The 144179-nt window shown below is 43.7% G+C and overlaps 1 protein-coding gene and 1 pseudogene across 3 annotated transcripts; one reads left to right on the top strand and one right to left on the bottom strand.

Annotated features, from left to right (window-relative positions):
• Positions 1–66719: 66719 nt before the first annotated feature.
• LOC101047784 (glutaredoxin-1 pseudogene) lies at positions 66720–67013 on the bottom strand (annotated as a pseudogene).
• Positions 67014–79631: 12618 nt separating this feature from the next.
• Positions 79632–141433, top strand: LANCL2 (LanC like glutathione S-transferase 2). 3 transcript variants are annotated; one of them, XM_010331753.3, is made up of 10 exons: positions 80051–80366; positions 80880–80979; positions 102589–102706; positions 108289–108496; positions 109796–109943; positions 111326–111472; positions 119654–119836; positions 133136–133312; positions 136159–136231; positions 138901–141433. In XM_010331753.3, the coding sequence occupies exons 3-10, from the start codon at positions 102646–102648 to the stop codon at positions 139014–139016; spliced, it is 1113 nt and encodes a 370-aa protein (XP_010330055.1). In that variant the 5' UTR covers positions 80051–80366; positions 80880–80979; positions 102589–102645; the 3' UTR covers positions 139017–141433. The 3 variants fall into 3 exon arrangements, with proteins under 3 accessions (XP_003943908.1, XP_010330055.1, XP_010330054.1); XM_003943859.4 differs by lacking the exons at positions 80051–80366; positions 80880–80979 and adding an exon at positions 79632–79936; XM_010331752.3 differs by having other exon boundaries at positions 80051–80979.
• The last annotated feature ends 2746 nt before the right edge of the window (positions 141434–144179 follow it).

The following is a 144179-nucleotide window of genomic DNA, read 5'->3' as shown; positions in this document are numbered from 1 at the left end:
TGGGTTGGGCAGCTAGCTGCCATTTTTCTTCCCCCACCTCACCACCTTGGTGTGTGAATCTAGCCCCTTTGGAAGCCTCATTCCCATAATTTGGAAATTTCCTTCAGATTTGATCAAGTCAAATAGAGTTGGTCAAACCCAACGGGAGACAGACAAACAACAACAACAACAGAAACAACCAACCAACCAAAAAAAAAAAGTTAAGGCCGGGTACGGTGGCTCACGCCTGTAATCCCAGCACTTTCAGAGGCCGAGGCGGGTGGATCATGAGGTCAAGAGGTCAAAGCCATCCTGGCCAACATGGTGAAACCCCGTCTCTAATAAAAATACAAAAGCTAGTTGGGTGTGGTGGCATGCGCCTGTGTCCCAGCTACTGGGGAAGCTGAGGCAGGAGAATTGCTTGAACCTGGGAGGTGGAGGTTGCAGTGAGCCGAGATCATGCCACTGCACTCCAGTCTAGCGCCTGGTGACAGAGGAAGACTCTGTCTCAAAAAAAAAAAAAAAAAAAAAAAAGTTAAACAAACAGTCATAAAACTTACACTATTACTGAACCTTCTAATAGTAAGGAGAAATTAAACTTTAGCCAAGACAAATCCCAATTCAGCTATTTATCTAGGGATGGATCTCAGGCAAAAGACTGCTCTCTATCTTCTAGATGCAGAAAAAAATCTTAAACTTGTCTTCTCATTGAAAAAGAGCTCCAATTCCATAAAGAAGTCCAGAAGGAGCTTTCCTTCATCATGGAAGTAGGAAAACTTCCCTTCCTTGTGTTAGAAGCAAGTAAAACTCCAAAAAAGGAGTTCCACAGCAAAATAAACTTTAGATCTTGACCAAATTTTGGAAGATCAGGAATTCTCTGGAGGGGGTACTTTCAGGCCTCAGCAAATTGCCCTATTAGTTTTGAGGAAGGAGACCCAGGCATCTGGGATCAATGCCTCCTAGACTTCCACAATGCATTTCAACAAGAAGAAAAGGCTGGCTGACGGGCGCCTCCTAAATCACCTTCCTATAAGATAGCAGGCAACGTATGGCGGAATCTCTTCAGAAGACATTGTTTCTACTTAAACAAGATCAAACCCCCACCCCATTCCTCAGTCTGGAGACCAGAAGCCTTTCACATGTAATTCCTAAAACTGTAAACCCAAGACCCTTTCATATGTGATTTCTAAAACTGTAAACCCAAGACCCTTTCACTTGTAATTTCTAAGGCTGTAAATCTAAGATCCTTTCACGTGTAATATCTAGGTTAAGCCTCTATAAAGGCAGAGCTTCTCTTTGTTAGGGGAGTTTGGCTGTTTAGACAAAACATAAAGCCTCGCTCCTGGGCCATAATAAAACCTCTTCCTTCCTAGTTTGGTGTCCAAGAAGCCTGTTTCTCACGGCCGATCCTGCTTCAGTTTGAGCCATAGAGATAGCTCAAGTTAGTACCAAGCACCAATAGGAGATTTGCCAAAGGTCAGGGGCGTCTCCACTCAGAATACCTCTGTAGTTACCAAAGGTGAACCCCAAATATCTGAGAAAGGTCTCAGTTAATTTAGAGAGTTTATTATAACTGAGACAGGTCTCAGTTAATTTAGACAGCCTCAGGCGGTCTTGACAACATGGGCCCAAGGTGGTCAGGGCAGAGCTTGGTTTTATATATTTTAGGAAGACATGAGACATCAATCAATATATGTAAGAAACAGATTGGTTCCATCTAGAAAGGCAGTACAACTTGAAGCAGGGAAGGAGCTTCCAAGTTACTGGTAGATGACAGACAAGCAGCTGCATTTTTTTTTTTTTTTTTTTTTTTTGAGTTTCTGATTAGCCTTTCCCAAAGAAGCAATCAGATATGCATTTACTCAATGAGCAGGAGGGTGACTTTCAACAGAATGGGAGGCAGATTTGCTCTAAGCTGTTCCAGTTTGACTTTTTCCTTTAGCTTAATGATTTTGGGGCTCCGAAGATGTATTTTCCTTTCACACTGTAAATGAACCAAGTGTACCAATTAAAAGGCAAAGGTTTTCAGATTGGATTTTTTAAAAGGCAGATACAACTGTGTGCAGCCTATTAAAAAGCCTATGCTAAGTATAAAGACGTGGAGTAAAAGGATGGAAATAGATATAGTAACTTTAATCAAATGAAAGCTTAAGAGTCTCTCTCATTTTAAAAATATTATCTGAGAACTTTCAGCGAAAGTAATAATGCTAAGAACGAAGAGAGTGACCTCATGATGCTAAAACTGAATTCAACAAGAGGAGGGCCAGGCTTGGTGGCTCATGCCTGTAATCCCAGCACTTTGGGAGGCTGAGGCAAGTGGATCACTTGAGGCCAGGAGTTCAAGACTAGTCTGGTCAACATGGCAAAACCATGTCTCTACTAAAAATACAAAATTTAGGCAGGTGTTGTGGTGCATGCCTGTAATTCCAGCTACTCAGGTGGCTAAGGCACAATAATCACTTGAACCCGGGAGGCAGAGGTTGCAGTGAGCTAAGATCATTCCATTGTACTCCAGCCTGGGTGACAGAACAAGACTGTCTCAAAAAAATGAAAAAACAAACAAAACAGCAAGGGAACATAACAATCTTAATGTTTATGTTCCTAATTACAGAGTTTCAGATTACATAAGCAAAAACTGATAACACAGAAAGAATAAATAGGCAAATCCATAATTACACTCAGAGATTTCAACACCATTCTCTCAATAATCAAAAAGACAGTCATCAAAGAATGTAAAAAACCTGAACAGCATTTTAATCCAATCTGACCTAATTAACATTTATAGACCTCTCCATGCAACAATAGCAGAAGATACATTCTTTTGAAGTATACCCAGAATATTTACCAGAATAAACTGTATTCTGGGTCATAAAGCAAATACTAGTAATTTTTTTTTTTTTTTTTTTTTTTTTTGAGACAGAGTCTGGCTCTGTCACCAGGCTCCAGGCTGGAGTGCAGTGGTGTGATCTTGGCTCACCGCAACCTCCACCTCCCCGGTTCAAGCAATTCTCCTGCCTCAGCTTCCTGAGTAGCTGGGACTACAGGGGTGCACCACCACACCCAGCTAATTTTTTGCAGTGTTTAAGTAGAGACAGGATTTCACCATGTTGGCCAGGATGGTCTCAATCTCTTGACCTTGTGATCCATCCGCCTCGGCCTCCCAAAGTGCTGGGATTACAGGCGTGAGCCACCACACCCGGCCTACTAGCAAATTTTTATAAACCTGAATTACACCAAATATGTCATTCAACTACAATGGAATTAAACTAGAAATCAATAACATAATAAAGATTAAAACAGACAAAGAAACAAAAAAAGATTTTTGAAGGTTACGAATATGTTTAGTACCTTGATTATGATGATGGTATTATGGGTTTGAACACATATGTTCAAACTCATCAAAGTATTTACATTAAATGTGCAATTCTTTGTATATCTAAACATATTCAATAAAACTTAAAAATAATAAAATCTCAAATAATGAAAACTATCTGGGTAATCTTCAAATATTTGGAAGTAAAATATCACATTTCTTTCTTCTTTTTTTATTTGAGATGGAGTCTCACTGTTGCCCAGGCTGGAGTGCAGTGGCACAATCTTAGCTCACTGCAACCTCCACCTCCCAGGTTCAAGCAATTCTCCTGCCTCAGTCTCCCTAGTAGCTGGAATTACAGGCATGCACCACCACACCTGGCTAATTTTTGTATTTCTTAGTAGAGACACATTTCGCCATGTTGGCCAGGCTGGTCTTGAACTCCTGACCTCAGGAGATCCACTCCCCTTGGCCTCCCAAAGTGCTGGGATTACAGGTATGAGCCACTATGTTGTGCTAAATAGCACATTTCTAAATAACACATAGGATTAAAGAAGAAATCAAAAGAGAATTTAGAAATCATTCTAAACTAAATGAAAATTTAAAGAAAACACACAAAAATTGTGGGATGCTGTTAAAGTAGCACTTAGAGAACAAATTCATAACATTAAACACCTATATTAGAGCAAATCATAGCCCCAACTCACTTTAAGATCCTAGGGAAAAAAGAGCAAATTAAACCCAAACTCAGCAGAAGAAATAAAATAATAAAAATTAGAGTGGACGCCAGGCATGGTGACTCACGGCTGTAATCCCAGCACTTTGGGAGGCCAAGGTGGGTGAATCACCCAAGGTCAGAAGTTCGAGACCAGCCTGGCAACCTGGTGAAACCTCATCTCTACTAAAAATGCAAAGAAAAAAAAAATTAGCTGGGCGTGGTGGCAGGCACTTGTAATCCCAGCTACTCAGGAGGCTGAGGTAGGAGAATCATTTGAATCCAGTCAGCTGACATCACGCAGTTGCATTCCAGCCTGGGCAGCAGAGTGAGGCTCCATCTCAAAAAAAAAAAAAAAAAAAAAAAAAAAAAGTTATCATAGAAATCAATGGAATGGATAGAAAAAATATCATCAATGAGATCAAACCCGTTTTTTAAACAGATGAGTAAAATTAATAAATCTCTAACCAGACTGATCAGGAGAAAACAGAGAAGACACAAATTACCAATATTAGAAATAAGCAATGTGTCATCATTACAAATTCAAGCATTAAAAAAAAGTATCATGAGTGTTAGTGGAAAAACCAAACCGTGTAAAATATTATAAAGAGGGAATTCTGAGCCAACGTAAGTGACCACAACCCAGGAAACACAACCTCAAAGAGTCCTGAAAAGGTGTGTTCACAGTAATTGGATTACAGTTTGGTTTTATACATTTCAAGGAAACAGGAGTTATGGGCAAAGATACACATCAACTCATGGAAGATATACATTAGTTCAGTTGAAGAGGCGGGATTTAGAGATTGGTTAATTTGCAACTGATTAAAGGAATAAGGCTCTGACTAAAACTTGGAGTCAACAGAAAGGGATGTTTTATATTAAGATAACGATGCCATGTAGCAAGATTGACAGCCTACAGGTGACTTAACCCTTGTGTCACACGGCCTTAGGTCTTATTTTTAATTCGGTGTCTTATTGCCACAAAGAGTGTGTTCTGTCAGTGTTAAGATCTCTATTTGAACACGAATACTGCTCAGGTTTTGTGCCTAAACTCCAAAAGGAACAGCATGTAACAAGGTGTGTTCGACTTCCCTTCCCATGGAGGCTGGGAACTCAGTTTTCTGAAGTTTAACTGGAGTCTCCTTTGTCTAACAGGGGGGGTCCGTGTAGTCAGTGAGGAACTTAGGATTTTATTTTTAGTGTACATGAACAAGAGTATAAAAATCAATTTGACAATTTATATAAAGTGGACACAGTACTTGAGAGACACAAGCTCATTCAATCAAGACATGGATAGCCTGAAAACCCTTCCTGCAGAGAATTCTCCAGGAGTGTCTTGCCTTGCAGAGAGTCTTGCCTGCATGCCTTGCAGGCAGAGGCTTTGTACGGGATGATCTACTTGTGACCTGCAAAAGGGTTGGGCAGCTAGCTGCTTGTAGAAAGAAGTTAAAATAATAATGAGTTGTGGAGGAAATGCAGTTTTCTTAAGAAAGGGTTTGAAATGCAGAAGAGGTGAGGGGTGGGAGTGGGGGGGTGGAAATTAGGAGGCGCCAGGCAGCAAGACCCACTCTGATGGCTCGTCTTAAATTATTGTTCAATTTGGTGAAGGGACTGCCATCACCATGGATCCTACCAGGTTATAAACTAATAGCAGTTAATCCTGTAGTCACTCTTCCGCTGGGAGTGGGTTACAGCCTGGAAGTAATCTTTTGTTAGAAGGAGAATTCTGAGGAATTGCCACACTGTCTTCCACAATGGTTGAACTAATTTACACTCCCACCAACAGTGTAAATGTGTTCCTATTTCTCCACACCCTCTCCAGCATCTGTTGTCTCCAGATTTTTTAAGGATCGCCATTCTAACTGGTGTGACATGGTATCTCAATGTAGTTTTGATTTGCATTTCTCTAATGACCAGTGATGATGAGCATTTTTTCATATGTTTGTTGGCCTCCTGTATGTCTTCTTTTGTAAAGTGTCTGTTCATATCCTTCGCCCATGTTTGAATGGGCTTGTTTGTTTTTTTCTTGTAGATCTGCTTTAGTTCTTTGTAAATTCTGGATATCAACCCCTTGTCAGATGGGTAGGCTGCAAAAATTTTTTCCCATTCTGTTGGTTGCCGATTCACTCTACTGACTGTTTCTTTTGTCGTGCAGAAGCTGTGGAGTTTGATTAGGTCCCATTTGTCTATTTTGGCTTTTGTTGCCAATGCTTTTGGTGTTTTGGTCATGAAGTCCTTGCCTATGCCTATGTTCTGAATGGTTTTGCCTAGATTTTCTTCCAGGGTTGTTATGGTGTTAGGTCTTATGTTTAAGTCTTTAATCCATCTGGAGTTAATTTTAGTGTAAGGTGTCAGGAAGGGGTCCAGTTTCTGCTTTCTGCACATGGCTAGCCAGTTTTCCCAACACCATTTATTAAACAGGGAATCCTTCTCCCATTGCTCATTTTTGTCAGGTTTGTCAAAGATCGGATGGTTATAGATATGTATAACCTCCGAGGCCTCTGTTCTGTTCCATTGGTCTATATGTCTGTTTTGGTACCAGTACCATGCTGTTTTGATTACTGTAGCCTTATAGTACAGTTTGAAGTCTGGTGGTATGATATCTCCCACTTTGTTCTTTTTGAAATAGAAATTCCATTTGACCCAGGAATCCCATTACTGAGTATATATCCAAAGGATTATAATCTACTATAAGGACACGTGCACACGAATGTTCACTGCAGCACTGTTTACAATTGCAAAGACCCAGAACCAACCCAAATGTCCATCGATGATAGACTGGAGAGGGAAAATGTGGTACATATACACCATGGAATACTATGCAGCCATCAAAAACGATGAGTTCGTGTCCTTTGTAGAGACATGGATGAACCATCATTCTCAGCAAACTGACATAAGAACAGAAAATCAAACACCGCATGTTCTCACTCATAGGTGGGTGTTGAACAATGAGAACACATGGACACAGGGAGGGGAGCATCACACACTGGGGTCTGTTGGGGGGAAATAGGGGAGGGACAGCAGGGGGTGGGAGTTGGGGAGAGATAGCATGGGGAGAAATGCCAGATATAGGTGATGGGGAAGAAGGCAGCAAATCAAGCCATGTGTGTACCTATGCAACAATCTTGCATGTTCTTCACATGTGCCCCAAAACCTAAAATGCAATTTTAAAAAAAGAGAATTCCGGAGGTTTCTAGTCCCTGTGAGGATCCTACCACTGAAGCCTCTTAGAAAAGAGATGACCAGATCAGTGAGCATGGCGTGTGCTTAACAAGCATCTGGGTAAATAAGTGCATAAGGCACGGGGGCATAGAATGGGTAAGGACGGGAAATGGAGGTCACAGCACATTCTGAGGCCACGTTTCAAGATGAAATATACATAGCTTTAGACAAGTGGGTGGGGGAAGAGGAAAGGGAAAAGAAGGAAGTTTTAAAGTGCAATAAGGCTCAGCTGCTGCCCAGTTACGTTCTCAAGGATGTTTGTATATGAACAGCTGTGGAAGATAGTGATGGTGTCTCACTCTGGATCACGGAATAGATTGATTACTTGTCCAGAATGTGTTGTCACTGAGAGAGCACAGAATCACCAGAGGCAAAAATCAAGCCAATTCGAGGGTCATTTATTGCCAGTGACCATGGAGGACTAGTGTCTCTCCAACTCGTGGTCCTGAGCCGAGGGGGAGCAAGGGTTTTGAGCAGAAAACCCACATCCTGGTGGGGCATAGGGTTCTTTTTTTTGCAATCAGCGTTATTCAGAGCAAGCTAGCTATTTTTCACAGAAGCCAGAGCCAACAGTTATTGCAAGGAAAACGGTGGAGCAAGCAGTTAACACAAAGGAAACGGGGCAGCAGTCACAACTTATTTTTGGAAAAACTGTTTTTCTTGGTCCTTGCAGGGAACAGGGTTTAAGATGGCGTTGCTTAGGTTCTGACTCTGGGTTAGCTATGACACCAATGATAATGTTTTTCTTTAAGGAAAGGGTCAGATAGGTTTGCTAGCAGAGGGAGGGAGGGAAGGAAGGAAGGAAGGAAAAAAGGAAGGAAGAGAAGAGAAGAGATTAATAAATAAAAGATTTTAGTTTGCTGAAGTAGGGGTTCCACAGCTGTGATGCAAATCAGAATGCCGCCCCCCCACACACACACATGAGGGTTCTGGCCCCTCCTGTGATTTTCAGCTTGGTCTTTGTCACTGCAGGGCCTTCTTAAGGGCATCTGAAGGGCAGTTTACCAAGACTTTGTAAAGACAAGGCAGATACTTTCTTCTCCCTTCCCTTTTCTCCTCTTTTGTCATTTGTCATCCTCTTTCTTCCTCTTCATCTGACTGTCTTCTCCTAGTTTTTTAGCAGCCTTATTGAAATATTTCCATACCACAAAATTCCTCCATCGGAAGGGTTTTACATTTTAAGTCTAGCAGTTACGAGTGTGTTCACCGAGTTGTCTGACCGTCAGTACATTCTAATTTCAGAACGTTTTTATTACTCCCAAAGGAAACACTGTACGCTACAGTAGTAGGCAGTCCTCATTCCCACCCCACAGCCCCATCCCCGCAGCCACTACTTTACTTTCTGTCTCTACAGACTTCCCTATTCTGGAAATTTTGTGTAACTGGAATTATATAAAAGGTAGTCTTTTTCATGTGTCTTCTTTTACTTAGTGTGATATTTTCAATGTTTCAAATAATATCACATTGTATGGATATTAAACATATTATTCATCTATTCTTCAGTTCCTGGACATTTTCCTTGTCTCTACTGTTTTGCTATTCTGAATAACGGTGCATGTGAGCCTTTGAGTGTGCACATGCTTTGCATTTCTCTTGGGTACATACCTAGGGGTAGAATTGCTGGGTCATATGGTGACTCCACAGGAACTGCCAGACTGTGGTCCAAAGTGGCTGCCCCATTTTATAGTCTCATCAGCAGTTCAGAAAGGTTCCAATTATTCCATATTCTCACCCACATTTGTTATCTATCTTTTTTGATTACAGTCCTAGAGGGTGTGAAATGGTATGTCTTTTTGGTTTTGATTTGCATTTTCCTAATGACTAATGATATTAAGCATATTTCACATGCTTATTAGCCATTTATATATAGCCTTTGAACAATGTCTGTTCAAATCCTTTGTCCATTTTTAATTAGGTTACTTGTCTTTTTATTACTGAGTTGTAAAAATTATTTATGTCATCTGGATAAAAATACCTAACCATATGTATAATTTGCAAATACTTTCTCCTATCCCATGGACTATCTTTCACTTTTTTTAAGGTATCATCTGCAGCACAAAATGTTTAATTTTGATGAAGTTCAATTTATCTTTGCTTTTTGTCATTTGGGCTTTTGGTGTTGTATCTAAGAAACTGGTGTCTAACCCGAAGTTACTAATATTTAACCTGAGTTTTCTTTGAAGAGTGTGTGTTTTTTTTTGTTTGTTTGTTTTTTGTTTTTTTTTTTTGAGACAGAGTTTCGCTCTTGTTACCCAGGCTGGAGTGCAATGGCGCGATCTCGGCTCATCGCAACCTCCACCTCCTGGGTTCAGGCAATTCTCCTGCCTTAGCCTCCCAAATAGCTGGGATTACAGGCACGCGCCACCATGCCCAGCTAATTTTTTGTATTTTTAGTAGAGACGAGGTTGACCAGGATGGTCTCAAAATCTTGATCTCGTGATTCACCCGCCTCGGCCTCCCAAAGTGCTGGGATTACAGGCGTGAGCCACCGTGCCCGGCCTCTTTGAGGAGTTTATGTCTTGATCCACTTAGAGTTAATTTCTGTGTATGGTTTGAGGGCTTTGTCAACCTAAAAGGAAGAGGTTGAGGCACAAATGTAGTTTACTTGAGCCAAAGTGGGGACAGTTCCCCGGAAGACTCAGACCCCAATATTCTCAGATATGAACTCAGTTCCACCTTTGTTACAAGCAGGTTTCTAAAGGCAAAAATCAGGGACAGGTAGTGGACTGGTACAAAGTGGTTTGTCAGGAATTCTCAGTGGGTTACAGAAATAACGTTGATTAGTTGTTGCCTATGCATTGTTAAGCTAGAGAGTGTGGGTTATAACATTTGCTGTGGCAGTAGTAGGTCAATTTGTGGCTACTTGTGGCACTAGCAAGCAGTTTCAGGACATAATACACAGCTCAAAGGGGGAGTGGGACACAACTCCATCTCATTTTAAAGTCTCTCTGGGCCTGATAATTTAAAAGGACTTGCATTTTTCACATAAAAGCTCTTTTCTTTTGTCAGATCCAACTTCACTCTTTTGCATATGGATATTGTATTCTGTGGTTCCAGCAACATTTGTTAAAAAGACTGTTCCTTCCCTCAAATTGCCTTGGCACTCTTGTTGAAAATCCATTGACCATAAATGTAAGGTTTCATTGCCAAACTTTTAATTCTATTCTATTAATCTATATCTCTATCCTTATATCAGAACACATTCTCCTGATTTCTGTAGCTTTCTGATAATTTTTAAAATTGGGAAATGTGGCCACTTCAACTGTATTCCTCTTTTTAAAGATATTCTGGGGCTATTTTTGATCTACTGAATTTTCATGTAAGTTTAAAATTAGCTTATCACATTTCTCATCTAGAAATTTGATATAGTTGGCATTGAATCGCAGATCAATTTGTGTACTGTTGTCAATATTAATTATATACACAAACACACACATACACACATCTGGTTGTAGAAAACTCTCAGCCAGGTGTGATGTCTCACGCCTCTAATCCCAACCTTTGGGAGGCCAAGGTAGTTGAATCACAAGGTCAGGAGTTCAAGATCAGCCTGGCCAAGATGGTGAAACTGTCTCTACTAAAAATACAAAAATTAGCTGGGCATGGTAGTTCACACCAATAATCCCAGCAACTCAGGAGGCTGAGGCAGAGAATCACTTGAACCCAGGAGGTGGAGTTTGCAGTGAGCTAAGATTGTGTCACTGCACTACAGCCTGGGCAACCGAGCAAGACTCAATCTAAAAAACAAAGACAGAACTCTGATTATAGTTGCTGAACTCATATCTTAGTTCTAGTAGATTTTTAGTGATTCCTTAGAGTTTTCTATATACAAGATCAAGTCATCTGGCAATAGTGATAGTTTTACTTCCCTCTTTCCAGTCTGGATGACTGTTCATTCTGTGTCTTGCCTAATTGCCCTGCCTAGCACCTCTGATACAGCAATGAGTGTAAGTGGTGGAAACAGACATCTTTATCTTATTCCTGATCTTGAGATGAGGAGAAAGCACTGTCTTTCACCATTAGGTATGATGGCACCTGTTGGTTTTTCATAGATGGCCTTAATTGGAATAAATTCCTTCTATTCCTAGTTTGTGGGGTGTTTTTATTATGAAACGGTGCTAAGTTTGTCTACTTTTTTCTGTATCTATTGAGATGCTCATGTGGTTTTTGTCCTTTATTCTATTAATACAATATATTACATTGACTAATTTTCATATTGATACAGACAGGAGACAGGGAAATACTGGGTACAAGAGAGCAGTTCCCCAGCAACAGCCCCACACTCAGGCCTGGATACCTGTGGCCTTAAGTGAGAATAGGCGTTCCTGGTTTTGCACCTAAAAAGTTGCCCTTTGGCCCACCATGCCCCCATCCTCTACCCATAGAAACCCCAAGCCCCAGGCTCCAGAAACAGATGAAGAGATGAGCAGATGAATGGCAGAGAAGGAGATAAAAGAAGGAGCATCTGAAAGTTGGGAGGAGTTCACTGGGGCAGGTCAGAAAATGGGCCACTGGACAGCCAAACTCCAGGGGAAGATCATCTTCCCAACTCCATCCCCTGTGCAGCGCCCCACCTATCCCAGTGAGAGCCACCTTCTACACTCAGTAAAACCCCTGCATTCACTCTTAAAGTCCGTGTGTGTGACCCAAATCTTCCAGGATGCTGGACAAGAGCTTGGGATGCAGAAAGCTGTCACACTGGCCCTCTACCCTTGCCGAAAGGCAGAGGGTCCTCTGAGCTGGTTGACACTTAAGTGGTCCATGGACCACAAGGCTAAAAGAGCATACTGTCACATATGTTCACCTGGGCTCCTATACCTGTTCATCTGCGTGTGCCCCCTCCTGTAAGGGGTTTCAGCATCAGTGGCAATTGAGCAGACAAGCCACACTTCTGTTGCACATCCACAAGGGGGGTCAGGGAGTGCTCTGGTTTCAATACGGTAAACTAACCTTGCATTCCTGTGACAAATCTCACTTGATCATTGTACATAGGTCCCTTTTATATGTTGCTGGATTTGGTTTGATTTAGTATTTTGTCAAGGATTGTTATGTCAATATTTTTCAGGGCTACTAAGCTGAAGCTTACATTTCTTATGAGGTCTCTCTGTCCAGTTTGGGTATCTGATTAATACTGGCCCCATAGAAGGAATTGGTAAGTGTTAGCAATTTTTTTTTTGAAAGAGTTGTATATAATTGGTACTAATTCTTTTTTAGAGGCTTAGTTGAACTAAGCAGTGAAAATATCTGGTCCTGGAATTTCCTTTTTAGGAGGTTTTGTTTCGTTTCGGATACAATCTGTTTACTTGCTGTAGGCCTCCTCAAATTTTCTATTTTTTCATGTTTCCATTTTGGTAGTTTGTGCCTTTCTAGGAATTCGTTTACTTCATCCAAGTTATCTAGTTTGTTGAAATAGGTTTGCTCACACTATTCTTTTGTAATCCTTCTTACTTCTGTCAGGTTGATGGTGTTTATTTCTTATTTTGGTAATTTGAATTTTGTCTTTTCTGGTTTTGTTGTTTGTTTTTGGTCAATTGAGTTAAACTTCCCCTTGTCATCGTATGACAGCATCCATACTTGGGATGAATTATATATAATTTTCTGAAACCTCTGAGTCCAAAATATCTGAGACAGGTCTCAATCAATTTAGAAAATCTATTTTGCGGCAGGCTGGCAAGATAGCCAAATAAGAACAGCTCCAGTCTGCAGCTCCCAGCGAGATCGATGCAGAAGGCAGGTGATTTCTGCATTTCCAACTGAGATAGCCGGCTCACCTCATTGGGACTGGTTAGACAGTAGGTGCAGCCCACAGTGGGTGAGCTGAAGCAGAGTGGGGTATTGCCTCATCTGGGAAGTGAAAGGGGTCTGGAAACTCCCTCCCCTAACCAAGGAAAGCCACAAGGGACGCTGCAGTGAGGGACAGTGCGTTCCACCCCAGGTAGTCTGCTTTTCCCATGGCCTTCGCAACCCGCAAACCAGTAGATTCCCTCAGGTGCCTACACTACCAATGCCCTGGGTTTCAAACACAGAACTGAGCAGCCATGTGGGCAGATACCAAGCTAGCCACAGGAGTTTTTTTTTCATACCCCAATGGTGCCTGGAATGCCAGCAAGACAGAAGCATTCACTCCCCTGGAAAGGGGGATGAAGCCAGGGAACCAAGTGGTCTAGCTCAGCAGATCCCACCACCATGGAGCCCAGAAAGCTAAGATCCACTGGCTTGAAATTCTCACTGCCAGCACAGCAGTCTGAAGTCCACCTGGGAAGCTCAAGCTCGGGAGGGGGAGGGGCGTACACCGTTACTGAGGCTTGAGTAGGAGTTTTTCTACTCACCGTGTAAACAAAACCACAGAGAAGTTTGAACTGGGCAGGGCCTGCCACCGTGCTACAAAGCCACTGTCGCCAGACTGCCTCTCCAGGTTCCTGGGAAGGGCATCTCTAAAAGAAAGGCAGCAGCCCCAGTCAGGGGCTTACAGATAAAACTCTAATCTCCCTGGGACAGAGCACCTGAGGGAAGGGACGGCTGTGGGCACAACTCAGCAGATTTAAACGTTCCTGCCTGCTGGATCTGAAGAGAGGAGCAGATCTCCCAGCACAGCACTCACGCTCTGCTAAGCGACAGGTTGCCTCCTCAAGTTGGTCACTGATCCCCATGCCTCCTGACTGGGAGACACCTGCCAGCAGGGGTTGACAGACACCTCATACAGGAGAGCTCTGGCTGGCGTCTGGCAGGTGCCTCTCTGAGATGCAGCTTCCAGAGAAAGGAACAGGCAGCAGTCTTTGCTGTTCAGCAGCCTTCGCTGGTGATACCCAGGCAAATAGGGTCCAGAGTGAACCTCTAACAAACTCCAACAGACCTGAAGCAGAGAGGCCTGACTATTAGAAGGAAACTAAAAAACAGAAAGGAATACCATCAATATCAATAAAAAGAACATCCACACAAAAACTCCATCCGAAAGTCACCAGCATCAAAGACCAAGGGTAGATAAATCCACAAAGATGAAGAAAAACCAGTGCAAAAAGGCTGAAAATTCCAAAAACTAGAACACCTCTTCTCCTCCAAATAGTCACAATTCCTCGCCAGGAATGGAATAAAACTGGACTGAGAATGAGTCTGATGAACTGACAGACATAGGCTTCAGAAGGTGGGTAATAACAAACTCCCCGGAGATAAAGGAGCATGTTTTAACCCAATGCAAGGGACTGTTCACAATAGCAAGGACTTGGAAGCAACCCAAATGGCCATCAATGATAGCCTGGATAAAGAAAATGTGGCACATGTACACCATGGAATACTATACAGCCATAAAAGATGAGTTCATGTCCTTTGCAGGGACATGGATGAAGCCGAAAACCATCATTCTCAGCAAACTGACACGTGAACAGAAAACCAAACACTGCATGTTCTCACTCATAAGTGGGAGTTGAACAGTGAGAACACAGGGACACAGGGAGGGGAACATCACACACCAGGGCCTCTCAGGGAGTGGGGGCTAGGAGCGGGATAGCATTAGGAGTAATGCCTAATTCAGATCATGGGTTGATAGGTGCAGCAAACCACCATGGCACATGTATACCTATGTAACAAACTGCACATCCTGCACATGCATCCCAGAACCGAAAGTATAACAAAATTTATTTATTTATTTATTTAAAAAAATCTTTTTAATGCTTCAGTGAAATACTTTATCAGGAAAAAGAAAGACTAGTCAAATGTTTTTTCAAGATTACTTAAGTAAAATCATTAATAAACAAGCTAGCTTTAAAATTCTTGGTAAAGTAGTATTAGGGATGTCTTAAAAACTGCCAGCATATATATATATATATATATATATATATATATATATATATATATATATATATATTTGGCATTTATTGAGCAAGGGATTTTATAATTATCCCTGCCAAATACTATATGCTGTCCCAATTTTGCTTAGGGGTTACAAATCTGTAAACTCAGCCCAAAATAGAATCTTGATCTTTGCTTGTGCCATTTTTAATAAATAAGGTATTGATATTGGTTTAATGAAAATAGCTACATCTTGAATTATTTGATAAAATTACCATAACTGCAAATCTTATGGCTTTAGGCCAGGCGTCCCCAAACTTTTTACACAGGGGGCCAGTTCACTGTCCCTCAGACCGTTGGAGGGCCGCCACATGCTGTGCTCCTCTCACTGACCACCAGTGAAAGAGGTGCCCCTTCCTGAAGTGCGGCGGGGGGCTGGATAAATGGCCTCAGGTCCGCGGGCCGTAGTTTGGGGATGACTGCTTTAGGCAGTCTAGTCCACAAGCAATAAGGAGGTTTGTTTTTTGGAAAGGACTGTTATCATCTTTGTTTCAAAGCTAAACTATAAACTAAGTTCCTCCCAACGTTAATTTGGCCTATGCCCAGGAATGAACAAGGACAGTTGAAGGTTAGAAGCAAGATGGAGTCAGTTAAGTCAGATGTTTTCACTGTCTCAGTTATAATTTTGCAATGGCAGTTTCATAACCTTAAATAATGATTATTTGTTTTCCATAAATAATCTATATAAATGATTAAAATAAAATAATTACGTAAATGTAATGGGATAAATACTTGTAGACAAACGTCATAATTTAGAATCTAAAGTTATATTAAATTTAATAGATATTTTATTATTTGGCTATTTTTCAATAAAATATATTATAGAAAAACATTTTTTACTGAACAATGTGTCCTTTTAAAAATGGTAAATAATTTTTTTCTAATTCAAAGCTTATTTAAAGTTTATGTATAAAACAAAGTAACAGGATCCAGCAAAAAGAAAGACGTAAAGAAAGTCATAGAAAAAAATAGGTATTTTTTGCTAAGAGAGCTTAAAGGGAAATAATTTTATGTGAGAAAGAATCTTGTACAGTAAATTTAGTCCTAAAACAAAATGACTGATTGTTTAAGAAAGGGGGATTTCCAGAAAAAAACAGTAAGTCCAATCATGTCATGAATGATTGTAAGTCACAATAAGAGGGTTAACTTTTTTTTAAAAAGCTTATATATGATCAGGTTGTCTAAATTTAAAGGGAAATTGTAATTTATTTTTTAACCCAAAGTTGAACTTTTAATTGCATCTTGCCATTGGTTTTCTCTCCCCTTTTAAAAATTGTGAAATAGTAACACTCTTCTCCAGCTCACTTTCAGCTCATATTAACTTTGTTTCCCCTTGGGTTCTGTTTGTTATGGCCTAATGTTAACAATGCTTTCTTAAAGCCCTAAAGAAAATGTTTTTTTCCATCAAAATATTCTGTGCACTGAAGAAGATCTTTTCTTTTGACTTTTGGTAAATGGCCTAACAAATGTTATGTTCTATCAAAATAATTCTGATGCCATTGTTATTAAGTTTGGTTTGCTTAGAAAAATAATTATAACTAAAAAAAAAATTTTAATTAAGTTTATTACATCCATGTGTCTTTCTATGTGTGCTTTTAAAGTCCCTGCGACATCCTGTTACAGGGCTTTGACTCCTGGAATCTAAAAAGGACACCCAAGTCCTGCTAAATCTTAAACACTAACAGAAATTAAATCCTCATCTTTGGCCAAGTGCAGTGGCTCATGCATGTAATTCCAGCACTTTGGGAGGCTGAGGCAGGTGGATCACCAGGTCAGGAGTTCAAGCCCAGCCTGGCCAACATGGTGAAACCCCATCTCTACTAAAGATACAAAAAATTAGCCGGGCATAGTGGAAGGTGCCTGTAATCCCTGCTACTTGGGAGGCTCAGTTATACTCAGGAGGCTGAGGCAGGAGAATCGCTTGAAACCGGGAGGCAGAGGTTGCAGTGAGCTGAGATCGTGCCATTGCACTTCCGCCTGGGCAACAGGGTGAGACTCCGTCTCGGAAAAAAAAAAAAAAAAAGTCCTCATCTTCAGGCCCCGTAGAAGATGCCAATTAAAATAAACTGCAATCATGAGAGACAGAAATTAAAGCTATTCAACTCCTCAAGGCCCAGGGACTTCCATGGAAGATGCAGGTGTGTGAGATTGTAAGGGCCGATTTTGAGAGATAAAGTAAGTAAGGTTTCTCTATAAATTAACCATAATGTCAAAGGCACACTGATGCAAGACCAGCATATTGGCCCTTGTGTCAGAGTAACAAGGTTCTCTTGAAGCATTCACCAACTCTTTAATAAAGGCTATTAAGGTTTTATAAAAGGCTTATGGAAGTTATATCTTATGGTCAAGGTTAAAAATTTTATAGATTTTTTATAATATTTTGGAAAATATAATTGGCTTTATGCTGCTTTTATTAGTGTTTATTGTTTGGAAAATTGTCTTCTCTCAAATAATGAGAGTTTTTGTCTTTTTATGAAATCCTTGAAATATCACTTTGATTAAATGACTTACTTTACAATGACCTGTTATCTTATTTCATGATATCAAGTGTTTTAAACCTTTGATATCTGACAAAGTTTCCTAAATTGAATTATAAATTATGTCTTTTTCTGACCTAATTAATCCTTTAAGTTATTAGTTTCCTTAAAGTCCAAAAATGATATAATTGGCTTATTTAGTATAAAAATTTTACAGAAAGCATTGTTAAATATGAAATAATGTTGGATTTTCTTTGGGCTGTATTTGTATAAACATGTCATTGATATGTGTTCCAAAAATGTGGGAAACTCTCATAATTCTGATATGACTTAGTATACATTATCAGTAATAATTATAATTGTTATGTTAAATTGTTTCCCATGGAAATAACAAATTTCATTGTCAATTGTGTCTTTGACTATGGCTGCCCTAGAACTTTGGGTCATCCATGGACAATTGTTGTCCTCTTTAAAAGGTGGTTTTATAATCAGCTATAAAATTCTAATAGGTGCTCTTGAAGGCACATTTCTGATAACATTGGAGACGGTGACATCAGAATAGAGAAAAAGTTTCAGGACTCATGGAAAGCTAAAATGTTCATTAATATCAAGCACAACAGGAATTAACTGCACAGACTGAACTAATAGAGGACTGAAATAATCTTTTTGACTTTTTTTAAAAAATGCTGATTTTTTGTTTTGTTTTTCAGAGTTAAGAAAACTTTTGAGCTATTGACAGCTTTTCACAATTAAGTAAAGTACACTGCTATGAACAAAATTTGGAGCATATTTGTTTCTCTCTACCTGACTTCTCCAGAATTTGGAAACTGTTTGTGAGTATTCTTAACTAATGGCAATGTAGTTATTTGTATAAACGCAATAAGAATCTGTTATCATTTTGTAACAGAACACAATTGGAGAAACTGGTTATTTAACAAGACTTTGACTGGAATGGTGTGCTGTCCTTTAAAGAATCAAACTTGACTCATAGAGCCAATAAAATCCCCTGGGAAAACTGGACTCATATTTTGTCTGCATAGTCCCTGTACAGGTTTCCTGACCTGTGGTTAATAAAGAAAGTAACTGACAAGTCAAGGAGGTCCAAGTTATCCTGGTCCCTCAAAAGGAGAGGGATTTACCCAGCTCATAGGTATTCGATGATAAAAACTCATGGCTGGGCTCAGCTTTTAAAAAGTCTTAACTGAGATTTCTTCTATGGAGTGAAATTCCACCAAAGCCAATTTAAAAGCCTATGTGAAAAATAATTATTATTGTTGCATTTATTCAAGTAATCTGGTCAAGTGTAACAAGCAAGTTGGTCCTACCATCTTTGGTAAAAATGAGAGCTGGCTAGTGAAAAATTATGTTTCAAAAACTATATTACACTTGTTAGATTCTAGTTTTGCCTGTTTTTCAATTTTTATTATTTTCTACAGTTTGGACTGAATTATAATTTTTCTTGGCTACAAGTTCTAAAATAATGTTGCTGATTTTTTTCTTCCTTTTCATGTTTTCTCCCATTTTTCACAATTTGAAATCACTGAAAACTAAGCTGTACTTTTTTAAAGCCTTGCAAACTGAAGTAAGACAACTTAAACTTCAGAAGAAAAGCACAGAAACCTATTTACATACATAAGCCACTTTCATACCTGTCTACTAATGTGTGGACTTCAGAGTAATGTGGATGATATCAATTTTCCACGATAGTTATTTTGTTTGTTGCTGTTTTTCTCCCTTCTTCCCCCGTTTTCTCTTGATAGGACATAAGACTTCACAACCTACTAAAAATGAACTTTCCTAATAACTCAGGACCTACCTGTCTAGGAAGAAACCATCCTAGCCAAGAGAGAACAGACAAAACCTGAGATCAGAGACTTATTTTCTTCTAAAATGCGTTCTCCAGAGATTTTAAAAAGAAAAGGAGAGAAACATGAAGGAAATTAATTCTTGGGGCCCCCAAAATCACTAAGCTGAAAGGAAAAGTCAATCTGGGAACTGCTTAGGGCAAATCTACTTTCCATTCTATTCAAAGTCATTGCTCTGCTCACTGAGATAAATGCATATCTAATTGCCTCCTTTGGAGGGGCTAATCAGAAACTCAGAAGAATGCAACCATTTGTCTCTCACCTACCTGTGACCTGGCTCCCCCTGTGCTTTGAGTTTCCCCTTTCTGGGTGAAACCAATGTGCATCTTATATATGTGGATTGATGTCTCATGTCTCCCTAAAATGTATAAAATTAATTGTCCCGACCACCTTGTGAACATATCATCAGGACTTCCTGAGGCTGTCACAGGTGCATATCCTCAACCTTGGCAAAATAAACTCTAAATTAACCCAGACCTGTCTCGGATATTCAGGGTTCACAGGAGTAATGAAAATCAATATGAAGTACATGAGGAACTAAATCTGTCATGATAGGCTGCGGCAACAAACTCAAAACCTCAGTAAAAGCTATGTATTATTCACTTAACATTTACAGGAGTCAGCAGGCTCTCCTCCATCTGGTGACTCAGGTATCCAGACTCTCCATGTTGCTATGCTGCTAGCTTAGCCAAGGCAGAAGAAGAGAGAGATATGGAGGAACACACCTACTTTTAACTGCCTCTCTCCTCATAGATCCTTGGCCTGAATTAGTCATATATCTCCAATGTAACTGCAAGATAGAATGGAAAGAAGCATATGGCATTTTGGTGATGACAACTGTCTTTGATGCTTTTCGCAATACTTGTTATCATAAGTTGGCTCAGCAAAGAAATGGAAGGTTTAGAGAAGGTAGTCTAGGAATGTGGTTCTATGGGACTGAGACTGCCTATGGTTAAGGGAATAGGAGAAACATGTTGAAACTTCACAAACTTTGTAAGATCTACAAACTTCAAGAAAATAATTCTGCAAGTAACACAAAGAAGAGTGATTTATCACTTTCCTTTGATGCATAAGAGATTTTCTTTTTAACTTTTCTGATGTTGTGATACTTCCAGAAAACAAGACTCGAAGAACTTTGGGAGGAAAAAAAGTGCACTTCAATTTAATTATCTTAACTAAATATCATTTTAAAATTATAAAATGTTAAATTTAGACAGAGAGATGTTAGCAGTCATCTCACTCAATATTCCTACTTTACCATTTACAAAATGAAGGATGAATGTCATACCATGTTTTTGGCAAAATTGGCTCTAAATTCCAAGTCTCCTGAATTTCAGAACGCAACCCTTTCCCTCGTAGCATACTTCAAGGCAAAAGGCAACAGAACGATCCTCACAGATCTTCAAAGTTTTAGAAATTTTACTTATTGAATCATTTTGTAGAATAAGTACAAGCTTTTTGAGTCCTGCAAACCTAAGCTCATTCCAGATTCCACTTTTCTTCATCTGTGTGATCCTAAATAAAATATGCAATCTCTTTAACCACAATATCCTCTTCTGAAAATGAGAACATCCACTCCTTGGGATTGTTGCCCACAACAGATGAAATAATACATATGAAATATCATTGTATCATTAACATTCATGAAATATTCATTTCTTTTTTTTCAAGATATACTTTTTTAATTATTATTGCATTTTAGGTTTGGGGGTACATGTGAAGAACATGCAAGATTGTTGCATAGGTACACACATTGCAGTGTGGTTTGCTGCCTTCCTTCCCCTCACCTGTATCTGTCATTTCTCCCCATGCTATCTCTTCCCAACTCCCCACCTCCCCATCCCTCCCCAACTTCCCCCCAACGGAGCCCAGCATGTAGTGCTCCCCTCCCTGTGTCCATGTGTTCTCATTGTTCAACACCCGCCTATGAGTGAGAACATGCGGTGTTTGATTTTCTGCTCTTGTGTCAGTTTGCTGAGAATGATGGTTTCCAGTTTCATCCATGTCCCGACAAAGGACGCAAACTCATCGTTTTTGATGGCTGCGTAATATTCCATGGTGTATATGCACCACATTTTCCCTATCCAGTCTATCTTCGATGGGCATTTGGGTTGGTTCCAGGTCTTTGCTATTGTAAACAGTGCTGCAATGAACATTCGTGTGCATGTGTCCTTATAGTAGAGTGATTTATAATCCTTTGGATATATACCCAGTAATGGGATAGCTGAGTCAAATGGGATTTCTATTTTTAGGTCATTGAGGAATCGCCACACTGTCTTCCACAATGGATGAATTAATTTACACTCCGACCAACAGTGTAAAAGTGGTCCTGTTTGTCCACATCCTCTCCGGCATCTGTTGTCTCCAGATATTTTAATGATCGCCATTCTAACTGGTGTGAGATGGTATCTCAATGTGGTTTTGATTTGCATTTCTCTGATGACCAGTGATGATGAGCATTTTTTCATATGTTTGTTGGCCTCCTGTATGTCTTCTTTTGTAAAGTATCTGTTCATATCCTTCGCCCATTTTTGAATGGGCTTGTTTGGTTTTTTCTTGTAGATCTGTTTTAGTTCTTTGTAAATTCTGGATATCAGCCCCTTGTCAGATGGGTAGACTGCAAAAATTTTTTCCCATTCTGTTGGTTGCCGATTCACTCTAATGACTGTTGCTTTTGCCGTGCAGAAGCTGTGGAGTTTGATTAGGTCCCATTTGTCTATTTTGGCTTTTGTTGCCATTGCTTTTGGCATTTTGGTCATGAAGTCCTTGCCTACGCCTATGTCCTGAATGGTTTCGCCTAGATTTTCTTCTAGGGTTGTTATGGTGTTAGGTCTGACGTTTAAGTCTTTAATCCATCTGGAGTTAATTTTGGTGTAAGGTGTCAGGAAGGGGTCCTGTTTCTGCTTTCTGCACATGGCTAGCCAGTTTTCCCAACACCATTTATCAAACAGGGAATCCTTTCCCCATTGCTTGTTTTTGTCAGGTTTGTCAAAGATCGGATGGTTGTAGATATCTTGTATTTCCTCTGAGGCCTCTGTTCTGTTCCATTGGTCTATATCTCTGTTTTGGTGCCAGTACCATGCTGTTTTGATTACTGTAGCCTTGTAGTATAGTTTGAAGTCCGGTAGTGTGATGCCTCCTGCTTTGTTCTTTTTGCTTAGAATTGACTTGGCTATGCGGGCTCTCTTTTGGTTCCATATGAAGTTTAAGGTGGTTTTTTCCAGTTCTGTGAAGAAGGTCATTGGTAGCTTGATGGGAATAGCATTGAATTTGTAAATTACTTTGGGCATTATGGCCATTTTCACGATGTTGATTCTTCCTAACCATGAACATGGAATGTTTCTCCATCTGTTTGTGTTCTCTCTTATTTTGTCGAGCAGTTGCTTGCAGTTCTCCTTGAAGAGGTCCTTTACGTTCCTTGTTAGTTGTATTCCTAGTTATTTTACTCTCTTTGTGGCAATTTTGAATGGCAGTTCGTTCTTGATTTGGCTCTCTTTAAGTCTGTTAGTGGTGTATAGGAATGCTTGTGATTTTTGCACATTGATTTTGTATCCTGAGACTTTGCTGAAGTTGTTTATCAGTTTCAGGAGATTTTGGGCTGAGACGATGGGGTCTTCTAGATATACAATCATGTCATCTGCAAATAGAGACAATTTGATTTCCCCCTTTCCTATTTGAATACCCTTTATTTCTTTTTCTTGCCTGATTGCTGTGGCTAGAAGTTCCAGTACTATATTGAATAGGAGTGGTGAGAGAGGGCATCCTTGTCTAGTGCCAGATTTCAAAGGGAATCCTTCCAGTTTTTGCCTGTTCAGTATGATATTGGCTATTGGCTTGTCATGAACAGCTTTTATTATTTTGAGATACGTTCCGTCAATACCTAGTTTATTGAGGGTTTTTAGCATAAAGGGCTGTTGAATTTTGTCAAAGGCCTTCACTGCATCAATTGAGATAATCATGTGGTTTTTGTCTTTGGTTCTGTTTATGTGGTGAATTACGTTTATGGACTTGCGTATGTTGAACCAGCCTTGCATCCCCAGGATGAATCCTACTTGATCATGGTGGATAAGCTCTTTGATATGCTGTTGCAATCGGCTTGCCAGTATTTTATTGAAGATTTTTGCATCTATGTTCATCATGGATATTGGCCTGAAGATTTCTTTTCCTGTTGAGTCTCTGCCGGGTTTTGGTATCAGGATGATGTTTGTCTCATAAAATGATTTGGGAAGTATTCCCTCTTTTTGGATTGTCTGGAATAGTTTCAGAAGGAATGGTAGCAGCTCCTCTTTATATGTCTGGTAGAATTCGGCTGTGAACCCATCTGGACCTGGGCTTTTTGGGGGTGGTAGGCTCTTAATTGCTGCCTCAACTTCAGACCATGTTATTGGTCTATTCAGGGTTTCGGCTTCTTCCAGGTTTAGGCTTGGGAGGATACAGGTGTCCAGGAATTTATCCATTTCTTCCAGGTTTACTAGTTTATGTGCATAGAGTTGTTTGTAATAATCTCTGATGATGGTTTGGATTTCTGTGGAATCTGTGGTGATATCCCCTTTATCGTTTTTTATTGCATCAATTTGGTTATTCTCTCTTTTCTTTTTTATTAATCTGGCTAGTGGTCTGTCTATTTTGTTGATCTTTTCAAAAAACCAGCTCCTGGATTTATTGGTTTTTTGAAGAGTTTTTTATGTCTCTATTTCCTTCCATTCTGCTCTGATCTTAGTTATTTCCTGTCTTCTGCTAGGTGTTGAGTTTTTTTGATCTTGCTCCTCTAGCTCTTTCAATTTTGATGATAGGGTGTCAATTTTAGATCTCTCCTTTCTTCTCCTGTGGGCACTCATTGCTATATATTTTCCTCTACAGGCTGCTTTAAATGTGTCCCAGAGATTCTGGCATGTTGTGTCTTCATTCTCATTGGTTTCTAAGAACATCTTTATTTCTGCCTTCATTTCATTGTTTATCCAGTCAACATTCAAGAGCAAGTTGTTCAGTTTCCATGAAGCTGTGCGGTTCTGAGTTAGTTTCTGCATTCCAAGTTCTAACTCGATTGCACTGTGGTCTGAGAGACTGTTTGTTATGATTTCTATTCTTTTGCATTTGCTGAGGAGTGATTTATGGCCAATTATGTGGTCAATTTTAGAGTAGGTGTGATGTGGTGCTGAGAAGAATGTATATTCTGTGGATTTGGGGTGGAGGGTTCTGTAAATGTCTATTAGGTTTGCTTGTTCCAGGTCTGTATTCAGGTCCTGGATATCCTTGTTGATTTTCTCTCTGGTTGATCTGTCTAATATTGACAATGGGGTATTAAAGTCTCCCACTATTATTGTGTGGGAGTCTAAGTCTCTTTGTAAGTCATTAAGAGCTTGCCTTATGTATCTGGGTGCTCCTGTATTGGGCGTGTATATATTTAGGATCGTTAGCTTTTCTTGTTGCAGTGATCCTTTTACCATTATGTAATGTCCTTCTTTGTCTCTTTTGATCTTTGTTGCTTTAAAGTCTATTTTATCAGAGATGAGAATTGCAACTCCTGCCTTTTTTTGCTCTCCATTTGCTTGGTAGATCTTCCTCCATCCCTTTAGTTTGAACCTTTGTGCATCCTTGCATGTAAGATGGGTTTCCTGGATACAGCACACTGATGGGTTTTGGCTTTTTATCCAATTTTCCAGTCTGTGTCTTTTGATTGGGGCATTTAGTCCATTTACATTTAGGGATAGTATTGTTATGTGTGAATTTGATGCTGTCATTTTGATGCTACCTGGCTGTTTTGTTGGTTAGTTGATGAAGATTCTTAATTGTGTTGATGCTCTTTTAAAATTTGGTATGTTTTTTGGAGTGGCTGGTACTGGTTGTTCCTTTATATGTGTAGATCCTCTTTCAGGAGTTCTTGTAGAGCAGGTTTGGTGGTGATGAAATGTCTGAGTACTTGCTTGTTTGCAAAGGATTTTATTTTTCCTTCACTTATGAAGCTTAGTTTGGCTGGATAGGAGATTCTGGGTTGAAAGTTCTTTTCTGATGGATGTTGAATATTGGCCCCAATCTCTTCTGGCTTGTAGGGTTTCTGCTGAGAGATCTGCTGTGAGTCTAATGGGCTTCCCTTTGTGGGTAACCTGACCTTTCTCTCTGGCTGCCCTTAGCATTTTCTCTTTCATTTCAACCCTAGTGAATCTGACGATTATGTGCCTTGGGGTTGCTCTTCTTGAGGAATATCTTTGTGGTGTTCTCTGTATTTCCTGGATTTGAATATTGGCCTGCCTTGCTAGGTTGGGGAAGTTTTCCTGGATAATATCCTGAAGAGTATTTTCCAGCTTGGATTCATTCTCTTCATCACATTCAGGTACACCTATCAGACGTAGATTAGGTCTTTTCACATAGTCCCACATTTCTTGAAGATTTTGTTCATTCCTTTTTGTGCTTTTTTCTCTGTTCTTGCCTTCTCTTTTTATTTCATTGAATTGATCTTCAATCTCTGATATCCTTTCTTCTGCTTGGTCAATTCAGCTGTTGAAATTGTGCATGCTTCACGAAGTTCTCGTGTTGTGTTTTTCAGCTCCATCAATTCACTTATAATCCTCTCTATGTTGTCCATTCTCGTTATTATTTCGTCCAACCTTTTCTCAAGGTTCCTAGTTTCCTTGCATTGGGTTAGAACATGTTCTTTTAGCTCACTGTAGTTTCTTACTATCCACCTTCTGAAGTCTGATTCTGTCATTTCATCACCCTCCTTCTCCATCCGGTCTGGTTCCCTTGCTGGTGAGGAGTTGTGATCACTTTTAGGAGGAGAGATGTTCTGGTTTTGGGAGTTTTCATCCTTTTTGTACTGGTTTCTTCCCATTTTTGTGGGTTTATCCACCTGTTGTCTTTGTAGTTACTGTCTTTCAGATTGGGTCTCTGAGTGAGCTTCTAGTTCATGGATGCTGAAGTTATTTCTATTTTTTTTCTTTTTTTTTTTTTAAGCTTTCCTTCTAACAGTCTGGCCCTTCTGCTATAGGACTTCTGAGGTCCTCTCCAGGCCCTGCTTGCCTGGGGATCACCTGCAGCAGCTGCAGAACAGTAAGGGTTGCTACCAGTTTCCTCTTCTGCTATCTTTGTCCCAGAAGGATGCTCGCCAAATGTCAGTCTGTTCTCTCCTTTATGAGGTGACTCTTTGGATCTATGGGGGTCAGGGGGCTACTTGAGGAGACACTCTATCTTTTATTGGGGCTTAAGTCCTGAGCTGTGAGCTCTGTTGTTCATTCAGAGCTGCTGGGCAGGTACGTTTATGTCTGCTGCAGCTGAACTCACAAACCACTTTTTGTTCCCAGGTGCTCTGTCCCGGAGTTAGGGCTTTATGAGTTTCCATTGCGCTGCTGCCCTTGTTTTCAATTTCAGGTCTGCCCCACCCAGCTATCAGCCCACCAGGCCACTGTCTGCCTGCAGAGGCTTTGCTGAGCTGCTGTGGGCTCCGCCCAGCTGCCCTGTGCTCTTCCCTGCAGTCCTGTTTATATGGGCGTAATTAGAACTGCCTGGGCAATGGTGGCCCCACCTCTGTTATGGCGGACTCTCTCTGTTGTGGCAGGTTGCCTCGGCAATGGTGGCCTGCCTCCATAGTGGTGGAGAGTCTCAGTAATGGTGGAAGCCCCTCCCCCACCGAGCGGGACCGTCCCAGGTTCAGCTGTACTTGCTGTGAAAGGCTCAACCCAGGGCGTTTTCAATCACTGTTTTTGTTTTCCTTGTTGTGGGGGTGGGGGGTGCGACCAACCGAGCCTGATCACCTGGCTCCCTGACTCAGAGTCTCTTTTTATATGTTTTAAGTTGAATATCCCCACGTTCCTGTTGCCTGTTGAAAAGGCGCCGGGATCGCCCGTGCTGCGACTCACGGAGTCGGCTCAAACAGCAGAGCCGGTTCCTGGCGGCTTTTTTGCCTAGGAATCTCCTGGCCTGACTCGCTATTCCACATGAATGGGCAACTCTGCCATCTCAGGGCTCCGATCGCCAGCTAAGAGGGCTCCCAGACCAGTGGCTTTTGTACGGAGAACCGCAGCAACAGGGCGTGGTCACAGCAGCTGCACAGGCAGAAGCAGCCCCACGGGGGCCAAAACAGCAGCACCGGCCAGAACAGCGGCACTGGCGAACCCTCTGCCTGGGAATCTCCTGGTCTGTGGGCAAAAAAAATTCATCTGGAAATGAGGCATCCACTCACCCTCTGCACTTTCACTGGGAGCTGAAGTCCTGAGCTGTTCTTAGGCAGCCATCTTCCCAGCATTCCCTGAAATATTCATTTCTTTGCACATTCTTCTTTTCAAATGAAGCTCTGCCTTTAAGGGACATACCTACAATCACAAAATGTCTGTGTTTGCAAAAGCAAATGCAACAAAAACAAAAATAGACAAATATGACATAATTAAACCAAAAATCTTCTACACAGCAAAATAAATAATCAACAAAGTAAACAGATAACCTATGGAACAGGAGAATGTATTTGCAAATTACACCTCTAACGAAGGACTATCTCCAGAATCTACAAGGAACTGAAACAACTGAACAGGAAAACAAACAATCCTATTAAAAAGTGGGCAAAGGACGTAAACAGACATTTCTCCAAAGGGGACATACATGTGGCCAACGATCATGAAAAAATGCTCCATATCACTAATCATCAGAGAAATGCAAATTAAACCAATAGTGAGATACCATCTCACGCCAGTCAGAATGGCTATTACTTTAAAAATCAAAGAATAACAGTTGTTGGCATGGATGCAAAGGAAAGGGAATGCTTATACACTGTTGGTGGGAATGCAAATTAGTACAGCCTATATGAAAAACAGTATGACGATTTCTCAAATAACTAAAAATAGAACTACTGTTTAACCCAGGAATCCCACTACTGGGTATCTACCAAAGTAAAAAAATAAAAAAAAAATAATAAAAAAAAAATCATTACACAAAAAAGATACCTGCACTTCTATGTTTATCTGCAGTACTATTCACAATAGCAAAGATATGGAATCGACCTAAGCATCGATCAATGGTGGACTGGGTAAAGAAAATGTGGTACATCTATACCATGGAATACTATACAGCCATGAAAAAAATGAAGTCATGTCCTTTGCAGCAACATGGATGCAGCTGTAGGCCATCATTCTAAGGGAAATAACTCCAAAACAGACAATCAGATGTCCCATGTTCTTGCTTAAAAGTGAGAGATAAACAATGAGTACGCATGGACAGAAAGATGGAAATAATACACACTGGGGGAAAATAACAGGCAAAAGGGGGAAGGCGGAGAGATGAGGGTTGAAAAATTACCTACTGCCGGGCGTGGTGGCTCACACCTGTAATCCTAGCACTTTGGGAGGCCAAGGTGGGTGGATCACCTGAGGTCAGGAGTTCAAGACCAGCCTGGCCATCATGGAGAAACCCCAACTTAAAAAAAAAGAAAAAGAAAAAGAAAAAATTATAAAATATAATAATAATAAAAGAAAAATTACCTACTGGATGCAATGCTCACTATTTGGGTGATGGGTGCACTGGAAGCCCAAATTCCCAGCATTACAAATTATACCCATGTAACAAACCTGCACATGTACAAACTTTGAATCTAAAATAAACACGTTTTTAAATATCTGAGTGTGGAAGGAATTGTAAAGGTCCCATAACCCCAGAATCCCCTGATGCCTGATCTGCATTTACCACAAGCCAACTAAGTGGTCATCTGGCCAGTGCTTACATTTCTGCAGTGACAGAGATCCTCTCTGCCTGCTAAAGCAGACAATTCCATTTTGGCACCAGTTTGATTTGGGGGCAGCTCTTCCTTGAAGCTCTTGCCAAATTGTTTCAGGGTCAACCTCTTCAGATCACACAAAAAAGTCTTATATGAGAGCTAGCCCTCTATACACTTGAAGACATATTTTATATCCCCTAAACCTTTCCTCCTGAAGGCAAAGCATCCCTAGTCCCTCAGTAAATTGTCACTTTGGCAGGTTTTTCATTTCATCACCTAACTCATACTTTTGTGTTTCAGATCATTTATAGCTTTCTAAACATGTGGCTTCCAGAAATGAACGCACTATTCCAGGTGTGACTAGCCAGCACAAAGTAAAGTGGAGCTATCACTCTCTGCCTGCTGATTTCTATACTTGGATTAATGCAGTCTGAGCTCATTGTTTTTTTGGCAGGTATCTCACAAACTGATGACTCACACTGTGACAACTTTTTAATAAATGCACTAAAAATCTGCACGCTTTTGGTCCCCGCATATTTGGACCTTCCAGACACGATTCCCCCAGCTCTGACAGAGTCCTCTGCTCCTCCTCCCATGTCTTTGGTGCCCACTCTAAGTTGGGACTCAGAAGTCACTCTTTCTGTGATTTGGCTGTTCTGCTTTATGGGCTCAAGAAACCGGGAAGCCTGTTAAACATACCACCAGGAATACTGAAGAATAAGACTGTCCAAGAAACATAAGGATCAAAGGAATGGGAAACGAAGCATGGTTGGGAACTGTTAACTTCTCAGGAGTCAGGGAGCATCTAAATTTGCTGTCTGAAGTCAGAGCCATAGAAAATCCCCAGCTGCACTCTGGTACTAGTGGTTTTAGAACTTTTACTTGTCATTACAAATACTTTGAAATCAAAGGAAAGTGAAGAAACAACTCTCAGAAGAGCCTGAGGCCTGTGATCTCATTTGCTAGGACAGGAACCGGACACAGGTTCTGAAAACCTTGTTCACTCAAGTTGAATAAAATAGAGACACGGACATTTACATAGTCAGCCATTCCTCAAGGATTTACTGAGTGCCTACTGTGTGCCAGAAGTGGTATTCATTAAGTATCACATGTTTCATTCATCTGCTTGTAACCCTTTGAGGCCCTACTGGGTGCAAGCCCCACACTAGGCTCTGGGCAGAGCCGATGTTTTAGCAGAAGATTCAGACTTTCAACAACCAGTTACACCACTGGTTAATTACACGTAGTGCTGCCACTAGATGCTCCCAAACAGTCAGTCTGGGAAGTGAAGAGAGGCCTCCCTGGTGAGGGGGGCTCTGCACTGAAATCTGCAGAAGGTGGAGGAGCGGGGAGAAGGGAGGTAAGGGAAAGCAGGAGCCTTCTGAGGGACTGTGTTAACTTCTCTTCCCAGGTAACTTAAAAATCCTGTTATGGGCTGGGCGCGGTAGCTCAAGCCTATAATCCCAGCACTTTGGGAGGCCGAGGCGGGTGGATCACGAGGTCAAGAGATCGAGACCATCCTGGTCAACAAGGTGAAACCCCGTCTCTACTAAAAATAAAAAAATTAGCTGGGCATGGTGGCACGTGCCTGTAATCCCAGCTACTCAGGAGGCTGAGGCAGGAGAATTGCCTGAACCCAGGAGGCGGAGGTTGCGGTGAGCCCAGATCGCGCCATTGCACTCCAGCCTGGGTAACAAGAGTGAAACTCCGTCTCAAAAAAAAAAAAAAAAAAAAAAAATCCTGTTATGGGGTATGAAAGGAAGAGAGGAAGGGAGGAGGGCTGCTGGCCTAACGAGCCCTTGAGAAGGCTGCCAGGGCTGAGCCATGCTCAAGGAGATGGCGCTTACTTGCAGCCAGAAGGGCAGCAGGGATGGGTGACTTGGGTTTCAGGAAGGGGTGACTGGGGTTTCAGGGAGAGGTGACCGGGGTTTCAAGACAATGGCCATGCTGTGACTCCTGGGCCAAGAGCTTTAAGAGCTTTTCTGCTGGGAGTGACGGGCTTCATGACTCGGTGCTAGGAGCCCCCTCCATCATGAGAACACAGGTGTATCCCCTCCACCTCCCTTGTGTCAGACGAGGCGTATATACCCAGCCTCCTTCCATTTACATCCACGCAACTGATGGTCCCTCCACCAGCTGGATGATGGATAAGAATCACTCTCGAATGTTCAAGGACTTCTAGTCATCCAAATTTCTGATTTTACATCAACTTGTTAAGATGCCACAAAACCTGCATTTCAAGCAGCCCCAGCATCTGAACCCTGTGGCATCTTCGGTGACATCACTGCAACACTTCTTGTCGGCCAATGTGGATGAAAACCGCCAGCAGGACAGACTGTTTCCTGCCATGATTGGCAGAAAGCAGGAGCCCAGTAATGGAGTAAACACATTGTCTGGCACTTGGCAAGCTGAGGAAACCATAGTCGGCCCTCTCTGGCCCCTGGGACACATCCGATTCTGCCATGTGAGTGACTGTGATACTGTACGCTCCAGAATTCCAAAGTATGAGCTATTTCTGAGGGAAATGGGTCGGGCTGGCTCAGCCTGTGCGCAGTTGCTGAACAGAGCTCCATCAGGTGATGCTGCAGGGAAATGCAGCCAGGGCATCCTGGCCTGGTGTTTCACAAAGGCCAGTGGTCTTGCCAGAGCAGGAGGTGCACACCAGGGCACTGCTGGGGGCAGTGGCAGGAATTCAGCAACCACAGCAGGGTGCAGACTCTGGCTCCCCAAAATATTGGTAGCAAATTCCAGATACCCATAATCAGTAGGCATCTAAGGATGCTAAGGCATTCTTCAACCACCAAGAATAGTTTGTGGGTCCTGTACCCACAAACCCAGATCCCTCTCCTCTTGCTTTATCCCTTTTTTCCTTTAAAGTGAAAGGAGGATGGTGGCCTGGGCTTCCAGTAAGTATTGGTTTTGTTACTAAGAAAAGCAACTCATTCCTCTTTCCATTATTGTCTTTTCTTAGACTGGCCAAGAAACAATAATCACGTATGAAACTCTACATTGTTTGAAAATGTAATGTTAAACAGTAGCGAGTTTTCCTTCATCCCAAACTGTCCTGCTAAAACAAACGTCAGGTGGCTGTCACTTCAGCCAAGATGTAAGGGCTCACAGACGGCCAGCCATGAAGCCATTGGCCCAGGGCCCACAGGACATCTGTTCTGGGTCTGCCACCAAGTGTGAGCCAAGAAAGTCAGACCTGAGAATAAAATATTTCCAAATATTATCTTCCTCTGGACCTGATTTACAAAGCACAGCACAAATTGGAGGAAGAGGGAGTTTTTCCAGGATAAACAACCTGGAGTAGGGGGAGGTCATGTTATTTTAAACATGGAGCTCATACAGGAAAATTGCTGGTCCCCAAGATCAGGAGGCATTCACCGTGATGGTCATTTTCATTACTTTATGCTAACTCTAATATATAGCATTCCAACATGTGTCTTTAAAAAGGTGCTCACTAGAGGGAAGACAGCCAGCAAGTGCCTGTCCTCCAGGGACAGAGGCCCTTGACACGTGGCTCCACCACAGTTAGAGGCAAGGACTCCCCAAGAAGCCAGCTCCTGCTGATGCCTTCTCTTCCACTTCTACTGTCCCACGATTTCTCCCCAGGAGAGCATACACACAGGCTTTGACAAGCAGAGCCATTATGTGACATTGCATGCGGACCTCAGGGCAAAATTCTTGGCACAGTTTATATAAATTACAGAAGCACATTTTCTTAATCAACCCAGGCTCTCTACACATTAATTGTGTAGATCTTCCAATTAAGGCTCACCTAATTTTTTCTTGAATAATGTAGCAGTTGCTTTTTAAAATATAATAATAATACATGCTATCAAAAGTTTAAGAAATAAAAATTTCAAATTGACAACAATCCTACCATCGGTAATATCTACTGTATTATAACACTGCGTATAATAAGCATACACATAAATATACAAAGGCACACATGCATGCTGAAATCTTGGCATTCATGGGGTAAACATTTGCAATTTCAGTTCTTCGTTGGTAATTCCAATTTGCACCTCTACAAGGCACAAATCTCAGTCTGGTGTGTGGGAGAATATTGCTAAGCTAATGAGCAATCCTGCAGACGTTCCTGCCATGATGCTTAGATCTCTGGATCCCATAGATAATGCACAAGCAGATTTGAATCCAATCCCTGTCAATAGGTTTATTTGAAAACCATACTGAGAGTGACAGAGACCTTTCATGCAGAGTATGTAGAGGAAGTGGGTGGGGTTAATAAACAGACTATCCATAGACGTGGGTGGAAACGAAGGGAAATACAGATGGAACAGTCAAGGAGTAGAAAGAAAACCAGGGAGGGAGTCCGGGACAACGCTATCTCCCCTGCCTGAGAGATTTCCTCGCCTCTGCTTGCTGCTTTCTGTGCCTTCCACCCCAGTTATCTCTGCTTCTTCCTCTTTTAAATGCCTAAAAATGGCCATTTCAGTCCCCAAGAATAAATGAATCCTAGTCCTATTTCCCCAGGAAACTGAGTTTCTCAGTCTGAATTTCAATATCACTGGGATATAATCAGGTTGGCACGGCTCATCGTTGACTGCCAGGCCAACGACTGCTAGCCAGGCTCTGGAAGGACCGTCCTGGAGGCCAGTATGCACCGTGACCTCATCAGCTGGTCCTGTGACTCTCAGAGAACAGCCTTCCTCAGACAAGGCCATGGACTGGTTGGTATACAGATCCTCAGACCACTCAAATTTGGCACTGGGTCTTTAATGTGACGGGGCAACCTTCTTTCTTTGCCACCATAAAACAGATCCGACTTTCTTTCCAGTATTTTCTACCCAAGTTTTCCACTTAGTGTTAACACTCTTAACACATTCTGTAAAAATTTAAATACATTTTAACACATTTTCTTAACGCATACTTAACCAACCTCCTTGCTACTCTCTTTGCCCACACGAAAGTTCACCTCGGTACAACATAGCTCATCTTTTCCTCCATACTCTGTACCTATTTATGCACTAACGGTGCCCCATTCTAAAATCTTTACCATTGGGTGATATCGTTTGGCTATTTGTCTCTTTCAAATCTCATGCAGAAATATGATCCCCAATGTTGGAGGTGGGTCCTGGTGGGAGGTGTTTGGGTCATGAGGGCGGACCTCTTATGAGTGGCTTGGTGCCCTCCTTCCCCATGATAACAAGTGAGTTTCTGCTCCGTTAGTTCACATGAGAGCTGGCTGTTTAAAGGATCATGGCACCCCTTCCTCTCTCTCTTGCTCCCTCCTTTCCACGTGCCATGCCTACGCCCCACATGCCTTCTCTCATGATTAGAAGCTTCCTGAAGCCTCGCCAGAAGCCTATGCTGGTGCCACGCTGCTTCTTTTTTGTGGTTGTTTTTGGTTTTTGTTTATGATACAGAGTCTCACTCTGTCACCCAGTCTAGAGTACAGTAGCATAATCTTGGCTCACTGCTACCTCCCCGTCCCAGGTTCAAGTAATGCTCATGTCTCAGCCTCCCAAGTAGCTGGAATTACAGGCACCCACCACCATGCCCTGCTATTTTTTGTATTTTTATTAGACTGGGTTTTATCTATGTTGGCCAAGCTGGTCTCAAACTCCTGACCTCAAGTTATCTGCCTGCCTCAGCCTCCCAAAGTGCTGAGATTACAGGCATGAGCCACTGTGCCCGGACTGCCATGCTTCCTGTACAACCTGCAGAACCATGAACCAAACAAACCTGTTTTCTTTATAAATTACCAAGACTCAGGTGTTCCTTTTATGGCAACAAAAAATAGGCTAATACACTGCGTGAGCCTAGTATCTCTGTGTGTTCTGCTCTTTCTCATGCTAGAAATGGTAGGATGGAATGGAGTTCAGAAAAGTAAGGATTTATGTTCACCTCTGTTTTTGTGATATTTTGATGTCATTATTTTCCAACCTGATGGATTTTTGACTCTGTGATTATGAACACAAATAACTTATTGAAAATTATATAACTACTGATAATTTACTTCAGAAAATGTTTACAAAAGCAAAAGCCATCGATCTATTTTCATTGATAATTTATTTAGCACATCACTTCTCGGCCTTTTGGCTGAGATCAAGTGTAATTTATTTAACACATAAAGTGTTTCCGTCTATTGGTTTTCATTTTTATTTCATGGAAATTATTTTCTTTGGAATGGATTATTGTGAATATTACATTTGTTTTCCTTCTGTACATCATATTTGATCTGCTGTCAGTGCCTCACGCAGCCAGAATGGAAGCACCAACTGAGGTCTGTATGAGCCGGCGTCCTGATGGACACACGTTGCCCACTCAGCCAAGACATTTTCTTTTTTCGCTTAAGAGATTGCTGCTTTGGCTTTTATTATATATGATTCGAAAACAAACTAAAGTTACACATTGTTACTTGAATTTTAGTAGTTTCTGATCTTTGACATGTAAAAGTGATTATCTGAGTTCATTTGGGTGGCTATAACACACAGATTGAGTAATCTATCATGAACAGATAGGTATTTGGCTTACAGTTCTGGAGGTCGGGAAGGCCAAGAACATGCTGCTGTGTCATCCCATGGTGGAAAGCAGACGGGAAAGAGAGAGTGATGGCAAACTCAAATCACATCCATCACAAGCCCACTCTAGAGACAGTGAATCCACTCCCTCAATAACAACATTCATCCTTTCATGAAGGCAGATCCCTCATGGTCTAATCACCTATAAATGGTCCCACCTCTCAACACTGTTTCATTGGGGATCGTGTCCAACACTTGAACTTTGGGGGACACATTCGAAATATTTTTGATTTTCTTAAATGTCACCAAAATCTCTAGACTTTTCCTTTATAGTCAATAAAAGTGTAATGAAATACACAAAAAAAACACATCAGGTTTTGTTATTTCAAACTCCATTTAAATTTGACTGTTGGTTCATAATTCAGTAAGCTACCCTTTTATCAAATCACTGTCCTTAGGGAATCCAGGGTTAAATTAATACATCCAATATTCGTTGTCATTGACAGTAATGGTAAAATTTTGTTTGTGGGAATTTTGGCTAAATTGGGATTCCTCCATAAAGAGACATTCAGAGGGGCCGGGCGCGGTGGCTCAAGCCTGTAATCCCAGCACTTTGGGAGGCCGAGGCAGGTGGATCACGAGGTCAAGAGATCGAGACCATCCTGGTCAACATGGTGAAACCCCGTCTCTACTAAAAATACAAAAAAAAATTAGCTGGGCATAGTGGTGCGTGCCTGTAATCCCAGCTACTCGGGAGGCTGAGGCAGGAGAATTGCCTGAACCCAGGAGGCGGAGGTTGCGGTGAGCCGAGATCGCGCCATTGCACTCCAACCTGGGTAACAAGAGCGAAACTCCGTCTCAAAAAAAAAAAAAAAAAAAAAAAAGAGACATTCAGAGGTCCAAACGTCATGCCACTGCAATTGAGCTGGTTTCTCATTCCTTCCTTTTCTGAAATAACATTTCTTTTTCCTAGAGAAGCAGTTAATGAAATTTCTCTTCAATATGTGTCATACAAATCAGAATGTTTTCCAATAAAAACAGCTTCTCTCGGTTTTTCATTCTGGTCATCTTAGCTCTGCATAGACACATTGAGTTTATTTTAGGTGTCTAAATGGATGTGCTGCATGCTGTAGAGAAGGAATAAATGCCCTATTTTTGAAGACATAATTTCCATTTTTGCTTCGTTGAGAGGCAGCATCACTGCATGGAGAAACTCCATTGCTTCTCTAGGAGAAAGAAAGATTGCTTGCTTGATACCAGTTTTTACAGAGAAAGCACGAAGGAGCAGTGGTTTAGAGCAAGTTCTGTGATATAACAGCTCCCACAGATTCCCGGAATAGCCTTTAGTTTTAAAGCAGGCAAAGTCAGGTAGACAACAGCCAAGTGTACAGAGAATAATCATGCTTTGAAAATTTTTTCCTATGGCCAAGTTTCTTTCTAAGCATAGCAGTGGTGCCATCAATTTAAGCTGTTCCACCTGTAAGTGATGTGATCATGCCCTTTAGAAGTCTCTTCAGGCCAGGCGCGGTGGCTCACGCCTGTAATCCCAACACTTTGGGAGGCTGAGGCGGGTGGATCACTTGAGGTCAGGAGTTCGAGACCAGCCTGAGCAACATGGAGAAACTCCGTCTCTACTAAAAACACAAAATTAGCCGGACGTGGTAGTGAATGCCTGTAATCCTAGCTACTCAGGAGGCTGAGGCAGAAGAATTGCTTGAACCGGGGAGGCAGATGTTGCGGTGAGCTGAGATCATGCCACTGCACTCCACCCTGGGCAACAAGAGTAAAATTCCATCTCAAAAAAAAAAAAAAAAAAAAAAAAAAAAAGAAGTCTCTTCAGATGGAACCCAGTGCTGTCACTCAGACTCAGGGTTTATGCCAGTGGTTCACAATCGTGGGATTTTTGAAGACACTTTTAAAGGAAGGGAACGATTACGTAGACTGGTCAAGGAACACAGAGGGTATGCTGAGGTACTATGGGAAGCTTTATCATCCCAGGCAATGTGTTACCAGAGTCTGGATGAAAGCTAGAGTTCTAGAAGAATCTACCCATAGAGGCAGTATTTCCTGCCAGAACCATGCCAAAGTAGGGAGAAAGAAAGAAAAATGCATACCCAACTTTCCTCTCCTCCCACTCTCCGAGCCCATATCAGCCAGTGCCTCCCTTTGGCCCAACCCTTCGGGAGACCTAAGGGCATAAGAGCAGGAGGGACAATGTCCACAGGAGGTGACATCTCAAGGCACAGAGCAGAATAGCAGAGAGCAGAGAGTGGACTGAGGGGTCAGGTGGGGAAAAACAGAGCATCACCAGCACAGGTAGTGTCCCCTCTACTCAGAGAGTGCAAATGACCCAGATCATTCCAGAAGAGCCCATTGGTTTACAGTCTATTCCTGTCACTCTGGATCTTAGAACGTGGGCATTTCCTCTGCTTTCTCCTGTGCTATGGGGTTCCTGCTCAGGTGGGGCACCTTGACACCTCTCCCACCCACATTCTCCCTGAATGCACCCTGTGACTGCTCCCCTCTGAGCTCCTGACCACTGTCCAGGGAAAGAAAAGGCTTGGAAGACTGGCCCTGGTATTTGAGGATCTACAAATAAAATAAAACTAACCCTTCTCAGTTATTCGGGGGATAAACTTTTATTAAACCTGACCATGATAAAGATTTTTTTCCCACATGCTGTGGTTTAAATGTATCCCCCCAAAGTTTCTGTTTTGGAAACTTAATTGCTATTGTAACAGGATTAAGAGGTGATTAGGCCATGAAGTCTCCACTCACATGAATGGGCTGATGCTGTTATCACAGGAGTGGGCTCCTGTCAAAAGGATAAGCTTGGCCCCCCGTTTTCTCACTGTCTCAGTCGGGTGCTCTTATATCATGGCATGACTCTTGCCATATGCTAGTGCCATTCTCTTGGACTTCTCAGCCCCCAGAACCGTGAGCTAAATACACTCCTGTTCTTTATAAATCACGTAGTCTGTAGTATTCTTTTACGTCAATAGATAACTGACCAGGACACATTTTTTTTTTTTAAGTGAGTCTTTATGACAAAATCTAGAAACGGAGAGTTCATCTTTTGTTGCCAATTTCTACAAAGTCAAGACTTACAGAAAAATCTCAATTCTTCCATCAGTTCTAGAAAATCTCTAACGAACATCTTTTTATGTGCAGTTTTGGTATTTGTCAGTATTTGCTGGTGATTTTTTTCTGCTGGTGACATTTGTAATTTGGATTTAAGACTGATACTTTGTATTTATTTCTGTAATAATCTATGAGAAATTGTTCATGGTTTTGCCGAGGAATTCCAGAACTGCAATATTACTAATGATGACTAATGACTGGTCTTGTTTTGCTAATTTAGTTCTCACATATTCTTCTCTTCCCTTATAAAAGAACATATGACAATATGTGGCAATGTTCTAGTTATCTATCCAAAGAGCAGGCCAAGGAGCCAAAATGCTTATTTTTGCTTTTGCTTCTTCAAATCTTTTATTCCTACATCAAATGTTTAGCTTTTACCACTGTTTTGCAGCTATTATCTGCATGTATAAATATGTATATCAATGTATATCCTGACTTTAACTTGTAAACATTTCATCATGAGCGTTTTCCCAAACTGGGCTAGAATCTGCCAAAATAGGACTTCAGTCATTGTGTCATATTCCTTCTAATGGAAACACTTCATAAGAAGTTCCCAATTTTGGGGCTGGCGTCAGTGGCTTATGCCTATAATCCCAGTGCTTTGGAAGGATGGGACGGGTGATCACCTGAGGTCAGGAGTTCAAGACCAGCCTGGCCAATATGGTGAAACCCCATCTCTACTAAAAATACAAAAATTAGCTGGATGTGGTGGTGGATGCTTGTAATTCCAGCTACTGGGGAGGCTGAGACAGGAGAATCGCATAAACCTGAGAGGTGGAGGTTGCAGCGAGCCAAGATGGTGCCATTGTACTCCAGCCTGGGCAACCCGAGTGAAACTCTGCCTCAAAATAAAAAGAAGTTCCCAATTTTTGGACTCCAAATTATATCTATTTTTTATGTTATTACTAAAATTTGCAAAACATTCTTATTTATAACTCTTTGCATGTCTAATTTTTCCCCTATAAGTCTTCCTATAAAGTATAATCAGTGGATCAAATGGCATAAAATTTTAAAGGCTGTTAAGCCAGGTGCAGTGGCTCACACCTGTAATTCCAGCACTTTGGGAGGCAGAGGCAGGTAGATCACCTGAGGTTGGGAGCTTGAGACCAGCCTGCCCAACATGGTGAAATTCCGTCTCTACTAAAAATACAAAAAATTAGCCGGGCGTGGTGGCGGGCACTTGTAATCCCTGCTACTCAGGAGGCTGAGACAGGAGAAATGATTGAACCTGAGACGCGGAAGTTGCAGTGAGCAGAAGTCATGCCGCTGCACACCAGTCTGAATGACAAGAGTGAAACTCCGCCACACACACACAGACACACACACACACACACACACACACACACACACACAAAGGCTCTTGAATCGTCTTACCAGAAGATTTTCCTCAGGAAATAATTATGGGTCTGCTCAAACACAGAAATAAAGGGAGAAAAAAATATCCAAAGTTCTACCATAAGATGTATAGCTTGAAAAATGTTTAAAGCTGATGTAGTGAAAGTCTCACTTAAGCCACAAAACTAATGTAAACATTAGATTGAACAACACATTTCTTTTTTTTTTTTTTTTTTTTTTTTTTTTTTTTTTACTTTTTAGAGGGACACATTAAACTGCATGTGTTTCTTGTGTAAAACATTATGTTTTGAAGTATATATACATTGTGGAGTAACTAAATCTAGGTAACTGACATATTAAAATAAGGGAATCCCATCACCCCACGACAACATGGATGAAGCTGGAGGACATTATATTAAGTGAAATAAGCCTGGCACAGAAAGACAAACTCTCATGGTCTCATTTTTATGTGGAGTCTAAAAAGTTGACCTCATACTAATGAAAAATAGAATGATGGATACCAGGGGTTGGGTGGTTGAGGGGGATGGGCTGGAAAGGTGTCTGTCCAAGGACGCAAAGCTTCAGTTAGACAGGAGGAATACGTTCAAGAGATTTACAGTCATTAAACCAGTTTCAATGTATAAGCATAACTCGATCCAGAATTTTTAAAAAGCAGCTTTAAATGATCTATTGGAGACAACTGGGAAACTTGAATATGGTGTGGTGGTTATACAGAGCTTCATTCTTTTTGGTTTTTTGTTTTTGTTTTTGTTTTTTTGAGACAGAGTTTCGCTCTTGTTACCCAGGCTGGAGTGCAATGGCGCCATCTCGGCTCACCGCAACCTCCACCTCCTGGGTTCAGGCAATTCTCCTGCCTCAGCCTCCCGAGTAGCTGGGATTACAGGCACGCACCACCATGCCCAGCTAATTTTTGTATTTTTAGTAGAGACGGGGTTTCACCTTGTTGACCAGGATGGTCTTGATCTCTTGACCTCATGATCCACCCGCCTCAGCCTCCCAAAGTGCTGGGATTACAGGATTGAGCCACCACGCCTGGTCCAGAGCTTCGTTCTTAAGAGAAGCATGAGAAGTGACATGACTTACAAGTTGTTCAGCACTTTTTAACATACGATATAGATAGACACATATATACAAACATACTTTGAAATGAAAATAAATCTTGGGACCCCCAAATCACTAAGCTAAAGGAAAAGGTCAAAATGGAAACTGCGGAGGGGAAACCAGCCTCCCATTCTATTCCAAGTCACCCTTCTGCTCACTGAGATAGATGCATAGCTGATCGCTTCCTTTGGAAAGGCTCATCCGAAACTCGCAAGAATGCAACCCCCAGTCTCTTATCTACCTATGCCCTGGAAGCCCCACCCAGCTTCAAGTTGTGCCACCTTTCCAGACCAAACCGATATCTTACATATAGACTGATGTGTCCCGTCACCCTAAAACATATAAAACCAACCTGTGCCCTGACCACCTTAGCACACGCCGTCAGACCTCTGGAGGCCGTGTCTCCTCAGGCGTGTCCTTAACCTTGGCAAAATAAACTTTCTAAATTAACTGAGACCTATCTCAGATATTTTGGGTTAACGATACATACAAACATACATACTTTCCGATACTGAAAAGGCGACAACATATTAACAGCAGGCGAAGTTAGGTAACTGCTATTTAGATGTTTGACGCTAGCTGGAGAACATTTAAGTTCTGAGCACTACTGGGAAATAGAACTAGTCCCACAGCAGCAGGAGCAGGGTGTTCAGTGCCTCACGCAAGCACGAAGACTTGACGTCCTCAGCTCCAACCACAGCCTGTCACACAGCAGGTGTGTGCCCATGCAACCAGCTTCCTATGAGGACTCCGGACTGCAGGATTCAAGTGCTGTGCCTGGGTGGAGACAGGTGTCTGTGGTTTGCCTCTGGAGAGCAAGGAGCAGAAGGAGGATTTAGAAAACTGTGCCGGCCTTCCCTAACCTTCCTGTGCTGGAAGCAGTGCCGCAAGCAAGTTTCACCAGGAGTGTCACTTTCTGTTGGGTCAGATGAAGCTTTCAGCAAGGTATCCAGCTAGGGATGAGATCTCAAAACAAAACAGGCTATAGGAGCCTTTTCGGGTTCTGGCGTAAAGGGAAAGACAAATGTGAAAAAAGGAAACGAATTTTCTCCAGAGCGAGAAGCGAAAGAGGCCACCCCCTGCCACCTGTGTTCTTTAGAAGATTGACTTTTTTTTTTTTTTTTTTACTTCAATCGCTTTTGGGATGCAACTGGTTTCCTGTTATGTAAACCCAGAAGATCTGAGACAAGTCTCAGTTCATTTAGAAAGTGTATTTTGCCAAGGATGAGGGCATGCCCACGACACAGCCTCAGGAGTTGTAGACGTGCCCAAGCTGGTTGGGGCACAGCTTAGTTTTCTCCATTTTAGGGAGAGATGAGACATCCATCAATATATGTAAGAAGTACGTTGGTTCAGTCTGGAAAGGCAGAACAACTTGAAGCAAAGGCAGGAAGATTCGTGGGGAGGGAGCTTTCAGGTCACAGACAGGTGACATACAAACGATGTACATTCTTTTCAGTTTCCGATTAGCCTTTCCAAAGGGGGAAATCAAATATGCATCTATCTCAGTGAGTAGAGGGGTGACTTTGAGTAGAATGGGAGGCAGGTTTGCCCTAAGCAGTTTCTAGCTGGAGTTTTTCTTAGTGGTTTTGGGGGCCAAGATATTGTCCTTTCATATGTGACATGGTAAAAGCCCCATAAAAGTGCATACCTCAACCGTACCTCGGCTTTTTGTTGAAACTGCTCTCTATAACCCAAATGTGAATAAGTAATTAAGGACTGCAATTTCCTCCCTAGCCAAACAATGTGTACACAAATGCTAATCTTGACTTTTGTGAACAACTTAAACAACAATCAGAATGTCAAAAAGTCCCCTGGCCCTCAGAGAGTCCGCAACCCCTCACCCTCACCCTCACCCCCGCCCAGGAGATGATTTACAGAATCCACTAGCCCTCAGAACGTCTGAAGCCCCTCAGCCCCACCCCTGCCCCTCACCCTCACTCCCGCTGTGGTTTTATGGGTATAAAAGGTCTTGACACCCTCCTTTCGGGGCCACGGGTTGGAGAAACGCGAGTCCTCCATGGCTGCTGGCAATAAAGACCCTGCAATTTGCATACTTTTGTCTTGGTGTTGACTTACTATGCTCAGGCCAGTACAACACATAGTTACAAGAATGAATTCTATAGCGGTGAAATCTGAGATTTTAGTGTGCAGGGCAACCAAGCTGTATTCAGCATACCCAATATGGATTGTTTTATGCCTCACTCCCCACCTTCCTCCTTGAGTCTCCGAAGTCCATCCTATCACTCTGTATTCCTTTGCATCCTCCTAGCTCCCACGCGTGAGCATATATGGCATTTGGTTTTCCATTCCTGAGTTACTTCTCTCAGAATAACGGGCTCAAGCTTAGAGGATTTACTCTAGAACATGCCTCAGACCAGGTGCCGTGGCTCTTGCCTTCCCAGGTGGAAGGCAGAGGTGGGCAGATCACCTGAGGTTGGCGGTTCAAGATCAGCCTGATCAACATGGAGAAACCCCGCCTCTACTAAAAATACAAAATTAGCCAGGCGTGGTGGCACGTGCCTGTAATCCCAGTCGCTCAGGAGGCTGAGGCAGGCGAATCGCTGAAACCCGGGAGGCAGAGGTTGCAGTGAGCTGAGATTGTGCCATTGCACTCTAGCCTGGGTAAGAAGAGTGAAACTCCATCTTAAAAAAAAAAAAAAGAAAGAAAAGAAAGAAAAAAGAAAAGAAAAAAGAAAATGCCTCATCATACAGTCTTTCTCTCTCCTTTTCAGATGGATTTATGCAAATCTTTCTAAAAGCTAAATAAGCTTCTTGACAGTTTTACAACCCAGGGACGCTTTTTCTCAGGTGCCTGGGAGCCATCTCTTTGAAATGTAAACATCAAGGAAGAGAATGCCCTATCCCCAGATTCCAGGGGAGGGTAGGAGTCCAACTTCAGCAGGCACATGGCTCCACATTTTATTTTCTTTTGGATAAAAGCAATTAGCAAGCACAAGTGACTACTCCATTTACCAGGTGAATATGAAACAGGAGAGCTCCCTGACTCCCCTCACAGGACCTGCAATAGGGGTGTGGCTTGTCTGTTAGGCCACCACAGGCTCAAACCCCTTACAGGACAGGGAGCCCACAGATGGGCAGGTGCAGGAGCCAGGATGAGCACTTCTGGGCTCCAGCCCCACAGTGGCATCTAGGGGTGGGTACCTGCAACTCCCAAAGTTCCAATGGGCATGTTACAGTGCTATATCAGCTCTGCCATCCACAGGTGGCTTATGGGTTAACCAGATCAGTGCCCTCTTAATACCTGGGTCCTTGTACAGCATCCAGGAAGAATCGGGTCACATGGACAAATTAAAGGACGCTAAATGAGGAGGATTTTATTGCCAGATGGAGGTGTCTCCCAGTGGGATGGAGGGGGAGTTGGAAAGGGGATGAAGTGGGATGATGACTTTCCCCTGGAGTTCAGCCATCCTGCAACTGATCTCTCCAACTGTCCCCAGCTGAACTCCTCTTGACGTTCAGACGCTCCTTCTCTTTGACTCTGTCACTCTTCTGGTACCCTGCTCTTCTGCTTATGGAGCCTGGGGTTTGGGGTTTATATCAGTACAGGACAGGAGGGTGTTGTAGGCCCAAAGGCAACATTTGGGCATGAAAACAGGAATGCCTGATCCCATTAAGGGCTGCGAGTTCCCAGGCTTGAGGGTGGGGCCCTTGCTGGGGAACCTCCCTCTTCTACCCAATATTTCTGTGCTTCCTGTCCGTATCAAATGTAGTATGACCTATATATGACAAATGGTGCTGCCAAGTTCTCTTACTTAAGGACTAGTTATTTTTCTTGAGAACAAGTATGTGACAGGTTGTGTCTGGCAGGTTGTATACATGGCTGATTTCTTTCAATCTTTGCCATCTCGTTCATGGATTGCCTGTCATGTGCTTCACATGGGTTCAGTGCGTATTCAATGATAAAACTGTTTTGTTTCTCTTCTAACCTTGTGGAGAGGCTTTCTGGGTTAGCAGGATAATTTGTTTTTAATTCCATTTCCTCAGCAATGGAAATGTCTGCATCTTGACTTGGGTGGTGGTCACCTGAATACGAACATATGTAAAAATTCTTTAACCTTTGTGTCTATCACTCTAGGTCAACTCTGCATCCATTTAGAAAGAAAGAAAAGAATAAGGCAAGAAAATGCCAGTTCAGCCACTGCCTTTTGCCTTCCCACCACTGAAGAAGTGACACAGGGTGTGCTGCACAGAGGCGTCTCATTTCCAGCCCTGACCATCAGCACCTGAAAACATGGCAGCCTCCACCCCACCACCTCGGCTTCGCCGCCTCCACCCAGAGTGCATGCCACTCACCACTTCCTACCCAGCAAGGGGTCTGAGGGACGTAATCTGAGCTTTGCAACTACGTTCAATAGGAGGAGGATGCAACTAGGGTTGAGAGAAGGAACCCAGCTATCTTCTGTGATGACTGCACATGCCTCAGACCTAGTCACGCTGTGAGGCAGATTGCTGAGTTGGGTGAGTACTTGCAGCAAAATATCAAACTAGTGGGTGGTGAAGGGATATCACCCACTTATTAGAGAGAAGCAACTGCCTTGGCATGAAGGGAAAATTACAAATGACTGAAAAATATGAGAAAAAACATTCCACCTTTTCAGGTTAAGAATATTGATAAAGACAGGTAGAGTTTGTCTTTGATTACAAGCAAACTACCAGGGATCAAGGAAATATAGTTTCTTCCTCCACTTACAAAGCAATTGGTGGAATCCAACCAGCCAAAACTATACAAGCTGGCAGGGCACGGTGGCTCCTGCCTGTAATCCCAGCACTTTGGGAAGCCAAGGCAGATGGATCACTTGAAGTCAGGAGTTCGAGACCAGCCTAGCTAACAAGGCAAAACCTCGTCTCCATTAAAAATACAAAAATTAGCCAGGTGTGGTGGTGTGCACCTGTAGTCCCAGCTACTCAGGAGGCTGAGGCAGAAGAATCACCTGAAACCAGGAGGCAGAGGTTGCAGCAAGCTGAGATCAGGCCACTGCACTCCAGCCTGACTCCATCTCAAAAAAAAAAAAAACACTATACAATACAAGCTTAGAAAACACAGAAGTCACTAAAAATCAGAGCTAATCTTCCAGGTGTCCTTGCATACTTCGGGCAGGGCCCCTTGTCTGCATGCCTTGCTTGGGTCCATCTCTAGAGCCTTCTTCTGTCTGCAGACTGGGGCAGACAACTTGGGATGACAAATCACTGAGCGGGGCTTTTCCATGTGTCCCAGAGTTACTTACGAAGTCCAAAGCCATGGACAGAAAGACACTCAGTACCCCCGCTACCATTAGAGAAAGACAGCAGCCCCAAAGCCTTGGACCGAAGGAAGACTCAACAGCAGCCCTCTGCCTGCCTCACTGGTAGGAGTGGAATAAGGAAGGGTGGGGGTGGGGTCACTGAGTTATCCGGTGGTTTTGCCCAGTTTGGTAGTGAGACTTCTCTCTTCTCTTTTTACAGAAAAGAAAGAGGTGCTTCTCTCACCCACTTACTCAAAGCCAAGAGAGGAGAGGGCAGCTAGAGGAATCATTTATGGGGACTCCAGGTGCCTGGAAGAAAGACCGGCCTCTCTCTACCTGGTTAATCCTTTCTGTAGGTGGGAAGTTGCCCGGAGGACCCAGGCCAGCAAGATGAGAAGGGCCCACTGTGAGGTGTGCCCAAGAGCAGGAGGGCGCTGCTTCTTCACCCATCCCAGGTCTCGGAAGGTCTCAGGGGCGTAAGCCACCCCTGTGTGCAGAGCAGATGCTGGAGGGGGGCACAGGGCCAGACAGGGCAAGCCCCACCCTGAAGAGATGTTGATGTGGATTGCTGTGTGCCTAAAGGGAGACACAGAAACCCCTTTTTGAGGGGATCCTCTGTGATAAAGGGGAGGTCAGGGGGAAGCTGAACAGTGCCCCTCCCCCTAAAACACATACACCGTCTACACGCACACGGCATAACGGAGAAGCGCCAACCAGCACCAGATTGCAACAATCCAAGCCAGCATAGGCCCAGAAGGCAAGGGCAGAGGGTAATAAAAGAGCAGATGGGAGCCCTGACACCACTCCAGGGAGGGAAGACGCAGTGAGTATGACTGCAGCAGATTTCCTTCGGGCTTTTTTTTTAAAAATAAATTTTTGTTGAAGGGAAACACACAGAGAACATGCATAAAGTGTAAGATCACAGTCCAGTGAGCCATCACAAAGTGAGCACAGCCTTGCATCTAAATGAGGGAACATTACCCACGCCGCAGAGACCCCTCATGCCCCTCCCAGTCACTGCCCCTCCCAGGAAGGTGCCCATTATCCTGATTTCTAATAACAACGATGAGTTTTGACTACTTTGAACCTTGCATCACTAGAACCCTACGGTAAGTTCCCTTTCGACTCTCCGTTCTTTCATTCAAGGTGACTCTTCAGATTCATCTGTGCTGTGTGTAGAGTAGCTCATTTATTTTTAGTTGAGTTTTATTTATTATCTACACACCAATGCATGATGTGTTTCCTAGGATTGCTATAACAAATTACAACCTTAGCTGCTTAAAACAGTGGAGATTTATTTTCTCACAATTCTGGAAGCCAGAAATGCGAAGTCAGTATCACTGGGCCCTGATCAGGGTCGCAGCAGGGCCACAGCTGTCTGAGGGCTCTAAGAGAGTCCTCGCCTCCAGGAGCTTCTGGGAGCTGCCAGCAGCCTTTGTCTTATGGCCAATCTCTGCTTCCTTGGCCGCTCTGCCGCCTCCTCTTCTGTGTGTATTAAATCTCCTTCCAGCTCCCTCCTGTAAAAACACATGTGATTGCCTTTAGGGCATTCACGGTCCCTCTGGATATTCCAGGATCAGCTCCCTCTCTGAGGATCTTTAGCTCAATCACAGCTGTAAAGACCCTTCAAGTAAGGTTTAGAACGAAACTTTAATAGGCCAAAGAAAACGAGCTCCAGAGAGGGGTCCTAGAGAAATGGGCTGCCACTTCCACAGTGAAATGCAGGTTTTATAGATGAGCTTGAGAAGGCGGTGTCTAATTTACATAGGGCATGAAAGATTGGTTGAACCAGCTGTTATTTGCATAGTGCAAGAAGCTGGCGGCCCCGCCCTCATCTTTTATTATGCAGATGACTTTTTTACACGGTTAGTGCCATGTTGCCTGGTTTTTTACTGTTCAAGTGGTAATGAAAAAGGGAAAATGGAGCCTCCGTGTTGAACACACCTGGCCCCCTAGGTACCCCTTTTCTATTGGCAAGCTGCTAGCCCTTAACCACGTAGGCTTTCAGCTTCCCTAGCTTAGTGTGCCCAGAAAAGGAAAGAAATGTGCTCGTTAAGACCCACTGTTTTTACTGAGATCCAGTGTATGTATGTGGAGTTTGGTGATTACCCAGGAAGCTCCCCCTCTGTGCCGGAGTGCTTATTTACATATTATAGACCAATCTTCCAGGCTGCTCTTTGTTAGAAAAAAAGTAATTTATTGAAACTGTATGTGGTTAAAAAGAAAGTAATTTCTAAGCTGCTTTTTGTTAAAAAGAAACTTTTTGCGGGGGACTCTCTCACCCTAACTATCTACCTAAATAATTTCTATCTCCCGTATCACTGGGATTAGGATCTCATGTCTTTGGGGGAGTCATTTTCAGCTACATCACACGTTTAAAACCACAGCTCACTGATTGTTCTAAAACTGACGGATGTTTTGGTGTTTTCAGTTTGAGGCTTTACAAGCGATGGTCCTGTGAATATTCCCGTATGTGTCTTATGTAATGCATGCATTTTTGCTGCGTATATACTCAGTAATAGGACGGTGGATTATAGGATATGTGTCAATTAGCTTTAGTAGCTACTATCACACAGTTTACAAAATAAATAAATTATGGGTCTGTGAGGTGCAGAGGGGCTGCAGGACAGACCGGGCTCTGCTCCACCGGCTTCTTCCAGACCCTGGACTGCCCCTACGGCTCTGGTGCACCACAGGGCCCTGCCCGCTTCCCTACAGCCGCTTCTGACCTCGGTTACGACCCCTATAACCCCAAGCTGCCCAAGCCCTACCCCAATCTCACCCAGAGACAGAAAGGAGCCCTGGGTGCCCAGAGAGAGAAAGGAGCCCTGGGCCTGGAGGAGGAGTTGAGTTTGGCAATGCTGGAGCTGCAGCTGCAGCTGGGGCTGGGGCTGGGGCTGGAATAGGGCTGGGGCTGGGGATGGTCCGTGGGGGCTGTGCCCAGCAAGGGGAGCTGCTGGAGAAGTCTGGAGCACGCAGGTGCCACTCAGGGCATGGACCAGGGTGCCCTCCTTCTGGCTTTTGACTACATCCCCAGTGTCCACTGCCTGGAAGCCCCTGCCTAGGCAGGCAGGAAGTACTTGCTGGCCTCCCTGGACAGGAGTCAAGGCAGAGGTGGAGGGGGTGCGATGCCCTGGGGTTGGTCCCCAAGTCCTTGAGCCAGCCCCAGTGGGCTTGAGCCTCCCTGTCCTTAGCAGCAGCTAGGTGATGGACAACTCCAGGCTGCTCTCCAGCTACTCAGCCTGGCACCTCAGCCTGCCAGGCTTCCAGGACCAGCAGGCCACGGAGCGCCCCGGCTTCTGCAGCACTCAGCCCTCTACCCTTCTCTCAAGAAGCCCTGACACCCCTTTGGCAGCTGCGATGCCGCCAACGAGCTTGCCGTAGCCACCTTCCCCCACCTCCAAAGCCAGGGCCAGCTCCGAGATCCAGGCCGCCAGGCAGCCTTCCTCCAGGGAGGGTCTGGAGGCCAAGGGGGGCAGCCTGCGGGAGACCAAGGACACCGCCCTGCAGCACACGGGGGACATCGGGCTGCTGGGGAGTCCACAGCCATGCGCGCTTCCCCAGGCTTGTCCTGGCAGGATGGGGGCTTCCCCAAGGAGGGGAAACCCAGGAGGAAGAAAAGCGGAACCCCAGCTGCAAAGACGGTGTCCAGAAGGAGGACAGACCAAGGACAAGGGCAGAGGGCGGCCCTGGGAGACGCCTGGTGTGGACAAGAAGGGCCTGCAGGCCAGCAGCCCCCGCGGCAAGGCAGAGCGTGGGGAAGAGACCAAGAAAAAGCCATCTTCGGCCACTTGGGCAGGGGAGGCCTGACCTGCCAGAGGTCCATCTGCTCTTCTATCTCTCCTAGACAGGAAGGGCACGAAGGCCCCTGTGGGGAAGCCAGTGGAGTGGAAGGCCTGCTGGATGCCTCCCAGGAAGACGCAAGCTGAAGAAGCAGGCCCTGAACCACCCTGACCCCCTTGGGGAAGAGAGAGAAGAGAAGGCCCCAGAATCGGTGGCGCTGAGGGTGTGGCCTCCAGCCCTGCCAGCCTCAGATGGGGCTCAGACTGGTCTTCAGCCTGGGCTTGGGGAGGCTCAGGGGTCGCCCAGGTGGCTCAAGGACTCCCTGCCCACCTCCCTAGCCTATACCCTTCCTCCCCCTCCTCCCCCCTCCCCCTCCTCCCCCTCCTCCTTCTCCTCCCCTTCCTCTCCCTCCCCCTTCTCTCCTTCCTCCTCTTCCTCCCTCTCCCCACTCCCTTCCTCCTCCTCCCCCTCCTCCTCCTCCAACTCCTCCAGCTGGGGCAGGATGTGGATGACTCAGCCCTACAGGAAGAGGTAAACTTCACTCCCACCCCCTGGAGGCTTGCCTGTGGATCTTCAACGGGTCCACCAGCCTCAACACGGAGGACAAAGGCCGGATGGCCCTTAGCCGCCCAAGGAAGAAGCCTTCGGGTCTCCTCACTCTGTTGAGAAGAGGATGATCTCACCATTCCAAGCAAGGCCAGGAGGCAGAGCCCTGGAGGAGGAGCCCCGTGTGCCCCGGCGGGCAAGACAGCGCAGGAGGAGGCTACAAGAGGGCCCAGGATGCACAGAGGAAGTCGGTGAGTGCGAAGCAGGCCGCGCCGCCCTCCCTCCAAGAGGATCGCCCACGTCCCCAAACCCCGCTCGGCTGCAGCCCCTGCAGGTGCCAAAAAGACCTTTGTGGCTAGCGGCAGCCAGTCCACTAAGGGGCCGCAGCCCCTCAGCTTATTGAGACATGCAGGTCGTCGGGGATGGCGTCCAAGATCACCACCACCACGGTCACCGCGATGCGACTCGCCCAGTCCATCCTTAGAGTGTAAAGAGGCCCATTATCCCCGAGGAGTTAGGGGCAAAGTCGCCACCGTCATCCGCCAGCACCATCTCGACCTGTTCACCCAGAAGTGTCTCACGTCCTGCGCCTCCAACCAGGAGGCCGTGGAGAAGGCGCTGGAGGAGGAAACGGTGACCTGAGACCGCAGCACTGGCGAGAACCTCTGCCTGACCTGCCGCAGGCAGCCGGCCAGAGCTCAGGGGACTGCGTCCCAGGAGGCGGTGTCGCTGGGCAGGTTGGCAGCCGGGACCAGCTTCTCGCGCAGCCGCCGGAGCAGCCCCGGGTGGGGACCCTGAGCGGGGCCGCCCTGTGCAGCCGTCGAGCAGCTCCTGCTAACCCAGGACCAGCTCGGGGAGAATGGCTCCCGGTCACGCACCTGCCGCTCCGTCACCTCCACTTGGAGGAGAGGCCCAAGGGCTCCTCCTGCAGGACCTGCTGTCCTCCCCAGCTGCTGTGTCCGCAACGAGGAGGAGTGCCACGTGGCGCCATCAGGTCGCTGAACTCACGTGCCAGATTGGGGGTGGGGGGACGCCTCGAAGGCTTCGCGAGGACGTTTGTAAAAGCTCTGGGGGACACCCGCGACCCACGCCCTGGACTGCCGGGCACCCTGCAGCAGCACAGCCACCATCAGCCCGACGGCCTTCGGGAGCAGAGGCCAATCTCGCCTGCACGAGCGCCAGCCGCGGACTGTCCAGGCCGCCCGGCCGAGCGTGCTCCGCGCGGCCCCGACTCCGCGTCACCGGCACCGCCTGGAGGGCGACCTGTGGCCCCGACGGGCCCCGCAGCACCGTGCTGGGCTCTCCCCAGCGCCTGCGCCGCCGCTGCACGTGCTCCCTGCGGGGGCTCACGGCGGACCACCGCGGATCAACACTCAAAGCCACGCGGCCCGCACAGCTCCCGCGGGGGCGCCGCGCCTGCTGCACCCGGCGCCCTGGAAGGTCGGAGAAGACCAAGCGCTAGCACCAGCCCGCGCCTCCGGCCGCCCGACGCCTCTTCCGAGACAGCGCGAACCGTCTCCACGAGGCCACGGCGCCAGGCGGCCCAGAGCGCCCCCAACCTCACGCCCCCCCGGCACCCCCCGGCGGCCCGCCCGGCCGACCGCAGTCTCAGACCCGCGGCCGAGAGCAGCCCGGAACCCCTCGCGCCCGCCTGCGGCCCCAGCCAGGCCCTCACTCCCGCTCGCCTCTGCCTCTCACGCGGGGCGCCGGGCGGGCTGGTCTCGGGCTTGTGGGAGACAGGCTCGTACAATTCTGCATTGTTATTTGTATGATTTTTAATGTAAACCTGATGAATTGCACCGTACCTTCCCCACCGAGGGGAGCAGGGGCCCGCCTCTGGCTTAACCTCCCGAGGCGCGGGGACCACCGCCACAAGCGGCCCAGCGTGGGGCGCACCCGCCTCTGGGGCTCCCGGGGCTGGCCCGCTCTGCAGGGCCGGCTTCCGCCCCCGTGACCCCTGAGAACCAAGCAGCCCCTCGACAATCCCCACGGCCTGCTGTCCGTGCCCCAGTGCCCCCCGCCTCCGGATGCGATTTCCGCCGGAGCACGCGCCTCCTCTGTGGGGTTCTCGGTACCCCGTGTGCCTCACCAACCCTTCCCCTCTGCATGGACAGAATAAAGGCTGCAAAAAAAGAAAGCACACAGAAAAAAATTATGCCAGTTTACACTGTTACTCCACGTTCTTGCCAACACTTAATATTGAAATTCTTTTTAAATTTACCTTTCTGATGGATGGGCAGGAGAATCTTACTGTGTAATATTGATTTGCATTTATCCGAGAATTTATGATGTCGAGCAATTTTCACATAGCTGTTAGCCACCCCAACATCCTTTCTGGTGAAGAAGCACTTCAGGACTCTTCCCCATTTTTTCCGCTGTCTTTTCTCTCTCTAACAGGAGCTCTTTATACATTCTAGATAAAAGCCTTGGTCAGTATAAAGCGCCGCCAGCATCTCCCAGTCCGTGGCTCACCTTTACACTCTGAAGTGCTGTCTTTTTTAGTCCATAAGCAAATTGTATTTTTATTCACCAGCAAAAATTACAAACAATGGCCTCAAAAATTCAAATGCCTGGGAGTAAATCTAATGCAAGATGTGCAAAACCACTACACAAAAAGTCATCAAGCAGTATCAAAACAAAATTTAAAAGTCCTAAATAAACAATAATTGGAAGACCTCGTATTATAAAAAGTCAGTTCTCCCGAAAATGATCTACAGAGTCAAAACAATCCCAATCAGAATCCCAGGAGGGTTTAAAAAAATAACAAACAAACAGACAAGTGGATTTGGAAATGTACATGGAATTGCAAATGACCTAGTATAGCCAAGACTATCTTGAAGAAGAACCAAATGGTAGGAATTTTCCATCCAACTTCAAGACTAAGTGTAAAAAGTACAACAATTAAAACAGTATTGGGGTGAATATAGACAAATGGACCAAAGGAAACAATAGAGAACAGAAGCAGACTCCCAAGGGCACACACCCGTGACTTATGACAAAGTTGGCTGTGCAGAATGATGAGTAAAGGCAATAATGCTGGGCCAGGTGGAGAGTCAACTGGAAAAAATGAAAATTAGCCCCTCTTCATGCTGTGCACATAAATAATTCCTGGTGGGTTATAGATGTAAATGTGAAAGATAAAAGAACAAAGCTTCCAGATGATAGCATATGAAAATATTTTTGTGGCTTTGAGCCAGGCAAGAATTCCTTATTATCAAATAGCACTTACCATAATAGGACAACATTAAGATTTGGATTGCTTTTTGGGAGTCCAAGGCGGGCAAATCACCTGATGTCAAGAGTTCAAGACCAGCCTGGCCAATATAGCAAAACCCTGTCTGTACTGAAAATTAAAAAAATTAGCCAGGCATAGTGGCAGGCGCCTGTAATCCCAGCTACTTGGGAGGATGAGGCAGGAGAATCACTTGAACCCGGGAGGTGGAGGTTGCAGTGAGCCAAAATCATGCCACTGCACTTCAGCCTGGGTGACAAGAGCAAAACTCCCCCTTAAAAAAAAAAAAATATGCGGGTTGCTTTAATGTCTGAAAGTGATAAAAAAAAAAAAGTTTACAAGAAATAGGTTGCATGATAACATGCTAATAATATCACTATCATTTATGGAGCATTCGTGATATATTAAGCACCCTACTGAGTTTCAAATGTCCTGTCTCATTTAACAATTACTGATATTATCATTATTTTACAGATGAGGAAACTGAGGTACATACTGTTGAAGTAACTCAGCTATGGTTATTCACACCACTACTAAGTGACAGAGCTGCCCTGCAGACTAGGCAGTCTGGCTCCAGAGCCAACACTCTTAATGACTCCGCCTGATCCCCATTAGAGGCATTGGATTTTATATAATGAGGCCACTTAACTTTTAGACAGATAGCAAACCCGAAGAGGGCATGTAGGATACCTTTTGGAAAACATACCAGGAGCCCCTGGATCCTTCTGAGTACTTCCCGTTGCTGCATATCACAAGATACAAAACATGACAGGAAGAAGTTGTGGCTAAAGTTCCTAAGGATAAATATCTCAGGAATCAGGACAAAGTCATTGTTATGGTGATGGGAAAAGGTTTTGCAAACTTAACTTATGGGAGTATTTTTTTCAGACTTAAATAATGCCTCATCATGATGCATAACCTTAGCTGGCCTTGCTCTTCTGTGCTGCACGTGTCAGTGATACCAGCAGGTATTATGTTGGTGGTAGCTGGTAAAATGTCTGAAGAATCTGTGAACCCAAAACAGCCATGGGTACCCCCTTGGTGGTGGTAACAATAAATTTTATTTATTTATTTTGAGATAGAGTCTCACTTTCTCAACCAGACTGGGATGAAGTGGCATGATCTCGGCTCGTTGCAACCTCCACCTCCCGGGTTCAAGCTATTCTCCTGCCTCAGCCTCCTGAGTAGCTGGGGTTACTGGTCTTGAACTCCTGACCTCAGGTGATCCACCCGCCTCAGGCTTCCAAAGTGCTGGGATTACAGGTGTGAGCTACCATGCCTGGCTACAATAAATTTTACATTAGTGAGATCCATGGTGACCAACCTATCATTTTTCTTTTGCATGTTACTTTATGAGGAGGGTAAATCCACGTTTAACAGGGCCCAGGATAGATGAAGTCAATCTTAGTTAATCCTCAGTTCTTCCTAAGAACTCATTCTGGGTATGTAACGTCTACTAAAAATAATAATAAAAGGCCAGAAAGAGAAACTTTTGCCCAAGCAGACAGAATGTCTGTGATATTCACATTGCCAGGGAAATGACACAGGCTAGAAGAAATTATCATCATATGACTCATCACTACCTTTGCCAGTTCTTTCGCTGACAGATGGAGAGATAAAAGATCTAAAACTGTGTCTATGAGGGATTAACATTCTAAAATTTTGGTCACTCATAAGAATGCAATATTAACACTCATTACACAAGATAGCGGCACATCAAGGGTTTTGCTTGTGGTGCCCCAGCTGCCCCCACCCAGAAGACAAAGCTCGGTAACTCCGGGAGTCCATGGGAGTTGCCTCTCTCTCTTCATCTTTTCATTCCCTTCTTTTCGGGCCTTCTTTCCTTCCTCCCCTTTCCCCTCGTTCCTTCTTCCCTTCTCTCTTTTCTATATTTCTTTCTGTTTTCTTTCTTTCTCTTTATTCCTTTCCTTCCAACAGATGGGATTTTATTTTTATTTTTATAATCCTATGTATAAAATTTCAGTCAAAATATTATCCTAGAAAAAGAGTATAAATAATTTTTTGTCTCATTATATCTAACAATTTTTCAAGCAAACTAAGAATCTCTAAAATATCCAGGTCAGCAAAGAAACTGTAACTATGTAATTTATTGTGAAGATGCCTTCTCTTCTAACACAAGCTCTACCCAGCGGGAAGGTTTTCCTAAATATAAATCAGCAATAAAGCATGTTCTCCTCTTCACTAGGCAAGTTTTTGCAGATACCCTGTTGCCAAGCTGCCGTCTCTGGGCAGGGAGGCTTACACAATGTCTGCCAATTGACTGCAGCAAGTCCTGAGAGCAGTGGAAGAAGAAGGGGCCAGTGTGATCTGACATGGGAAAGGGATCACGAGAGACAAAAGCACTGAGCACTAAGCTCTGACTTTTTATCTTGGCCAAATTCCTACCTAAGGAGTCTAGGGGGTCATGCCCTACAAACCATGCATTCTCATCAGATGGGTTTTATTGGACCCTATATATTGTGACTTACTTTTCAATTTGACTCTGGCATAACATTATAAGACAAGGAAAAAAAAATAATCCCAAAATATATTTCCTCGCCAAACCTTAAAATTGCCCTGCAAAGTGTCTTGTGGGAAGAATCCACGTTCTTTAGAGAATCCGCTTCCCCCTCTGCTTTTCTTCCTTCCTTCCCAGATCCAGGACCTAATCAACTAAAGGCCAGGCATCCTTTTAAGTCCTATAAAAAAACGGTTTACAACCTGCTCTCTCTAAAGTCTGCTAACTAAGAGCTTCCACTGCAGAGTGAAACTCAAGTCTCCACAATCCTTTATCTGTAACCTGAACATTCCTGTCTATCCGTCTTCAGACAACCTCAACCAATTGTTAACTAGAAAATGTTTAAATTTACCTATAGTCTGGAAGCCCCTGCCTTTGTCCCGCCTTTTGCCAAACCAATGTACTTCACAAATGTATTTGATTGATGTCTCATGCCTTGCAAAAATGCATAAAACCAAGTCGTATCCCGACCACACTGGGTACATGTTCTCAGGACCTCCTGAGGGCTGTGTCACGGGCCATGGGCACTCATATTTGGCTCAGATAAATCTGTTAAAATATTTTACAAAGTTTTAACTTTTTTCATCAACAGTACTTAGGCACAAAGCAGAAATGAATAGAAAAAGAAATGTGTGTAATCCATGCTTCCCTCAGCAACCCCAGCTGTAGATAGACTATTTATCTGTGACAAATAATTAGGGCATGACTAATAATTTCAGTATTAACAAGATATTATTTAGTTCTGAGTCTTCAACTCACATTTTCACTGGGATCCTAAAAGTATCAGAGGCGTTTGAACCACAGTGACTCCATCTTTGAACAGGGCAGGGTAAAATAAGGCTGAGACCTACTGGACAACATTCCCAGGAAGTTAAGCATTCTAAGTCACAGGATGAGACAGGAGGTCACCACAAGATACAGGTCACAAAGACCTTGCTGATAAATCAGCTAATCCAGACCAGATGGAAACCCACCAAAACCAAGAGTGACTTTTGGTCATTCTTCACTGCTCATTACACGCTAATTATAGTGCATTAGCAGGCTACAAGACAGTCTCTTCAGCGCCCTAAAAGTTTACAGATGCCATGGCAGTGTCTGGAAGTTACCCTATATGGTCTGAAAAGGGAAGGAGCCCTCAGTTCCAGGAATTGCCCACTCCTTTCCCAGAAAACTCATGAATAATCCACCCCTCGTTTAATCAAGAAACAACCGTAAAAATGGCCAGTCAGACCAGGTGCCGTGGCTCACGCCTGTAATCCCAGCACTTTGGGAGGCCAGGGCGGGCAGATCACCAGGTCAGGCCAACACGGTAAAACTCCTTCTCTGCTAAAATACAAAAATTAACCAGGCGTGGTGGCGTATACCTCCTCCCCGTTAATCCAGAGAAATCCCAGCTACTCCAGAGTAATCCCAGCTACTCCAGAGGCTGAGACAGAAGAATTGCTTGAACCCGGGAGGTAGAGGTTGCAGTGAGCTGAGATCGTACCACTGCACTCCAGCCTGGGAGACAAAGAGTGAGACTCTGGATCAAAAATAATAATAATTATATATATATATATATATATATATATATATATATATATAGTCAGTCAACAGCCTTCAGGGCTGCTCTGCCTATGAATAACCATTGTTTTATTCCTTTACTTTCTTAATAACCTTGCTTTCCCATGACTCTGTAGACTGTAGAATTCTTTCTTGTTGAGATCCAAGAACCCTCTCTTGGGGTCTGGAGTGGGACCCCTTTCTGGTAAAACAAGCAAAGCACTTCATGTACTCCTTTTCCCTGACACGGGCCCAGGGACTGCCAGCCATGGCCACAGCACAACGCAGCACAGGGAGCACCACACACGTCTTCAGCTGTGCTCCCAGAGGTGCTCCTGCACAATCCAGTGTGAGTGCTGCCAGAGCCATGCAGGGAAGTGTGGCTCACACGGGCAGTTGGCAGCCACCTGGTAGCCATTGGGATCTTCTTGTTTTCCATATTTACTAAAACAAACAGAAACACTTAAATGTCTAATAACAGGTAAAGTAAATTCTTATAGATCATACAATGGCCTATGAAACCAATAAAATTACGTTACAGAATAGTTAATGACAGGAAAACATCCGTGATTTATTGCTAGGTAACACTGATAAAATTTGATCATAGTAGTAAAAAAAGAAAAAAAAAAAGCGTAGTGTAAAATAAAATTTCAGAATCCTCAATTTATTTTGCCAAAGGAGGAAGTTAAGCCCTAGAGACAGTAGCATGTTTGCAATTTTGCTTCTTAGATTATAGCTTAACTCTCTTCCTCATTGCTTTTGTCCTGTAAATGCCTAGGAGAGGCCAGAGACCAGACTTTCCGCCTTCCAATCACTGATCTTTGTTATCTGTCTTTATTATCCAGTTGCTAACCCAGACCAGACGGCACCCAAGACCCCCGCGACAGTTACAGCTTCAGTGTGGAATGTTAAACACACCTTTCCCTGAAAGAAACGTACCACCTGGACTAATCACATCATTGAATTTTAACTACACATTAAGTCTTCCATAGAAAGATACTGAAATTTGTTAAACCACCCTAAGCTTTGTTCATGGAAGTGATCCCTAACTTCTACACTCTGGCTCACTGGCTTCTGTTCTCTGAAATCTGGGCTTCCTGGGTAGCCTGTTCTCAATCTTCGCACTTAAATAAACTCTCTTTAAACTGCAGTCTGAACTTTTTATTGTTATTATGATTTTAGGTTGATTACAGGCACTGGAGCATGACCAAAAGCAGGACAGTCTGGGTGACAGAGAGAGACTGCACATGCCTGTAATCCCAGCTACTCAGGAGGCTAACGCAGAATTGCTTGAACTCAGGAGGCGGAGGTTGCAGTGAGCTCAGACTGCACCACTGCACTCCAGCCTGGGTGACAGAGAGAGACTGCATCTCGAAAAAAAGAGAAAGGATTGTGGAGACCAAGTTTTATTGTGCAGAGGAATCTCCCGGATAACAGACTTCAGAAAGAGAACAAGTTGTAAAATGTTTCTTATCAGACCTAAAAGGGTGCTGGGCTCTTAGCTGATTATTTCCTAGATGTGTAAAGAAAGGAAGAGAAAAGGGAAAGGGGATTCTCTATAGGATGTGGATTTTTTTCACAAAAGACACATTGAAGGGCAATTTCAAGGTACTGCAGGGAAATATATATTGGGTTAAATATTTTTTCCTTGTCTTCTAATGTTATGCCAGAGTCAAATTGAAAAGTCAGTCACGATATATAGGGTCCAATAAAACCCATCTGATGAGAATGTATGGTTTGTAGGGCATGACTTCCTAGACCCCTCAGGTAAAAATTTGGACGAGATAAAAAATGAGAGCTTAGTCGTCACTACATAAACCTGGGGAAGATTCCCACGGGACCAGCAAAAAAGTAACAAATGAAAACTAAAAGAATAGAGATTTCGGCAGGTCAAAGTTGCTCACGCATGCCTTTGGGAGGCTGAGGCGGCTGGATCATGAGGTCAGGAGTTCAAGATCAGCCTGGCCAAGATGACGCTAACCCGCCTCCACTAAAAATACAAAATTAGCCAGGCGTGGTGGTGGGCACCTGTAATCCCAGCTACTCAGGAGGCAGAGGAGGCAGAGGCAGAGAATTGCTTGAATCTGAGAGATGGAGGTTGCAGTGAGCCAAGATTGTGCCACTGCACTCCAGCCTGGACAACAGAGTGAGACTGTCTCCAAAGAAAAAAAAAAAAAAAAGAATAGAAATTTCATCTACTTCCCACTTCAAGTTGTTAAAGAAAAAATAGAGCTGGACAGTAGTTAAGGCAGTAAGAAGATTTTATTCAGGAACTATTTTATTCAGGAATAGGCGAAAAGGGGCCTCAGAATAGAACTCGCTCACATCTGAATACAACAAAGACAAGTGAGAATTTACAGCTGTAAACTAAAAATTAAAATTCTAAGCCCCCCAACCATCTGAATGTACTCCTCCGCTTAGTGCAGGGCATTCCAAAGTTAACCTAAAAATGTAGCTCAGGCCATGATGGGAAGTGGGAGCTGGATATGTCTAATTATCTTCATCCCTTTGGAATTCAGGCACAAGTGACCAGCATTAACATTAAAACAGAGATCTTAATACTTTTTGTAGCAATAAGGGACGGAAGGCAGCAAACCACACTGCCATGTGTGTACCTATGCAACAATCTTGCATGTTCATCACCTGTACCCCGAAACCTAAAATGCAATAAAATAAAATAAAATTAAATTAAAAAACAAACAAACAAACAAAAAAAGATCCCAAATTCCAGCGTGTCTCCTGTATAGCATCGCCTGACAGACAGCAGGCCCTGAAAGAAATGGAAGTATTTTACTCTAAAATATATTTCTTCAACATATTTTGAAATGGTCTGAAAAGCTGTATTTTGTGGGGGAAAATTGACATTCTGTAGAAAACCCCCTTCCCTTTCCAGGTCTTTGTCCTGATCCAGGAAAGAATTAACAAAGAGTCTGGCAGCTTTTTTAGTCTGATAAGAAACACTGGTAATATATTCTCTGAAGCCTGCTACCAGAATCCTTCACCTGCATAATAAGGACCTTGGTTTCTACATCCCTTCTCTTAATCCAGACACTCCAGGTCTTTAGATACACTGTTTCAATGAATCGCCAATCAGGAAACGTTCTTTGAATCTACCTATGACCTAGAAGGGACCCCATTCCCCGCTTAAAGTTGTCCTGCCTTTCCAGACAGAACCAGCATACATTTTCCATGTATTGACTGATGTCTTCTGTCTCCATAAATTGTATCGACCAAGCTTTAGCCCAACTACCTTGGCACCTGCTGTCAGGACCTCCCAAGGTTGTTTCACAGGCATGTCTTTAAACTTGACAGCATACACTTTTAAATTGCTCGAGCCTTGTCTCTGATACCTATTGGTTTACATAGCCAAGGAGCAGGGTGGAGGTCAGTGGGTGGAAAAGTGTTAAGAAGCAGCATCAGGGGCAAGGAGATCCTGGTTACAGAGGTTTGTCAGGACTCTTGCTGAAGGCAGGCCAGGGTGATCAGAGGTCACCGGGAAATTGGTGGAGAAAGGAATTTGACAGTAGAGTGACTTAAGACTCGTGCTGTAACTGGGCCCTTGAGAACAAGGCCCAAGGAAGGATCTTAGTCCAAAAAGAACTCAGAGGAGCTTATCTAGAGTTTGGTCAAACACAGTATCTCTGTCAAGGAGACACAGAGGTTTGGAATTCTTTTTTATTTTATTAATTTCTTTAAAAGACATGTTTGAAGTAAAGTTTTATCAGAGCATTGTGATGTTTAGAACCGGTAGATATTACGTATATGCTAACAACGCAATTTACAGAAGGTGTATATTGAGCTATATGCCTTTATTTTATGTGAAGGAGAACAATATTGACCTGAGTAGACTATGGTAAACTAAAGATGCATGCTGTAATCCTCAGGCATTGTTCTCATCTGGTGGTAATTTTTCTCTCCAGGGCAACATTTGGCAGAACTATCCAAAGACTTGGCTGGGTGCGGCGGCTCCCAGCACTTTGAGAGGCTGAGGAGGGTGGATCACCTGAGGTTGGAAGTTCGAGATCAGCGTGAGCAACATGGAGAAATCGTATCTCTACCAAAAATATTTTAAAATTAGCGGGGCATGGTGGTGCATGCCTGTAATCCCAGCTACTCTGGAAATTGAGGCAGGAGAATCGCTTGAACCCTGGAGCGGAGGTTGCAGCGAGCCAAGATCACGCCATTGCACTCCAGCCTGGGGAACAAGAGTGAAACTCCATCTCAAAATAAACAAATAAATAAATAGATAAATAATCCTAAACTCCATCTATAAATAAATAAATATATCCAAAACTCCATCTCTAAATAAATAAATAAATTTATCCGAAGATATTTTTTTCATTGTCACAGCTATGGGGTGGGGAATTTAGGGGTGAAAGCTTGTTACCAACATCCAGAGGGTAAAAGCCGGTAATAGTGCTAACTATCCTCCTCATAGTAAGGCATGATCTAGTTTAAAATGTCAAGGATGCCAAGGTGAGAAACTCTGTCAAAAAACAAGCTAACAAAAAACCCACAGAGGCATAGCTAAAAAGCCTATGGGGGAATTAAAATGGAATACCGAAAAAAAAAAAAATTCAGTTAACCCAAAAGAAGACAGAAAAGGAGGGCCAGAATAACAAAAAGTAGATAAGACAAATAAAAGCAACAAAATTTTATACCTAAATCCATTCATATCCGTAATTATACTAAACATAAATAAACTAAACATTCCAATCAAATGGTCAATAATGGATAAAACAGCAAAGCCCGTAAGAGACACACTTAATTTTTGATAACTTTAAGTGGTTTATTTCATACAATACATAATAAAGTACAAACTTCTTGGTATACCATATTAGATCCTTTATAATCTGCCCACCACTTATTTTCAGTATGTTTATCAAGAAAAAGGAAAACACAGGCCGGGCGCGGTGGCTCAAGCCTGTAATCCCAGCACTTTGGGAGGCCGAGGCGGGTGGATCACGAGGTCAAGAGATCAAGACCATCCTGGTCAACATGGTGAAACCCCATCTCTACTAAAAATACAAAAATTAGCTAGGCATGGTGGCGCATGCCTGTGATCCCAGCTACTCGGGTGGCTGAGGCAGGAGAATTGCCTGAACCCAGGAGGCGGAGGTTGTGGTGAGCCGAGATCCAGCCCTTGCGCTCCAGCCTGGGTAACAAGAGTGAAACTCTGTCTCACAAAAAAAAAAAAAAAAAAAGGAAAATAGCAGTGAATCTGGCAATTTAATTTAATAGAAGTCAGGCACAGAGCTCTACTAAATGTTCGTTTTCTAACTGTAACTAATTAAGGGCATTGACAAGTCACTGTGAAAGCCCCTAGTACTAAGGACATTTTGCACAGTACCAAGGACAGAGCAGCTGCTTGATAATATGTGATTGAACTGATCTAGTCCAATATCTTTTATTTATATATGGCGATACAAATACATTGAGAAGTCAAAGAATTTTCCCAAACTAGTCAAAGAAACCAGAACTAAAATTCAAGTCTTACAAGAGACACACACACTTTAAATACAAAGGACACAGTGGTCAAAAGTCAAAAGGTGAGAAAAGATATGCTATGTAAACAACATTACAAAGCTGAAGTGGCAATCACAATATCAGACAAAATAGACTTCAAGTCAAGAATTACCTCTAGAGACATTGCACAATAGTGCAAACATCAATACGTTGGGAAGATATAACAAATATAATGTTTAATAGCATATCTATGCTATTGTATGTACTTCTTATTAATTCATTAGGTACTTCTATTCCAATATTTTTCTATACGTGTATATTTGCAAATTTGAGGTCATATTACATATATGTATCTATACTAGGTGTAGGTCATAGTGTTTACACATATACTATGCATATGTATATATGCTATGGTCCCAAGTCTACAAATATACATGTACAGAAAAAATGTTGGAAAAGAAGAATATAAATTTATTAAGAGCCCCATATTTGCAGGGAAGTAAAAGTCATCACAATGTGAGAAAAAAAGTAATAAACTGACTACATTTGAAATTAGTCTGGCTGAGTGCAGTGGCTCACACCTGTAATCCCAGCACTTTGGGAGGCTGAGGTGGGCGGATCACAAGGTCAAGAGTTCGAGACCAGCCTGGCCAACACGGTGAAACCCCGTCTCTACTAAAAATACAAAAATTAGCTGAGCGTAGTAGCAGGCCCCTGTAGTCCCAGCTACTCAGGAGGCTGAGGCAGGAGAATTGCTTGAACCTGAGAGGCAGAGATGGCAGTGAGCTGAGATCGTGTCACAGCACTCCAACCTGGGCAATGGAGCAAGACTCTGTCTCTAAAAAAAAAAAAGAAGAAATCGGTCTGCACTCACCCCTCCCACCTGAGCTTCAGTGCTCATCTTCTGTCCCCAACATCTTCACAGTCTAGATCCACTGGCAGAAGTTACTGAAGTATTTCTTACGGAATTCAAAATACAAGTCAAATACGGTAGAAATTTTATTTTACAAATATGGTAAAATACAAGTAAAATTTCAAAACAAAAATTCAATGTGAATGAAGCCAGCTTGTACCAGGAGAAAATAGCATGAAGGACATGGAGTGAAAGAAACGTATATGCCAGTAAAGAGCTACCCTGCTTTTATTTTTGTTTTAGTTATGATTTATCGTTTTTAGTTTAAATTTTTTTAATTGACATATAATAATATATACTTACCAAGTATGGTGTTATATTTTGATGCATGCATACAATGTATAATGATTCAATCAGTATAATTCACATATTTGTCACCTCAAACATTTATCATTTCTTTGTGTGGGGAACATTCAAAATCTGCTCTTCTGGCTGTTTGCAAATGTACACTAAATTCTTGTCAAGCAGAGTTATCCTACACTGTATAGAACACTATAACTTATTTCTCCCATCTAGCCGTGATTTTCTATCTGTTAAGCAATTTCTTCCCATCTCCTCCACTCTTCTCAGCCTCTTAGTAACCACTATTCTATTCTCCATCCTCCTGAGATCAACTTTTTTGGCTTCCAGATAGGAGTGAGAATATGCAGTATTTGTCTTTGTGCCTGGATATTTTACTTAACATGTCCATCAGGCTTGTCCACGTTGCCATGAATGACAGGATTTTGTTCTCTTATTTTATTTATTTTTTTTTTTTGAGGCTGAATAGTATTTCATTGTGTATATGTAGCAAATTTTCTTTAACCATTTAGCTGTTGATAGACAGAGGGTGGGGCCATATCTTGGCTATTGTAAATTATGCACCAATAAACATGAAAATGCAGTTGTCTCTGAAATTCTGATTTCATTTTCTTTTTTTAAAAATGTTTTTTTAAATTAGAAAAGAAATTAAGTGGCCGGGCGCGGTGGCTCACGCCTGTGATCCCAACACTTTGGGAGGCCGAGGCGGGTGGATCACGAGGTCAAGAGATCGAGATAATCCTGGTCAACATGGTGAAACCCCATCTCTACTACAAAAATACAAAAAAGTCAGCTGGGCATGGTGGCACATGCCTGTAATCCCAGCTACTCAGGAGGCTGAGGCAGGAGAATTGCCTGAACCCAGGAGGCGGAGGTTGCGGTGAGCCGAGATCGCGCCATTGCACTCCAGCCTGGGTAACAAGAGCGAAACTCCGTCTCAAAAAAAAAAAAAAAAAAAAAAAAAAAGGAAAAAGAAAAGGAAAGAAATTAAGCATTCTCACTAAAGATTGAAGAAGGAAATTAACAATCTTACAATTCCAGAACAGGCAAACTTCATCAGGGATTCTTAAGTTTTCAAAGTGTTGGGGGGAGGCACTTCCACAGATACACTCTTGGGGTAGGGAGCTGTACGTTTTCTCAGATGTTTTACATTTTGTGTGTGGTTTTTGTTTTTGCTTTTGTTTTGCTGGTACTGTAAATCAAATAAATACAGTATTCAGGATTATCTGGATGGCCATCTTAAATAACAGAGTGTTCCGCATGACCACAGTGTCTGCGCTTGTGCCTCTCTGATCCACGTGACACAAAGACTAACTATGCTTAACTTTTCATAGGATTTCTCCCATTGGGTCCTGAGACCTTTCACAGGATTGTCAAACGTTTCCTACGACATCTGTGACAGGACGAGCTGTAGAACACTGGCTCAGAGCAGTGATTCTCAAGGTAGGATGGGATGGGGTGGGGTCGAATGGAGAGATTCATGTCGTTTGAAAAAACGCATTCAAAATACCCACTGATTTCATAACACGGACTCCATAAAGTCAAGCAGCAAAATGATTTCAGCTAACGAGCAGTAGCAGAAAACCAACTATGGATTCATCATTGTGGAGAAGGAGTCTGGATAAACGTAGTTGAAAAACACTAGGGAACAGTAAGAAAAGCGTGCAACAGAGAAAGGACAATTGAGGGCCAGTGAGCAAATCCTAGGCCAGAACTTGTCACAGTCTTCCAAAAACCAAACAGCGCATCCAGAAGAAAACCAAGACAGCCGGTCAACCTTCCTCTTGGCCTTGTGGTTAAGAGCAAGTTGATCCACATCTAAATACTGAGCCAAAAGAAGAAAAATGCTGTTCGTTCTCCCAAATTCATCCACCTCGGGAAGTGCCGTCACTATTTGCAATGCCATCCAGCTCTTGAGGAGGGACATCGGCATGGGGCCTGTGGTTACTGTAGAGCTCCAATCTGCTTTGGCTACATCGGCAGTTCCCCACTCTGTTGCACAGTGACTAAATCACTGCGTCTGCCTAAGCAATCTTTACTGATAAAGACTTGAGGCTCCATTCTTGCTCCCATGAGCTGTTGCAAATAATCTTGAATCTCGTTAGTGTGGTTGGTGGCTGTGATATGGACACAGTCCAGAAGCCCTTGTCTGAGGGGCAGTTGACTGAGGATCTCTTGGGTCCTCCTGCAGTATGGGTAGGTGGGCTTGATGAACACAACCACCTTCCCAGGCTGGATTTTGCAGTTCACAGACTCTTGAGCCATGATGACAGGCTGCGGGTCTCCCCAGGAAGAATTCTCAGTTGCAGGTATTGCTTGGGGGTATTCAGCCTCCTTTTCTTTAACTATATACCCAGTACTGGGATTGCTGGATCACATGGTAGTTATATTTTTAGTTTTTTGAGGAATCTCCATACCGTCTTCCATAATGCCTGTACCAATTTACATTCTCACCAACAGTGTATACACTCTTATAAGAGTTTCCTTTTCTCTGTATCCTCACCAGCATGTTATTTTTTGACTTTTTGGTAACAGCCATTCTAACCAGAGTGAGATTCTATCTCACTGAGGTTTTGATTTGCATTTTCCCGATGAATAGTCATGTTGAGCGTTTTTTTCATATACCAGTTGGCCATTTTCTTTTGAAAAATGTCTATCCAGATCTTTCACCCATTCTAAAACTGGATTATTTTGTCTTTGGCTGTTGAGTTCCATATATTCTGGATATTAATCTCCTGTCAGATGAGTAGTTCGCAAATATTTTCCCCTATTCTGCTGGTTGTCTCTTTGCTTTGTTGATCGTTTTCTTTGTTGCCTGTGCCTTTGAGGTCTTTCCCATGAATCTCTGCCAACATCAATGTTCTGAAGTCCTTCCCCTATGTTTTCTCCTGGTAATTTCATAGTTTCAGGTCTCACATTTAAGCCTTCAATCTATTTTGGATGTATTTTGTATATTTCTTTTTTTAAAAAAATAATAAAGAAGAGGAAGAAAGAGAAAGAGGAAGAGGGAGAGAGGATGGGGGTATTGCTTTATTGCCCAGGCTAGAATGCAGTCTAAATATGGGTATGCCTATAATTGTCCTTAATAATGGAGACATAAAAGAAAATGAGGGAAGAGAATAACAAACAAGGAGCCAACCAAGATTTCTTTTAAACTTCTAAGTTGATATGATGTGGTGCTGATAAGAGTGTATATTTTGTATATTTAAAGTGGAGAGTTCTATAAATGTGAATTACATTTACTTGTTCCAGATCTGAGTTCAAGTCCTGAATATCGTTGTTAATTTTCTGTCTCATTGATCAGTCTAATATTAATGTTGAAGTCTCCCACTATTATTATGTGGGAGTCTAAGTCTCTTTATAAGTCTTGTATGTCTGGGTATTCCTGTATTGGGTGCGTATATATTTAGGATCTTTAGCTCTTCTTGTTGTTGCATTGATCCTTTTATCATTATATAATGTCCTTCTTTGCTTCTTTTGATCTTTGTTGCTTAATTGTAACTTCTGCTTTTTGTTTATTTATTTTAGCTCTCTGGTTGGTAAATCTTTCTCCATCCCTTGTTTGGAGTGTTTCTGTATCCTTGAATGTGAGATGGGTCTGGATGCAGCATACTGATGGGTTTTAGTTTTTTATTCAAATTGCCTGTCTTTGGATTGGGGGATTTAGTCAATTTAAATTTAGAATTAATAATAATATATGTGAGTTTAATACTGCCATTAGCTGGCTATTTTGTCCATTAGTTGATGTAAATTCTTCATTATATTGATGCTCTTTTTGATAATTTTTTTAGAAAGGCTGATACTGTTTGTTCCTTTCTATGTGTAGTGGTTCTTTCAGAAGCTCTTGTAGAGCAGGCCTGGTGGTGATGAAATCTCTGAGTGCTTGCTTATTCACAAAAAACTTTATTTTTCCTTCACTTGTGAAGCTTAGTTTGGCTGGATGTGAAATTCTGGGTTGAAAGTTCTTTTCTTTAAGGATGTTGAATATTGGCCCCCACTCTCTTCTGGCTTGTAGGGTTTCTGCTGAGAGATCTGCTATAAGTCTGATAGGCTTCCCTTTGTGGGTAACCTGACCTTTCTCTCTGGCTGCCCTTAGTATTTTCTCCTTCATTTCAACCCTGGTGAATCTGACGATTATGTGCCTTGGAGTTGCTCTTCTTGAGGAATATCTCTGTGGTGTTCTCTGTATTACCTGGAGTTGAATATTATCTTGCCTTACTAGGCTGGGAAAATTTTCCTGAATAATGTCCTGAAGCGTATTTTCCAGCTTGGATTCATTCTCTTCGTCACATTCAGGTACACCTATCAAGCGTAGATTAGGTCTTTTCACATAGTCCCATATTTCTTGGAGACTTTGCTCGTTCCTTTTTATCCTTTTTTCTCTAATCTTGTCTTCTTGTTTTATTTCATTGAGTTGGTCTTCGACCTCTGATATCCTTTCTTCTGCTTGATCAATTCGGCTGTTAAAACTTGTGCATACTTCACGTAGTTCTCGTATTGTGTTTTTCAGCTCCATCAATTCACTTATATTCCTCTCTAAATTGTGTATTCTTGTTAACATTTCATCAAATCTTTTTTCAAAGTTCTTAGTTACTTTAGATTGGGTTAAAACAAGTTCTTTTAATTCACAGAAGTTTCTCATTATCCACATTTTGAAGCCTGCTTCTGTAATTGGAACACACTCGTTCTCCATCAGGCCTTGTTCCGTTGCTGATGAGGAACTGTGATTCCCCCCCTGAGGGAGAGGCGTTCTGATCTTGGGCATTCTCAGCCTTTTTTGGCCGTTTTCCTCCCTTCATTATAAATTTATCCATCTGTGGTCTTTGTATTTACCGTCTTTGTAATTGGGTTTCTGAGTGGACGTCCAACTTACTGATTCTCAGCGCTGAAATCTGAGCAACCCACTGCACCGACCAAATCAGCGGCGTTAAGATTGATGGTGCTTTTCTGACTCTGCACCAAGAACCGACGCTCCGAGGAGCCGGCAAAACCGCCTCGCCGGTCACAAGAGTCGCGCTGGCGACCCGTGGGGCTCCTCCGCTGGGAATCTCCTGGTGCGTGAGCAACAAGAATTCATGTGAAGGTGTGGCGTCCTCTCATTCTTTGCGCTTTCACTGGGAGCTACAATCCCGAGCTGCTAGCGATCAGCCATCTTGGATCTCTCTCCCTGTATTTTGTATATTTCAAGAGGTAGGGGTCTAGTTTCATTCTTCTGCAGTGGATATTCACTTTTTTCCAACATTAGCTATTAGAGAGACTGTCCTTTCCCCGATTAGTGTTCTTCATGCCTTTGTCAAAACGCAGTTGGCTGTAAATGTGCGGATTTATTTCTAGTTTCTCTGTTTTATCCCATTCGTATATGTATCTCTTTTTATGCCAGACCCTGCTGTTTTTGGTTACTATACTTTGTACTATATTGTGAAGTCAGGTAGTGTGATTCTTCTGGCTTTTTTTTTTTTTTTTTTTAACTGCTCAGGATTGCTTTGGTAATTTGAAGTCCTTTAGGGTTTCATATAAATTTTAGCTTCATTTATTTATTTATTTATTTTGAAGAGTAGCATGGTGTTTTTTATGCAGAAGACAAACGATGACATTTAGTGGAAGGCCGAGGTCTTATTAAATAAATGCTCATTACAGAGTAGTTCTCAAACAGGATGGAAAGAATTTTTTCCCGGGCTCTCCACCAGAATACAAAATCAAAGTCTGTAGTGACTTTGTGCAAATATGACAGAATTTCATGTATTCATGAACTCACGTCTGGAGAACTCTTATCTAGATGAAAAAGATAAAAATATTTCTCTTATTCCCTGAATCCCAATTAAGAGAAGAATTATTCAGGCCAAACGCAGTAGCTCACACCTGTAACCCCAGCACTTTGGGAGGCCAAGGCAGGTGAGTTACCTGAGGTCAGGAGTTCGAGACTAGCCTGATCAACATGGTGAAATCCCGACTCCACTATATACCAATAATAATAATAATTAGCAGGGTGTTATGGCCCATGTCTGTAATCTCAGCCACTTGGGAGGCTGAGGCAGGAGAATTACTTGAATCCGGGAGGTGAAGTTTGCAATGAGCCGAGAGTGTGCCATTGCACCCCAGCCTAGCCAACAAGAGCAAAACTCTGTCTCAAAAAGAAATAACTATTCAGCTAAGGTTGTTCATATACATTAGTTGCAAAATGGTGCTGGCAAGAAGAAAAATCAGCAAAGCCTTGCTGAGGGGAGATGTCTTGGAAATCTGCTCTTTTGCAGGTTGATCTACATTTCCAGACAAATAGCCAGGAAGGAGCAGCCACGTGAGAATGGAAGCCTGACAGAGAAGAGTTGAACGGGAAACTCCACCCAGGAGATGGAGCACACGGCTCTGGCCAGCAGCTTCTACAGGAGGTTTGCTTCCAGCAACTTCAGTGCTGCCAAATAGAGTCCAAGTACTCCTCAGAACCCAGGGGCCCCACAGTACCCAGACATCATGACTGTACACCTTGAACTTGGCCCTTATGGGGACCTTCGCTCCTGAAATTGCTACAGTCCCCCCAGATGTCCACTCCTGATTGAACTGCCTAAAGAAATAGTGCTCACTGATGGAAATGCAACAGTGACATGAACTGAAGCCTTTGCCTGAAGAAGAGAAAACAAATTAAATAGGAGAACAGTAAAATAGGCAGCAAAAGAAAACAATTTTGATATCAAAGAATTAAGAGGGGGCTTTAGAAAAACTTTTAAAGGCCTCATATACTTTGCACAATACTCTTAAAATGTGCAGCACCAGTGTGAAGTCAAAGTCATCTTACGCTGTTATACATTTATGCCAAAGAACGCGATGAACCCATCTTTATTCATTCTAGGAATTAGAATGTAGCTGCACTTTCTACCACCTTATGTGAAATTTAATATAAACATAATACATTTTTCACAAGTTTTAGTTTAACTTTTTATATTCAAGTCTCTATCAAACAATTGATGAGATTTTTATCCCGATATAATTGAATCTGTAGACTTTTTCCAGTAGCAATTCTCCTTGATATCGTGAATCATCTGAACATGAAAGGTCAACAGGAGGTTGTGTCTGGTTGGTAGAATTACGGTTGTCTTTCATTTGCTTCTTGTGCCTTTCTAACTTTTTCAAATACTTCTCTATAAACACATAAACACTTAATAATTGGGACAAACATAAATAATAGGAAAAAAGCAAATTAATTAATTTAATTATCTAGCTGAAGATAATCAAATTCACCCGATTCAAATCACAGCTGTGGTTGCCCACCTGCTACTTCCCCTCAGAGCATCCTCATCACTGACGGGGCTCATCATCTCCCACTCAGCAAGCGCCTCTGATGCTCCTAACGCCAGGTCTCACATAGGTGAAAGGGAAACAGTCACCGAGGGGTTTCGAACCAGCAGGGCTTTGCCTGTGACAGAGCCACTGGGATAAACACACTCTTCTTCCTTCCCCACTGGCATCCTTTCTGAAGCTGGGGAGAACACACCCTATGCTGTGTAGGGCCTGGGACAAATAGTGTTTTTCAGGGTGGCTATTTATATAAACAATTTGCATCACCCCAATCAGTGTGGCTGCAGCATTCTTGTGGCCTAATCTCTCTCCAGGCTGCCATACTGAAAACCCCCGCAAGTTCCAGCCACAGATACCCCAGGAACACTCCAGAGATACAAGTCCTAGAGCTCCTGGGGTGTCTACAGGGCAGGAGGTAGAGGGTTGGAGAGTTCTCCAAAGAGAAGAAATGGGAATGAACCCTTGTATGTTCCGTAGGGCTTGGGGCCTCCCACCCAGTTGGCACTATCAGGCTTGGCCAATCCCAGGGATGGGAGAAGAACTTGGACATGGTTGAGGAAGAGCCTAGAGTGACATTCTGCCATCCATGTCTGTTTCTCTTTGTCCTTCTCTCTTTCTTCCTCTGCCCAGCACTCTAAGTCTCATGGGGAAAAAGTCACAGCATGTTTGAGGGAAGGATCCAATGCCCACATCCAAAGCCTTCTTTTTGGCCTCTAATTAGTAAAAAATTTATGTCCTAGTGTGGAGCCCAGGTGTTTTGAGTCTCTCCACCTCACCTAGTATTATGCAAGCTAGATCAGTCGTATTGTCTACCTGTATTGTTTGAGAGGCGGTTCATGGAACCCTGCTATCTAGGTACTGGGGTGTGTGTGTGTGTGTAACAGCTTTATTGAGATACAATTCACATACCATATGATTCATTCCTTTTAAGTGTACAATTCAGTGGCTTTTAGTACATTCACAGAGTTGTACAACTATCACCATAATCCATTTTAGATCATTTTCATTACTACAAAAAGAAACCCCACAGCTGCTAGCCATCGGTTTCCAACCTCCTCCCATCCGCTCCTGATATTGACTATTGTTTCTGTCTTAATAGATTAACCTATTCTGGACATTTCATATAACTCATGCAACGTGTGATCTTCCATACTGGCTTCTTTCACTCAGCAATGTTTTCAAGTTTCTTTCATTGATGTTATTGCATGTATCATTACTGCATTCCCTTTTGTGTGGTAAAATAAACATAACACAAAATTCACCATTTAAAATCTTTTATGGTGTACAATTCAGTGGCACTGAGTTTGTTCACAGTGCCACCGTCACTACTACCTGGTTCCAGAACATTGTCATCATTCCTAAAGAGAAACCCTGACTCATTAAGAAGTCATTCCCCATCACTTACTTCCTCCTCCTAGCCCCTGGTAACCCTAAGCTGCTTTCTGTTTCTATTAGTTTGCTTATTCTGGACATCTTGTATAACTTGGATCAGACAATATCTGCCATTTTGTGACTGACTTCCTTGTCTAGTATATTTTCAAGATTATCCATGTTGTACCAAGTATCAATACTTCATTCCTTTTCAGTGCTGAATAATATTCTCCGGTAGAGACATACAGTGCCACATTTTATTTTTCTACTCATCAGTTGAGGGACATGGGTGTTGTTTACCCTTTTTGGCTGCTATGAGCAATGCTGCTATGAACATTCATGTATACATCCTCACATTGTCTTATGTTTTAATTTCTCTTGGGCATACCCAGATATGGAGCCTCTACCTTTTATGTTCTTCTCCTAGGTGGCCCACTGAGTCTTTATAAGAACAGAGCAGGACCTACACTCACAGGACAGCTTCTTAGGAAATTTAAGGAACTCACCGTATCCTCGAAATAACCAGGACAAATCCTCCAAACATGAAAATAAATGGCGAAGTACCACATGGGGAGGGTAAGTAGATCTTGTGTCTCCAACTCCTGTTCCCCAAGATTTACACCCTCTTGGGGGTTCTTAACTTGCACAGCCGCCCCTGCTGATGGCAGTCTGGGCACAGCTCCCTTTGATGCTCTGACCCCAGATGGATTCCATTCGGGCGATGTGAGTGCAAACTGAAATGGTTAAAGTAAGACTTTACTAAGGCTTGTATTAGTCTGTATTCATATTGCTAGAGAGAAATACCTGCGATTGGGTAATTTATGAAGAAAAGACGTTTCATTGGCTCTCCGTTCTGCAGGTTGTACAGGAAGCATGATGATCTGCTCGGCTTCTGGGGAGGCCCTGGGAAGCTTACAATCATGACAGAAGACAAATCGGGAGCAGGCACATCATATGGCCAGAGCTGGAGCAAGATGGTGAAGAGGGTGTGCTGCACACTTTGAACAACCAGATATCATGAAGTCACTATCATGACGACAGAACCAACGAAATGGTGCTTATGAGAAATCCACCCCCACAATCCAATCACCTTCCACCAGGTCCCACTTCCAACATTGGGGATTACATTTCAATATGAGATTTGGGCAGGGACACCAGAGTCAAACTCCTTCATGCTTCAAAGAAAAATGGAAACTGATCAAGATAGCATCTCCATAATAATGTGGTTTAAAATGCACAATGTATTCCCCTTAAACAGGGGTCCCGTCATATCCCCTTTCCAGCCTAGCTGCAGGCTTGCCTCCATGAGGCAGGGGGCATCCAAGTGCTCCCCCAGATACAACGGGATTCCTCCATGTCTGGACCAAGAGGGTGGGGCTCTGAGTGGGGCAGGAGTCCCAACTCCTGTCTATATGGTCCAGCTGGGAGATTAGCAAGATGGACATCCACTCAAGAGGAAGTCCCACCCACTCACAGAGGGCAGCCTTATTCATAGTCTCAACGATGTCTGAATGCCTCACACTAGGCCCGATATCCCATGAGAGATGGACACATGGCAGAGAGGGGGATGGCTTCTGTGCTATTATCTGCTTGAGAAGCCAGGTAGTGAAGTAGGTAGCCAACACATTCTTTATAAAAGGAGAAGCGACACCAAATGAAGTCCAGGTTGTATCAGAAGAAGGCTATTTCTTTGCATGGAGAAGAGGTAAGAAAATAAGCAGATAGATAATGGCAGAAGCAGCAAACTGAGACCTGAGATGGTACGTTATAGCACTTGCTATGGAAAAATACTTTTGTATGTTGTTGAGGAAAGATCTGACCTCTTCAGCTGCTCTCTGTGCCAGGTAACGTGGATCCCGCTAACTATGAACACAGTCACGTGAACAGTAGCACAGTAACTCACATTTCATTGGCTCCTCACCTGCAAACCAGTCTCCTCCCAAATCTCAGCAAGAGTCATCCTGGTAGGTGTCATACATTCATGAACAAGTCCACTCCCTCACTGCTACCACTGCTCTGCAGGGCACCATACTGTCTCTGCCAGGCTGACAGGCACGATGGCCGCAGCACCAGACCCCTCGGAGTGCCCGCACGTGTGGTCTGCGGAGAAGTGGGGAAAATGCGCAGTTATTAGCAAAGCAGTTCCTTCACTCAGCATGACTACCTTCTCTTCTCCCACCACCCCCCACCCCCGCAACAGGTGGTACTGGGGACAGAAACCCTGTTTTCTACTCTTTCATGACCAGTCAGCTGCGGCCACAACGGAGACACGAGGGAGGCACAGAACAACAGGTGACTGTGCCTCTAGGTCCTGGAGAGGCAGTCACTGTGCACCATGAAGGGGCCACCCTGCAAAGCCAGGGGCTCCATCACATGGCAGAGAGCAGAGGGAGTGGGGCCCTGCGGGCCACTGTTGCCACTGGGGGTCAGGGTGGACACAAGGAAAGAGCAGGCAGGGCTTCAGCGGTGTGTTGAGTGTCACTAATATTACGGGAAAATTATTCAATGACAATTGTTAAAGCAAAGGATCTTAATTTGTTTTCTGTTCCTTATAATACCCGGCACTAGGTCATTTATAAAGAAAGGGAATTTCTTTTTTACGGTTTTGGAGTTGGAGAAGGCCGAGGTCAAAGGGCCGCACCTGGCGGGGCCTTCTTGGTGAAGGAGTCTCTGCAGAGTCTCGAGGTGGCACAAAGCACCTCACGGCGAGAGGGTGAGTGTGCCAGCTCAGGGGTTTCTTCTTCACGTAGAGCCACAGTCCCACTCCTGAGACAACCCATGAATCCATTCATCCATGAATGTAGTATTGTCACATTGGGGATTAAGTCTCAACATGACTTTTGGAGAGAAAAAATATTGACACCATTCACAGCACACAGTAAGGCTGGCTTTATTGAGGACCATGGTGATAGGTATGGAGACCACCATGATGGGATTTTGCGGTGGAGGGAGAAAGATTGAGCTTAATTCCCAATGCAAGTAGAAATGGATAGCCAAGAAGCAAGGTGGGCATGACTGTACGGAAAATTACTAAGAGATAACATGAGGGGCAAGGTGGGTTCTGACTAATCTTATCTAATAGGCTGCTTGCTGAATGCAGGCCAGGCTGATCCGACATCACCTAGGGGATGGTGAGGGATGGGGAATCTGTCAAATAATGGGGATGATCAGATATTAGGGGGTGGTTTTCGCTCAAGTGACTTAGCAAGGCTCTTTGCTAAAACTGGATTTTATAAGGAAGTGTGCAGATGGGCCTTGGAGAAGATTCAGGAACCTGAGTAGTTAGAATCTGTCACTAGGTCACAATCCGGGAGGGCAGGAAGGGGAACTGTGGCAGGGCCAGCTCACCAGGAGCACCTGGCCACCTGGGATGGGGGAAAGCGTCGGATGCTCACTGCCTGTCTTTGGTGTTGAGGCTACAGGGAAGCATGAAGTTTTGAAATACATACTACAGGCCCCACGTGGTTCTGACCCGGCGCCCCGCAGTTCTCAGCATCATACATTCTAGCCCTGCAGGTAGCTGAGGCTCGGTTCCGGGACAGAGGCTGGTGCCTGACTTTGGGATAAAGAAAAGAGCCGGGGCTGTCTGCGGGGCCCCAGGGCTCAGCGATGGCTGAACCCCACAGTGGAAGCCTTCCGTGTCCCAGGTTTTCCATCATCTTATTTGGGGCACTCCAGATGAAGCTGTCCTGAGGGGTGGGTGGTGTTTCGCAGGGAGGCGCCCAGCTCAGCTCCTCCTGTCTCAGGCCCCACTCGGTGGGGAGCCGCCGCAGTGGTCACCACTGCCTTGCGCCCCGAAACACCCCTCCGCGCCCCCAGTGACCTCCCGCCTCCGGGCTCCTCTCCGCCTCGCTGCCTGCTGTGGCTTTAGAACGGAGCTCACGCTCGGCGGCGTTTGGGGCAGCCACGTTCGGTGCAGGGGAATGGAAGTGGTTGACCCCGCCTAGGTAGACTCAGATCTTCAAGGATGAGCACACCCTCCCTTGGTAGCTACTTCCCAACCCGGCGGCTTCCCCGGGTGCTGCTCCGCCCCGCGCCCGCAGCCTGAGTGGGTCCCCAGATCTCGAGCTGGTGCCACGATGCCACCTTCTCCCACAACGTGTCGTCTGACTGTCTTTGAGAGAAAGGTCGGTTGCCAGGGGTCCTCGCGACTCCTCGGGTGTGTTTTGGGCCGGCATGTACGTCCTCTTGCCTTTCTCTTACAGAGAAGAGTGGGGAGGGTGTTCTAAGAATTTAGCTTGACCTAAGGAAAATAAAGTTATAACGTCAAGGCACTGACCAAGGTCTCTGTACTACACAAGAGCTCAAGAGCGGCCATGGGGGAAGATAGCCCTTGGTGTGAAAGGGCCTCAGAAGGCATCCCACGTGCTCTGCATTAGAAAAGCCCCCAGGAGACAGGAGGCTGAAAAAACAGAACCTGCCACTTCATAAAATAGTGTCAGTGAGCTGCCCAGAAGGGCCGGGGTTCTGCCGATCAGACAGCATTTAGGAAAATATGCCGATTCCTTAAATTGGGTTTCGATTTTTCAGTTTTTGAAAATACCGATTTTCTTTAGGGCAGGTTTGTGTACTTGCCAACAGTGACACATTATCCACCAACAGACTGCAGGAAGAAGAGGCTCTCTTCACCTCCCTTCCGGGTAGGAGCGCTCAGAGTTCACCAGGCTTAGCCTAACAAAGCCCGCGGTGGTGGCGTGGTACTCTGAACTGAGGCTTTGGGACATCCACTGTGGGTTATTTTGTCTCGTTAAGTCCCTGCGGTGGGAGAGGGATGGCTCCTAACGCATGTCCACATCAGTAGCTCCTGGACTGGATTTTCCTACATCGTGTAGGTATGAAAATTTGGTGGGAGACAGGATGCCAGGAAAGAGGAAAGCAGCAGGAAAGTGGAACTAAGGGGATGCTGCTGTAATAGTCATCCTGTTGTATCTGTTCTGTTTCCCTGAACTTTGAAGATAGTTGTGCCGAGTAACCCCTTTAAAATTCTTTTCTTCTACACTGTACTTTCCCATGGTCCTATTCTTGGAAGGGTGTGTTTCTCATGTGTAGCCCTTTAGGGTTGGGGGACACTAGAAGGGGTAGTGGGATGACACCAGACGTCCCCACATCCTCCACTGAGGCCACGGAGGTAGGAGGGACAGCCTTCCCTGTGCTCAGCACTGTGTTTTTCTCCATCACGTCACTTTTTACATGACATTCACGTTTATCTTGCTTGCTTCCAGAAACGCATGTACATCAGCTATGCTGTAATCCTTGCATTTCTCACCCAGTAACTGGGAATCCCCAGAGAGCAAAAACTGTCTTTTAAATCTAGTTCTTCATCACTTAGTACCATGTGGCGCCCAATCCATGTTTATTGAGCGGAAGAAAACCGGAATAAGACATTTTCCTCAAGGAGCAGACATCACTACATGTATATGGTTCTAAACAAATAACGAAAATAAAGAGAACCAGTGAAGACCGAAGTAAATCACATCACGACTATATCAATGCAAAGATCTGGCTGTGTCCTTCTATCACAGATACTATGCGCTCGGCCACTTAACAGCGGAGGACTCTTTCTGGTCCACAACATATTCGGATAATTAAGCACGCTTTCATGTTATGTCCTGGTACCAAAGATGTCCATTTGTTCAACACGAGGGGGCTGAACATAAAGCACAAAAAGAAAAAAAAAAAAAAGGGCTGTGGCTCCTCCTCCCAGACACCCCCCTCAGCAGTGATGACTAGGAGGGACTGTCCCTCCCCATCCCCGGAGACGAGCCTTGCGGTGTTTCAGGCTGCTCTGAAATTCTGTTCTTTGGAAGAGATTTTTCCCCTTAGTGTCACACACAGAGTCGCCGCTGCTCCTCCGGGCTGGCGCGGCAGGGGCCGGGGAAGCGCGGGCTGACGACGCGCGCACCCCGAGCGGCGGCCGGCTCCTCGCCGCAGGTTTTCCCCGGGGGAGCGCGGCCCTCGCCGGCGTCCGGTTTTCCCTGGAAACCGCCGAGGGGGCTCGTCCCCAGGAGCGGGGCCGGGCGCAGCGGTCCCCCGGGCGGTGCGCGCCGCCGCGGACGGGCTCTGCGGGCGGGCGCCGGCGGGCCGAGCCTCGGGGCGCTCCCGCGAGCCCGCGCCTCCCCGCCGGGAGCGGGCCGGAGACCCGCGCAGCGCCTCCGCGGCCGCCCGATGGGCGAGCCGCCCGCGACTCGGCAGGCCCCGCGCAGAGGCCCCGCCGCCCCCGCCGGCGCGCGGCCCCGCTGCTCCTAGAGGACTCTCCGCGCGAGCCCCGGGAGGCGGCGGCGGCGGGAGGTTTGTCCCCGCCCGCGCGCCGTACCGTGGCGGACATGGGCGAGACCATGTCAAAGAGGCTGAAGCTGCACCTGGGAGGGGAGGCGGAGATGGAGGAACGGGCGTTCGCCAACCCTTTCCCGGACTACGAGGCCGCCGCCGGGGCGCTGCTCGCCGCCGGAGCGGCCGAAGAGACAAGCTACGTTCGTCCCCCGGCCTCCACGGACGAGCCCGGCCTCCCTTTTCATCAGGACGGGAAGGTGAGTCGGCGGCCGGGACGCGCTGGCGCCGGAGGGGGAGCGCGGCGATGGTAGCGTCCACCCTCCGCCAGGCGTGACGTCACCGGCGCGCGCCGCGCTCGGGAGGGCCTCGGGCGGGAGGGCGCGGGAGGGTCGCGCCCGGGGCCTGGCTCCGGGCCTCAGCGGCGAGCGGCGCTCAGGGGCCGTGGGCGTCAGCCGCGTGAGCCGCGTTCCCGCAGCCCGGCCCCGGGAGGTGACTGCGAGGCCCGCGGACACCCCCAGCCCCTGAGCGGCGACCTGCCCCCGACGCCGGGCCCGGAGGCCGGCCCTCCTGGGCCACGTGTGGGCCCCGGGCCCGCGCCGTCACGGAAACGTTGTCCCGGTAGATTCGTGACTGTGTGCCCTGGACTCGGACGCAGGTGTAGGGGAGGCCGGACTTCACCCCCGGAGGGTGCGCAGCTGGGCCCGAGCCGCACTGACAGAAAGCCGGTTAACAGGAGAGAAGCGTGCCCATCTCCTGCGTACGGCTTGTCGGCTTGTGTGAAAGAGACACACGCAAGTGGCAAACCCCAAATGCTCTTAGGCCAGGCGGGACCGAGGGCGGCGGCTGTGGGACGGGGACCGAGCCAGCGGAAGACGGACCCGTGTGTCTGAACCGCGTCTGGGTGGAAGTCTCCGCCCTGACCGCCCGGCAGGGTTTCCTCGCCGCTGTGTAGGGAGGCCATCTTTCACAGGAGTTCTGCCTCCGGCTTTTAGGAAGAACAGGGGGCAGTTTAGAGCACTCCGATTTTTCAAGTGCTTTTAGCTCAGAATAATCCTTGTGCCAGAGAGAGATTTTTGGGGTGGCATACCCTTCACGGGCTATCTGAACAAAGTGTAACGGGGAAGGCAAAACGCAGAATTAGAGGAAGATCGAGTATCAGCACAACTGTTTTCATGCTTGGTAAAACTGCACTTTTACCAGGTTTTCTTTTTCCACTGAAGTACGTGTTCCAAGGCCCCCTTCATCTCCCTGGATCCCCGTGTATTTCATATTTGTAAACGGGCAAGGCGGCTAAAACAAGGTAATTCTGCAAGAGCCATTTGGTCTGAATATAGACTCTAAGGCAAGCAGCTTCTCTCTCTTTTCTTGAATGTGGTTTAAAACTGGAAACAGGCCAGGTGCAGTGGTTCACGCCTGTAATCCCAGCACTTTCGGAGGCCTAGGCACGCTGATTGCTTAAGCCCAGCAGTTCGAGACCAGCGTGCCCAACATGGCGAAACCCCATCGTTTTTTTACAAAAACGAAAATTAGCCGAGTGTGGTGTCACATGCCTGTTGTTCTAGCTACTCCGGAGGGAGAATCGCTTGAACCTGGGAGGTTGAGGGAGCTGAGATCGCGCCACTGCACTCCATCTAACTCATGGGGATGTGTCTGAGTTAGATGAAGCGTATAAATTGCCTAGCACACTGCCTGATGTGTTACCTTAAGCATGGTCTTAATAAATATTAACCTCTTCCTCTTGATGATTTAAAGTTCACGGTTTGGAATTCATACGTCAATACTTTTTTCTCTGGATTTCTTCTATTTTTACATACAAATATGTATTTCATTTGTGACTTAGTGTTTAATTTTTTAAATAAAAGACAAATCTCTGGCTAGCATTGAAAAAACTATCCATCGTTCATTCTTATTACCAGTTGCCATTCAATACTATCCTTGGAGTAAGTAGGTTACTGCAATGTTTAGTGAAAGATGAGGGAAATGAACTCTTGATATAAGAATAATAATAATACAATAATAATGATAAAGACATGGGAAGCAGGTGAGTTTCATTTGCAACCTCACAGTAGATAAACACTAATTGAACTCAAAGTTCTGTAATTGCATATTTTTCTTTTTACCCTTTCTATCTGGATAAATGTGATTTTGACCTCAGCTATGTACCTGATTTATGTTTAAAAGAAAATTAGACTACAGGTAACTAAGACGGCTTGTGATATTTCTGCAATGAAATGATAAGTTGCAGTGGAGACCTATGCTAGTGGTTGTGAGTATATGCTAAAGAAAGGGAGAAGTGGACATCATACTGTTCTTGAATGTGAAAATGAGAGCACATTGAAGGGAGAGAGAGTCAGTGGTTTTAAAAGGTGGAAAGACTGCTTTATTGGAAAGTCATCAGATACAATTAATATGATATGAACTCCACTGTCCTCCCTATTAATATTTTTATGATTGACAGATCATTAAATTCTTAACTGGCCGGGCACAGTGGCTCACGCCCGTAATCTCAGCACTTTGGGAGGCCAAGGTGGGCGGATCATGAGGTCAAGAGATCAAGACCATCCTGCCCAACATGGTGAAACCCCATCTCTACTAAAAATACAAAAATTAACTGGGTGTGGTGGTGCTCGCCTGTAGTCCCAGCTACTTGGGAGGCTGAGGCAGGAGAATTCGCTTGAACCCAGGAGGCAGAGGTTGCAGTAAGCTGAGATTGTGCCACACTGCACTCCAGCCTGGTGACAGAGTGAGACTCTGTCTCAAAAAACTTTTAATTTAAAAAATATGTTAAGAATGCAATTAGAGGCTATAAAATTATATGTTGTTTTTGATAGACATGAAAATTCATGAAAATGAGGGTGTTATGAGTTTAACTGTGTCCCCCACCAAAAAAGAAAGGTATTGAAGGTTGAAGTCCTAACCCACTGGAACCTCAGAATGTGACGTTTGGAAGTAAGGTCATGGCAGATGTGATTAGTTAAGATGAGGTTATACTGGAATATGGTGGGCTCTTAATCCAATATGACTGGTGTTCTTATATGAAGAAAAGAGAGCCAGGTGTGATGGCTTATGCCTGTAATACCAGCACTTTGGGAGGCTGAGGCAGGAGGATTGCTTGAGGGCAGAAGTTCAAGACCAGCCTGGGTGACATAGTGAGACCCTGTCTGTTTTTTTTAAATAAAAAATTAAAAAGAGAAGACAGAGACATAGGCAGAGAGAAGATGGCCATGTGTTGATCGAGGCAGAGATTGGAATTGCCAGCCAACACCAAAGCCAGAAGGGGCAAGGAAAGATTCTCCTCTGTAGGTTTGACCCGCGGGGAGCGTCACCCTGTTGACGTGGATTTTGGACTTTTGTAGCCTTCAGAGCTATGAGAAAATAAACTTCTGTGGTTTTAAGCCACCCAGTTTGTGGAACTTTGTGTTACCCCTAGGGTAACTTGTTAATTTGTAAATTAAGCATTGAATAATTTTCTCTCCATGATGTGTGCTGTTACTAAGTAAGAATGACAAAAATCTACCAACCCACTAACAGTTTATTACTAAGTATTCTTTAAGTCATTTACTCTATTTCATTTTAGGTTGGCTGCCTAGATGTGTGGTGTGATAAGTCAATAAAATTAGCCTCCAGTTCTAAAACCACTCAAGTCTACTTCCCTGAACCATATTTCCGTAACTTGGTGTTTATAACATTTTTTACAATATTGGGGCAAATATTATGAAACGCAGTGGACCAGTGTAGTAGCAGTTGTTTTCAATTGTGGAAGGTCTCTGAAGCGGACACTCTTAGTTATTCATCTAACAACCATTTCCTCCTTTTTACTTGATTTTGTTGTGCCCATGGACTTAAGGGGAATTGAGTCCAGCTGCAGGAGTTGAATCATGATTAGTCTATGCCAGTGGTTCTCAAAGTGTGGTTTTTTTGACCACCAGCAGCAGCTTCATCTGATGTTCAAGTCCAACCAGGAGATGGATACCACACAGAATTTAATAGGGAAAGTTGAACATAAAGAATTGTTAACTGTGAGACTGGAGTAATGAGAGATTGCCTCATGAGAAGGAAAGAGAACTCTGAAGAGTATAGGAATAGCAGACAGAAGGAGCAGCCCCACTGCTAGGGCTGAGAGGGCACTCAAGTAAAGGCCCCTGTGATTAGCTCTGTTGCTGTGTAATAATTATCCCAACACTTAGCATTTTTGTAGACACTTAGGATCTCATGCAGCGTCTCAGAGTCAGGAATCCAGCTGCAGGTTCTGGCTCATAGTCTCTGGAGAAGCTGCACTCAAGTTCTCAGCCAGGGTTGCTGTTATTTTAAGGCTTATCTGGGGCAGGAGAAGCTGCTCCAAGCTCATTCACATGGTTGTTAGCCAGCCTTGCTAGGTGTTTTCTGGAGGCTTCAGTGTCTAACCACATGGGCCACTCCTTTGGGCTGCCTCATGACATAGTGGCTGGCTTCTCTCACACTGAGTGATCAAAGAGAAAAGTGTGCAAGAGCACCCAAGACGGAAGCTGCAGTCATTGTATTTACTATGTAATCGCAGATGTGACATACCACCATGCCTGCCATATTGTGTTCTATTAGAAGCAAGACAATCAATCCAGCTCACACTCAAGTGGAGGGATTATACAGGAGCATAAATACCGTGAACTGTAGAGCCCTCAGCCAGGGCTGAGATCTTGAACTTGTCAGAGAGGGCATGGCCGTATCTCAATGGTTGGCCAAGAAATTGCTGTCATACTGGGCCATTGCTAGAACTGTAGCCTCCAGAACCCTGCAATGAGTGTTACAGTAAGTGACAATATGTAAAGGGTATCTTGAGGGACACAAGAGAGAAAAATAAGGCAAGTTAATTCTGCCCATTAGCTTCAGGGAAGGCTTTTCAGATTAAAATGATATTTGTGTGGTCCTTGAAAGATTGAAGTGGGGCTTTTGCAGGCCCAGGTAGGGAACTCAATGAGAAAGGATTTAAGGGATACCACTTTACGAGACTGTCAAGGAGTACAGTGTGACTGGAGAGGCAAGGGCGTGCATGGCCCTGGGGGTAATGAGGCTAAAGAGGGCGATTGGACTTGATGCTGAAGGACTTGATGGATTGGAAGGACTCTTAAAATACATTTTACTGTGTATATTTAAGGTATACCACATGATATTATGTGGTACATGTAGGTAGTAAAATGGTTTCTATAGAGAGCAAATTAATATATTCCCTATGTCACAGAATTACCCAGTGTGTGTGTGTGTGTGTGTGTGTGTGTGTGTGTGTGTGGCAAGAGCAGCTGCAATCTATTATTCACTTAGCATGAATCCCATATCCATTGCAATTTTATTACCTGTGCATATCTGCCATTTTGTATCCTCTGACCATTTCCTCTCCTTCCTCCAACCCAGTGCCTCTGGTAACTACTGTTTTGTTCTCTATCTCTGTATAGCTTTTTTTTTTTTTTTTTTTTTTTTTTTTTTTTTTTTTTTTTTTTTTCAAAACAGGGTCTTGCTCTGTTGCAGGCTGGAGTGCAGTGGCATGATTGTGGCTCCCTCCCAAGCTCAAGTGATCCTCCCAGCTGCCTGAGTAGCTGGGAGCACAGGCAGGTACCACCACACCTGGCTAATTTTTGTATTTTTTGTAGAGACAGGGTTTTGCCATTTTTCCCAGGCTGGTATCGAACTCCTGGGCTCAAGGAATTTTTCTCAATATGCTGCTCTTTCATTTTAAAAATTGTTTCCTTTGCTGTGCAGAAGCTTTTTAATTTGATACAGTAATATTTATTTCTGCTTTTGTGGCATGAGCTTTTGGTGTGATAACAAACAATTATTGCTACAGCCAGTGTCCAGGAGTTTTTCAGTGTGTTCTCTTCTGGGTTTTATAGCTTCTGGTCAACCCAAAGAACTTTACAACTTTTTCCACAGAAAAAAATCAGGAAAACTTGTCTATAATTTGACATAATCTTGAGCTATTGGAAATGATTTAGTTTATACTTATTTAATTTTCCATATTTTTGTTTTGAAACTTTTAAAATTTGTTCAACATTATAATATATTATATGGAAGCATAAGGAATTTAGTACTACCCTATTACCCAGAGAAATGTAATTATTTTCTCTTTATTCAAAGTGAACTAAATTGTGTGTGTGTGTGTGTGTGTGTGTGTGTGTGTGTGTGTGTGTGTAAGGTGGAAGGTGGGAGAATATACAATTCTCAAAGTTGAGGTTTGTGGACCTAAATCATCGGCAGTTTCTGAAAGATTGTTAGAAATACAGATCCCACTCGAGACCCAAGGAATCACAGCCTGCATTTTAACAAGATCCTCATGCCAGAGTACCCGTAAGGTTGAGATGGTTTGAAGAAAACTGTTCTACATACAGCTTTGTTAAGTTTTCTTTCAATAAGAACTTAATTAGCCTCCAGCCAATTTTCAATTCCTGATGTGGAAAGAGATTGATGTAGAAGGGTAATGATAAGATTACGGAGAAGAGACTAAGATATACATGAGCATTTTCTATCTTTTGGAAATAAATTGTAGTATAGAGCAGGTAAGAGTTTTAATAGTCCTATGTTTGACTCCTACTTTTCTGCCATTTATGACTTGTAGACTTTGAGCAGATAACTTAATCACACACTGAACCTTGGTTTTCTTACCTCATCAACTTGATGTAAATGGTTAAATTGAAAGGCTGAGGTTCTTTTTTTTTTTTTTTTTTTTTTTTTTTGAGACGGAGTTTCGCTCTTGTTACTCAGGCTGGAGTGCAATGGCGCGATCTCGGCTCACCGCAACCTCCGCCTCCTGGGTTCAGGCAATTCTCCTGCCTCAGCCTCCTGAGTAGCTGGGATTACAGGCACGTGCCAACACGCCCAGCTAATTTTTTGCACTTTTAGTAGAGACGGGGTTTCACCATGTTGACCAGGATGGTCTTGATCTCTCGACCTCGTGATCCACCCGCCTCGGCCTCCCAAAGTGCTGGGATTACAGGCTTGAGCCACCGCGCCCGGCTGAGGTTCTTAATATAACATAGTTGTAATGTAACATATTTGTTAAAACTTTTTGTAATGTAGATGTCATATAACCACCCCCTCCTCACTGGGTTGTTGTAATGGCTAATTGTGTTAATACACAAAACATTCAGAACGGTGTCGAGTACAGTTAGTACCTAGGTACACATAGTTACTGATACACAGGTGAGTAGTAAGAGTTCAATTAATGATAGCTATTAACATTATTATAGAGGAGCTTATTTTTATTAGAGTATAAAATACGATAATGAAAAATTTCTTTACATTTTATATTTTCAGTGGAATGACAGATAAAAATTACACACCTTTTACTTTTTGCTTCTTAAAGAAATGCTTATTCTTGTCTCCTCCTTCTAAGAAAAATATGGTTAGGTGTACAATATTCATATGGATATATCCTCAGATTGCCAACAGTTTCCAGATTTCTGAATTCCATACACACACTTCCTTCACTCTCGTCGTCTCTGAAAGGGGGCAGGAACTTCTGTTGATGGTGGTAAGATGATGAGGAATAACCAAACCACTTGGAAATGTGGAAGTTGGGAATTCTACCCAGAGCAGAACCTACCAGCTCATGCTGTGCGCCTTTGGACCTCAGCAAGATTGAAAACTGTCATCTACCATAGCCTGGGTCTCCAGATTCATAAGTTTATGCTTGAAACGTCAAACAGGAGTTCTAAACATTTAATTCATGATTACCAAGGGCTTACTGTAATTCATTTCTGTTTCTCTTCCCACTTTGCTTTTTGAGAACAGGATTGGATTTTTTTCTTTAATATACTTGAGTTATTATTTTTAAATTTTAAAAATACTTATTTATTTGAGACATGTCTCAATAATTTGAGATAGAGTTTCATTCTGTTTCCCAGACTGGAGTGCAGTACTCATGGCTCACTGCAGCCTTGACCTCCCAAGCGCAAGAGATCCTCCCACCTCTGCCTCCCAGGTAGCTGGGACTGCAGGTGTATTCCACCACACCCAGCTAATTTTTAAATATTATTTTGTAGAAATGGGGTCTTGCCATGTTGCCCAGACTAGTCCTGAATTCCTGGGCTCAAGTGATTCTCCTCTCCTGCCTCTGCGTCCCAATGGGATTACAGACGTGAGCCATTGCACCCAGGGAATTATTTTTAAACATTTTCACTGCTTGATACTGAAATGAGAATGCAGTAGGTAGTAAATATTTGTTGGATGAATAAATCTATTGAAATTTTTTTAATTGTTATTTTTTATGGGAAACATTTTTTGCATATTATTTAATGATGTAATTTTGTATATTAAAAGCTATTCTGTATTTAGAATGTTAGGTATACATTGTTAATATCTTGGACTCTTAGATAACCTTCCAGGCTATTGTATGTAAGTCAAGAACTGTGTAATATGCTTTGGAAGTTCCTGGTGAGGAGTGTCCTCTGTAAGGGCAACTAGCAGCTAGCTCGGGCCAGACTAGGTTTTGAGCAAATTTTGCTTGAATAGAATTGAATGTAACAAACTGAATTTCTTTTTCAGAAAACGTTCCTGTCTTTTATAGATTTTAGTTGGCACTATGCAGCAATTATTTAATCAAAATGAAACCTAACTTTTCACTGAGAGCTTTCCATAGTTAAAAATAATTTGGCCACAAAATCCCAGTATCTCCGTGGGTTCCTTGTCTCTTGAAGTGTAATTATGTGTGTTTTGAGTCCTTGTGTGCAGTTTATTAATATATTGTCACTTAGCAGTTTGTCCTTGGTGCTTTATTGCACTTATAAACTTCCTTGTGGTAATGCTGTAATATCCCCTACGAAGCAGATGAATTTTTATGATACACATCAAAATTGGATTGAGGTGTGTGTGCTTAGGATATGTAATCTAGAATATTTTCTGTTATATTACTGAGTTTGAAATAAGAAAACAGAAGGATACCAGAATATGTAAATCTATGGCTATATTTAGCAAAATAAACTATTTTGAAACACCTCAGCAAAATAGCATTATCTTGATAGAGTCAGTTTAGGTAAGGACCTGTTTAGTGAAAATAACCGCTAAGGAAGGTAGATGTTTTCACTACCATCTTCGTTACCGTCAGAAGCTATAGCTTCCCCACACCTGCCTGTAGTAGTTAGCTTTGAGGTAAGGATTGGGGGACTTTTGTTTTATTCGTTTTGTTTACAGAATGGAGTGTTATTTAAAAAACAAAACAAAACCAAAAAAACCCATACTCTTGCTAGGTGTAACATTGTATCTTCATTTGTCTGATATTACAAGTGATTATTAGCATAGGAGAGCTAAATCAGGAAATCCATTTCCCCAACCCATCTTCCTCAGCAGAAAGGTTTGTTAAAATCTTTCCTAAGAAAAGAATTACTTTCTGGTATACAGTTTGCAAATTTTGCACATCATCACATATATAAGATGTGAGTCAAAAGCTATTTTTATCATCTTTTAAATGTAGGCAACTTATTTTTCTCTTAGCTTCAGTTTCTGCATGTGTACCATGATGAAAATGCTGTTTTAGGATGATAAAGAGGATTAAATTAGATTAAATGTCTCAAATAAACCCCATTTATTAGGAGTGTAGTAGATTTTATTATTAAGTTGTCCTGGTGCATTTCAAGTATTATTCATACCTAAATGTTCAATATATGCATAACTATTCAAAACATACCTTTTTCTTTTTAGGAGTTACTTATTAGGTGCATTTTGAACACTTGTTTTTAGACTTTTCACTCTCCTCTGAAGTTAATATAACTTTTTACATTATTTGTCAATCTTTTTTTAAGTTTTCTGTATTTTTATATATGGCAGTTGTATTTCCTCAAACTAGCACTAAATTTCTCCTAAAAAGTACAGATGAACACAAGTATTTTAGAAAGAGAAGGATTGCACATTCCGTAGTTTTCAGATGGAGTGACTTGTTTCTTCAGGAATGCCCATGACTTTCTCCTAAATGCATTTAAATATCTCTGTTCCTCAGCACAGAATGCGCCCAGCCTTCTGCACCGTGAGCTGTCGTTCTGTGAGATGCCTGTGAGAGGCTTCTTTCTCCAGGGTCTTGCTCAGAGTTGTCCAGGAAGACTCTGTTGCTTGGCCATTCCAAAGCCACTCGAAGGATTGGCTAAGAAAGTTATATTCTTTTTCCATTGCTGCCATAAATACTACCAGTTTTACAGTTCGAAACAGCACTTACTTATTTATCTTTAAAATGAAGTCAGAAGTCCAGGTACAGTCTGGCTCTGCTGGCTCCTCTGCTTAGAATTTCATAAAGCATCCTTGAGGCTGTCTTCTCTCCTAGAGGTCCTGAGGGCGAATCTGCTTCCCGGCTGATTGACGCTGTTGGCCAAATCCAGTTCCCTGTGGCTGCAGGAGTGTTCCCCACTCCGCTGCTGGCTGGCTTTGCTCCTCAGCGCCATCTGAGCTCTGTCCATGCTTTCCACATGGTCCTCCCAGCACCCGTAGATGAAGTCTTCTCACACTTCACGTCTCTCTGATTTCACCTTCTTTCCTGTATTTCTGACTTCAGTAGGTGAAGGATCTTTCCTTTTACTGGCTTGTGGGATTAGATGGGCCCTGCTTGGATAATCCAGCATCCTCCCCCTGTTTTGTGGTCTGTGTGATCTGTTCCAGGTTTCAGGATATCTTTGGGGGCTATTTTGCCTACCATAAAGGTTTCTAGCACTTGTAGTCTGGAGCTGGCTGCCTGGCCTGAAACTCCAGTATGCCCCTTAACATGGATAGCACTTTTGGTAAGTTGCTTTACCTCTCTCCTGTGCTTCATGGTTCTCGTTTGTGATATGGGGATAATAGTTATAGTTTCATTGTACAGTTTTTATGATAGCAGTGAAAGGCAGCAACAGACTTAAGAGTCAGTGCATTCCTTTCACAGGGCTTAGGATCCACCAGACTCCACACGGACAGCCCTGCAAAGCAAGCTTCTCAGCTTTTAGCTCATTGGGGAGCAAGCTTTTAGGGCCTTCTAGTCCACAGAGTGCCCCACTGACGATACTCCCTAATCGAAGACAATGTCTCCTGGGTCCACCAGAAGCCTCCTGCTGGGCTCACAGTGGTTGTCGATGCCTTTCCATCTCCTTTCCACCCTTCTGAACGACCCAGCTACACACTTGCCTGCCTCTGTGAGCAGGCATCTGGTGACAATCCAGGTAAACTCCCGAATACCTTCCACAAGGGTGAAGTAAGATTGTCTTCAGATATCAGTCTACATATGTTCACATATTTTCTTGAATATACCATATTGTATATTGCTAGTCAGGCACTTACATGGAATATAATATAGTCCATATAATTATTTTTACATTCGTCTCACTAGACCAGGAACATTTTGGGGAGTACCCAGTCTTATTCAGCTTTTTGTCCCAATAGCAGTGCTTGGTACATGGAAAGCACTGACTTTGTTTTTTTAAAGAGTAATATTATACCCACGATTTGCTAATCATCTACATTTTATTTCTTTCTTCCTCATTTATTTCAAAAGTATCTGAAAGTTACAGAAATACGTAATATATCACTGAGTATTTTATCATATATGAAGTTGTTAATATGCCAGTTATATTATGCTTGCTAAGCTTTATGCCAAGATAAAGAAAATTTCATCCTGTATCTTCCTGTAACAGCTGTTAGAGTGTTGATTATATCATCTAAAATACTTGTAAAATTGTAAAAATTTGTAAAATCTGCCTTTTGTTTTTTCCATTTGCAGTATAAAATGTGGCTTATGAACATACTGATCTGAACCCATACCTTGTCTAAAATCTATGGTTGAGGCAGAGAGGTACAGAATATGGGTGTATGTTCTAGCAAATGACAAATTAGGAAATAAGTTATTCCCATCAATTGTTCCTGTGATTTACATGGAAAAATATCATAAATAAAGAGGAATTTAATATCGTGAAACATTTTTCAAGAACACACCTGGAGTAATTTGTACGCATTAATATCACCCAGTGTCTATATGCTGTCTCTTTATTTTTCTCTTCTTTCTGTCTCCTTCCTTCCCTCTCTTTCCCCTACTCTCCCTTCTCCTTCCTCTTCTGTCTCTTCTTCCCACCCTCCCCCCCCCAGGAAAAAAGCTTTCTTGTTCAATTCTAAGATTTATTACCATGAAAACATTGTGAGGAAGAGAAATAAATCTTGCTATAAACGTGCATTGTGTATCATTTGGAATAATAGATGCAGTGACACTTCACAAGGGGTTTTACAACCAGTGATTAATATCTACTCCAGTATATTTTTGCTTTGTAATACACTTGAGTATTCTTGTTTGGGAAAATTGCCTACTCACCATGTAGGAAAAGAACATTTTCTTTTTGATTGCAATGTAATTGCTAAAAATCAATCTCAGGGTCAAGAGATAAAACCTCCAAAGGTCTTTAACTGCTCCTGCTGTTTCTAGGCTATGTAGCAGGTACATATTTCTATTCATATAATATGATTGAGTGAAGGCTATAAGTCCTGAACATCTAAAAGTAAAATATAAATATAGAATTAAGCAAAAAATTTCACAATAAGCAGAGAATGCAAAGCCCAGGAGCTTTATAAGTAGACAGAGGTCTAAGAGCTTCATCTCTCATTGTCATGAAATCTCAAGCCTTGGTTTTCTTACTTAAAAAACTGAATGATGTAAAGATCAATTGAAATATGTAAAGCACTTAGTGCCAGGTAAATAGTAAGGACTCAATAATTGTTAGTTATCTTTATAATACCATACTGCCAGGTGCAGTGGCTCATGCCCATAATCCCAGGGCTTTGGGAGGTTGAGGTGGGCAGATCACTTGAGGTCAGGAGTTCATGATCAATGGCGAAATCCCGTCTCTACTAAAAATACAAAAATTAGCCAGACTGGTGGCGCATGCCTGTAATCCTAGCTACCCAGGAGCCTGATGTGTGAGAATCACTTGAACCCAGGAGGTAGGAGGTTGCCATGAGCTGATACCGTGCCACTGCACTCCACCCTGGATGACAGAGTGAGACTCAGTCTCAAAAGGAAAAAAAGTGTGTGTGCATATCTGTATCTATATATATGTACACATATATGTGTATGTATATATGTGTACACGCGTGTGTGTATATATATTAAAAAATACCATTATTAAATGAGGCTAACCTGTTAAAATTTCTCCTGGTACAGTAGTCTCCATCAAATGTAAATAGAATTACAGCATAATAAATTTTCTTTGTTCATGAGAATTTGATTCCAGTATAAACAAATTAGAAGCCTCTTTTATGAGAAATAGGAAAAGGGGAACTAGAAAAAGTACCTTATGGCAAAGGGCAGAGAAATGAATAGTTTTTGCAATGAAATTTTGGCAAATTGGAGGAAGCAATCATTAAATCTTAAAAATGTACTCTAGTAGCATTTATGAAGAGTGAAGGGTTAATAGCACATGCCTTGGAATTAGGTTATCATGATAGAGCTAAGACTGCATCTGAGTCTGCATTAGGCCTGGAAAACTCAACTTAGAGGTACTTTAATCAGCAGGCAGCAGGGGAAAAAATTAGAGAAGTTCTTTCTTCTTCGTCATGAAAAATAACCTTCTAGGACCTCCCAGAAGACTTGCACTTAGGTCTCATTGTCATGTGGCCACCTTTGTGCATAATGGGGCCTGGAAAACTAAGTGTCTCTTCTGAGGCTGGATGCCCTGCTATTCTGAATGTAATCAGATTTCTGTTTACAAGAAAGAAGGGTATGGGGACTAGATATGGGCTAGGAACTACCTTATGGGTTCTGCCACCACAGGTGTTAAAGAGGTGTCCCCCATTTATTCCTTCTCATGCAAATGATTCTGCATCTCTTTGATTACAGTAGAAACCAAAGGTCAAGACACAGGAGGCTTAAGTTACTAATGTGGAGTCAAAAAGTTCTTAAGCAGTTGGATGGAGAACAAAGAGTTATTCTTTTGGTGCATTTATTAACAGAAGCAAAGTTAAATACATTTGCAAGCACATCACCCAAACCACAGGAAATGGCAAATCCAGAAAGCATTGCTAGTAAGCAAAGATTGTTAAGTGAATGTGTTTGTCTAGTTAACTCATTATATCACCTTTAGGTGGGTGAAATAGTGATACTATGTTCTTTGGTGTGCCATCTTTATCATTATGTTTATGTGAGCGTAATTATAAAGATTTTCATGAAGCTTTCCTTGACCTTAGATTTCTAACTTAGCTTTCACTATAAGGGAAGGCATTTTACCACCATGGTTGAGTAGGAATTATTGTAATGTACTTATTACTTTGAATAACATTTAATGAAAAGATACAATTTTGAAAGCTAATGCTGTATTTTAGTCACTTAATAGAATTTGTTGTCTTGCCCACCTATTTTAGTCTTGGGCAACTAATAGATAGAATGTCAAAGGGGAAAAGAAAGTCATATGTAGTACCTGTATTGTAGCAAAAATTTATACTTGTAAATATCCACGTTTAAATCCTCTTTGGCACAGCTGGTTGTTCTAAAAATAGATTTGCCCATTTCTGAATGCTCACCTATTACTTTCATAGACTTAAAAATATAGGCAGGGCTCAGTGGCTTACGCCTGTAATCCCAGCACTTTGGGAGGCCGAGGTGGGTGGGTCACGAGGTCAGGAGATCAAGACCATCCTGGCCAACATGGTGAAGACTTGTCTCTACTAAAATCCAAAAAATTAGCTGGACATGGTTACGTGCGCTTGTAGTCCCAGCTACTTGGGAGGCTGAGGCAGGGGAATCACTTGAACCCAGGAATCGGAGGTTGCAGTGAGCTGAGATTGCATGACTGCACTCCAGCCTGGGCTACAGAGTGAGACTCCATCTCAAAAAAAAAAAAAATGTGAACAAGGATGGGGGTTTTATGGCATAATATGCAGCTGGAGTACAGCAAAAGAAGGTACATATACTGTGGGTTTTTTTAAAAAAACTTAAAATGTGTTTTAAAGAATTTGTACTTTAATGCTGGACGAAGATCCTGCTGGAGGACTCCCTGTATAAAACAACTATAAATCTTGGATATAATATAAAAAGCAATTGCTCAAAGTCACCAGGGAATAAGCAGACCAGAATGTAATTGCTTTTTTGTGTTATATCTGTAACGTGTTATAGTGCATGATTGGAGGAGGAGGGAGGTTCTGTAGAGTACATTACAGTGCATGATTGGAGGAGGAGTGAATTTCTTTTTTGTTTGTTTGTAGACGGTGTTTTGCTCTTTTTTGCTCAGGCTGGAGTGCAATGGCGCAATCTTTCAATTCATGAAAAATGAGGAAATCTCAGCAGGGAAGTAAAGACCATTAAAAAAGAGTCTCATGGATATTTTGGAACTGATAAATACACTATCTGACAGTTAAAAGTCACTGCATGGCCTTAGCAGGGGAATGGACCGTAAGTGCCCTGTGGGTTCTGCCTGCACACTGCCCGCACGGAGCCACCTTATCAAAACAAGGGAATCACAATACAGGAGGTAATTCACACAAAGCCAGCTGAACTGGAGACCAGAGTTTTTTGCTCAAATCTGTCTCCCTGAAAACTTGGACTGGGGTTTTTAAAAGATAATTTGGTATGTGGGGGCAAGGGAGTGGGAGTACTGATTGGTCAGATCCTAGATGAAATCATGGGTGGTCAAAGAGGGTTTTTCTTGTGGTCTTCTGTTCCCAGATGGGATCTCAGAACTGGTTGAGCCAGATTATCAGTCTGGATGGCACCAGCTGGTACATCAGAATGCAGGGTCTCAAAAAATATCTCGAGCACCATTCTTAGGTTTTACAACAGTGAAATTATTCTGAGGAGCAACTGGGGAGATTTGGAATCTTGTGGCCTCTGGTTGCATGACTCCTACACCATAATTTCTAATCTTGTGGCTAATTTGTTAGCCTTACAAAGGCAGTCTGGTCCCCAGGCAAGAAGGAAGTTTGTTTTGGGAAAGGGCTGTTATCTTTGTTTCAAAGTTAAACCATAAATGAAATTCCTCTTGGCCAGCACGTGGCTCACGCCTGTAATCCCAGCACTTTGGGAGGCCAAGGTGGGTGGATCACTTGAGGTCAGGTCCAGACCAGTCTGGCCAACATGGCAAAACCCTGTCTCTAGTAACAATACAAAACGTTTAACTGGATATGGTGGTTATGGCTCTGAGGACTGGAGGAACCAGGAACCAGGGTCCTTTGTCTTGCACCGATTTAGAGAAAATGACACGGACACATGTGGAGTGGTTTTAAGGAGCAGAGAGTTTAATAGGCAAGAAAGAAGGAAGAAGCCTCCCTTTACAGAGACAGAGAGAGGGAGGCTGCAAGCAGAGAGAGGAAACCCGGTATGTGATGGGTAGGGAGGAATGGTCGGTTATATTGGGAGGCTGGAGGAGATGGTGTCTGATTTACATAGGACCCAGGGGATTGGTTTGACCAGGTATGTCGTTTACATAGCCCTCAAAATACCTGGGTGGCCCACCCTAGCTTTTAATATGCAAATGTGGGCCACTGTGATGTCCTGCATAGGTGGAGATACCTGGGGACAGCATGTTGGGCAGACCTAGTTTTGAATCCTCATTAGCATGTCAATACTTGCCAGCCTGGCCCTTCAAGCTGTTTTTCTGCTAGAAAAGAAACATTTCTGGAGCTGCTTTTATTACAAGAAAAAAAAACCTTACCAAGGACCTTTATCCTATCTGCATAAAATAATTTCTTAATGACTCCTATAACAGTGACATGCATCTGTAATCCTAGTTATTGGGGAGGCTGAGGCAGGAGACTCGCTTGAACCTGGGAGGTGGAGTTTGCATTGAGTTTAGAAAGCAACACTGCACTCCAGCCTGGGCAAGAGAGTGAGATTCCATCTCAAAAAAAAAAAAATTGTGTGTGTGTGTGTGTGTGTGTGTGTGTGTGTGTATGTATTTATATGTACATATATATGGATTTTATATATATGTGTATATATATAAATTTATATGGAATTTGTGTGTGTATGTGCGCACATGTGCGTGTAAATTATTCTCAAAGTTAGTTCAGCCAACACCCAGGAATGAACAAGGACAGCTTGGAGGTTAGAAGCAAGATAGAGTCTTTTAGGTCAGATCTCTTTCACTGTCATGATTTTCTCACTGTTACAATTTTTGCAGGTGTGGTTTCAAGAGGAAAGAGAATTAGTAATTAGTGACCTTGAAAACAGATCAATAGAAATTATCCAATGTGCAAAACAGAAAAAAATAATGAAGGGGAAAAAAAAGGCAGGGCTATTAAATTACGTCAAACCATCCAGCTGTTGGTAAATAGAATCATAGAAGGGAAGCAGAGAAAGAGTGGCATAGAAAAAGTATTCAAAGAAATAATGGTTGAGAATTTTACACATTCAGTGAAAGATGAAAATTTATATATGCAGAATGCCCTCAAGAACACCAAGAGGAATAAACACAAAGAAGCCCAAATCAAGACAAAGGTAAAGAGCACATTTTGATAGGAGCAGGGGAAAAACAACACATTATATACAGGGAATTTCAATGATGAGTGATTTCTCATTAGAAATCATGGACACAGAGGAAAATGAAATAACATGAAAGTCCTGAAAGAAACCATTATCCAGAATTCTTTATTCAGTGAAAATATCCTTTAAGAATGAAGGCAAATTAAGACATTTTAAGATTAAAACACTACCACTACTACCACTACCATGTAAAATAATTTGTTACATCAGACCAGGCATGAGTGCTCACACCTACAACCCCAGGACTTTGCATTGCAGAGGCAGAAGGATTGCTTGAGCCTGGGAGTTTGAGACCAGCCTGGGCAACATAGCAAAACCCTGTCTCTACAAAAAATAACAGAAATTAGCTAGGCATGGTGGCACACACCTATAGTCCCAGTTACTCGGGAGGCTATGGCAGGAGAATCGCTTGAGCCTGGGAGGCAGAAGTTGCAATGAGCCAACATCATGCCATTGCACTCCAGCCTGGGTGACAGGAGTGAAACCCTGTTTCAAAAAAAGCAACAGAGGTTGATACCTGATGGAGACTGTCGTGGGTGAGTGGCAACTATCTGGGCTGATGGCATGGGGGTGCAAGAAATTACCAAGACGGTTGTAAGTACAGAAAGGCAGATTTACTAGAGAAAGAAGGAAAAGACATTGCAAGGAGGTGACAGGCCAGTGAAGAGAAGCTGACTGTAAGGAAACAAAGGATTGCTGGAGATTTTATAGAATGGTGCTGTGGGATTTGCTGGAGAGCTTTGTGCAGTACCAATAATGCCAAGGCTGCAGTGAGCTAACTTGTAGGTGTCTGCTCATAAGTTGAGCACAGGAGAGGTACATGTTCTGGACCCTGAAGAAAGGCAGACTTTAGCTTATCTGGGTTTTTTTGCTTCCATTGCTCCCACCAGCATGACTTCCTTTTTCTAATTAGGACTCCACATTTCCCCCATGACAGAGCAGCAATGACAGATCTTTGGCATGTGGAGGAAGGTCTCATCTTCCAACTGCTTCCTGCTGACCAGGTTGTAGAGCTGCCCTACTTAGGATTATTAGTTGGTCGAGAAGTTATGCAGGTTATTGTTTTGGATTGTGGGACGTAGGATATTGGACCTTACTGGAAGAAGGGACTCATTAGAGGGGGGATTATGTTAAGATGAAACTGGTATTCAGCTGAATCCTGGGGATATTCGTAAAGGTAGCAGCCATTATTGGGGAGAGATTGCTATGTCATTTGCAGCATCATTTGAAGGTGAAACTTATGAACTCTAGAAGATAAAAGTTTGGGGTTTCTTTAAAGCCAGTTCCAAAAAGGCAAAGAAAGACCTTTTGCAGTGTGACTTTTTTTGATGGGTGTCCATTTAGTTAACTTGGAAGTTAAACTTGATGAAGAAGTGTTTCAATTTAATTAGACATAGGAAGAGTGTGTTTAGGGTTAGGAGCGTATGAGTATAGCAGGGGAACACATGACTCACAGGAATAGCATGAGATGTTTTTGATTACATTCAGAATTTAGATAAATATCAAGAAAAGCCAGGAGTACGGAATTATGTTAGAGGAAAACATTGGTTAATGTTGACCTTCAAGATAAAACATTTTAGCATTAGGCCACAATTAACAGGACTGAAGGAAAAAGTTACAGGAACTGACAAAAACTGAAGAAGAGAGTTACTATCCTAGGCCTTTTCCAAGGGAGAAAAGCTGAAGGCAGTGGGACACAGCAGATGTTGAACTTCAGAGATATGATTCTGAGGAGTTTCTTTTTAATTTTTATAAAATTCTAAGTAAAACGTGTTGCAGTTTTATTAAGAGCAGATTAATACCTTAAGAAAACCTTATTTTAACATTAAAGATTAATGTTAGAAAGACTGTACAAAATTCCTTTTATAGATTCTCCTTCATGAACTTTTTCATGACTTACACAGGCCATTTATGACATGCTTGGACTTTCTGGCTTGTTCTAAACAACTTTTTTGTTTGTTTTTTTACAACTGGTTACTTTAAGATAAGAATATACCATTACAAGATTCTTTCTTCTATAAAATTTCCTTTTGTAACTTTCCTTAATAAAAATACTTCTTTTCCTTTTCTTCTTTAACTTTCAGTGAGTTTTCAATGTTTACATATTAGTTGGGCCATAAATATTGAGTCTTACCACCAGCAACTTAGTAACAGCAGATTTAAAGCAGTCAGGAAACAAAGAGGGGAAGAGAGCTTTAGAAGACTCACTCTAAACTCTACATTGCAGGTTAACCATTTGAGCTCTGAATTTCTCTTGTAGCTTGCCCATCAGTTTAAAATGTGTACAAAAATGGGCCATAATATGTAACCAGCTGGAGTTTTAAAGAGAATAACAAAATCAGGGGTTAGGATGCTAGAGACTTTTTCTCTCTTAAGGCTAGACCCCTTGATTGAACAGATAAAGAGGAAAAGAGAAGAAAGGAATGGGCCGGGCATGGGGGCTCAACACCTGAAATTCCAGCATTTTGGGAGGTGGTGGCAGGTGGATCACTTGAGGCCAGGAGTTTGAGACCAGGCTGGTCAACATGGTGAAATCCTGTCTCTACTAAAAATATAAAGATTAGCCAGATGGGGTAGAGCATGCCTATAATCCCAGCTATTTGGGAGGCTGAGGCACAAGAATGGCTTGAACCCGGAAGGCAGAGGCTGCAGTGAGCCAAGATGGTACCACTGCACTCCATTCTGGGCAACAGAGGAAGACTCTGTTTAAAAAGAAAGGAATAGAGAGGAAAGAGTTAAGCTTTACGGGACGGCTTATAAGCCAACCAGCCATTGCAAGGTGTGGGGCCAGCCCCTTCACTACTTTCCTTTATTGCTTTATCCCCTCAGTCAGGGAGAGCCTTGGCACTCCAGACGTACATGGTGTGAGATAAATTTTTTCTGCCTCCTGAAGTCACCACTTAAGGTGAGCTGTTTTCAGCCAGAGCAGAGAGCCCTTTCAGCTCAAGGCTTTCAGGGGTTGGGATTCCATCCTGGGAGCCCTTCGGTCCTCGGACCTCGACAGTGGCAGAGGGCACAAGTTGGGTGGGGCTTTTCGTGTTTATCTCATTGGGGGCAGTTTGCCTTTGAGTATCCTGGCCTTCGCCACTGGTAGCAGTCATTTGGAGGAGTATCTTCAGGGAAACCTGAAGGGGGCTGGGGCTTTACAACAGCCAACAGTTCAGCCTGCCTCTGCCTCTTGTTTCTGTGTTTTTCTTTCTTTTCTTCTTTCTTTCCCCCCCTTGTCCTCCTTATTCTGCTTTTGGTTATAAAAGACTGAAGAAGCAAATTTGTTGATTTTCTGCATAGGAGCCATGCTGTATTACACAAGAAACTTAGACATTTCTTTCTGAGGATTGAGGGGTTGAATTCATTCCAGTTTTAAAAAAATACAGCCTAGAGGTGAGTCTGCAGAAATAGATGGGGTTTGTCCCACAGTGAGACTGGAAAATGTGCCACCCAGGGCTAATTGAACCACACTTTCTCTTAGGGCATCCTGCCAGTGAAGAGGGTTCTGCTCATGTCCACTGAGGGACTCTAAGACTATCAGAATAAATTAACAAAGACCTAACTGTATGTTACACAAGAGATGCACTTTAAATATAAAGAGGAAGGTTGAAAGTGAATGGATGGCCAAGTAAGCAAGTAGCGGGCATCTGAAAACTTGGTGACTATGTGTGAAATGTCCCATAAATTAGCTCTTAGGATGAGCAGATAAAGAGGGTGTTCAGTTTTGATGCTTATGTTAATTAATTTTGTCCTGAATGTAGCAAAAGGTTTTTGGATCAGGAATTTCTTCCTGTTTACCTGACAGCAAATAACCAGTGGGCAATTCCTGGGTCCCAGTTCTTACCTGTGGTGCAGTGCAGTGCAGGCAGGGTCTGATGTCCTTCATCAGCAAAGCCTGTATTGTAGATAAGGAAAGTAAATGTTCTGTGCTTTTTATAAAAGGGAAAAAGGTAGTTGTCTCCCCTTACCTTTCTGAGAGTCTTTAAGGAAAGATAGCAGTATCTTTCTTAATCTTTTCATAATGTACATAAATCTCTGTATAGAAAAGATGAGCCCATTGTCTTCAGTTTTACAAGTCAGAAATGTCTCCTGGTTCTGGGGCCTTAAACACTTTGAAATGTAAACATGCACAGCCAGGGTCAGGGAAACCTCTCTGGAGTTCATATCCTGCACACCTTTGCTCCTAAGGTTTACTTTTAGTCAAGAACCCCAAATTTCAGTAGAATTTTTCCTGAAAGTCCTAGTTCTGCAGAAACCTAAAAATATTTTCTCTACAGTTTCACAGAAGGACATTTCATTGTGAAAATGAGTCAGTTTGTCAGGAAGCCATAATAGTCATTAATTTGTCTATGCCTAATAACAGAACTTCAAAATACATGAAAGCAAAAAGAGAGAGAGAGAGAGAGTTAATGGGAGAAATAAACAGTTCCATAATCATAACGGGATGTTTTAATACCTCCATTGATAGAGCAAGTAGATTTTTAAAAATCAACAAAGGTGGACCAGGCGCAGTGGCTCACACTAGTAATCCTAGCACTTTGGGAGGCCAAAGCCAGTGGATCACCTGAGGTCAGTTATTCGAGACCAGCCTGCCCAACATGGTGAAACCCTGTCTCTACTAAAAATACAAAACTTAGCCTGGTGCGGTGGCCGGAGCTTGTAATCCCAGCTGCTCAGGAGGCTGAGGCAGGAGAATTGTGTGAACCCAGGAGGGGGAGGTTACAATGAGCCAAGATGGTGCCATTGCACTCCAGCCTGGGAGACAAGAGCAAAACTCCTTCTCAAAAAAAAAAAAAAAAAAAAAAAAAAATCAGCAAAGGTTGGAAAGATCTTAACAACACTATCAGCTACATTATTTAAGAATGTTGCATACTTCTCTTGGGAAAGACTACCAGCAATGAATAAGAATACCTGTTTTGTTTGCTCTTAGCAGCCTTGGGACTTAAGTCTTTTTCTGTAGTATTCTTTTTTAATCTGGAAAGAAAATCACAGTACTTGTTTTTATTTGCATTTCATTAATCACTGAGTGATTGAATTTTTTTTGCATATGCTTATCATTTTCTTTTGTATGAGGAGATTAATAATTTGGGGTGTAGTTATGTATTATGCTTATTGTTGATTTATAATATATATTTCCATTTTGTCATTAATTTTTAAACCATCTTTCTGATGTTCTTTATCTTATAGAAGTTGAAGTATTTGTATAGTTAAATTCATCCTTTTTTATTTTCTGTTTTTTTTTTTTAATTCTTTGATTTCTGCAAGATGTTTTTTGTGATTCTGCTTATGAGTTATAGTCTGGCTAGGATATTTTCTCATTTTTGAAAAAGTAACCTTATAAAAACCACGGTAGACTCCAACCAGCGATACACTGAGGAAAGTAACTTTTGTCTGTTATGTGCGTATAATTTAGACTTTAAAGTATTTATTACAACATTGTCCCATTCTTGTGCAGTTAAAGTTATCTCTTCTTTTGGATCTCAGATCATTCATAATTTCATAAGACGGATCCAGACCAAAATTAAAGATCTTCTACAGCAAATGGAAGAAGGGCTGAAGACAGCTGATCCTCATGACTGCTCCGCTTATACTGGCTGGACAGGTGAGACTGTGGGGTCTAAGTCACTGATTCTTAGATTATGAGATATAAGACCCAACTTTGAAATTTTCTTCTTTTTTAAAATGCTAAAGATTTGACTGGGCATGGTGGCTGACACTTGTAATCCCAGCACTTTGGGAGGCCAAGGCAGGCAGATCACCTGAGGTCAGGGGTTCAAGACCAGCCTGGCCAACATGGTGAAACCCCGTCTCTACTGAAAATACAAAAATTAGCCAGACGTGGTGGTCGGAACCTGTAATCTCAGCTACTTGGGAGGCTGAAGCAGGAGAATCGCTTGAACCCAGGAAGCAGAGGTTGCAGTGAGCCAGGATTGTGCCACTGCTGCCTGGGCCACAGAGCAAGGCTCCATCTAAAATAAAATAAAATAAAAAATAAAAAATAAATAAATAAATAAATAAATAAAATAAAATAAAATAAAATAAAATAATAAAAATAAAATAAAAAAAATAAAATAAAAAAATAAAATAAAATAAAATAAAATAAAATAGATTTTATACCTTTTTTTTTTTTTTTTTTTTTTTTTTTTTTGAGACAGAGTCTCACTCTGTTGCCAGGGCTAGAGTACAGTGGTGCAGTCACAGCTCTCTGCAGCCTTGACCTCCTGGGTTCCAGCCATCCTCTTGCCTCAGCCTCCTATGTAGATGGGACCACAGGCACATGCCACCTCACCTGGCTAATTTTTTTATGTTTTTGTAAAGATGGAGTCTCACTACGTTGCCCAAGTTGGTCTCAAATTCCTGGGCTCAAGAGATCCTCCTGCCTCAGCCTCCCAAAGTGCTAGGATTACAGGCGTGAGCCACCCTGCCTGACTGATTATATGCCTTTTAATTGAAGTCTTGGTCTGTGTCTTCAATGATGAGATTGTTTGGAATTTTGTTTCTAAAGAAATGGCTTTCTGCCTGAAGTTTGAACTTTTACATCTAGTGTGTTATATTTTTTTAATATATTTTTATATAAGTAAATAACACTAGATTATTTATTTAACCTAATATATAGCTGTCTGTGAAAATGTGTAACTGTCAAGAGCAAGCTTGCCCTAGGGTCAGTTTTAAAGCGTTCTTTGCTGCTCTGGTCATTGTGACAGGCTGTGGTGAGTGGTCTCTGTGTTCTGTGATATAAACTATCTACCCTACTGCCTGTGCTTATTTGATTCATTTGTGCACATAAATTTTTTTTAATTTTAATAACAGTTAACCAGTAATACACCTCACATCAAAAAGTGTAATTAAAAAATTAGCTTGCCTTAACTAACCTTTGCATTCTTATTATTTTACCAGGTACCCAGAATATTTTAATAACTGTTTGGGGAGTAGAAATAATATAAAAGATGACCTTGTTCTCAGGGATTAGACTGAAGTCTGACAAAATTCCTAATGACAATTTATATAGACATTTAGAGTGATTTCTTGCTGGATTCTTACAGTTTAATTAATAAACAGCATAGACCGGGACAGTGGCTCAAGCCTTAATCCAAAGCACTTTGGGGGGCAAAGAGGGCAGATCACCTGAGACCATCCTGGGCAATGTGGTGAAACCTGTCTCTACTGAAAAACAAAAATTAGCTGGGTGTGGTGGCGTGTGCTTATAGTTCCAGCTAGTGGGAAGGCCAGGAGGTCGTGGCTGCAGTGAGCCATGACTGCGCTGCTGTACTCCAGCCTGGGTGACAGAATGAGACCCTGTCTCAACAAAGAAAATGGAAGAAGAACAAATGAAGCACCAGCAACTTATCCCTTTAACATTTTGAGACAGAGAAATTTACACAAGTCGTGTTGGGTAAAAAACTAGCAGCATTCAGAACCAGTGTGGAGAGCCACAGTGTGTGGGCGAGGAAGCGTGGATCCAGGCGTGGCCACATCTCCCCAACCACACCCATCCTTCCAGAATCAGATTCCAGGGGGAGTGGGCACCAGCCTCAGTGGGAACGTTTGTGGGCATATCCGAGTGCCGAGCAGGCAGGCAGTGCCAGGAGATGCCGGGAATAAGGACATGGAAAGTGCACAGGGAATGGGCTTGGAGAGCTATAGAACAGGCCTGACTTGCAGAGCGGCGGGGTTAGCTTGCAACATGGAGCAGCACCCTTGCCGGCCCCGGCCAACGGTGCAGGAGAGAAACGAAGCAGCAGCGATGGGCACTCCTGAAACAAGGAAGGGCCTCAGAGTCAGGAGACCTGGCCACCAGAATCTCCATGTTAAATACACTGTTATCACTTAGCAAGAAGACACCATTGGGATAAAAAATTGGGAAAGCTACCCTAATCATTTTCCCTTTCCAGGGATTTGTCCTGTTAATAGTTCATATAGAAAAATTCAATTTTAAGAAAAAACATAATTATTGTATCCATAATATAAGGAAGAAAAAGAAAAATCAACATTTCTCAATGGAAGGAGAAAACGCACCAGGAAAATGTCACCACAAGGTGGGACAAATTGGCAGTACTTTCAACATTCATTTTGTAACTTAGCTAAGCAGTGAGTTCACAACGCAGAGGTAAAGGAACTCAGAGAAGAGATGGCTAGACAATAAGAGCGTGTGAAATAAGAATTGACAGACGAAGAAAAGAAATTTATGGAAAAGACAGAATTATTTCAGAAATGAGACCAAAGTGTAAGGAGCCAAAGAAAGAGCTGATCCCACAGAAAGCAGAGGGGCAAAGTATCCTCCTTGTCTAGGAAGGGTTTAATAAATGCTTGCTTAATAAATAAGGGACTAAATGAAACTAAAAAGGAAAAAAAAGCAAAGAAAAACAAACAAAGATAAGTTAAAGAGAGACTTCAGTCTTCCAGTCTGGTATATAAGGAGTGTAGAAGTCACTGTTGCATCCTAGCAAATAAGAGGCTGAACGAAGTGAAAACTTAACACCTCTTCTTAGCTCTCTCAGAGAAGTGAGGTCACAGGGCCAAATTGCTGCACCAAAAACTGGCGAAACAGGTGAATGCTGAGACTTAGTGTCGTGCGTCGCTTCACGTTGTGGGTGCGTTCTGAGAAACACATCGTTGGGCAGTTTCATTATGCAGATGTCACAGAGCTGCTCACACACACCGAGACTGTGTAACCAGCTGCACATCCTGATGCTCTATGATGCAGCCTGTCGCTCTAGGCTGCAAAGCTGTACAGCATTGCTGCACTGAATACTGTAGCAGTTGTAACACAATGGTGTTTTTGTATCTAAACACAGCTAGACATAGAAGAGGTACAGAAAAACATGCTGTTGTGATTGTGTTCTGTGGGGTTGAGTATGCAGTTTGTTGTTGACCAAAACACCATATGCGCATGTGACCGCACAGCTAACAGGAGCGGCAGGCACCGTGGGAACCAGTGCTAGGGTAGGAGACTGAAACGCTAATGATGAATTGCAGGGGCTCAGTGTGGGCAAGCCAGAGAGACAAAACTCCATGGGGACCCAGTCTCGGGGGCTCTCACACTTTTGTGAACTTTACCTCTAGGAGCTCCACCAGGTCTTCGTGGAATTCACATAGACCCATACGTCCCCTAAAGTGTGTGTACAGTTTTAGAAGAAGGCTGGGCACAGTGGCTCATGCCTGTAATCCCAGCACTTTGGGAGACAGAGGTGGGAGGATGGTCTGAGGCCAGGAGTTTGAGACCAACCTGGGCAACATAGTAAGACCCAATCTCTACAAAAATAAAAATTAAAAAAAAAATTAGCTGGGTGCAGCAGTAAGCACCTGTAGTCCCAACTACTCATAAGGCTGAGGTAGGAGGATGACTCAAGCCCAGGAGGTCGAGGCTGCAGTGAATGTCTGAGAAAACTCCCTTCATGCTTCTCGTAGGTTCGGGGGAAGGAACCATGCTGAATTCCATCAGAGTCTTCTGTTCTTGACAAGGCCTGCCCTCAGGAGAAACTGCTTTACCAGAGCCTCTCCTGCAAGGGGTTTATCGCAGCCCTGCCTGCCCGGAGCAAGGGAGGTGCCCAACTCCAGCTGGCTGTAGCTTGCAGCATTGGGAAAGGGAGATAATGAGCTGCAGCTCCCACTAGCCATCCTAGTCAACTGAGGGCGTGGGCATGGGAGGCACTGGAGTAGTTCACAGTCCAAAGGCATAAGCTGGCCAGAAGGTTGAGCCTGCCCCAGAACCTCCCACCACATCCCTAAGGCCTGTTCACTGCAGCTCCTTTTACCTAGTGCAGCGTGTATACCTGCCAACAAGAAATGACAAACCATGATGACCTTTTTTGTTTTTTACTTTACCTGTTATCATTTACTTTAAAATACTGAAGCATTAAGTGTATATAACTATTGGTTTTCAGATTCATAGGTTTACCAGATCAGCGTCCTATTTTTAGAGGTTTCTGAGTCAATCAGGGAATACTCATTTGTAAGCCTTCATAGTTAAAATTTATAAGTATTTAACTTTTGCTGTCTGTTTCCCATATGCTCATATTTTTTGAATACAGAAAACATCACTCAAGGAGATGATAAGCAACTCATGCAGAAGAATGTTTTTCAGAGCTTCCGAATACGCAACTTTCATATCTGTTTGACTCAGCGTCTTTAAAGAAATGGATAATAGTGAAAGACTTCAAAAAGTGTTAAGGATTAATTTGAAAGAGGAGTGATATACCCTGAATAGAAGAATCAAAGAAAGAAGCAGCTAGATATTTAGATAAATTTAAAAAGCAAAATGAAACATAGTAAAAATCAGAGTAGGATATCAGACAAAGACTAGAATATTGAAGAACCACAACTTAAATATAAAAGAAATGTTTCATTTGGCCTTTTCATCAGCATACCATCTCTGTCAATACTTCTTCCTATAAAAGACTTTAGTAAATACATATTTATACTGATTCCTTTTTTTTTTTTTAATTTAGCTGTCATATTGTCTTCTCAAACCCAGACATAAGACTATGCTTGATTAAGAAGCTGTATAGGCTCTTCTCTGGCGACTCTCAGATTCATTTGAAGATCTGAGTCTGTTCTTTATCTAGAATGGAAAGGTTGGTGGGTGACGAACCGCACATGTCCTTTGTACTGGTCGCCTAACTCTATACCATGTGACTACCCCAGAAATGGCAAGTTCACTCACCAGTTGGTTGGTCCGTTGGAGGGTAGTTCACTGAAGAACATTGAAAAATTGGGAAAAAATAGAAAAAAAAAATAGGAAGGAGATATAAAGTTCAGAAAAATAATCATTGCGATAACGTAGGAGAAATGGTTTTATGAGAAGTAAAAGAAGATGATGCAAGTTAGCCAAAGGTACAAGGGAGAATGAATATAACCTTGGAAAGAATGAAAATTAACTGACAATGAGTAGGAAGTGATGGATCTTCCCTTGTCTGTAAGAGGTATTAAATCACTGTGCCAGGAGAAGTTGCAAGATAATGTGTTCAAACTTGGTTTCTATTCTTTACTCCCTGATTTCTCCATCTTGGTTTTGTTTTGTTTATTCATTTTTAAGGAATGTATGCTAGGTATTGTTTTGGTGTTACCCCTTTGGAAACATAAGATTTATGTAGAGGAAGGTATTTCGTGTAATTGCAAATAATGTCCTGAAGATAAAAGGAAAAGATAATAATGCTTTTCTTTTGGGGCGGGAAATTATTCCAGGCATAGCCCTTTTATACCTGCAGTTGTACCGGGTCACATGTGACCAGACCTACCTGCTCCGATCCCTGGATTATGTAAAAAGAACACTTCGGAATCTGAATGGGCGCAGGGTCACCTTCCTCTGTGGGGATGCCGGGCCCCTGGCTGTTGGAGCTGTGATTTATCACAAACTCAGAAGTGACTGTGAATCCCAGGAATGCGTCACAAAGTGAGTTTTAGAACTGGAAACATTTTCTCCCAATTCCCAGTGGAAGTTTTTGCTATAGAAAGATATTCAAAAAAGAAATTATTCTTTAGTTCATCCATTGTTGTAAACAGGTGTCTCCAAAATGTTAATCTTGAGCATAATGGTGGGATCATATGCACTCTTTTTATCCAAGCATGTGTGTGCAGTAGTTGTGGGAGGAATAAATATGTTTCCTTGAGTCATTCTAACCATCTTTCATAAGCAATTTTTGGTTCCCTTCAGTGCATGAAAATCAGCTTACATGCTTTAGATTCACCATAAGGAAACTGATCTTAGGGTCAACCTTTAAGTAACTCATCAGATATGCTAATGATGGAACAATTAGGGAATGTAAGCTTTTATTGCACCTGTTGGTTTATACTCTTCCTTGAAGAAACAGAAATGAGGGCTCATTCCTAGGGTCTGGTAGAGTATCTGGCACATGCTAGTCCATTAATGTTTTTTGAAAGACAGAATAACTTCTGGGTATGGTGGCATGCACTTGTAGGTCCATTAACTTTGGAGGCTGAGGCAGGAGGATTGCTTGAGCTCGGAAGTTCAAGGCTGCAGTGAACCATCATCCTGCCACCGCATACCAGCCTGGGCAACAGAGCAATACCCTGTCTCTAAAGAAAAAGAAAGAAAAAGACAGAATGACAATCTAATTCCCAAGCATTGGTGACATTACAATACTTTTTTTTTTTTTTTTTTTTTTTTGAGACAGAGTTTTACTCTTGTTGCCCAGGCTGGAGTGCAATGATGTGATCTTGGCTCACTGCAACCTCTACTTCCTGGCTTCAAGCAGTTCTCCTGCCTCAGCCTCCTAAGTAGTTGGGATTACAGGCATGCACTACCACACCCAGCTAATTTTGTATTTTTGGTAGACATGTAGGTCAGGCTGGTCTTGAACTCCTGACCTCAGGTGATCCACCAGCCTCGGCCTCCCAAAGAGCTAGGATTATAGGCGTGAGCCACTGTGCCCAGCCTACAGTACTATTTTTATTTAAATTTTAAATCACTTTGTTTTACTTCTGGATTTCAAAATAAAAATGTTATGGTTTAAAATAGATGTAAAGGTAGAAAATAACAAAGATGTTTGATTTTTTATTTTGACATTCAAAAGGAGACTAGTGATTTGGAGACGTTTTTGTTGTATTCTGGATTTGGAAGTATTTTTTTTAAATCATAGTTTTTAACTTAAATAACAGGGTGAGTGTTTCAGGAAGAAGTACTTTAGACTTCTCCCCTGGGGAAAAAAAATGAATTTTTCTTGTTGGTTAGACTTTTACAGCTCCAGAAAGCGGTTGTCTGCCAAGAATCAGACCTTCCTGATGAGCTGCTTTATGGACGGGCAGGTTATCTGTATGCCTTACTGTACCTGAACACGGAGATAGGTCCAGGCACTGTGTGTGAGTCTGCTATTAAAGAGGTACTGTGGGGTATGGGCAACTGTGGGCATCTCTGCCGTTCAAACCTATTTGCTGGCATTGAGTTATATTAATAACTGGACTCTGCTTCTAGGTAGCATTACTTTTTTAAAGGAACTCATTAAAAATAACAAATAGCCTGGCTTTTTTTCTAGGGACATTAACCAAAAAAAAAAATCTGTTCTCTTTTTCATCTTTTATTAATTCATCCATTTTTACCGGAACTAAACAGCAGCAGCTTTAGAAAGTTAGAATGTTTATTTCTCTTTCATGAGATGTCAGCATTTCAGGCTGGTACGAGTGGGGACCAGCTTCTGTCTCATTCTGCCTTATCCTACGGGTATACCCTTCTTTGCAGGACCAAAGCTAGTTAGCCCCTCAGCCTATGAAGGGGGAAGAAGAGGTGGAGGCGACACAGCTTCCTTGTTAGAGACTCCGTCTCCAAGTTGCCCACTTTACTTCTGCTTCCGTCCCAGTGCCAGAACTTCATCAAGCGTCTGTGTTCAGCTGGCTCTTAACTAGGGGGCCAGATGCCCAGCTGAAACTTGGAATACTTTCCCAAAAAGGATGAGAGGGGACAGACATGAGGAAACTATCATCCCAGACATGATATTCTCTTGATCTCATCGAAATCCTTCATACCACAGCAGAACTCATATCATTAGCCTTTCATAAATAAAGCAGTTCCTCTAGCCTTTCCCGGTAGGTTTATGTGCTGCTCTTTTTGCAAAAATACTGCAGCTATGGAGCAACTAAGAAATCCAGGCTGGGCATGGTTGCTCACGCCTGTAATCCTAGTACTTTGGGGGGCTGAGGTGGGGGGATTGCCTTAGCTCAGGAGTTCGAGACCAGCCTGGGCAAACAGGGAAGCCCCGTCTCTACAAAAAATATGAAAGAATTAGCCAGGTGTGGTGGCGTGCACCTGTAGTCCCAGCTACTCGGGAGCCTGAGGCAGGAGAATTGCTTGAACCCAGGAGGTGGAGATTGCAGTGAGACCAGATTGCACCACTGCACTCCAGCCTGGGCAACAGAGCAAGATGCCATCTCCAAAAAAAAAAAAAAAAAAAGAAAGAAAGAAAGAAATCCAGAACGGTTTTTTTAAGAAGTTTTTCTAGATTTTTGGTTGACTTTTTATACAAAGAATTTTTTTATTTCTTAGACTTAGTATCTTTTCCTACTCTGAGATTGGCTTCTTATTTCTTTCTGCCCTCATTTATTAACTGATAAAATAAACATAACTACGTTAGCTGCTAACGACTTAAAGACTTCTAGATTAAGTTTTCTGTCTGTCTCTCTATATGTCATATATGTAACATACTGTTAATTAGACTGCAGCAGGGTACATATGCAGTTTTAGACTGATGCTGTCTCATTATCTCTGTAGGTAGTCAATGCTATTATTGAATCGGGTAAGACCCTGTCAAGGGAAGAAAGAAAAACAGAACGCTGCCCACTGCTGTACCAGTGGCACCGGAAGCAGTATGTTGGAGCGGCCCATGGCATGGCTGGAATCTACTATATGTTAATGCAGGTAGGTAAGAATATTCTTACACACTACAGCATATTCGGTCAAACATGAAATGGGAAATGAATCCTGCATGTAAACAAAGCAGGCTGGATTGAAATACCTTACTTTGAATCGCAGATGCTTAACTCTGCCTCGTAAACCACAGGCAGTGGAATTCTAAGAGAGCAGTGAGTTCCTGAGTGTATTTGGTATGGAATCTTGTAGTAGACTGGTTGTCTCTTGCACACTTTTCTTCTGTGCTGATTGCAATAGGAACGCTTAATGGAGAGAAATCTTCAGGGAGCAACAGGGCCTGCAGAGCCCAGCTGAGGCAGAGACTTTGTCATGTCCTGATAACCTTGCTTGCTGTCAGTTGTCTTTATATTTTTAATGAGTTTATTGCTGTGGTTATGATCTCATCTCTCAGTCATCCCTGACACCTGTTAAGTACTGACTCTTCTGTCAGGCTGGTAGAGACCCCACACTAAACATTGCTTCAGCCTGTGCTTGGCCTGAGCATAGGCCCAGGGCTTCAGCCTAGCCTGTGGCCTGCGTTCTCTTCCCTGCCGGGCACACAGTGGCTGCCACCACCGCCACCACCTCCTCTGCCTCCTCCTGCTGCTGCTGCTGCTCCTCCTCCTGCTCTTCCTCCTGCTGCTCCTCCTCCTGCTCCTCCTCCTGCTGCTCCTCCTCCTCTTCCTCCTGCTGCTCCTCCTCCTCTTCCTCCTGCTGCTCCTCCTCCTGCTCTTCCTCCTGCTGCTCCTCCTCCTGCTGCTCCTCCTCCTCTTCCTCCTGCTGCTCCTCCTCCTGCTCTTCCTCCTGCTGCTCCTCCTCCTGCTCCTCCTCCTGCTGCTCCTCCTCCTCTTCCTCCTGCTGCTGCTGCTCCTCCTTCCTCTTCCTCCTCCCCCTCCTCCCCTCCTCCTCCTCTTCCTCCTGCTGCTCCTCCTCCTTCCTCTTCCTCCTCCCCCTCCTCCTCTCCTCCTCCTGCTCTTCCTCCTCCTCTTCTTCCTCCTGCTGCTGCTGCTGCTTCTCCTTCCTCTTCCTCCTGCTGCTGCTGCTGCTCCTCCTCCTGCTCCTCCTCCTCTTCCTCCTGCTGTTGCTGCTGCTCCTCCTCCTGCTCTTCCTCCTGCTGCTCCTCCTCCTGCTCCTCCTCCTGCTCCTCCTCCTGCTGCTCCTCCTCCTCTTCCTCCTGCTGTTGCTGCTGCTGCTCCTCCTCCTGCTCTTCCTCCTCCTCCTCTTCCTCCTGCTGCTGCTGCTGCTCCTCCTTCCTCTTCCTCCTCCCCCTCCTCCCGTCCTCCCCTCCTCCTCCTTCCTCTTCCTCCTCCCCCTCCTCCTCCCCCTCCTCCCCCTCCTCCCCCCGCTCCTCCACTGTTCCTTCCTTCCTCCTTTCCTCCTCTTCTCCTTCTTCTTTTAAATTAAACCTTTCTTTATTTTACAAAATTACAAAACTAGTAAGTCAAGGGATATGGATTAGAATTTAGATACCTTAGACTGGAAAACCCGTATATTACTTTTTAAAATTTTACTTCAGATTCTTTTTATGTCTAACCTGCTATATCATGTTCCTACTCACTAAAGGAAACTAGGAAATTCATATCTACACAAGACTAAGACTTCCTCTTTCTCTAGTTATTATTTGTCTTTGTTGATTGTTGTAGAAAGTAAAGCATGCATATAATTCAATTTATGCATTTTCTTTTTTTTTTTTTTGAGACAGAGTCTTGGTTTATTGCCCGGGCTGGAGTGCTGTGGTGTGATCTCCGCCCACTGCAACCTCTGCCTGAGTTGAAGCCAGTCTCCTGCCTTAGCTTCCCAAATAGCTGGGATTACAGGTGTGCACCACCACATCCGGCTGACTTTTGTATTTTTAGTAGAGATGAGGTTTTGCCATGTTGGCCAGGCTGGTCTCGAATTCCTGACCTCAGATGATCCACCCGCCTTGGCCTCCCAAAATACTGGGATTACAGGCATGTGAATTTTCTTCATGATGCAGGTGCACACTTCCAAAGTAACCAGAATCCCACACCTTATTTTAAAATGGCACTGTTATTCTCAGCAGCTAGATTTTGTATATGTGTTAGGGTTCTCCAGAGAACCAGTAGGAGATAAACATTATATATGAGATGGGATTTACAGGAATTGGCACATGCGGCTATAGAGGCCAAGAAGCCCCGTGATCTGTCATCTGCAGGCGGGAGACCCAGGAATGCCAGGGCTGTAACTCTACTCTGAGTCAGAAGACTGAGACCCACAGTAGCCAAACCCCAGGTCAAGGGCAGGAGGAGACTGTTCCTCTAGTTGAAGCCGGCAGGCAGGATGGAACAGATAGATGTTTTCTTTCTCTGCCTTTGGTTCTGTTCAGGCCTTGGATGGTTTGGATGAGGCACACCCACTTTGGGAAGGGGCCTCTGCCTCACTGAGTCCACCATTCAATGTTAATCTCATCTGGAAACACTCTCAGAGACACACCCAGACACCATGTTTAATTTGACACATAAAATTAACTATCACAGTGTATTCTCTATTTTCCCATAAAAATGTTTTAACAGTGGTTCAGGAACCTTTTTTTTTTTTTTTTTTTTGAGACAGGGGCTCACTCTGTTGCCCAGACTAGAGTGCAGTGGCACAATCTCGGGTCACTGCAAACCCCATCTCCCAGGTTCATGTGATTCTCCTGCCTCAGCCTCCCGAGTAGCTGGGGTTACAGGCCTCTGCCACCACACCTGGCTGGAAGTTTTTTTTTTTAAATGTGAATTCCCTTAGGGGATCATAGTAATGTAAGAACCATGCCAGGGTGGTTCATGTGTTTAGGCTGATTTTGCTGTATATTAGGGACTTCCTTGGGAGGAATACAATTGTAAAATTTTCTACTGATCTGCTTTTAAAGTGAAGAACGTGGAACACTATGTAGTGAGCATGTGACTTAGAGACTGACGCAGGTTTTCCTTCAAGATCCTTAGACAGTGGCGTGGTGGAGCCCGCTGGGGAGCTGCCTGCATCTCTTCCCGGCTGCACGGGTCATGGCGGTTGTCAGTGCAGAATGATGGTTCAGAAATGTGGAAGGGAGGGCTTTGTTTCTCCTACTGGATTGCAGCCTGTAGGGTGGCTGTTCTGATGGCTGATAATCATAGCCTTGGGCTAGAAACCAAAAACAGATCTTCTGAGGGACTGGAAGGGGAGCAGGAAAGCATGCCGAGCCAGGTGGCCGAATGTCTGTGCTCGGTGAGCTGTAGGAGGAGTGTATCCTTGCGAGAGGCGACATGTGTGCCTGCACAGTTGAGCTTCATGCTCCTTCTTGGGACCCATGTTCAGAAAATGGCAGCGCGAGTGGGATCCGAGGGTAGTGTTTTCCGCCCTCTGAATCAAACAGTGAAACAAAGGAACAAAGGCCTTCCTGAGTGGCCTCCGTAGGCTGGCCGGAGCCTCCCTGGCGCCTTCTCAGGAGCAAGTGCTGGCCGCTTGGGTCGTTGAAACTACAGAAGGTGGGGGAGCAGTCAGGCGATGGTCGCTGCCCTTGGGGAGTCTGCTGAAAGGCCTCGTACCCGCTTCACCCATAGGGCAGAAAGCCTCATGGGGTCCGCACAGGAGGGCGGAGTGAGGTGAGCCCCACCTCTTAGCCCATCATGACCGGGAGCTTAGCTTCATGGTTGCCTCGGGCTCCCTTGGCCAAGCAAGGGTCTGCTCAGTGAGTTGGAGACTTAGAGTTTGGTTCTTATTTCTCATTGTCTAGTAGTTTAGTTGTGTAAAAAGTAGTGTTTCCACTGGACGGTGTCGTTTGGAAGGCTGTCAGAACAGTGTCTGCAAACACTCCTAAAATCTGGCTGAAACAGATCTCCACTTTCGTGATAGCCGAATAAAAACGGTTCTCTTGAAAATCATCTCAAAACAACCAGAAAAACATCAAAATAGAAACCGCAGTTCATTGATGAAGCTACGGGGCATCTGGAGCTCCAGCTGCAAACCTGTGAACAGAAGCAGGCCAGAGAATGACAGCTGACCCGCGGGGACGGAAGACGGCGTCAGTGCCTGAGGGGAGAGTGCCCTCGAGAAGCAAGCCAGTTTGTTCTACAGAACCACAGAACTCAGGACGGGAAAGCGCCATGTCCCCAGCAGGCGGTGCCACGCGTGGGCGGGGGGGTGCTCTGGCCAGGAGGCTGCTTTGAACACGCACAGCAGTTGGACCTCCGTGAGCACCTGCACCCAGCGCAGGGAGGGAACTGCGGATCCTTCAACTCCTGCTGGAGACTGAAGGAGCCAGGTCTGGAAAACCTAACCAGGCTCTTGCAATTCAGCAAAGCTAGATGTAGAAGACAGATGGAGTGAAGCACAGAACTAAAAACAGGGGGCGGAAGTGAGTGTCCATGGTCCAGGGTGAGACCGCCCCTCCGCCACCATCAGCCTCAAGCCCCGTCAATTCTCCCTTACCCCAAGGGGTAGCGCCACCTCCACCCCACTTGGAACTTGAAGTCTTTTTTCTGGAGAGACAACTGGCTCAGATAAAAGTTTCATAGGCACAGATACTTGAAAGCCCCCATTAAAAAGTTAGTCTGCCATCCGGGGTGGTTAATTTTCTGTGTCAACTTGGCGGAGCCCTGGTGCCCAGACATGTGGTCAGATGTTATTCTGGTTGTTTCTATGAGGGTGTTTTTGAATGAGATTTACATTTAAATGGGTGGACTTTGAGTGAAGCCAGCTGTCCCGTAGGACACGGGGGCCTTGTCCAGTCAGTTGAAGGTCTGACTAGAACAAAAGGCTGGACCCCCAGGCCAGAGAGGATTCTCCCGCGCTCTGGCTTCAGATTCCAGCTGCAGCTCCTTCCTGAGTCTCCAGCCTGCTGGCCCCACTGGGCAGTTTGTGGACTCCTGAAGCCTCTGCAGCCAGTTCCTTGAAGTGAATTTCTTTCTCTACTTTTACACATCCCGTTGGCCTGCTTCTTTGGAGAGCCCTGGCAGTCCCCCATCCAGCCAGCCTTCAGTGATTGCCACTGATCCGCAGCCCCTCCTGTGCACCGAGGGCAGCCAGGAGCCGGGCCTTGTGCATGAGCACAGCCCGGTAGCTGGAGATGGACAGAAAAGCCCCAGCTTGAAGGACAGAGACCTGAACAAGTAGGAACAAGAACAAAGGAGAGGCAGGAAGTGGAAGAAAGCTTCAAAGAAATAGTAATTCATAGTTAATATATTCAGGGAAATAAGAGAAGCTGTTGCCTCCAAGAAACATTTGAGGGCACAAGAGGGAGCTCTTGAAAATAAGAAATATAATAGCGGAATTTTTTAATTCATGAAAATGTTTGGAAATCAAAGTCAAATATCTTAGAAAGCAGGCAGAACTGGACAATGGCAGAGGAAAACGTAAGAAAACAGGAGGATTCATCCGGGAGGTCCAGCATCTGACTAGTGGGAAACCTAGGGAGGGAGGAAAAGAACGCAAGGATATGTCGTAGAAGTGAGGGACGTAGCTGCGTATTGGAAAGACCCAGCAGGTTCCTACAGAGTGAGTGGAGATGGGCAACTCCGCATCGTGTCCATCATTGTGAAAGCTTAACGTGAGGGATAAGGAGACAGAGCTTAACTTTAGAGAGGAAAAAACAGGTTATCTACAAAGTCCAAAAACGGCATTGGACTTTGCAACAGTTTCACTGATGCTAAAAGATACATGGAAATGACTTCCAAGTTTTGAGTAAAAATGGAACTCCAGCATTGCGTTCTGCCCAGAAAGTTACTAACTAAATGTGGAGTAGAGCAAAGACCGTTTAAAACTTCCAGTCCCCCAAATTTAATTCCCCTGTACTCCATCTTAGGAAGCTACTGGAGTGTGGTGTCTGCCACAACAAGGGAGCATTCTAAGAGAGAGGATCAGATCCAGGGAAGAGGGAATCTCGTACAGGAGAGGGGAGCAGAATCCCCAGGGAGTTGGCACGTGGAAGACCCAGGACAGCAGTGGCACAGAAGATCTGGAAAGCAGCCGATTATGGAGAGTCACCTCCAGGGGAAACAAAGTCATAGTAGATTTGATCATGTGGAAAATCACATCTAGAGACTTCTTATAGAGCGGTTGGTGGGTATGAGAAAGCTTAGGTACTGCTTTAAAGAAAACTAAGCAAATAAAAAGTGAGAAAGTTGCTCCAGGAAAAACTAAAAGGTGTAAAAGAATGTCTGTAATTCAGTGTATTTCCTGTTTCAGGAGCTAACAGTATTTGCATATTATAGTCTATAAAGAACACAGGAATATGGCTGTAACTCAAAATGATGACCAGAGTGAAATTCTCTTGGGAAGATTAGAGGAAGGAATGTGTCTGTCATCTGCCACAAGGGGAGGCCTAAAATCAGTAACTCAGAGCACAGCCACACATGTACTGTTTAGACATACCGCCGAAATAGGAAGAAGCGGTTAACAACCACCACAACCACAAGGAACTCACATGTGTCCTAGGAAGGACACGGGCTGTTGGTCTTTGAGATAAGCTCTTAAACATTTTTTGACTTTTTAAACTGGTTATGTATTACCTGTATGAAAGTGATTTGTACCATGTAGCCTTTTGGAAATAAACTTCATGACCTATAGTTTTTAAAAAGCTAATACATTCTTTAAGTGTGTATCAGGAAAAACACCTAAAGATTTTCTAGTGAGTAAATATAGTTGTATTTCAGTGAAGTTTGGAAGTATTGATATTCCTTAAATGATCTTTCCTTCATTTTTAATAAAATTAAGTTTTTGTTGAAGAAATTAGGTTTTTATTTTGTTCTGTAGGAGATGTCATATAGACTTAGATGCTAATGGAATGATGAGAATTTACAGCAATACTGTATTTTATTTCAGTTATGAGAGTATTTTACATCACCCCTGACATTTGCCACTAAAGCCAAATGAAAAATCAGTGGCCGGAGACAGGTTCTCTATCTCAGACTTTAGCAATATGCAGATTTATGTCGTGCTAACATGTTACTTTAAAGACATCGTTGGTAATATGTCACCCTAAGACGTTCTGTGGCGCTGGTATTCACCTAACAAATGTGTGTGTTGCTCACCTGTCACTCTAAAGATGTCGTGCGTTGCTAATGTGTCACCCTGAAGACTTCATGTGACATTAAGCTGTTACCTTAAAATGTTCAGTGGCGCTAATGTGTCACCCTAAGACATTGTGTGGTGCTAACCTGTCACTCTAAAGATGTCATATAGTGCTGATGTGTCACCGTAAAGATGTGTGGCATTGACATGTCACTGTAAGGATGTCACGTGGTGCCAATGTGTTGCCCTAAAGACATGTGGGTTTAACACGTCACCCTAAGATGCTCTGTGGTGCTAATCTGTCATTCTAAGAAGAGCATGTGGTACTGACATGTCATCTTAAGACATTGTGTGACGCTAACATGTCACACTAAAGGCATTTGTGTGGCATTAGTATGTCACCCCAAGATGCTCACTTAGCCCAGCCTTGTTGTCTGACTCCTCACCAGGATTTTTCATGGGAATCTGTACAGTAACTTGAGACCCTGAATGTTTTAAGTCCCTTTAAAAAAAAACGATGCCTCAAAATTAGCAGATATTTTGAAGAGTGTTTTTAGTCTTAGTCTCTGTAGTAAAACTTTAACACAAACTCAGTAAATTCTAGTAGGTAACATTTAATGAGTGCCTTCATTTAGTAAAAGCTGATATTGCCACAAATTGTTGGATGAAGGAGTGAGGCATGCATTATTTTCTCCCCTTTTCCTTACAAACACTTGGGAGTTGAGTACTATGATTATCCTATTTTAGAGATAAAGAAACTGAGGTTAAATAATTTGCCGAGTAACAAAGCCAGTATATAGATTTGGGAAAAGAGGGGTACCTGGCTTTTTAGGAGGCGTGAGCCACATGGAAGGAAATCAAGTATTCACATTTTAACAAAGCAAATCAATGAAACAAAACCTACTTACTCCTAGGTCCGCTTGCCATTCAGTCATTTCCTTTACTACTCTCTAGGAGGGTGGTCCTAGTCCACCAAAGAGACAAAATACATTATGACACTAAGATATTTTAGAAAGATTTCAAAAAGTTGAAACAAGTTGTGCCTAAATCTTCAATGAGCAGATAGTTGAATTACTTCTGATTTTATGTGCTCTTTAGTTTTCCATGTCATTTATGTGTTATTATGTTAGCCACGATACAATCATTAAAAGAAATAACTTCAGAAAAAGTAACTTGCGTTTTATTTTTGTTTGTTTAAAGCCAGCAGCAAAAGTGGACCAAGAAACCTTGACAGAAATGGTGAAGCCCAGTATTGATTACGTGCGCCACAAAAAATTTCGATCTGGGAATTACCCGTCATCGTTAAGCAATGAAACAGACCGGCTGGTGCACTGGTGCCACGGCGCCCCGGGGGTCATCCACATGCTCATGCAGGCGTACAAGGTCAGTGCTTCTGCAGGCACAGCCGTCCCCTGTGCAGGGAGCCACGCTTCACCACCAGGTTTTCGGTGGGGTTTGGTAAGGCCATTTGATGTACACTAAAAACCTTTTAGAATGAATGTTTTTACAAAGCAAAGTCTCTCTATTTTAGCAGTCATCACGACTGTCATTAGTGCTACAAGTCGTGTGTGTGTGTGTGTGTGTGTGTGATTGTGTGTGTCGACAGGGTTTATATTCATGTACTAGATGACAGAGCAGTGATGAAATGATTTTCATTCTAATGAGTGTGGGTATCCAGTAAGGGAGTGGACAGGATCATAACCAAAGTACTTTTTTGTTCGTTTCAATTTTATTTTCTTGCTTGCATATCATTAGTAATCGTAATTATGATTGTCCAAGAGCTTTTAAATTTGCGTTGAACATTGTTGTATTATTCACAAGAGTTAGGTGGTACTCAAATTTGTATACATCTGGGATACTATAGGAAAATAGGCCATACCTTCATGATTAATTCCAGTAGGCTCTAAATATATTTGGGCACAATGTAAGAGCACTGTTGATTTCTGTCCTGGACTAAGTTTTGTCATGTAAGTTGAAAACAAATAATGCTGCTTTTGCAATTTTATTTTTTATTTAATACATCTTTATTTGTAGTAGTTGATGTTGGAGTTATATATCGAAGTATACAACTATAACACAATGATTGCCGTGTTCAACACAGTAGTTTGGCAAGGTCTCTTTGTTTTGGATAGATAGGTGGAATTAATGGAGCAGAACTCATATTTCTACCTGGAAATAACAGAAGAACTGATACCTGAGTCAATTTTACTTTTCCTTTACAGCTACCATAATAAATTACTTAGAAAAATTGGGAAGAATTCTCTCTTGTGATTTGGGCTAATTTCTCATAAATTTTTAGTCCTCTTCCAACAATACCAAAAATAATCAAATCATATACAAGTCAGATACGAGCATTTGAGAAAACAACTCAGAAAATTACGATGTTTGGTTAGAGGGAAACACAATGAAATGTATTCTCTGAAAATAAGATGTATCTTCCTAACAGTACCCCCACTTTTAAATTAAAACGTAATTCTGTTCAAATCACTGCCTCCCTTTTTTAGAGTTTGGAGCATGTATAATTTCAGTGTCTTAGAGGAACATATGTAATATCAATGTCCAACAAGAATGTGTAAGCATAATGTTGAGTATACAGACAGGAGCCCACTGGTACTCAAAACAGATATGTCACTACTAAAATGGGGAAGCTGCTTTTTGTTAAACTCCTTTTTCTGTCGCTTGAAAGAGGCTCAGCTGACACAGCTGGGTGTTCCTGGTGGCTGATCTCTGCTGCTGGGTGTGCTTTTCCACTGTGTTTCAACAGCTGAGTCCTGTGGACAGCAAGCAGGTGCCAGGAGCAGGCTATCCTGTGAGGACCCTTCCTCCTGGTCAGTTCCATTTTCATGAGTTCTGCGGACAGTGGCCACCATCTGTTTCCACCACTGCTCGTCACTCGGGAGGAAGCTAGCAGGGCTCTGCCGCCGACAGGCTGCGGGTGGCTGTGGCCGACTCCTTCCAGCAGGACTTCCGCACAGAATACCATTTGAACACCTTGCCCTGCCCTGCTGGTTCCAAAACAAATTTCTCTCCTCCCGAAAGCATAGGGCTGAAGATGTCGAGATACTTAGTCTTTCAAACTTAACTGTGTCCTCTACATTAAGATTCTTGAAGGTGAGGAATGAGGAAGAATATCAGAATCTTCTGGGGGCAGGAAGGCATCAGTGGTAATTTGAAAAACCATATATATTTTATATTTCAAAATAGCTAGAAGAGAAGATTTGAAATGTTTCCAGCATAAGTAAATGATAAATGTTCAAAGTAATGGACATCCTGAATACCCTGACTTGGTCATTACACATTGTATGCACATATATCACATGCACCCATAAATATGCACAATTATTATGTATCAATGAAAAACTTAAAAAGGAAAAAGCATATGTAATATGGTCTTACAACTGGGGGTAAAACTACATTTTCTTCATGGAATAAACTGCAGAAAATCAGTGTAGGCTGAAACTCCCTGCCGGCGGGGAAACTGACCATGGGCACATCTGCATATCTGTCTGCGTCCCTGAGCAGAGGGCAGGGTTTGTGTTTGACCAAGGCAGGGGGCGTGGTGGGGAGACAAAGCTCTGAAGGCACGACTCCACACTCTGTTTTCTCTCCAGTTACGGTTAAATGGAGACGGCCTCCATTTATTAAAACGTTCTCTTAAAATTAGGTAGGGAATGTTCACATTTTATGTCATAACAAGCTCTAACAGTTTCTTCTCCTGGCATATGCAGTCCTAAGTTGTTCAGGCTCGCTTATGAAGGTGTAGTGTCCAAGTACTTGAAAAAATATTATTAATTATCCTTTTCAAAGAAAACCTTAAGTTCAGTCCACAATCACAAAATTTATTTTCCTTCCCTGTAGATGCTCATCATGTATTAGTATTTAGTTGGTGTGCTTTTCTGTGTAGGAACATGTATTACTTGTTAATTTAAAGTTATTTGATATCTTAGATGGCCTTAAAATGTACAGGTTTGGCCAGGCGCCATGGCTCACACCTGTAATCCCAGCCCTTAGGGAGGCGAGGCAAGAGGGTTGCTTGAGCCCAGGAGTTGGAGACCTGCCTGGGCAACGTGGTGAAACCATGTCTCTACTAAAAAAAAAATACCAAAATTACCTGGGTGTGGTGGCACGCACATGTAGTCCCAGCTACCTGGGTGGCTGAGGTGGAAGGATGGTTTGAGCCCAGGAGGAGGAGGTTGCAGTGAGCTGTGATCCCGTCACTGCACTACAGCCTGGGTGGCACAGCAAGACCCTGCCTTGAAAGAAAAAAAAAAAAAAAAAGAAAAAGTTTTAACAGTATTTTACATTGAATTAGGAATTTTGTTGTGAATGATTTTCTAACAAATTACATCTGTGGACCCCTTTAGGGTTACAGGGATGAGTAGTTACAGGGTTATTTGGATGAGTAGTTACAGCCAGCTCTTGATTATCTGACAAAAAATTGTGGGTAACTGCGACAAATTCTTCCTTCTATTCACGATTTGAGCCCTAGGGCATGAGCAATTTGTGTGGGTTTAGCCATTGTAAACAAATACATTTGTTAAATGAGATCATATTTGGAAAGGTAAATGTGCTGTCCAAGAAAAGCATAGAACACCCCCACAGAGCAACACCAGTGCAGTCCTGTGCTGAACTGAGTGTGGCAGCAGCCACCGCATCCCTGCTGCGCCCACACGCCTGCCCTGGGAAGCCCCGATAGAACGGCATTGGGAGTGCCCCCCGGTGGTCAACTGTGGCATATATCAGAAAATGCTTTCATACAAATTCTGTTCCCAAAGCTTGTTTGCAAGTTGGTTACTTGAAACATGGAATGTTTTTCAAGGGCTATCAGAATTACATGAAAAGATTTTTTAAAACTATACTTCTTTTCCTCATTACTGAAGATTCTGGTACTTTCCTAATTTTAAGCATCACTTAAATAAATGTATATCTTTTTTTTTTTTTTTTTGAGGCACAGTCTTACTCTGTCCCCCAGGCAGGAGTGCAGTGGTGCTATCTTGGCTGACTGCAACCTTTGCCTCCTGGGTTCAAGTGATTCTCGTGTGTCAGTCTTCTGAGTAGCCAGGATTACAGATGCATACCACTGTGCCCAGCTAATTTTTCATGTTAGTAGAGACAGGATTTTGCCATGTTCCCAAGGCTGGTCTTGAACTCCTGACCTCAGGTGATTTGCCTGCCTCAGCCTCCCAAAGTGCTGGGATTACAGGCATGAGCCACTGTGGTTATCTAATTTTCTCCATTAATCTTTATTGTTTTAGATTTTACCTTTAGGCCTGTGATCTATCTCAAATTAAGTTTTATATATTATATGATGTAACAAATGAGGTTTTTTTTAACCATAAGGATATCTGACTGTTCCCATATTTTTTTGTGGAAAAGACATTTCCTTTTCCCATTTGGTTGATTTTGGTTCCTCTGTCAAAAATCAAATGACCTAGTAAGCCTGGGTCTGTTTCTGGACTCCATTGAGTTCCTTTGGCCTGTTATCTATATGATATTACCATGTTGTTTTTCTTATTCTGCATTTATTGTAAGTTTTGAGATCAGGTAACTTAAGACCTCTAACTTTGTTCTTTTTCAGAATCACTTTGAATATTTTAGGTCCTTTGTATATTCATATAAGTTTTAGAGTCAGTTTGTCAGCTTCTAAAAATGGAGCCTGTTGGAGTTATGAGTCAGAGTGCATTGAATCATTGAATTTCTAGGTCCATTTGGGTAGAACTAACTGCCATCTTTTTTTTCTTGGAGACGGAGTCTTGCTCTGTCACCAGGCTGGCGTGCAGTAGCATGATCTGGGCTCACTGCAACCTCCACCTCCTGGGTTCAAGCAATTCTCCTGCCTCAGCCTCTCGAGTGGCTGGGACTGCAGTTACCTGCCACCATGCCCGGCTAATTTTTTGTCTTTTTAGTAGAGATGGGGTTTCACCATGTTGGCCAGGATGGTCTTGAACTCCTGGCCTTGTGATCTGCCCATTTTGGCTTCCCAAAGTGTGGGATTACAAGTGTGAGTCAGTGCACCCGGCTCCTGGCTAGTTTTTGTACTTTTAGTAGAGGCGACGGTTTGACCATGTTGACCAGGCTGGTCTCCACCGCCTGAGCTCAAGTGATCTGCCCTTCTTGGCCTCCCAAAGTGCTGGGATTACAGGCATGAGCCGCTGTGCCCTGCCAGAACTGACATCTTAATAACGTTGAGTCTTTCTGCTCACAAATGTGGTATATCTCTCCGTGTATATTTTCTTTGATTTCTGTCAGTAGTGCTTTATAGTTCTTGCTGCACAGGCCTTGCACATCTTTTCTTAAATTTATTCCTAAGTATGTTATTTATTTACATTTTCCAATTGTTTATTGTCAGTATATAGAAATACAGTTGCTTTTTTTTTTTTTTTTTGAGACAGAGTCTCACTCTGTCACCCACGCTGAAGTGCAATGACATGATCACGGCTCACTGCAGCCTCTAACTCCCAGGCTCAAGATATCCTCCTGCCTTAGCCTCCCGAGTAGCTGGGACTACAGTCATGCACCACCATGCCTGGCTAATTTTTCTGCTTTTTGTAGAGATGAGGTTTTGCCCTGTTGCCCAGGCTGGTCTTCAAACTCCGAAGCTCTGGATCTGCCCACCTCGACCTCCCAAAGTGCTGGGATTATAAGCTTGAGCCACTGTACCGGGCCACAACTGCTTTTTGTATGTTGACTTTATATTCTGTGCTAAATTCACATATCTGTTCTAGTAGCTTTTTATAGATTACTTAAGATTTTCTGTGTACACATATCTCTGAGTTTTCTTCTTCCTTTACCTCTCTTATTACATTGGTTAGGATCTATAGCAGGTGTCCCCAAACTTTTTACACAGGGGGCCAGTTCACTGTCCCTCAGACCATTGGAGGGCCGCCACATACTGTGCTCCTCTCACTGACCACCGATGAAAGAGGTGCCCCTTCCTGAAGTGCGGCAGGGGGCCGGATAAATGGCCTCAGGGGGCCGCATGCAGCCCACGGGCCGTAGTTTGGGGACGCCTGATCTATAGTATAGTATTGAAGTGGTCAGAATGGACATCTTTGCTTTATACACAGTCATAGAAAAAAAATTAAACATTTCACCGTCAAATAAGCTTTAACTGTTTTTCTTAGATTCCTCTTATCCGATTGAAAAAGTTATGAGTCAGAGTGCATTGAATTACTGAATTTCTAGATCCATTTGGGTAGAACTAACTGACATTTTTTTTTTTGAACTGGTTGTTATGAAGGTATGTTGAGTTTTGTCATTTTTCCCCCTGCATTTATGCAAATGCTCCTGTGGTTTTCCTCTTTTGTTTTGTTAATATGATGATTCTGTATTGATTGGCTTTTTAAAAGTTGAGTCAACCTTGCATTCCTGGTATAAACCTCACTTGGATGTGATTTTTATCCTTTTATTTTTATTAATATTGCTAGATTTAGCTTGCTAATATTTTGTTAAAGATTTTTATGTCTTAGCCAGGCACAGTGGCTCACACCTGCAGTCCCAGCACTTTGGGAGGCCTAGGTGGGCCAATTGCCTGAGGTCAGGAGTTCAAGGCCAGCCTAGCCACCATGGTGAAACCCCATCTCTACTAAACATACAAAAATTAGCGGGACATGGTGGCAGGCGCCTGTAATCCCAGCTACTCGGGTGGCTGAGGCAGGAGAATCGCTTGAACCCAGGAGGTGGAGGTTGCAGTGAGTGGAAGTCACACCATTGCACTCCAGCCTCGGTGACAGGGTAAGACTCCATCTCAAAAAAAAAAAAAAAAAAAAAAAAGATTTTTATGTTTCTATTAGTACATGTTTTCTTTTTCTATAAATCTTTGTTTTTACTAGGTATCAGGATTATGCTGGTCACGTACATGAATTGAAAAGTGTTTTCTCTTATTTTCAGAAAGATTTTGTATACAGTTGGTATTATTATTGCTTAAATGTTTGTGGGAAAGTTTTGTATTTTGAATTCAATTTTACTAATAGAATCATTTTGCATCATTTTTTTAGTTGTATTTTTCTCTTTTTTTTTTTTTTTTTTGAGACAGTTTCACTGTTGTTACCCAGACTGGAGCGCAATGGCACAATCTCGGCTCACTGCAACCTCCACCTCCTGGGTTCAAGCAATTCTTCTGCCTCAGCCTCCTGAGTAGCTGGGACTACAGGCACGTACCACCATGCCCAGCTAATTTTTGCATTTTTCGTTGACCAGGATGATCTCGATCTCTTGACCTCGTGATCCACCCGCCTGGTCCTCCCAAAGTGCTGGGATTACAGGCGTGAGCCACTGCGCCCGGCCAGTTGTATTTTTCAATATGTTTTTTCATTTTATCTAAGTTGTCAAATTTATTGGCATAATGTCATTCATATCTCATTTTTTAATGTATAGTAAGGTCTGTTAGTTTTTTTTTATTCTTTTTTCTTTTCTTTTTCTTTTTTTGAGATGGAGTCTCATGGTTTCTCCCAGGCTGGAGTGCAGCAGCACGATCTTGGCTCACTGCAACCTCTGCTTCCCAGGTTCAAGCAATTCTCCTGCCTCAGCCTTTCATGTAGTTGTGATTACAGGCACAACCATCATGCTTGACTAATTTTTGTGTTTTTAGTAGAGACGGGGTTTCACCATGTAGGCCAGGCTGGTCTCAAACTCCTGACCTTAAGTAATCTGCCTGCTTCAGCCTCCCAAAATGTTGGGATTACAGGTGTGAGCCACTAGACCAGCCTCTCTTTTATATTTGATATTAGTAATTTATGTTTTTCTCTCTTTCATCTGTCTAGCTAGCAGCCTATTAAAGTTTTATTGATCTTTCAAATAAATGCATTTATAAATTTTAGCTTTATTTTCTATTTTATTGATTTTTCTCCTTTTCTTTTTAAAACTTCCTTCTATGGGTCTGGGCACTGTGGCTCACTCCTATAATTCCAGCACTTTTAGAGGCCAAGGTGGAGGCTAGGCACAAGTTCAAGACCGATCTGGGCAACTTAGTGAGACCTCATCTCTATAAAAAATCCAAAATTATCTGGGCATGGTGGTGCCACTGCACTCGAGCCTAGGTGACAGAGTGAGACCCTGTGTCAAAAAAACAAAAAATAAAAATAAGTAAAATTTCTTTCTATGAACTTTAGATTTGCTTTGCTGTTTTGAAGAGGAATCTTAGGTTTGTACCTTTCTTTTTTTCTAATATAAGTAAAGCTTTATATTTTCCTCTAAGCACTATTTAAGCTCCATTCCCAAGTATTTTATGTCTTGTTTTCATTTTCATTTAGTTCTAGATATTCCCTAATTACCCACATGATTTCTCTTTTGATTCATGGGTTATTTAGAAGTGGGTTGTGTATTTTTCAGATATTTGACAGTTGTATAGATATTTTTATTGATTTCTGATTTAATTCCATTGTTGTTACAGAACATATCATGTACGATTTGATCTTTATAAATTTACTTAGACATATTTTATGACCCAGTATTTAGTCTGTCCTGGTGAACATCTCACGTGCATTTGAATGTAATGCATACTCTCCAGTTGTCAGGCATAGCGTGCCAGTGCTGGAAATGTCGGCTGGGCCTGTGGTTGGATGCATTGTTCAGATCTTCAGTTACAGAGGTCAGCAAACTTCCTGTAATGACCCAGATAGAAAATATTTTAGGCTTGCCCATGATCTCTGCAGCCACGCAGTTCTGTCATTGTAGCAGAAAAGCAGCCACAGTGTGTGAATGAACCGTCATGGCCACACTCCCAGGGAGCTTTGTTTACAGATTAGACTGTGTGGGCTTGTAGGTTGCTGTCCCTCACAGATTTGCCTTACGTGTATGTTTATTCAGTCATGGGAGGAGGAGTTTTACATTCTCCCAGCTGTTAACCGTATGTTTATTTTCTTCTCTTTAATTTTCATAGTTTTTGCTTCGTGTATTTTGAGGCTCTGTCTTAATACATGCTTATGATGGTTATGTTTTCCTAATGAATTGACTCTTATCATCATGTAATGTTCCTTTTATCTCTGGTAATATTCTTTGTCTTGAAATCTACTTTGATATTAATGCAGTTGTTCCAGCATTTTATAATTACTGCTTACATGACATATCCTTTTGCTTTCAACCTGTATGGGACTTGCGTTATATTTAGTCTAATACTCTCAGTGTTTTAATTGGAATTAGTTCATATATATTTAAGGTAATTATTATTATTATTTTTTTTTTTTGAAACGGAGTTTCACTTGTTACCCAGGCTGGAGTGCAATGGCGCGATCTCGGCTCACCGCAACCTCCGCCTCCTGGGTTCAGGCAATTCTCCTGCCTCAACCTCCTGAGTAGCTGGGATTACAGGCATGCGCCACCATGCCCAGCTAATTTTTTTGGATTTTTTAGTAGAGACGGGGTTTCACCATGTTGACTAGGATGGTCTCAATCTCTTGACCTTGTGATCCACCCGCCTCGGCCTCCCAAAGTGCTAGGATTACAGGCTTGAGCCACTGCGCCCGGCCTAAGGTAATTATTGATGTGGTTGGATTTAGCGCTGCCATTTAACATTTTTTCCAATTAAATTTTGTGTTTTTGCTCCCTCTGTTTTTTGTTTGTTTGTTTGTTTTCCTGTCTTTGTGTGTGTGTGTGTTGGGGGGGTGGAGATAGGAGACTTTTTTAGGATTCTCTTTTAATTTTTCTGTTGACCTTTTTTTTTTTTTTTTTTTTTTTTGAGATGTAGTCTTGCTCTGTCACCCAGGTTGGAGTGCAGTGGCGCAACCTCAGCTCACTGTAACCTCCGCCTCCTGGGTTCCAGTGATTGTCTTGCCTCAGCCTGCCAAGTAGCTGGGACTACAGGCACACGCCACCACACCTAGCTAGCTAATTTTTATATTTTTAGTAGAGACGGGGTTTTACCATGTTAGCCAGGCTGGTCTTGAACTCCTGAGCTCAGGTGATTCACCTTGGCCTCCCAAAGTGCTGGGATCACAGATGTGAGCCGCACCTGGCCCTCTATTGACTCTTTAACTGTATCTGGTTGCACATGTTTTTTAGTAATTGCTATAGGGGTTGTAATATATATCCTTTGCTTTTCACAATCTCCTTAGAGTTAACACTGAGCCACTTTGCATAACCCGTAGGAAACTCATAGGAAGGTGGTTCTGCTTACTCCAGCGCTTTGTGACCCGTCTGCCATATTTATGAAATCTACAAATGTGGTAAACCAGTAGTATAATGTTAGAATTTTTGCTTTATTTTTAATTTAAAAAAAAATGGTTTTTGAAGAGACAGGGTCCTCACTGTGTTGCCCAGGCTAGTCTTGAACTCCCAGGCCCAAGTGATCTTCCCGCTTTGGCCTCCTAAAGTGCCGAAATTAGAGGTGTGAGCTACCATGCCTGGCCAGAAGTTTTGCTATAAATAGCCCTGAATATTTTCTTTTAATTGATACAAGCAAAAGAGACAGTTTTGATATTTATTTGCATATTTCCCATTTTTAGATAGTGGTCTTTGTTTCTTCCTGAAGATCCTGATTTCTCTCTGGTATTATTTTTTTCATCCTGTAGAACTTTACGTAGCTCTTCCTGTATTCCGTATTTGGTGGCAACAGATTGATTTTCGTTTGTCTTAAATTTGTCTTTATTTCACCTTTATTCTGAAATACATTTTTGCTGGGCGTGGAATCCTAGATTGACTTAATTTCTTTCAGGTGCTTGAATGGCAGTGTTCCATTGCCGTCAGCCGCTGGCGTTCTGAAGTCATTCTTTGCACTGTTCTCTTGGATGGAACAAGTGCTTTTCTCCTGAGGCTTTCACGGTTTCCTCTTAATTTTTGGCTTTCAGTCATTTAATTGTTACATACCTAGATGTATTTGTATGTATCGTGGTTAAGATCCTTTGAATTTGAACTTGTAACCGTGTGTCTTTTAGTACACTGCGTGGCTGTTGGGACTCTCCTTTCCTACAGGTTCCTGAGGCTTTTGTTTTCCAGGTTTCTTGTTCTCTGTAAGTCGGATCAGATGATCGCTATTTTCGTGGCTTTGTATTCACTTGTGATTTCTTCTGTTACGTCCAGTCTGCTCTTAAACCCACACATCGAGTGTAGTGATTTTACCTGTTGATATTTTTCTAGGTCCAGAATATCCATTCGTTTCTGTGTTATCCTATCTTTCTCTTTTGAGGGTTCACTGATGATGCTTTTAATTCCCTTTTCATCTGTGAAGATATTTCTAATAACTGCCTGAAACCCTTGTCTCTGTTTCTGACGTTGGGGTCATCTTGGGATCCTCACAGCAAGCCACTGAGCTGGAGGAATGTCATCCTTTTATCGTTGAGAAAACTTAAGACATAGAGATTCAGTGACTTATCCAAGGTCACTCAGTTAGAAGTGACAGTAGGGACTTTAGCTCAGGCTGTCTGACCCCAGAGCCCACATCTTAGCTGCCTTTGTGACTGACAGAAGGGGCCCTGTTTTTGTCCTATGCAGTCCTGTCCTCCGACTCCACAGCCCTCAGGTTTTCCTTTGCATCACGATGTCTCTCCACACTATGTCCTACACTGCCTAGGGAAACTTACCAAGTGGGGGAGGTAATGTGGATAGGTCCATGGATTTTCTAGCCCATGTAGGTTGCTGTAATACACTGTGGAGAAGATGAATCTGTGATTAAGTCCTGGAGCTTTTTTCCATAATTCTGGATTCTCAGATATCTCAGTGTTAGAAGTAGCTGTTTGCCTAGAGCATGAGTGTCTGTGGCGGGCGGGGGCCAACGTTACCACGCTGAGAATCGGCAGTGCAGGCGGTGTTGTGGGCATGGCTCCAGCAGCCTCAGCCTCACGGCACAGGGACAGCATGAAGAAACCCTGAACAATTTCCCTGTGGACCCTCACTCACCCAGGCTCCTACCAGCAGGGGCAGCTGCCCTCACTCTCTGTGTGATTTCAGCACAGCCTCTAACACATTATCTTCTCACTCATTAGCTTTGACCGAATAGTTCTTAGGATGGGAAAACAGGTTTTCCTTTACAGTGCATTTTCAGAGGCTTAAGATGCAAGTGACAGGATGAAGCATGTGTACTGGCATGATAAAGTGGAAAGAGTAATGGTTTATCATAGCCGGGAAATAGCCAGCACTGCCCACGTGCTGGGCACTGTTCCAGGAGCTCCGTGGATGTGATCACATTTTAATCCTCACAGCAAGCCACTGAGCTGGAGGAATGTCATCCTTTTATCGTTGAGAAAACTTAAGACATAGAGATTCAGTGACTTATCCAAGGTCACTCAGTTAAAAGTGACAGTAGGGACTTTAGCTCAGGCTGTCTGACCCCAGAGCCCACATCTTAGCTGCCTTTGTGACTGACAGAAGGGGCCCTGTTTCTGATTCCTTAACAACCTACCTTTGGGAACATTTAATCTCCCTGGTGATTTGCTCTGCCTCTGTTTCCCGCTCTGCCCATCTAGACACTAGTCACAGTTCATGCCCTGTCCCCTCACTGCCACCTTTTTCCTGTGGCCAAAGAGCCCTTCTCAGCTAAGTGCCCAGCTCATCAGTCACAAGTAGAGAGACCTGACCTGTCAACCAAGTGGTGATGACCTTTGTGGATCTGATTCATTGTCCAAAACCTATTTGCACTGGAATGGGATGAGGGCAGCAGGTAGGGATAACTAAGAACAGATTCTGAAGAAAGGATCAGGGAAACAGTACCTGGCACGTGAAGAGAAAAAAGAAAACGCACAAGGGAATCTCAAGAGGTGAAAACCCACAGCTTCCTCTTGCCGTGTCCTGCCTTTACTGAGCCTGCCTGTCTCTGCAGCTGACCGTATAAGCAGCATTTGCACCTGGACCCCAGAAAGCTTCGTGCCAGCTTCCTTGGGGTGGGTGAAGATGGATCTTGCCAGCCTGGTGGTGCGGGGTCCTCGGGTCCTGTTGACGTGTGCTGACCAGCATGTTGGACACTCCTGCCCTGCTGACGGGGCCTCACTCTCTTGATTGCCTTCTACAAGAGCAGAAGTTTTAGAGCTATGGGACGTACATCCCAAGAAAGAAGGAAAACATTTTACCAAAAAGATACGGCAGCTTTAATTTTAATTTTAAAAACTAAATTTTAGGATTACTTTGGTAAAACCATGAAACAGAAGGAGGAGAAGGGGGATAGGCTAATGCAGGGGCCCGTGGCCCCCAGGCTGGGAACCGGTACTCATTCACGGCCTGTTGGGGACCGGGCTCACAGCAGGAGGTGAGCTGCAGTGAGCAAGCGAAGCTTCATGTGTATTCACGGCCGCTCCCCATCACTCATTCCCGTTAGAGCTCTGCCACCTGTCAGATCAGCGGCCACATTAGATTTTCATAAGAGATCGAACCATATCGTGAACTGCTTATGCGAGGGATCTGGGTTACGTGCCCCTTAGGACGATTTAACGAATGCCTGTGGATCCGAGGTGGAACAGCTTCATCCCGAAAGCATCCTCACTCCCCTTCCTGGTCCGTGGGAAAATGGTTCCAGGAAAACAGTCCCTAGTGCCAGAAAGGTTGGAGACCGCGGGGCTAATGGATTGAAATTGTGAGGTTCTATGTATGGTGTTGCTGGTGGTTTTTTTTTTTTTTTTTTTTTTGGTCTGTTTTAGGCCCCAATGCCATTTCAGTTTTCCCAACGTCATGCCATGTTCTAATCAGAAAAGGAAAGTGTTTTGCAAACTCTTCATTGAAGCCGTCTTTTTAGCACTGCTTTGTTTTTCATTTGCCCAGGTCTTTAAGGAGGAGAAGTACTTGAAAGAGGCCATGGAGTGCAGCGATGTGATTTGGCAGCGCGGTCTGCTGCGGAAGGGCTACGGGATCTGCCACGGGACTGCTGGCAATGGCTACTCCTTCCTGTCCCTTTACCGTCTCACGCAGGATAAGAAGTACCTCTACCGAGCTTGCAAGGTGAGGGCGGCTCTGCTTAACTGCTTCCGAACAAAGCCGAGCGTGCAGAGTCCGGAAGTACAACTCCTGTTCCTTCTTTTAGCCTGGTTCTCCCAGCTCTGGAGCTTCCTCCTGTTCTTCCGGCACAGCCTTGTCTGTGGCTTCTCTGGGCCATAGTGTCCCTGTCTGTGGAATGGGGAGCACACGTCAGTGGCTTCTGAAGAATATACGTCCTGGAGTCACTCCCTGACTAGAATTACCACCTGTGCCATTTATTCGTTTATGAGTTTGGACATGTCTCTTCCTCAAGCCTCAGTTTCCTCATTTGTACAGACAGAAAAAAACTATGACGCACCTCCTAAGGGTGTTCCAAGCAGAACTGAGCTGATCTGCCAGAACCCTCTGGTGGCTTCCCATCGACTGTAGATGGAGCCCATGCTCCTCCGCCGGGTTGACAGAGCCCTGTGCCCGGGCGCTTGTCTATGTCCCCACCTGGTCTCCTCACCTCACCTTGCTCTCTAACCCGCCACACGACAGCCACACCACCCCTCTAAGAACGGAGTATGTCACTCCTGTTTCTGCTGGGCTTGTCTTAACCATCCCCGCAGGAATGCTCTTCCCCTGCCAGGTGGCTCCTTACCATGCGGATCAGAACTGTGACGTTCTCAGAGGGACCTTTGAGACCCCCGAAGTGGATGGTCACTCAGTTGCTCGTTGCATGTTTTTGCTTGTTTCTTGAGAGTGTGGCTGGTAGAGCATAAGCCCCTTGATCTTGTTTGTCTGGGTCACTGTTCTACACTAGCACCTGGCGCAGTGTATAGCACCGAGTAGAAACTCCGTAAACGTGCACTGGACGTGTCAAGATGAGTGGCACAGAGCAGGACTTAGTAAGCGTTAGCTAGTATTTTTATTATGTGCACATTTCACAAAGTATAGTTGTGTGCACACAGAAAAGTTTGGAAGAAAATGCACCAAAGTGTGTACAGTGCCCTTGATAGAGGGAGGCACAGCAGCTGATGTTTCTTTATCCCTTTCGAACATCTGCTGCTTTAGAAGCCTTTTCTCAACCCAAGCGGAATGGGCCCCCCTTGTTGGTGTGCCGGAAGTGCACACACAACACAGCGTCTGTGGCTCCCCTACTTAGGGAAGCCTGGGGGAGGCTGGGGAAGCAAAGAGGGCATCCTGGCAGGGCGGCTCAGCGAGGGACATCTCGGGCAAGACCTGAAGGAAAGCTTGAAAGTAAGCGAAGGGGGAGGAGGAAAGATGCGCAAAGGAGAAGACGCTGCTGTTCCCAAGGCCCGGAGGTGTGAGCGCCCAGCGCCTGTGCCAAGCGCACCGTGGCCGGAGCCCGGGGGTGGGGCAGAGCAGGAGCCCGCGAGCTGGGAACAGCGAGATTCCGCAGGCCTGGGCCGGCCTCGATGATGTGATGATGGGACATGATTATGCAAACGTGGGCAACGCCAGAGGACCGCACGAGGGCTGAAACACAGCCAGTTTTTTTTAAAGATGAGGGGTTTTTCCAGTGGGCCAGGCAGGGGTGGCCGGCAGAGGTGGAATGCAGTTCTGATGAGAAGAGCTTGGGCGGAGCCGCCCAGCGTGAACCAGCTCAGTGTGTTCCTGATGCCGCAGGCACTTCAGCCTTTGGGATGCAAAGGGAAGGAAAGATGTGGCGAAAGGTGGAGTCAGACAGGTGGGCAGAGTCCTTCCCTGTAGCCAGTTGTTCTCAACCTTGTACCACTGGGAAGCTTTCAAATCATGCCTGGATCTCACTCGAGAGCAGTTAAATGAGGAAGCCTCAGCACTAATAGTTTTCAAGCTCCCCCGGTAATTTTAATCGCTAGCATTGGATACTGATTTGGAAGATGGGGGGTCATGGAAGGGTTTAGAATCCATATTCAGACTCCTCTTTTAGAAAGGTTACTGTGGTCCCAGTGGGAAGAATGAGGCGGGCTTGGGTTTCTGCAAATTGCAGTTTAGTAATTCATGCAAGAAATGTTGAGTCATAAACCAAAGCTTGGTTGGGATAACGGATGAGACATTTAGAAACACCTAGGATGTAAAGCCCACAGAATTTAAAGCATGTTTTCAAATGTGGAAAGATGGAAATATCTGAATGTCTTCCTGTTGTCTGACTTGGAAAACTGGGTAGGTGGGCCATCAAACAAGCTAAGAGGGAGCGGTTGGGAGGGTAAAAGCAGAGCAGGTTTCATTTCACAAGTGCTGAACTTGATACTCCTCATGTTTATTACCTAGGATTCTTAGTATACAAATGACCCTTCAAATTATGTTAGCTGCGGCAAAAAAGGGAAGTGTATTAAAACGATAGGGAAACACCCAGTGAAGAGGTCTCAGAAGAAAGGGTCAAGGAGCTCAGAGGAGAGCGCAGGGAGGGCTGAGGAGCTGTGAAGGCGGGGAGGCTGCGGTGAGAGGCGGCGCCCCAGCCAGGGCTGAAGCTGCCTGTTTCCCAGCTGGGGCCAGGGGAGCCCGCAGCCGCTGCTGAGGGCTGTTTCAGAGCCAGGGTTTTTTGTTTAGGATAGAGCAGGCATTTCAAGTTGCTTCTGGAATCATTAGCTGAAGGGGCAGGAGGCAGGTGCAAGGGAAGACAGAGTGTCACTGAGTCATTCAGTTTCCACCTCGGACTTCCCAGCAGCCGTAAGGCAGACCCCACCTACAGCTGACGCAGCGACAGGCGGAGGCAAGGGGACTTGCTGAGCCTCACCCCCGGAAGAGGGGGCGCGGGAGCCCACACTGAATGCCCTACACCTGGGGCCCACTTTCCTGATTGCTGTGAAGACGCTGCATTCTCACTTGTTGCCTTTTCGCCAAGTAGAAACTCCAGTCTTAAAAAGAAATCCCTTTCTTTTCAGTTTGCAGAGTGGTGTCTAGATTATGGAGCACATGGGTGCCGCATTCCTGACAGACCCTATTCGCTCTTCGAAGGTAAGAGGGAGAAAAATGCGATGGTTTAAACGTTTGGACAGGTGAAATTGGTCCTCCTGTCCTTGTGGACTGGCCCTGTTCACATTTGACCTGGCTCAAGTAATATTTCCAAACTGTAAAGTAACAGTCAGCAAATTAGCTTATTGCTGAAAATTCTGTCGGCTCTCTCAACTTTACCTGTTTTTTGCTCCTGTGAATGTCTTCCAAGTGTTCTTAGATCTTTTGTGAGGTGTCTGTGCAGACAGAACACAGAAGTCTTGCTGTTAGCAATGGAAGAAAGAGTTCCCTCCTCCGCATTTCATCTGTAATGTGGCGTATTTAATATTGGTGTAATCAGAGGAATAGATCTAATATAAAGAAGTGTGAATAATATTAGCAGTTAGAAATATTAGTAATTAGAAAAAATAGCAAGTGTGAATATTGAAGAAAGTTCTGAAAAGAAGAGCAATGATAGGCAGTCAGTGAAAGCAGCAGGAGTTCCCCCGAGTCCACTGTAGGCAAGCAAAGGGAAGGTGAGACAGGAGCGCAGACCCAGGTCCCGTAAACAGACACGGATATTTGTTAGATTTCTCTGTGGGTGTGGGCGTGCTTTCTGGTTTTTGCATTTATATTCATGAAGGATATTGACCTACAGTTTTTCTGTTTTGTGCTTTCTTGGTCTGGTTTTGGTATCAGGGCCATACCGACCTAATGAACCGTATTGAGAAGTATCCTCTTGTGTTTTCTGGAACATACTGTGTGTTAATTGGTGGAAGAATTGGTATTAATGTAACTTAAATGTTTGGTGGAATTCTCCAGTACAAACTTCTAGGTCTGGAGATTTATTTTTCTGGACTTTTAAAACAAATTCAATGTTTAAAATAATGATAGGGCTGTTGAAGTTACCTATTTCCCGTTGGGTGAGTGGCCGTCATTTGCAGTTTTTGAGGAATGGGTTCACTGCGTGCACGTGGTGAAATGCATGTGCGTGAGCTGCTGGCTGTACTCCCCCACCGTCCGCTTGACGTCTCCATCGTCTGTAGTGGTATGTCCTGTTGTAGTTTTCATGTTGGCAATATTTTTAAATCACATTTTAGAAATATGAGCAGGAAACAGAGCATGTATCAGCTCTTTTGCAGAAAATGATCTTTTTAATATTGAAAGGAATCGTAAGGAAAAGTATTTATTAGAATAAAAGTTTTAGTACTCTGTCATAGAAACGCAGTGCATTTACATCAGATGTAACCGAGTTAATGCCTGAACTCTAAATGCAGTTCATTAAGTTTATAATAGCACGTCCAGAGCTCCAGTGTGGCTTTGGATGTACAGCTCCCTACAGGCGGGGAGTTAATAGGCCACTCCTTCCCCTGTGCCTTGCCAGTGCCTGCCAGACAGAACTGTGGGGACCCTCACCAAATTCCCGTCGGGGGGCAGAGGGACCATGAGGCTGTGTGCCTAGCAGTGCAGCCCACTGTGGCAAACTGGCCGGCTGGAGGAACCACCGGGGCTCTCTGGCACCTGGCACCCCTTCCAAAGGAGCTCACTCCTGCCGTGAGTGCACCGCCCAGCAGGTCCGCTGCCCACACACCCAAGCAGGAAAGGCAGCTTAATCCCCACAGGGCCTGCGGTAGGGCTTCCTGTGGTTGTTATGGGTCCCTGTTTACTTCTCATGGTCAGTGGTTTTCTAATTTCTTAAAAATAAGTTTCTGGAACCCTTTCTTCAAACAAAAACTTAAAGAGAAGGTTTGAAACACTCAGATGACTTTGAGTAGGAAAAATGGGGAAACAATTTGTGACGTGCTGTTCGCCTGTAAGAAGGGGCCAACTATGAACACGTACAGAATGTGAATGAATCGCAGGAACCCTGATGACGGAGCCAGATACAAGGGCCGTACTCTGTAGCCACACTCATAAGAGTGCCAAAGCAGGCCGAACTCATCCGTGGTGGACCAAGACCAGGCTGCCACTTACCTCTGGGGGGACCACAGGGCGGGAGGGCTGGAGAGGGGTACGCAGAACTTCCTGGAGTGGTGGGAATGTTCCAGGTCTTCATCGGGTCTTGTTTGCACAGTGTATGCATTTGACAAAACTCAGAGAAGTACACTTCGCATTTGTGTGTTTCATTGTGCGTGAATTTTACATCACAAGAAAAACTATGAACAAAACTTTGTAAGAGAGAAATTATTCTGATTTGAGTGGGGACAGGAGACCTGGAGGCCTTGGTGGGCTGCTAGCATCTTCCCCACCCCACACCCTTCCCATGCTGCTGTGAGTCTAGTTGAAAACCCTCTGCTTCATTACTGCAATGATTTGGGGTGGGGATTTTGACCAAATTAAGGTTTATTTAAAAAAAAAAATTCTTCAAATATAAAGAAGACATAAAATGCAACTTTGAGCATATACAGGCTCTGAGGGGAAGCTCTGTGTGTAGGAATATCGTAATTAGCAGCATCCATAACTTTCATGGCGATTCTGTGATGTCACCTTAAAGTTTCAAGATATAAGATTAAAGCCCAGTAACCAATTTTTAAAATATAAGATAGCAAGGAAAAGGATATCTTCATTTTTTTAATGAAGTCGTCTTGGGAGTCCTCAGCACCTTTTCCACATGCTTGCAGCCCCCGGTAAAAAGTCAGTGTTAGACACCACCCTTGTGCCATTCCTAAGAGGCTCCTCCTTCTACATTGCAGGTATGGCTGGCGCTATTCACTTTCTCTCCGATGTCCTGGGACCAGAGGCATCACGGTTTCCAGCATTTGAACTTGACTCTTCGAAGAGGGATGAAAAGGTGCAAAAAGACAACTAAAATACCCATTGGGACCAAAAGCCACCAGATTGTTTAGTGCCTGACACAGAAACAACTGGGAATCCTGAAAGAGAAAAAAAGCAGACCCCGTCCCAGGCCCCTCTGTTAGGGCATGAGTGACCGAAGCCATCCATCAGCATTTTGTAAGGGTGCCCTCACCAGTATAAAACATGACTTCTTCACACCCGGATTCTCTGTAGTGTTTGCATGTTTCTCGGTGTTCGTTGTCTCCAGGTGTAAGCTGCTTTAAGTGGAAGGCTCTTCTCTTCATGGGACTCGGAGCTGACCACGCATGAGTATATGGCGGTGTCCACTCTTCCATATAAAATGTATGAAGCGGGATTTCTTCCATATTGTCAAACGAGAGAACAGGTGATGTCTATCCTGTATATCAGAAAGACGATCTGGGGTCTGTCCTAGTGACAATACATTGTCAGCCTTTTCCGTGGCGCCTTCCGGATGAGCATGAGGGAATGAGCACTCCAGGATGGACAGGAGCAGCCGGTGCGCAGGGGCTTGCTGGGGGGGTTTAGGATGCTCAGCGGAACGCTTCCTGTTTGGGCTCTGCGCTCACCTCGGTGTTCTAAAGAAGCCTCTGTGCACTGCAGCTCTGCCAGGGCTCTGTTCCCAGCAGAGGCTGCAGGTGCTCTGTGTAGAGTCCAGGGCAGCCAGAGCCCTGGGGAGGAGACTTCTGGACCCAAAGGGAGCTTTCCCAAGATGCCCTTGGTGGCTACACTGCAGGCAGCAGCGGCTGAGTGCTGGCAGGTACAGAACATTTACCCAGTATCTGCTACTAAGACAGGCTCCACCTCAGTTTATCAGTATGATAAGTTACTGTGATAAGCAGAGTAAGTACATTCCAGATGGGTTATTATAGATGAACAGACACTCAACTGGACTCATGTCCCCGCAATTAAACGTATTTCAACCTTTTGGAAAGTTATCAGATTCTAAATTTGGAATGAATGCATTTCATATTTTTTGTCTACTTTGGGGTGATAAAAAGTATTAGCCCTCATTTATAGACAAGAGAGACATCGTGTTCTAACCGACAACATTATGGTATCTGTGTGACATTTTTTAATTTTAAAAATTTAAAACCTTTTTAATTTTAAAAAATGTGGGCAGTAAGCTGGGGTCGCCTACACTCATTAATTCTGTGGTGTAGATTTCAGGTTTTGGAAGGCTTTCTGTCATCCTGGAACAAGTGGTCTGGAACTAAGTACTCAAGTTGTGAGCTAAGGCTTGTGTCGTGAAAGACAAGAGGACTCTCGAGAGCCCAGTCCTTGTCTGCAGGGGGCACTCTGAGCACTTCCCAGCCCGTGTCCACTCCTCTCAGACAGGAGAAAGAAAAACGTCAGTTTAGGAGAAAAGTCTCCTTTTTACGTGTATGGTTGTGTGTGGGGCTGGTATCCTAAATCTGTTACATTCAGCTTCCAAACAATGCCTGGAGAGTCTCTGCTGCAGACACCCTTGCCCCTGAGTCATGATGATTTTCTTTCATGTTAGATTGATGACTTCTGTGAATATAAATCATCCTGGTCTGATTTTACCTGGCCTCCTGGGTCTGCTGATGGGCTTCACAAGCAGTCCAGCAGCCCACACCTGCAGGCAGGATGCTGTCGTCAACGAGCCAAGGGCAGCTGCTTGGCAGAAGACCTTACACGGTGTCCAACCTCATCCAGATGACATTGTTCTCATCCTCCCTGCCCAATTCATCAAAACATAACGCATCACAGAGCTCAGTCGTGAGGTCCTGCCTGCCCGTTTCTCAAGGGAAGCCAGGAGGCAGCACAGGCGGCACGGGGCTTCCAGGGTGGCCCCTCTCAGAGGAGGCGGTGGCTCGTGGTGCAGCCAGGTGTCTGCAGAGCAGCCCAAGGGTGGCCGAGGGGTCCAGGTGTCCCCCCAGGCGAGTCCATCCACACACGTGTTTGAAAAACACTGGTCTTTCTAACACACTGAGGGAAAGACTTTAAAAATCTGTGTAATAAATGGAGGAGATTTTGTTTACAGATTTTTTTTAAAGCCACCAGGGTTGACGCCTTCTTACTTATCCACTAGATGTCAACAGAGGTGCTGTTCTGTGGCTCTGCATTAATCCCTGCCTCTTGTCTGTTACGTGTGCTGCTGGTGACAGTAATTCCAGCTCCGTCCCTGCAGGCAAAGGAGAAACGGGACACACTTCACAGGACAGAGGATTGACAGAAGTCAGTTTAAGAGAAGTGTTTGAGTCAGACTTCAGATATCTCATTCATTTCTTGGATTTGTGTTCACAATTGTGTTCTCTAAAATGTGTCTAAATTTTAAAAATATGTACATGCATAATATCATCTTAAAATATGAAGGAAAGGATTTGATGTCCACAAAAAGTGTTTGAGGTTCTTTGATTTTGTTAGTAAAAGCCAGTTCTGTGTTGACCTGTGGAATCATCATTTGTTTTCATTTCTCTGTGTTTGAGAGTGACATTGGTTAGGAGCAATGGCGACTCTTCTGAAGGTTGGATTCTTCACTGAAAAACGTGGCAGTTGCTCGCCACACAGTGTTCTAGTGGCAGGTTTCTATGCATGCGTTCTTTTTGATTGCAGCAAGACCTTTGGAACCCCGGGTAAGAACAGCCACATCTATTGAGCTCCCTCCTTATGACGGGCCCTGTGTTTTCACCACAGCACTGGGAGTGGGGACTGTTACTACCACTTTCTCACAGACTACACAGTGCCGGACTTGCCCAGCGTCACTCAGTCCACGCGTGGGACAGTCGGGTCAGACCCACGTGGCGCTCATGGTGCTAAGTTATGCCCATTCCTTCTTCCCCTGCATGCTCGATGCAGGAAGAAAGCCGTGGACACCGAGGAGGGCCGTGCAGCGTGGCCACGAGCACACGGCTAGTGAACAGAAAAGCGGGACCACGCAGGGCCACTTCCTCTGGCCCTGTCATCTCTACTCCCCCACAGTCTGATAGGTGGGGAGGGACGCTATAGCCATTTATTGGAATTGAAACTGCTTTTTAACTCGGTAAGGCAGTTTTCACGTCTGTTGCTTCATTTGCTAACTTTACAAAAACAATGGTCCAGGTTTAAAGTCCAGGTTCCTTAAGACATCTTTACAGACCCTCTCCACTCCCGCCCCAGCTTCTAAGCTGCCCTGTGCTGCAGCTTCTAAGGTGCTCCTCCCTTTCCTGAGCCTCCTAATCTGGCAAGAGGCCCCATGAGATGGGACATCGGTGATCCTCAGGAGGCCTGAGCGTACTACATTGCATGCAGAATTCTGTGTGCATATGAGCACTAACTTGGAGAGAGAGGGTTCCCAGTTTTCATTGGTGCTTCAAAGTGGTATATGACCCAAAGAAGGTAAAGTGTCAGGTTGAGGGGAAGTTGGCAAGCCAGACTTCAGCGCACAGAGCCTGGGGTGCTGCGGGAGCAGATGTGGCAGCAGGACCGGATCAGGAGGCGCCGTCGCATTTAGGAAGACCTCTCCTGTGGCATAAGATGCTGCCAGCAGGTCCTGACGTTTCCACATCAGGGTGTGAAGGAGCCAGGTGTCAAGTCCAGCATGACAGTCTCGTGCCTGTCGGCCTCTTCTCTGCTTCCTGGTACGTGGCTGTAGGCCTGGGAAGTGGCGGTCCAGGCAGCGTAGCCCGCAACCCCGAGTGAGCTGGACGGTGGGCATCTGGAAGACCGTTCCGTCCACTGCCTCTCCTGTCAGAGGCAGGTTCCTTTATGATCCTGTTTCACCCAGGCGGCAGCTCCCCGGAGGTCGATCACCAAGGCACTGGGGCTCAGATTTCTTGGGCTATCCTGAGATCTGTCGGCTTCACAAATCTCACTGTCCCCAGCTCCCTCTCCCGTTTGGAAGCGGGAGGCTTGATTCTTCCGGTCAGCGAATGTGTAGAGTGCATCCACACTGCCAGGATTTGTGCCGAGGGCTGAGAGTGAAACGATGCAAGTCGCCCTGGCTCCTGCGCTCATTCCACATCGCGTCTGCCCGAGGGACCCCTGAGGCACAGAAACAGCCTCGAGCTGAGTTCAGACTCGGGGGCCTCCCTCAGAAGGACCCCAGAGTGCTCCTCCGTGGTGAGGTGAGGACAGCTAGCTTCTGAGTGAAGAATGTCGTATGCCTCTTCCAGCTAACAGCAGGAGGCGGATCAAAGGGAAGTGGGGGTCAGCCCAGACTTGCAGTGTGACACCTTGTGGGCACGAAGGTGAGGATGGTAGGCCCTGTGGCCAAGGACTGGTCTAGGAAGAAAGTAATAAATCCGTATTTACATTTACAGCCAAGCCAAGTAGGTTAAGAGCAGAGACTCTGGAGCCTGTGAGCTTGTGTTCACCTCTGAGCTCACCTGCTCCCTGTGGGAACTTGGGTGAGTGATTTCCTGAGCCTCCACTTCTTCTCCATAAAATCGGGACAATGGTAATATCTACCTATTTTGGTTGGTGGGAGGACTTAAATGACAATGGCAAAACCCTCTGGCCCGTGTAAGTGCTCTGATGGGGCAGGTGGAGGTGCCTCATTGGGCTCACTCGCCTGCCTCGTGGCGGGAAACCTGGATTCAAAGTCTCATGCCTTAACACAGCCCAGTGTCAGTGTTCTGCCAGGCAGCCCTGGGCTTTCAGACGGCTGTGCGTCCGTGTGCGTGTGTGTCTGTGCATGCGTGCGCGTGCCTGTGTGTGTGCGTTTTTGTGTGCATGTGCGCGTGCATGCATATGTGCATTGCTAACTGCCCCAGGATCCCTCGAGAGGAAAAGATGCTGCAGAAACAAAGATATCCTAATCCACAGTTTCAGGCTTACTCAAAATCCAGGAACTCAGGGAGGCCAGCCTCTCAGCTGCTCTGGTGTTTTCTTGGGCACCCCAGGGAGTTCTCCCTCCTTCTGTGGCCCCCCTCCACCCTCCTCATTACTGTACAAGAGAAACTTGTGGCTTTCATAGGATCATCCAGCAGATGCGGTGCTGCTCACGTGTTGATAAGGATCTTACCTCACTCTTAGAGTATTGCGCATAGGAGAATAAAATGTGTTCCGAGAAGCACAATCACACAGTTACCTGTAAGTGTCAGCCTTTCAGGCCATTCCTAATGGAAGTGGCAGGGAAGTTACCAAACCCTGGAAACAAGGTGTGATCCCCAGCATAAGAGAGGGTGACCTACGCACATCCTGTTGACAAGCC

The sequence above is a fragment of the Saimiri boliviensis genome, chromosome 10 (assembly GCF_048565385.1).
Source record: "Saimiri boliviensis isolate mSaiBol1 chromosome 10, mSaiBol1.pri, whole genome shotgun sequence".
NCBI lineage: Eukaryota > Metazoa > Chordata > Mammalia > Primates > Cebidae > Saimiri > Saimiri boliviensis.
The sequence above is the reverse complement of the archived record's forward strand: the minus strand, read 5'-3'. Positions and strand labels throughout refer to the sequence as shown.

Excerpts from the sequence above, each read along its gene's own strand:
- LANCL2 (XM_003943859.4), top strand. The coding sequence starts at position 79,733 with ATGGGCGAGACCATGTCAAAGAGGCTGAAGCTGCACCTGGGAGGGGAG. Across the intron at positions 79,937-102,588 it reads CTTTTCATCAGGACGGGAAG|ATCATTCATAATTTCATAAG; the intron begins GTGAGTCGGCGG and ends TTTGGATCTCAG. Across the intron at positions 102,707-108,288 it reads CGCTTATACTGGCTGGACAG|GCATAGCCCTTTTATACCTG; the intron begins GTGAGACTGTGG and ends AAATTATTCCAG.